This window comes from Heteronotia binoei, chromosome 3 (genome assembly GCF_032191835.1).
Source record: "Heteronotia binoei isolate CCM8104 ecotype False Entrance Well chromosome 3, APGP_CSIRO_Hbin_v1, whole genome shotgun sequence".
Lineage (NCBI taxonomy): Eukaryota > Metazoa > Chordata > Lepidosauria > Squamata > Gekkonidae > Heteronotia > Heteronotia binoei.
In genome coordinates this window covers 137,158,139-137,277,364 of record NC_083225.1, presented here as the reverse complement: position 1 = coordinate 137,277,364, position 119,226 = coordinate 137,158,139, and the positions used below count along the sequence as shown (strand labels likewise).

The following is a 119,226-nucleotide window of genomic DNA, read 5'->3' as shown; positions in this document are numbered from 1 at the left end:
CTCCATCCCATGCATAATCTTGTAAATATCATGTCACCCCGCAGTCGACGTTTCTCCAAGCTAAAAAGCCCCAAGCGTTTTAACCTTTCTTCATAGGGAAAGTGTTCCGACCCTTTAATCATTCTAGTTGCCCTTTTCTGGACTTTTTCCACTGCTATAATATCCTTTTTGAGGTGCGGTGACCAGAATTGTACACAGTATTCCAAATGAGACCGCACCATCGATTTATACAGGGGCAATTTCCCTCTACATTCGCCTCTGCCTCCTCTCAGTATTGCTTAGGTGAACATTCACACTTTGGACTGGAAGATAGAACACAAAATTACTGTTATTTATTAATAATACAGTAACTGAATTTAGGTACACTTATAAGGCATCATGTAGTGGCTTTGTAGAGAGGTGACAGAGGCAAGGAGAACCTCCAAAGATCCTCCCTGAGGATTCTCCACCTCTAAATCCTGGGCAGGAAGTTGGGGGGGGCACTCATGATTGCTGGACAACCCTGGACAGTATAAAAAAAAGAATTCAAGTTAAAACCAAAGTTGTGGAAGGTATTAGGAAGTACTTTTAATGGTGCTGTATATAGTTCTGATGTAATCCTTTAGATAATAAAAGCCCTACTGTGGTGGCAAATCGAAGGATTTTCATTGGTTGGATGTGGGCTACACAGAATTGGCTCTCACTCTGTCCCTGGTGTGCCATTGGCTGACTCTGCTCTCCTCGTCCACCACCAGCCCCGTCAAGCGAGAACCCCACCAGATGGCCACTAAGAACATAAGAAATAAGAGAAGCCATGTTGGATCAGGCCAATGGCCCATCCAGTCCAACACTCTGTGTCACACAGTGGCCAAAAAACCCAGGTCCCATCAAGAGGTCCATCAGTGGGGCAATTGACCTCTGAGGGAGACAGTTCTCTGCTGAAAGTTTCTTCTCAGGGCTTACTGATCACAACTGCATCTCCTCAGGGTCCGTTGTAGGAAGTCTGGGACTATCCGTCTCCCCACCCCCAACAATGCTGCCACAAAGCAATCAGTGAAGCAAACAAACTGTGAGAGACATGTTCATGTGACAAACAATAGCAGTTACTTCTTTTCATCTGACACAAAAGGTGTGTTCATTTACAGCAGTGAGGGGCCAGTTCAACAGCAGCAGATAAACAGACTGGCACTATACAATGTATTAAGCCTCCTTTCCACCTGCAAATACTCTTCACTCTTTCTATTCAAATTAGGCTACAGTGGGCTCATATGATAGAATGAGCTCTATTCTGCCCTATGGGTCCACAGGAGACAATGGACTCCATTCTATCCCATCAGGACAGAATGGACTCCATTCTGTTCTGTGGGCCCACTGGAGAGATTGGAATCCATTCTATACTATGAGCCCACTAGACAGAATGGACTCCATTGTATCCTATGGGCCCATAGGATGGAAAGGACTCCATTCTGTCCTATGAGCTCATAGGATACAATGCAGTCCATTCTGTCCTATGGGCTGATAGCACAGAATGGAGTTCATTATGTCTTATGGACCCATAAGATATAATGGAGTCTATTCCGTCCTAGGGCCCCATGTGATGGAATGCACTTCCTTTCACTTTCCCACCGCCTGCAAGTGGGAGGGAGCAAAAGGGAAGCTTGCAATGATTCCCTGCCTCTTACAACCACCAGCAGAGTGGGTCTGCCTATCAGCTGCTTGCTTTAAGAGGCAGGGAGCCATTGAAAGGCCCCCTTTTGCTCCCCCCCACCTACAAGTGGGAGGGGGTGAAAGGGAAGCTTCTAATGGCTACTTACCTTCCTACCTTTCTGTCTTCCTTCTTTCCTTTGATTTTCCTTTCTTTCACTCCTTTCTCCCCAACTTTTCCATAACTCCCTCTCTTCCTTCCTCTCATTCTGTCTCTCTTGTCTTTTCTTTCATTCTATCTTTCTTCTTCTCATTTTTTATCACTCTCCTCCTCTTTTTTCACCTCTCCCTTCTGTTCTTTCTCTCATTCTTTTCTCTGACTGTCTGTCTTCCTTTTTATTTAATTCTGTCTACCTTTCTTCATTTTTCTTTCTCTCACTCTTTTCTCCCCATCTTTTCCCTACCATTCTTTCTCATTATTTTTTTCTTTCTCTCTTTTTCTTTCATTCTGTTTGTCTATCTTCCTTCCTACCACCTACATATTCATCACCCCCCTCCCCATATTTTTCTAGGGCCCGTTGTAGTCCTTCCTATAATGGGCTTAACTGCTAGTACCTGTAATAAAACAGGTACTTTGAGATCACTTATTGAATGTTTTGGAAGACTGAAGTATTCTCTGACAAGTTTCTCAGTCTTGTGATTCCTGATGTCAGATTTGTGTTCATTATCCTTTGGTGTAGGGTTTGTCCTGTTTGCCATATGTAGAGAACCAAAGGGCATTGTTGGCATTTAATGGCATATACTATGTTAGAAGATGAGCAAGTAAATGAGCCTGATATGGTAGTTGATATTTGGTCCAGTGATTGTGTTGTCTGGTTGTATGTGGCAGCAAAGTTGGCATTTGGGTTTACTGCAAGCTTTGGTACCAGTGTTCATGTTCAAATTAGAAGTTGTATTACTGAGGGTGAGGAGTAGCTGTTTTATCACAAAAGAACTTCAGGAACAGACAAAAGGGAAACTGCTGGTCTACAAATTATTACAAAACTCAGAACAACCCCCCAGGACTTAACAGGAATATTGGTTTCTTGTTTCATATACTAAACTCATAGAGTCCTTGCATAAGTATACTTACCAAGAATGGCTAAACATCCTCTGCATTCTAGTGCATTTCTTTTTGGGAATAGTATATTGAAATAGTGAATGAAATGTAATGCAATGAATGTTGGAATATATTCTTCCATCATAACATAGCACCCTACCTTGAAGGAAAGGATGCTGTCAGCTAACTCCATGCACAAGAGGAGATGAATGGTGCATAACAGCAGAGTTTCAATTTATCTTAACAATTAAGAAAGATACTTTTACACATTAGTCTTTAACATATTTATTGCGTCTGTTTCCCCTGTAATTAAATCCAAACATATTGTGACCTGTAACCTTAGCTTGTTATTGCTATTTAATGTATGCTTATGTCAAAAACATCTTCATTAAGGTGTATGCTAATTTGCTGTTAACCTATGTAGAGGCATCTACCTATATACAGTATATGAAATGTTAGCTTCCATTTCTATGTATCTGAAGAAATGTGTGTGCACATGAAAGCTCATACCTTGAATAAATTTTGTTGGTCTTAGAGATGCCACTGGATCAAAATCTGTTGTACTGCTTCAGACCAACACGATTGCCCTCCTATATCTATTTCTGAGAGCAGTTCAAAATAGATGCTGAACTAAAAAAAACACATGGAGAAAGAGTAGAATCTGGTTACCTAGTTGTGGATGTAGTGCCACCTATTAGAATAGCAACACTGTGTGTGTATACATAAAGTATGTGTATATGTAAAGTGCTGATGTATGGTGACCTCACAGGGTTTCAAGGCAAGTGGTTAAGCAGAGGTGGTTTGCTATTGCCTTCTTCTGCAGAGTGTTCCTTGGATGTCTCCCTTCCAAGTACTGACCCTGTTTAAACTTCTGACATTGGGCTATACCATGCTGCCTTCCTTCCCCAAGAGCAACATTACCCTCTGTTAATCGGCTGCAGCCAGTTATAAATGTTGTGGCACAAAAGCTTATATCACAATAGATATGTTAACTCATACAACACAACAAAACTATTTGTTGTTTTGATTATGCTTTAAGCTGCATGTTGCCAAATCGCAACTTTTTCCCCCCTCCCCTAGGATTGAATAGGATTTTCCTTGGTGAGTCTTTCTTTACTGTTCCAATATTCCTGTTATGTAAATGATAGCCCCATGGTGAGGGGTCTGGAGACCAAGTCCTATGAAGAAAGATTGAAGGAGCTGGGCATGTTTAGCCTGGAGAGGAGGAGGCTGAGAGGTGATATCATCTTCAAGTACCTGAAGGGCTGTCATATAGAGCAGTGTTTCCCATTTGCAGGGTCATGACCCGGTACTGGGCCACAGAAGCCTCAATACCGGGTCATAAGGAAAGCCAAAGCTAGCCCCGCCCCCAGCAAAGCATGAGCTCTTCTCTGCTTCCTTCCTTTCCCATCTCTCTGTTGTGCAGAGAAAAGCTAGGCTTGAAGACTGACACAGACTGCAAAGCCTGAGCTCTGTTTTTCTTCCTTCCATTCCCCAGCGTCTCTGTATTGTGCAGAGAAAAGCTAAGCTTGAAGACTGATACAGGCTGCAAAGCCTGAGCTCTGTTTTCATTGGAGACCTCTACAGAAGAAAGAGACAGGCTTTCCTGTCTCCTGGCTCGAATTTTAGTGAGCCACTATGAAGAAGTGTAAAAATAACTGGGCCATGGCGGGGGGGGGGGAGTTTGGGAAACCCTGATATAGAGGATGATGTGGAATTGTTTTCTGTGGCCCCAGAAGAACAGAACTAATGGGATGAAATTAAATCAAAAGTTTCCGGCTCAACATTAGAAGATGAAGAAGATATTGGATTTATATCCCGCCCTCCACTCCAAAGAGTCTCAGAGCGACTCACAATCTTCTTTACCTTCCTCCCCCACAACAGACACCCTGTGAGGTGGGTGGGGCTGAGAGAGCTCTCCCAGAAGCTGCCCTTTCAAGGACAACCTCTGCCAGAGCTACAGCTGACCCAAGGCCATCCCAGCAGGTTCAAGTGGAGGAGTGGGGAATCAAACCCGGTTCTCCCAGATAAGAGTCCGAGCACTTAACCACTACACCAAACTGGCTCCCTTCCTGACCGTTAGGGCAGTTCCTCAGTGGAACAGGCTTCCTCAGGAGGTGGTGGGCTCTCCTTCCTTGGAAGTTTTTAAACAGAGGCTAGATGGCCATCTGACAGCAATGAAGATCCTGTGAATGTAGGGGGAGGTATTTGTGAGTTTCCTGCATTGTGCAGGGGGTTGGACTAGATGACCCTGGAGGTACCTTCCAACTTGATTCTATAGCCAACATGTCTCCTTCACAGTGCTCTTTCTGCTACAGATATAGCAGGGTTGGCTGTCACTAGATTTGCAGTGCAACCCTAAACTGACTTCAAAGTTTAGAAGGGCACTGAAAGCCATTTTTTTTTTTTTTGCTTTCAGATAAAGCTGTAAATACCCTTGTACAGTTTCTAAACACCAGAAGTGTGGGTTTTGAGATCATAAAGCAAAAAAGAATTCCTTTTTCACATAAAAAAGAAAGAGTAAATGAGAGTTACAAGAACAGGGCATTCTCCTTGTAATCCTCCCACCCCCTTTTTTTTTGGTTGCCTAAACACTTACATATAAACGTAGCTGCTTTGGATGGGCATGTAGCCAATGACTCAGACTCACAAAAATTCAACCTGGAGAATAATTTATTAGCCTTTAAAATACTACTGGACATCTCCTTAATTATGCTTCAACAGACAATATTAAACTTAAATAAGGCTTGGTATACCAAAGTACCATAATTCTGATAGTTTCTAGGTATACCACCAGCATTACTTACTATTACTTCTTGCTGCACACCCAATATTATTATCTAACTACTCTTATTTCTTGCTGCAGGTTGTTAATTTTATTGTTACCCCAAAATTAAATGTTCATCATTGGTATAAAAGTTGCTCAGGTTTATAGTCACTTCTTTCCCAAATATATTTATACACAGATAATTTATTTTGGTTAACATCACAAAGCAGACCTTCCCAAACCATTCTTGGACATTTGGTGGTAATTCAGTTGCCTTCTAAGATTGCTCAATCAAAAGCCTAGCCTTGGCGCTGAGCTATGGTTTTACAGGCAGAAGGTCCCACATTCAATTGGCAATTGAAAAGATGCTAAGGCAGTGATGTGAAAGAGGCTCACTCTGAGAACCTGGGAGTTGCTGCCAGTTAGAGTACACAAAGCTGGCCTTGATAAACGAAGGTAGCTAACTGCATGTGTTCAAGCAGCTTTACCCCACGTCCACTGCTTAGCACTCGCCGGAATTCTATCCTCGCTTTCGTAGGAACCAATCTTTGGCGGGTAGCCATCAATCCAAATCGTTCACTTTCCATTAGCGCTTTGCTTCTCCCACTACTCTTCTGGCCCACCCTCCATCACTCTTTTGTAACCATTGGCAACCAACCTGGTTACGCGTACCTTTGATGCTCCGTTGTTATTGGACTACTCTCTAGTCCGACCAATGGGAGGTCTTCACCAGAGTCACATGGGGGGAGGATTGGCATAGGGAATAGTGTCACGTGACCAATTGGAAGGTCCGGTGCTCACTCTGTCTGAGTCTGTGGCCGCTTTGAAGGTACTGAATGGGGGGTGGCGGGAGGCTGGAATAGAAGGGGGAAGGACTTCCTATTTTAGATATATTTAAATGGTTTAAATGGTTTTAATGGTTTTATGAAAGTTTATCTGTTTTAGATGTATTTAAATGGTTTAAATGGTTTTAGATGTATTTAAATGGTATGAATATGTGTGTTTGATGTGTAGGTATGTTTTGTGGAAGAGCACCTCATTTCGTTGCTCTCTTTTTGTTGAGAACAATGACAATAAATTTATCTATCTATCTATCTAAGGCCCTGCGTGGCAGCTTTGGGTCACTTTTGGCTGAAAGAGAGCAGGCCTTGCCGTGAGGCTGGCCGTGATGTGAGCCGTGATGTGAGCCGTGGACTGCTCTGTGCTGCTGAGAGTGGCCGAAATCTGTTGCTGGACATTGGCATTGCTTATTCTGCGCCAACTTTGGTGCTAAAAACTGGGTAAGGGGGTGGTTTGTTGCAGGTGAGGATACTGTTCCTCGCGCGCCTCAAAAGCTTGCTCATTGTTGGCTGACAGAGGTACGTTTGTATGTTGCAGAGCACTGATATCTCGGTGTAGGGATGCAAACAGCAAGTTCAGCCTAGAAACATAGCCCAAGCCTAGCCTCGGTTACTTTTAAGTAAGCCTCGTTGAGTTCAGTGAGATTTATACCATAGCGAGAGGGGATGGCCTGTAGGCTGTTGAAGGGAGCTTCAGCCAATCGCATTTCTGTGTTGAGAGCGCTTACAAAGGGATTTGTGTTTGCCGCGTTTATGGGGTTTTTTGTTTTACTTTTTGATGTATGTATAAAGCAGCTTTCAGAAGGCTAAAGTGACTATAATCCATGTGGCACAAGGAGCCATACAAGAAAACCAAGTAGTTGTTTGCAGAAGGATTTTGTGGCTGTGATTAAAAATTTCACAGGAATTATCTTAAAAGAATCTTGCACTTCTGATTTCTAACTGAATAGTAGTGTGTGTATAAGAGATCTTTCATGACTGTGCTTTTTAAGATAGTAGTTATGATTACTGGTCCTTGGAAATTTGGTCTCCAAACTTCCCAAAGTACATGCATCTTAGCTGTGTGCTGTAAAATGTTATGAAAATCATGGATTCCTGATGCAAAAGTTTTCCAGAGAAGGAATGCATGTTTGTAAATTTTAGACACACCCTTCCTCCTTCCAAGATTTCATCTGCTAATTCCACTGAGGATAGAGTGTTGCTTTACTTAAACACATCTATATCTGGCCAGATGCAAATTGTAGTGCTCCACTTGTGGTTTGCTATAATGTAAATGTTATTTCTCAATCCTCAACACTTTTCACTGGGGTAGCTGTGCATCTGTGTGAATGAAGCTCAGTGCAAGGCAGAGTTTGGCCAGGTTTATAGAAGGAACTCTTTCCTGTTGCTAAAGAAAAAGCTTGATCACGCATGGTTATTAACAGTAACTTTTCTCATTCTTACAGCCACAAGACAGCAACTGAGTTGCTTTGTTGTATGGTGTACATCTTTGACTGCATCTTCAGGACCTGTCGGCATACTGCATCTGTAAATCATTTGGTGCTTTGAATGGCTATTGCATAGGGTGTTTTCGCACTCACGTTTTACTGGTGCCACGACCCTCCTGACGCCGGCGAATCTGCATGGATTTCGCAACAGAAGCGCCGGCGCTCCCAGAAGCGCCGGCGCTTTCCGTCGCTAAGCCAGCGCAAACGTTTTCCTGCATCTTTGCGATTTCCGTTTGCGCTGGCTTAGCGACGGAAGTAGCCGGCGCTTCTGGGAGCGCCGGAGCTTCTGGTGCGAAAGCCATGCAGATTCGCCGGCGTCAGGATGGTCGTGGCGCCAGTAAAACGTGAGTGCGAAAACGGCCATAGTGATGTATAGTCTGATGGCCAATTGCTGCAACTGGCTAAAGAAGTGGAGGGAACCTGTTAGGTAAATTAAAAAAAGTTTAGAATGGTCTCATCCACAGTATCTTGGTGGTCTTCCAGAGAGATTCTGTTATATGTGAAGAATGTCCCCAGACTAAACCTATATTTTCTTGCAATTATTCCTGTGTAGAGGACAAGCAAAATATTTAGAATCTCTAACTCCTGATTTCAATGAAGACATATGCTTTGCTGTATAAGTGAAAAGACAAATGGATGGTAGCTGGTCCTTGTTTGAAATTCTGTTTGATCTTAGTCTATGTTGAAGTGGTAGTTTTGTTTCAAGAAGCTGTTTTTTAAAAAAGATTTGCTGAAAGATGCTTGTTAATTGTTAGTCATCTTAAGTGTTCAGAGTAACTTGCAACAAGCAGTTGTTTATTATAAGTCATTTTGACAGTCCAAATTAAATTTTAAAAAATCTACCTAATAATGACCCAAAACAGCAAAGCAGCAATAAAAATGTGGCAGAGGGGCAGAAGGTTCAAAACAGAAACTGTGATGCTTGTGTTAAAATCTGCATAGTTACAGTTTTTCAGACACATTCAGGTGAAGAGCTGTATGAAACATTGTGCTATCTCTGCTTGGGAGGAGAGGGATATAGTTAAGGCATATATTGGCAAGGGTACATTTCCCCCATTACTGTCTCTAAAATTTGTCAAAATCAGATTTAATGGCCAGATGCACAGCTCGGCAAAAAAGATTTCACAACAATTATTGATTCATTACAAATAACTGCTTCCCTGTATACAGATTTAAAACTATTTTTCAAAATTCTGAAACTTCATAACCCATTCAACTTCTGGAATTGTATTTAAATAAAACCAAATAAGGTGGAGAATGGATGACCTTAAGGGAGACGATTCCTTGCCTTCCAAAAAGGTGTGTGTATAGATTTATGTTGCTGCCACTGTTCTGGGTATTTTGATTAGCTGATTAAAATCTAATTAGATTTGCTAGTATCTAACTCCCTCCTTTCCCCCTCACCTAGCCAACACTTTAAATCTGAGCCAAGGCTCAGCTCCTGTACCAGTTTAACTGCCAAAACTCAGCCTAAGATTATGTTAAGTAACAAATGGCCTTGGAGAATGTAAGTGCAGAGTGACCTTTCTAATGACCGTAACTAGTAGTTAACATTAAAAATCATATTGAAACACTACTTTTAAGTTTTATGTTCTGAGATTTTTAAACATAGCTTATCTTATACCAGCTGGGGGATGTATGAAATGAGTGGAGGCAACTGATATTACCAACTGCAGAACTGGAGTTTGTTTTTAGATTGTTATATTGCTTTTAGATTGTATATTGTTTTATTATATGTATTTGATTTTGTTACCTGCCCAGAGCCCATTTGGGAAAGGGCAGGCTATACATTTAAAATAATAAATAAATAATAAATAAAAGCATTTAAAAAATTACCACATTTTAGTGCAGCTGTTCCTAGCACCTTGATACATGCTCCAAGTGGCAAAGCACAAAATGAAACTTTACAGGTTGCTTTTCTGCCATGCAAGCTCCAGAGCTTAAATTGGACCTAGTCTTCTGCCTTAGTATTTCCTTTCAGTGCAGCAACTTACCCAAAATTGGGCTAATTGTCTTTCATTGTGACCATAATCAGCCAGCACTTCCTAAGAGGCCAGAATGAAACATATTGTAAGGGTAGTTTATTGCAGCAGAAAAAGCTAGAATTTTGTGACGTCTTAATTTTTGATTTTAATTTAATTTTTATTCTAATATAAGCCTTTGGGAGCTAGAACTAGGGTTGCAAGTCCAAGTAAAGAAAAATCTGGGGACTTTGGGGGTGGAGCCAGGAACAAGGGTGTGACAAGCATAATTAAACTCCAAGGGAGTTCTGGCCATCACATATAAAAGGGACAGCACACCTTTTTAAATGCCTTTCTTCCATAGGAAATAATTAAGGATAGGGGCACCATCTTTTGGGGCTCATAGAATTGGACCCTCTGGTCCAATCGTTTTGAAACTTGGGGGGGTATTTTGGGGAGAGGCACAAGATGCTATACTAAAAATTTGGTGCCTCTACCTCAAAAAATAGCCCCCCAAGAGCCCCCAATACCCATGGATCAATTCCCTATTATTTCCTATGGGAATTGTTCTCCATAGGGAATAATAGAGTGCCCAGTAGACATTTCCCTCCCCCCCCATGCTTTCTAAAGGGGGGGAGGGCCTCCAAACCAGGGAATCGCCTGCCCCCTCCCTCTCTCTCTCACACACACACAAATACTTACTAGATCTTCTTCCTGCAGAACTCTACTTGCTGTGAAAACGAAAGCAAAAGAAAGGGAGGGGCCGTTCTCCATGGAAACTATTACTGACCCTTTCCAAAGAAGCCCTTCTTATTTCCTGCGCAGCCTTAAAGGCACACATTTTACAAATGGATCAGGAGCTCTACAACTACATGATGCCTACACGCATGTTCTTCCTACCCCCCCACCCCCGCTTCCGGATTTTTGGAGAGCGGGGGAGGAGGCTGCAAATTTGGGGGTCCCCCGCCAGGGTGGGGGGGTTGGAAGAACATGCGTTTCTAGAACCAGAAAACTGTGCTAGAATAAGAATTTCTTGGCCTTAAGTTGCCACAAGAGTCTTGTTTGTGAGGGAAGATAATTGCATTCAGGCAGATTGACTTGGTTTTGGAGTAAGTGGGAGACGATCCAAGACTATTTTCACTTTATCTAATGACTTACATAACATTAATGATAGAAGGCCTACAGAGATGTGGGACAGGGAAAGGATAACCAAGGATTGGAAAGAAACTGGTGGTAGAAAGTGTGTGAATGAACAAGAAGGGTACACGGATAGGGGGCCTATAAGAATGGGATAAAGTGAGAGAGAAAAACATTGGGTTGTTTGAAAATAGAACAGTTTGTAACATTCCCAGTTGTCTCCTAAACTCCTTGGACAATATGCCAAGCAGAAGGAATTTTAAAAACAGAAAATTGGAACATATCCAGTTAGGCTTTTGCAAGTGGGTGTGAAAGATACAAATAAAGAGTGCTGTTTGGAAATCAAAGCAGGGGCTTTTGGCAAAGGTTCTGTATAGTGAAAGTTTATTTGCCCTATACTGAGCTTCTGCAATGTACTTTGTTTGGGGATGATCTGCAAATCAGAGACAGTACTAGTTGTGCTTTGTTAGAGTAAAACTTTCCAATTTAGTTTACTGTTACATGGGGTGGGGGAAGTAAAGGAACATTTAATGTTACAAAATGTGCTAGTTCTATATATAAAGGGATGTGTATTCTAACAAATTCATTATGCATATAGTTACTTCTTGTATATTACAAGCTCAGATATTACCAGTTAAATATAGGATTTTTGGGGGTGATAGAATTTGATTGAACTTAACTCTGATTTTCTTAATATGTTCTCATCTGTAAGCATGGAGACATAAGTATTCAGAGGTGACAGTTCCCTACTGCTTTCTAAGTGTTTCTGAAATATAGTGTGACATTCATCTCAGGGAAGGTCTGAAAATAGTGCTTTTGTTTTTGTATAATTCAAGGAAGGTGACATTAATCATGGTGGGTCTTGATAATGCTGGAAAAACTGCAACAGTGAAAGGAATCCAAGGAGGTAAGCTGCATCTTTATTTTGGACTATCTCATCTGGTATTACAAAGGGCTTTTTAAAAAGTTCTTGAAAAGTATTACTTTTCCAGTGGAACTGCAGAGAACTGGTGTGATGAGGCTGGAACACTGGACTAGGGAGATGCAAGCACAGACCCATTTAATCATGAAGTTCCAGTGTAGCACCTCCAAAGGGCCATGTCAGGTTGGGGAAATGGCAAAGAGGAGGAGGCCCGCTTTCTCTGCATAACTAAGCCCACTTTCTGTGCATAACTTGCTCCCTTGCACCTGGAAAACTTAAGTCAGATCATTCCTGATAAAACTCTGTTGTGATGTTAGGCCTTTACTGCATGACCTTGTGCCCGTCACACAGTCTTTTTGTCCATATAGTCTCACATTGTTGTTCTGAGGAAAGAATAGAAAAGCGAATCCCCCCTGAACTCCAGTGAATAAGGATGAGACAATTATGTAATGGATGCAAGTAAAATCTTTTTCTACAAAGTTTTGTCTTTGACATGGCACAGAGTTTGGTGTAGTGGTTGTGTGAAGACTCTAATCTGAGAGAACTGGGTTTGATTCCCCACTCCTCCACATGCACCCGTACATATGGTCAGTCAATCACAAGTTCTCACAGAGCTGTTCTTCTCAAGAGCAGTTTCTGCCAGAGCTCTCTCAGCTCCACCTACCTCACTGGGTCTTTGTTGTGGGGAAAGGAAGGGAAAGGAGATTGTAAACTGCTCAGACTCCATTGGGTAGTGAAGGGCAGGGTATAAATCCAGTCTCCTCCTAGGTCCATTCATACAGGAGCCTCTGAATCAAGACTAGTGTGCATATCCTTATGGATGGAAAACAATTTGTTGGGAATTTAAAGTGTCATATTTATCCTGTGTGTTGTAAAATGGAGAACTTGTTAGTATTTGTGAGGTCAGAGCAATTGCAGATATAGAATTGTTTGAACTGTAGTCAAGAAAAATATAGTATTTTGGGTTAATGAGGTATTTCACTTTTTAACATTTGATAGAAAATCAATGGTTCTCCTTGCAGTCTGTGCTGAAACTATTTTCTGAAACCCCGTAATGAGTATATATCAGTAAATTTTAAATAAAAATTGATGTTGTAGATGCACCTTTTTTGATGACCTTGACCTAGGACATAATTAAGAAAATAATCCAAGATGGAAATTGTGTGTGTATAACAAAGTGTGATTCTATTGATCTATATCTTCTGTACAGATCGTCTGTATCTCTCTTTGTAGAAAAGGTAAAGGTAGTTCCTTGTGCAAGCACCGAGTCGTTACTGATCTATGGGGTGATGTCATATAACATTTTTTGGCAGACTTTTTGTTACAGGGTGTTTTGACATTGCCTTCCCCAGGCTGTGATCCAGATTGGAATACCATAAAGCAGTTTAGCGCTGATTTTGTGGTTAAAAACTCTAATGTATTGATTTCCCTTAGTATAATAGAAATGAGTGATTGCAAGTATGTTACAATTCACAGATTTCATCACTTCTTTTTTGTGGGTAACCCATTGAGCTCTATGGTGGAAATAGACTCCTAGGTATATAAAGCTTTTGACCTGTTCAATCCCGTTCCCTCTTATATTCCACTTGACAGGTTTCCAGGTTTCCCCAAAAGCCATGATTTTAGATTTATCAAAATTTAAGGTCAGTTTATTCAATTCACAAGTCTAAAAAGTGAGATAACATCCTTTTCATCCCTATTTCTGAAAGGGAAAATAACAAAGTATCATCTGCATACAAAAGCAGTGGTACATGCACTTTTCCTCACTATCTTTTTCATAACATTTATTCTAGTACTTTGCATATGATCTTCATATGGTTTATATACTTATTAAAATAATGCCTTGTTGTATGGCAAGATGACATCTTAAATTGTTTTAAATTTCTACTACTTTGTATTAAGGGTCATGGTTGGTTAGGTTGTAATTCATAAAAAGCCAGACCATTATATAGTTAATGTGTTCAGCACCTTCTATTTTATTTTTTTAAATCATGTAAAATACCACAACTAAATGTTCTTATACTCAACCCAAGTGCTTTCAGCCCATTCTGAACTATCATTTCAGAGCAGGGGTGTCAAACTAATTTGTTATGAGGGCCTGATCTGACATAAACGAGATCTTGTTGGGCTGGATCATGTCTGTTAGAAAATGTAATGCCAGGTAGCGGAGATATAAACTTTATAAAGGACATAGACAAACACAATTAATTTTTTTTTAAAAAAACCCTCTAAAATAAAACATGCTTAAAGTATTAGCACTCTTGGTCAGTATCAAAACAAATATCTCCCCCCCCCCTTCCTCCCCAACAGAGGAGCCTCAGCCAGTGGGGAAAATAGAGGCTTTGCTCTGTAGCTTCTGTGCAATTGAGAAATCCTGGCAAAGCAAGCTGTAACACAGAAAGAAGTAAAGGGGAGAAGGAAGCAGACTTGCTAGCGGGTTAGGGTTGACACCCTAACATTTGACACCCCTGATTTCAGAGAGTATTTGTGTAGGTCTGCAGTACAACAGCTAGATTTGAGTCCAGTACCACCTTAGACATTATGAGGATTTTGGGGGTATAAGCTTTTGATAGTCAAAGCTCCTTTTATTATATAATTAATTATGAGACCAATTCCATTACCATAAGCTGAGCTCTGTTAACTTTGCTGCTGCATCTTCCTGCACCCTTCATAAAGCTGATCCTAGTATTTGAGTTACTCTAATGGTGTAATGTCTGGCAAGAGGAGGAATGGGAGACTAAAAAATAGATTTGCTCTCCCGTCTGCGGTGTGAACAGAAGTGCCTTTAGTAGTCAATGGTATTAGTCAAAGGGAGCTTTGACTATTAGTGATGATGCATCATAGAAACAATGATTTTTAACTTTCTTTGGATATAAGGTTATAAATTGTGACTTCTCAGAATTTGTTTTGTTGGGGTTTTTCCCAGAATCTCCTGAGGATGTGGCTCCAACAGTCGGCTTTTCTAAAATTGACCTTAAACAAGGACATTTTGAAGTCACCTTATTTGACTTGGGAGGCAGAAAGCGAATCTGGGGTATTTGGAAGAATTAATATTCTGAATCCTATGGGGTGATATTTGTTGTGGATTCCTGTGATTTGGAGAGAATGGAAGAGACAAAAGAGACCATGTCAGAAGTTCTAAAGCATCCGAAGATATCAGGGAAACCTGTATTAGTGTAAGTAACATTTTTAATTAACTACTAATCTATACATTAATAAATATTTTTCTTAAACATTTAGATTTTGTGAAACATCTTTTTTTTAAGCTGTCTTAGAAGTTGAATATTTTTTCCTGAGAATCATATCAGAGAAATTAAAATATATTAATGAATTTAATTGGAAATTATAGGATCATTCTTGCAGAATGACTCGCTATGGAAACATCACTATAATGACTGTGACATTCACTTTTTGTTCTTATTTTCTAGTACTACTTTCAGTAGCATTGTTTTATCAAATGAAACATTAAACACTTCATAAGAACAGCATTAAACTTTGCTGATTTATAAGTATTAATGAGGTACACATTTTTGACACAAGAGGGTGCAAGCGATGCATTTTCAGAAGGATGAAGTTTCTCAGAAGTATAATAGTCCCAATGGATTTCACAACAGTCAAGTGTGTCTACAGATCTAATTGTATTACAAAAAAATGTGCGCACAATAGTAGGATAGCAGCAAACATAATGCACTTAAAAATCCCATTGATTTCAGTGTGATTTATATATTTCTGTATAGTAAATTTTTATCTTGCGCATTTTCCAAGGATCTTGGTGATATATATGGTTCTTCCTTCCCAGTTTTATCCTGTCATCTTTATACATATATTTTACTTTCCCATTAAAGCCAAAAGAGCAACTGTGGCAGAACTATGCCTAATGCCACCATGTACCTACTGGCAGTGGTGGATCCCCTGTTCCCCAGCTCCTGTTGCCTACAATGCTTGAGCAGCTGGCTGGAGAAAAGTAAAGAATACTTTCTGAAAGTGTGAGGTTTTCACTGACTGTAAATAGAATAATATTTGAATCTCTCTGAAGGTCATATATTTTTGTGTTTACTGATAGCAAACATGAATTAAAAATTTCCAAAGTGAGACTGTATGTGGTTTGTGATCCCTGTTTTTGGCTTTCTATCATTCTTCTATTTTCACAGGGAAATCCCTGCTCCCTGTGAAAAGTGGTTCAGTTCACAAACCAACCTCCCAGTCTGTATTGGTTTGTGGCTTGGCCATGAACTGAAATGAGCTGCAGAAATGTGGTTCATCCCTATTGCTGGGAGACACTACAGTAAAAATTACTGCTGAAAATAATAGGTGCCATAATAGGTGCCACAATGAAATTTCTGATTGCATCAGTATCATTTTAGACTGCTCCATTTTGTGTGCCATGAATTGCTGTCAATGGGTCTTTTAATGGACTTTTTTAAAACTTGGATTCTTTTATTGATATGGTTTGTTATATTTTTGTTTCATTATGCGCCACCTCAAGCATGAGGAGTGGTGGTGTAAAATTGCTGTAAATAAATAAAAGTATGTTCATATATACCATTCAGTACTGTTCATAAATACAATTCAATACTGTCTTTTCCTTTCCCAGTACAATGTATCTTGTGATAACAGCATATATATCTTTATATATGTAGTAGGGTTGCCAAGTCCAATTCAAGAAATATCTGGGGACTTTGGGGGTGGAGCCAGGAGACATGAGGGGTGGAGCCAAGATCAAGGCTGTGAAAAGAATAATTAAACTCCAAGGGGAGTGCTGGCCATCACTTTTAAAGGGACCGCACACCTTTTCAATGCATTCCTTCCATAGAAAATAATGAAGGATAGGGGCACCTTCTTTTGGGGCTCATAGAATTGGACCCTATTGTCCAATCGTTTTGAAATTTGGGGGGTATTTTGGGGAGAGGTACTAGATGCTATACTGAAAATTTGGTGCCTCTACCACCAAAAACAGCCCCCCCCCAGAGCCCCAGATACCCACGGATCAATTCTCTATTATTTTCTATGGGAATAAATCTCCATAGGGAATAATAGAGTTCCCAGCAGACATTTCCCTCCCCTCCCCCCGCTTTCTGATGACCCTGAAGCGGGGGGAGGGCCTCCAAACCGGGGGATCCCCTGCCCCCACATGGGGATTGGCAACCCTAATATGTAGTCATACTTTGATCCATTTTTGAGATGCAACAATGGTAGGGACTGGATTTGTCTTACAGCGTAGATGCTGTCTGTTGTTTGTTTATGCTTCTCTTCCAACATTTTTTTTAACTGACTTAAAACAATTAGAACACAGTGTTAACTGTGTAGTTAAGGGAAAGGATTCTGACATGTAAACAGTAGTCAGTCTTTTGTCAGGCTTATGATGCGTTCTTAGGTAATATGAACCACAGAAAGAAACCTTAATGGTTCACAGGCATCTATGCCACTTTGAAGACCTTAGAGTATTCTGAAACTGATGAATGCCATGTAAGGAGTCTGCCTATAATAGACCCTAAAGTTTAAGATCTTGACAGATAAATGGCATGATGATAAGGAATGTTTGCACTAAATACTGAGTTTCTGAAGGTCTAATGTTTACTGTATCTGCTGCATTCGGGACCAACCTTTAATCCAAAACAACAACAGGGGCCTCACATATGTGTCTGTCTGACTTGACTCTCTCCTTTCTAGCTTGATTAAATAGATGGGATAGAGCAAAGTTATAGTCCAGTGGCATCTTTAAGAACAACAACATTTTATTCAGGGTGTATGCTGCAAGCCTAGAGTCAGGAATAGCATACTGCCCACCTTGTAAGATTGTTATTTCTGTTTCTGTTTCATTCTGTCTGAGGAAGTGTGCTTGCACATGAAAGCTGACACCCCGAATAAAACTTTGTTGGTCTTAAAGGTGCCATTGAAGTCTGTGCTCTTGCTTCACACCAACGTGGCTACCCACCTGGATCTATAAATAGAAGGAAATGAGTTCAATTAAGTGCAAGTTTGTTCTGCAGAAATGATTAAATGTAAAGTTCTATGTTCTCCTTTGCATCTAATCATCTTCCTTGCTCTCTCCCTTTTTAAAATCTTCAGTTCTTTCTGGCTTCTTCTAAAGGGACGGGATAAAATGTGGTACTCTCACTAATGTGATAACCCCCCTTTAGGTTTACATGCAGCTACTTCTGCTTCCAGGGCCAGCTTGCCCACTAGGCAAAGTAGGCGGTTGCCTAGGGTGCCAGGAGGGTGGGGGCACTGAATTGGGCTCCCCTGCCCTCCCGGTGCCCCAGGCAAGCACCTAGTTTGCCTGCCTCCTCTGCCCGCCACCGCCTGCGAGGGGAAGGGAAGGAGGGGACAGGCGGGCACCGCGGCGCCCTGGGAGGGGTGCGAGTCATGTGGGAGAGAAGTGGGGAGGAAGCAGCGGCAGCTGCTTTTTCAGAGGCTTGCTGGTTTTTCCTGCTGCCCCCACCCCAGCGCTGAACGTCCGGAGAGCTATGGCCTCCCTGCAGCTTTTCCCGCCGATCAGCAGGGGAGGGGGGCACTTGTAAGAGTCCTGGGAGCCAGCGCTTTGCTGCCAGTTCCCTGGGCGGAAAAATTGGGAGGGTGGGTGGGAGGGGGAGGCACTATGGAGCGGGGTGCATGGCATGGGGGGGTGGGCATTGAGGCTGCCTGGGGCACCATGCGCCCTCAGGCCAGACCTGTCTGGTTCCAGCCCACCTGTTGAAGACCAATGATCTGTATATGCATTTTCTTTCTTTTTAAAAATTAATCTTGAATAAACATATTTTGGAAACTTATTACTTCCATGCTTTCTAGTGATAAATCAACATACAATGTGTTGGTTAATTATATTTTGATGAAGGGAATTCTAGGAATTGTTGTGATTTGAGCTACTGAAATTATTTTCAGCACCAATTGAAAGATTTGGGGTGGGCTGAGTTTTATGTTATTTTCTTCACATATGACTCACTTTTTCTCCCCAGGGGGACCAAAAGTGACAGTGAGGTGGGTTTTCCAGGAAAAACTGAATTGTAAATTTTCTTATTTAAATAATTTTAATATTTAAATTGTGTTAGCAAAACATCAGTGTTGACAAAAGGAGGCAAATACACCATGAACAAGCCTAGACCTTGAAAAAGCATGAGTTTGTCCATGTTTCATATCCCACATCTAGCTCATCTAACATGACTGATTTGCAGCACACCAGCCCTGACAAACATAGATGAACAACCTAATCTAAATATGTGGAGTGTAAAATTTTCCACTGAAAAATATAATATGGGAAAGCTGGTGATTCATAACTTTTCCGTAACCTATAGGTTAGGCTGAGAGTGTGTAACTGACTAAGGTTACTAATCAGGCTTCCATAACATACTGAGGATTCAAAACTGGATCTCCCAGATCCTAGTCTCACACTTTAGCTACCAAACCATGTTGGTTTTCAAGTTTTGAAATGAAGTTGTGACCTTCAGCTTGTTGTTACGTTGTTGTTACGTTATCAGCCTTATCTACCCTACAGAGCACATGTACCTAATCTGTCTGTATATTTATGTGTTGAATTTGATAGTATACAAATCAGTGTTTCTTTACAAATCACTAACAAGTATTCAAAGTAATGAAGATCCATTTTGTCTCTTTTCATCTTGTGTAGAAGAATTGGAGGAAACTAGATCTGATCAGTGAATGAAACAAATTATTGAGTATAAATACCTTTGATAGCTTTAGTTAATATGATCTGGGTGCAAACAGTTTTTAATTCAAGTCTTATTGACTTTGCCCCTCTAGTTTGTCCTGGCTTGGCAGTAACATCTTGCAATGTTAGTTTCACATATTAATACAGGATATATTATGATTTTGATCTAATTTACAAACGGTTACTTTGATCACTGGCACCCATGGAAATAGTTTCCAGTTTTAGAACTAAGAAGTGAGCAGTACAGCATGTTGGGCAGCCCTATCTTCATTCTTTCTTATTTATCATAAGCTCTCTTGAGCCTTAGATATGCTAATTACTTACATTGCTGTATTATTGACTGTGTACTTTAAACTAGTAATCTTTTTAAAGCCATCTTTTAAAAGCACATCTGTTATATTCATGCAGTGTATGAACAAGGTCCTCTTAATGAAGCTTGCTTTGAAGATCAGTGGTTGAATATGAGAACCATGTGCTGTACACAGCTTTAAATGTATCTTTAAAATACCAAACTTTATTTCTTCACACATTAAAAACACTACATGTGAAGAAGTCATATGTGAGATGTGGCTCCATAGCACAAAGTAATGTATTTGTAATTTCTCATTTTTTTATTGACACAAGTGTATGTTATTTTCTTGGCAAATGTTCTAATCTTGTGTATAACTGGATATTAGTGTTGACCTGCTTGGTTTGAGAGGTCTTGTAAATAAGGGCCATAACACTGTTATCAGCTAGCTGCAGGTGGGAAATATGATGCTATTCCAAGATCTATTTATGAATCTTCAAGTGCTGTACTACATATTTTTGCCAACGAAAATGTCCAGTGTTTACTTATGAATGGGAAATTCATTCCCTCCCTATTTGTTCAAATAAACTCAGCCTTAGCCTTTTCTGATTTCAGAAATGGCATTTTCTTCTGAAGTTTTGTTTTATTCTGCAATCGTGATGCAGTTGGGAACAACTGGGCTGGTAACACACCCCACCAGATGGAAACAAACTTGTTTAAAATTTTAGACTGTGAAACATGTCCTGATGTATCTTTGAGTCTTGTCAGTCTTAAACTGATTTTGCAGTTCTCTTATCTGACTTTTCTTTGGTCTACTTGTGCACCTTCAAATTTAACTTTAAAACCTATGAAGACTAGAAATTTTTTAAATTAATTTTTTTTAAAAAGCAAATTCTACACCCAGTGTCACACTCTGCAAAATCAGGAACACGCAGAGATATGTATATGACGATATTCTGGAATATCAAGTAGCTGCTTTGAGTGAAGAGGTTTAAACCTATTCCTAGTTGACACATGAACAATGAGCAGAGGGAGGGAAAAGATACTATGTATTTATGATAGACTAGGAAGCTTAATTAATACCTCGAGTACTGTTGCAGTGCTGCATTTGTTAGCTTAATGGTTCCCAGACATTTAATTATGAGAATTTACCTGAAAAGCTTAAATGGATCAGAATTTGCTGGTCATTCCCTCCACTTGTTCTTTATGTAGGTTTTTGAGAAAGTCATCTGTTGGCAATAGGGGTGCCAGGCGCCCTCTGGCCACCAATGGGAGATGGGGCGATATGGTGGCCAGATCCAGTTTGGGAGACTCCAGGAAATTTGGGGATGGAGGAGCTTAGAAAAGTCAGTGACCCTAGTGGGGTACAATGCTTAAAGTCCACCCTTCAAAACTGCTTTTATGTAGTTTCATCCAGTGGTAGTGTTACTAGAATATTTAAGGTCCTCCCACAACCTCGACAGAAATAATAGTACAAGAATGCTCCTTTTTCTTTTTTTACCCAATTGTAATTTTAGAGCTGTGAGAACTCACACAACTGATGACATCTTTATGGTGACAGCTCTTTAAATTTTACCGCACCATCTTTGGATTTATCCACAGAAAAGCTCTTCCCATGCCCGTGCTGTAATGTTTAAAAAATACCTTAGAGTTGGAAACAACTGGCGCTTGCACAGGGGGCTACCCTTTCCTTTCTTTTTATGTAGATGGTAATGAAGTGATTCCAAACCAAAGGGTTTTAAAAAAATGAAATAATTGAGATAATCAGTATTTTTATACTTTGAGTTGCGCTAAAGCTGAATTAAGCTGAAGCCAGTTGTAACCATAATAATATTTAAACTGCTTACAGAACCCATTTAGATTTCTGTCAGCTGCTAAGAATTTCTCTGAGTTGTTGGTGATTATAGCTTTCTTTATGCTACATGGTTTGTTTTCATTGTTCGGTATGAATCTGTGCTAGTGTTGTCAGCTCCAGGTTGGGAAATGCCTGGAGATTTTGGGGGTGGGAGGGGGTACAAGGCCATAGAATCCACCTTCCAAGTGGCCATTTTCTCTAGGTGAACTGATCTCTGTTGACTGGAGATCAGTTGTAATCCCAGAATTTTTCCAGCTACTACCTGGAGCTTGGAACACTAGTCTGTTCTGTCTGGTACAGTGAAACTGTGCTATCTTGTATAGTGAAACTTTTTTTTTTTAAACTTGCTAGCTCAGTAGCACCTCGCCTAGTTTGTGACACTACATGGAACAAATATACTAGCAGTTCTATGTAGTATTCCAGTGTTTTTCAATCTGGAGATTTTGTTCTAAAATAAAGCAAATTTTGAACTGAGTGGCACCTTTAAGACCAGCAGAGTTTTATAAAAGGTATAAGCTTTCATGTGCACACAAAAGCTTATACCCTGAATAAAATGTTGGTCTTAAAGGTGCCACTGAAATTCAAACTTTGTTCTACTGCTTCAGACCAACATGGCTACCCACTTGGATCTGTTATAAAATAAGTGGAACTGTTCTATATGAAAAGCAGGTATGGAGGCTAGAAAGCAGTCTTGTGGTTGCTTGGTGGACATATTTCTTTTGTAAAGCAGCAAATGGATTCCTGAAAACTCTGTGCCTTCCTTTCTTTTGTAATGATGGAGTAGTTCAGAATGTCATAACTGCTGATATGATTACATGCTTCCTGGGTTCAGCCTGTCCAGGAACAAAAATAATTGAGAGACATTCAGAACACAGTTTAAAACTTTTCAGTTTTAAAAAGCCACAGGTGGGAAAACTTTTGGAAAAGAAGCATTTGGGAAAGTAGTTCAGCTTTGAACGATGACCAGGGAACCCAGGCTTCAACTCAACTTCAACTATTAAGCTCACTAAATGACTTTGGCTAGTAACACATTTTCAGATCTCTCTAATGAACATATACATTGTGGTTGTGAGGTTAAAATTAGGAAGAAGGACTGTGTATGCCTCCTTAGATGAAAGTCAGGATTAAAATGTGTTAGGAAGGTAGATAGAATGTTGCTGCTTGTAATATAAATAAGGCTAGCAGCGATTCTGTGCCCCAGCCTCCCTATCCCTTTGTACAGGATCTGCTGATGCTTGGATGAAGGATTAGCCTTCAAGGCATCCAGATCAGAAACAAATAAAGAGACTGTATAGGTGGAATTTCACAAATACTAGACAGAGGAGCAGAGTCAGAATGATGTATCCTGGAAAGTTTGCTGAAACGGGACTGGGAAGCCCTGAGTTCAGCTCCCTCCTTATTGAATGTCCTTGAAGTAGTCACCATCCTTCAGCCTAAATTTACCTCACTGGGGTGCTGTGGTGACAAAAGTACTTTTGTCAGCTGCTTTTTAACAGCAATACTTCCTCTCAGTGCCGTGATCCAGTACATGCCTATGCTGTATGCTCAAAAATGGTTCAGTGCTCAGAATGGCCTTGTCTAGAGTCTTGCTTTTGTATATTCCCTGCAGGTTTGTTTTCTGACTCAGTGACTTTTTTGTTGTTGCATTGTGTGTGAGTTTGTGCCCATGCCTGAAGTCATGGTGACCTCTGGCAACTACTGGGGCATGGAGGACAGTCAGAGAAGTGGTTTGATAACCTGCCTCTGCCTCCCGACTCCTGGTATTCTCTGGAGGTCTTCCTTCCAAATACATACCAGGGTCACCCTGCTTAGCTTCTGAGATCTGACAAGATTGGACTTTCCTGGGCTTTCCAGGTTAGGGTTGTCTCAGTGACTTCTAATAAAAGTGTGTGGCTAAGAGGAATGAACACAAGTGAGACAATGAAGTACTTTAGGTGTTGAATGTTTCTTAGCTGAACAATGGTTTCATAATCTAAAACAGGGTTTCCCAAACTTTTCTTACCCATGGCCTGGTTATTTTTACACTTCTCCTTCATGACCCACTAAAATTTTGGAGTGGAGCCAGTAGACTTTGGGGGGTGGAGCCAGGAGACAGAAATTATGTCATTTCCTGTGGTGTCAAGGACCAAGTGATGTCACTTCCGGAGCACACTGAACCAAAACTCCACTTTTTTTTCTGTGATGTCACTTACAGGGCACTCCCCCAAACCTGCCTTTTCTTTGGAAGTAAATTCATTTTCAGAAAAATCTCTCTGAAACTCATGCTGAGCCAAAATGGGGGTGGAAAGTGTGCGGTCCTCTCTTTTCACCCCCACACCTGCTGTTTGTGTATTCTTCTCCAGCTTGCAAGCACTCCTAATGCCCATGTTGAATTGCCTGCACCACGTACACATCTCTTCCTCAACAGCACTGGCCAGTGTATGCAGTTGGGAGTGCTGTTGCCATTGCCATCAGGAATGCCAGCACTGTGTACCACCCACACTGGACCCTGACAGCTGCTCTACCTCAAAATATGTTGATGCATTTAGTAGGCCCTTCCTTCAGCTACTACTACTGGAACCCTGTCTCAAGCTACAAGCAATCTTGCTTGGTTTCAAGAAAATCTTTCGACAGCTATTTTCATACTTTTTTTGGCTGAAACATTGGGGAATTGCTGTGAAAGGTAGCAGAGAATCATACTGCAATTAATGAATTAATTTCAAGTTATATGAAATTTATACAAGCTTTTCTGCAGTTATCCCAAACAGGATATTTATGAGGGACTTGCAGCTTTTTACTGGCTGTGTTTCCCATGCCTTTAAAAGCAACCTGTTGTGCAGATACTTAGCCAGTGAACTACTTTCATCCTTTTTTAATATCTACAGGAGGAGTTTAATTTTGGTGTCAGACAGCTGTTAAAAGAAGGACCAGTAAAATGGTGCCAAGCTCATAGTACCATCTCTTCAAGTGCTGTTGAGATATACCGCAGTAATCTCCAATAATCTCTTTCTGCCACACTCTCACTCACTCACACAGAAATCTCATAGAAGGCCACCTGGCTACAAATGGGGGTGCCAACGTTTCATTGGCAGAGCTCCTATGTCTGCAACATAAATATGATGAATAGAAAAGTTTCATCCAGTAAAAATGGAAGGAAGGAAGGAAGGAAGGAAGGAAGGAAGGAAGGAAGGAAGGAAGGAAGGAAGGAAGGAAGGAAGGAAGGAAGGAAGGAAGGAAGGAAGGAAGGAAGGAAGGAAAGGGAAAGAATGAAATGGAAGGAAAGGAGAAGAAAAAAAATCATGGAAAGAAGGAACATAAACATAAGAGGAGCCATGTTGGATCAGTCCAAAATTCCCTCATACAATGCCCCAAAAGCACCAGAATGTCCACCAGTGGGGCCAGGGCACCAGAAGCCCTCCCACTGTTGCTTCCCCCCCCCCTCCCAGCACCAAGAATACAGACAGAGCATCACTTGCAGGGAAAGAAAGAAAGGCAAAGAAGAAAAAAACCTTCCTCACCATCAGATGACCCCAGCCAGCAAAAATTCTGCCCAGGGGTTGTTTGGTAAAAAAAAAATAGCTACTGGAATGCCCACTCCCCCCACACACACCGTCCCGGCTTAAAAAACACACACACACCCTTCTTTGCCACCCAGGCCTCCCAGGGAAAGCTCTCCAAAAGAACATACTGCAAGGCACATGAAAGCTCATCCCTTGAAGAACACTTCATGGGTCTAAAGTTCCAGTGGATGCTAGCTTTTCTCTCAAACACTGGAAGCGGGGGAGAAGGAAGGAGAGGCAGCCCAGCTCCTCTCTGCACAATACCGAGGCCGAGGTCAGACGCACATAAACTGATGAGATGGGCATGGATGAAAGCCAGATGCATGTCGGATTTTATGCGGTTGTCCAAACATCAGCATCTGGCTATGGTCGTTGGCTCGTTCGTGTCCTGAACTGCCACGACTAAGACACGGACTTTTTTGATAGTACATTAAATCTGGAATAAGAATGCTTCTGATGATTCCCGCACATACTTTCTATGTTTGAACGCTCCATTGTAGCCGACTCGTCGCAAGTGCACATCCACTTCCCTGCGAGAGCTCACTCCAAATGATATCATTGCGCCAGCAATTGTTGACTCAGCCTTCCAACCTTCCGAGGTCAGTAAAATATACACCCAGCTTGCTGGGGGTGGGGTGTTTAAATGGGGGGGGGAGGAAGATCACCCACTTTTGCTGTCTCCCCGCCAGGCAGAGAGACAGCAAAGAGAGTTGCCATGCTCCCCCCCCCATTTAAACACCACGGTGGGGTGTTTAAATGGGGGGGAGGAAGATCACCCACCTTTGCTGTCTCCCCGCCAGGTGGAGAGACAGCAGAGAGAGCTCCTGGGCTTCCCCTTCCTTTCTGGATGTTTAAATGGGGGGGGGGGCAGATCGCCCACCTTTTCTGGCACCTTTTTTTTTTTAAGCCAAGCGTAATATCCCACGTACTGCGCTTGCGCGAGTGTGGAATGCCATCTCAAAAAATGAGATCTGGTTGAGACCTTTGATCAACCAGCGACGGGATCAACGCTGCTGAGAACTGAAGGATGGAGGGATGTCTGATCAAGAAATTCGTTGTAAAAAAACTGTGGGGTAAATAGCTACGGGTTAGGGATGGATTTAATGGTGAAGTGTGACCATGGCCAGAGATGGGGCAAGTCTAGCTTTGCTGGGGGCAGGGCTAGCTTTGCCTTTTCTTGTGACCCGGTAGTGAGGCTTCCATGGCCTGGTACCGGGTCACTACCCTGCAAATGGGAAACACTGATCTAAAGCAATAAAGTGGGGTTTTGTATTATGTCTGAATTGTGACTAGCAACCTGAATGGTAGACAGAGGCCTCCTGCAGCCTGACTGAGAGTAAATGTGACTAGGCTAGGAGTGGTGTATGCCGGCAGGAGGGTGAGGGCAGGATGGCCCACTGAGGAGTTTAAAAACCAGCTGGGGGGCGGGGCTGGAAGGAAGAGGAGGAACTGAAGGAAGTGGTGGTGCAAGAGTGATGGCACAGGGAAAGGTGATTACAGGGAGATGGCTTGGCCAGGGGAAAGAAGGAGATGGGAATGCCTAAGAGGGAGATGATGCCACCCTGGAGGCATGGCATCCACCGCAGCTGTCAGGGAGACTGCAAGGAACATTTCTGCCATAGCTGCTGTTGCAGATACCTTTACATGTGATTCATGAAAGTTCATACCCTACCACAAATTTTGTTAGTTATTAAGGTGCTACTAGACTTTTACTCTTTTCGTTACCTTTACATGTTTATTTGATATTAAAGAAGCCATTTGGAGAAAAATAACTTAAGATTTTAACCATACATGCTTAGTTTGAAAAACCTGACTTACTTGGCAACCTACTAGTCAAATGCTACTGATTCTAATAATCACCTGGGTGAGAGGGAACAGGTGAGAACGGTCAATTCGTGCTTTGCCTTTTTAAAAAAAAAACTAAGCCACATTCTTACTACAGACAATTATGAATGTTTGTCGTTTTAAATGGCTTTTCCCCACAAACATTTTTCTCTACAGTTGCTGTTTCCCTTATTAGTTGTGGGGAGATTGCCATTTAAGTACATATGTGCTACTCTTAGGGATGCCAGCCTCCAGGTGGGACCTGGGGATCCCCTAAAATTAACAGTTCATCTCCAGACTACAAAGATCAGCTCCCCTTGGAAGAATGGATGCTCTGGTGGGGGGATTCTATGGCATTGTACCCCACTGAGGTCTCTGTCCTCCCCAAGCTCCAACTCCAGATTTCCAGAAGTTTCCCAGTCTCTGGCTGCCCTATCCCCCCCCCCATCCCCTTCCTTTGGTGAGGGGGAACTGGCAACTCTAGTTCAAAATGTTGTCTGAATGTAATCTTTATTCCTGATAAATCATAGTTGGTCTGTTTTTGAGTAAAATGTCTTAAGTGTTTTACACACAGTAAAGCTTCCATAAAATCAGCACATGCAAAACAAAGCAGTTCCACTCTTGTCCTTAAAATGCCCATGGTCACTCCATCTAGAGTTCAACTGAAACTTGAATCCCACTTTTAGGCCTGCTTCAGTTTAACATGTCTGCTGCACTTAAAAGTTTTCTTCCTTTGTTATTACAACACATTGTTTCTTCAAAGTTTTCTGATATGTAAATTGCCAGCATTGTTTAATTTAATCTTTCCCACGCATGCATTCACACTTGTCTCATGCTTGTAATAGATTTTCACTTTACATAACAAACAGTATGGAAATAGTTTCTTTAGTCTTGCATTCTTCTAAGGCCAAATAGATAGCTTTTAAAAGGAATTAAATTTGCATTTGTGAAATATGGTAATATGACAGCTATAGAGTGTTAAAGTTGCTGACAGCATACAAATTGTCTCATGGATGAAACAACAACTGTTTGCCTCCAAATAATTGTGGTTACTTTGACTTTTTTGGGTTGCAAGTTAAAGCCACCTTAGTGCAAAGCATCCTGTCACAGAGGGTAACAAAATAACAATGTGGGATCTTTGAATTTGCTGTTTGCTTTTAATGTCTAGCAAGAAGTCTGTGTTCTGCCTTATTTAGTGGCAAAATGTATTTACAAGCTGATAACAGTCTTGCAGTGACTTTTGTTTAAAGAGATCTTTTATGCTATTTCCTATTTTATATGCCCTGCTGTGGCAGGGATTGGGCAATCCACAAATTTAATCAATCAAACTTTCAAAAATGTACACACACAGAAATGTTGAGACTGGGATCCAGATAACCTTACACTTATTTCTATGCATCAAGGGAGCGTTTAGCCTGTGTCCCTTATACTGCAGCCCTCCTATTCTTACTCCATAAAACAGCATTCTTAAAGTTCAAGGCAGGGATCCCCAACATGGTGCCTGCTGACACCTTTCCTGACACCTACCAAGTGTGTTTAGAAAGTGGGTGGGACCCAGCGGGGTTTTTGCTCAGCAGGGCTTCTTATTAAGCCTCGGAGATCTGATTGGGAGTGCTGATTAAAACATATTAAAAGGAGTTGCTGTTAGAGTTATGCATAACATTACTCACTGCCATTTTGTAGTTAGTGTTGCTTCCTGCATCTGCAATTTAGCATTTGTGCCTACTACCCCATGAAAGAATTCCAAAGGTGTTCGCGGGCTCAAAAAAGTTGGGGACCCCTGGTTAGATACACTTGAAAGCATTTTTTTAAACGGCTTAGGGAGGAGTGTCAAAGTGGGAGACGTCAAACATTCCACTGAGTAGGCCAAAGTTTTGGGGGTATACCTAAAGTCTCCCAGTCTACGTACACTGTTTTGTTTTTATACTATATGATCCCTTGGCCGTAGAATTGGAATTGGTCTCAGCTGTCTCCATATATGCCATGGATAGTATGTTTGCAATTATTCAATATATGTAGCCTTAATTTATGTTTATTGTACCTTGCTTCTAAACTCTTACCTAAGAAAGACATTACTTCCTATGTTAACTCTTTTCGTTTGACAAAAACAGCGGTGCTTCTGGAGTTCTACCCTTTTGGACTAACACATGCAAATTAGGGGAAATGCATGATGCATTCACTCCAAGTTATTTCTGCAACAGCATCTACATTGGTGAGCAAACTACCAATGTGTTTTGTGTCTGAGTGTATCAGTGAGACCTGTGTTATAGCTAAGTAGCTTATGCATCAACTGAGATCTCTGATGTAGCTTATCTCCTTTAAAAGTGCATTTAAAAAAAAAACTTGTACAGATGGCATGGAGGAAAAGGTGCACTACAAAGAACAGCTCTGTTCCTTCACTGTGTGTTATGTTTGCAGCATAATATATTTCTGTGTGGCTTCTATTCTCAAACAGGTTGTTGTTTCTGAAATGGTCAGCCCAACACCATAGTAATAAATTGTTCCAAACACTGCCTTTCCAGGCAGTCTGTTCTCACAACTGGGAATATGCAGCACTTACTAGTGCAGCTAAACTCTTCAATATAGTGTATGGTAGTTCTGCAATTTTCCTGCCCCCTAAGTTGCTGACTAAAATTTCCCCCAAAGTGTCTCCATTCTAATGAGAAGTGCTGCACATAACATTATCATATGCACCTGTTAAGTAGTGCTGTAACATCATTAGTGACCTGTGACTTGCAACGTAACTCTTTTTTAATCCCTGCACTGTCTTGTTCATATTTTAAGAAATACTTTTTTCCAATAACTGTAGTTCCTTTACACTCAGTTTTAAGAAATACTTAAAATATAGGAGATTCCCCCTCTTCATTGCTGCCTAAAAGCAGTTCTTGGCTAGCTTTTTAAAATCGTTGCAGGTAGCAAATACTCTCTTCACAGAACCCATTTTCCCTCTTCCTTCCTTTTTTTTTTTTTTTTAAAAAAAATTGTGCTTTCTTACCTATCCTGCTTTACAATGCACACAGTTTGAGGAGAGGAGGGAAGAAGAACAACTGTGTATGCATGTGGAATAATGTTTCTGTACCTGATAAGGCAGCATAGCTACTCTCTCTCTTGCATTTTTAACATGCAGGTGGGAGCTGCTGATGCTGGAGTGAAATGAATAGCCTGGAAAGACCTTTATGTACAGCAGGGGAAGCACCAACAGCATATTGCTCTACAAGGATTTTTCTTTCGATACTTGGCAGCTAGTCTGAATTTCTCACTTGTTGTCTGAACATAGTCTTGAGTATTAACTACTTCCATTTCAATGCTGTTGATCATTTCTCCTTGTTCTTCTACCAACAGTGAGATTTGGATGAATAAGTCCTTTAAATCTTTCACCTGGTTCTCAAGATTGATCAGTTCTTTGTGTCTCTGTTCAATCTCAGATAACTGAGTTTTAGTGATCTTAACTTCGGTAAGCAAGTTTTCATTGAAAATTTCCCATTTTCCTTGCCAAACCATATCATTAGCTTCTTCCTCGGAGACCTCCTTTCCAGCCACCTCAAGCTGACGCACGATAAAGGTCTTGCATTTTTCTTGCTTGGCTGTTATAGCATCATTGTACAGAAACATGATATTTTGGAAACGACGGAATAGGACAGCTCGCTGAGAGCTTAGGACCCTCACAACAGCAGATAAAGAACCGTGTGCTTTTTCTACCTTTTTTACAGTTTTTGATAAGTCATCCAAGCACTTGCTAATGTGCTCTGCTTGAATTTTTATCTCTTTTGTAACACTACATTCCTTTTTAAGAATGCTGAATCTTCTCATGGAAGCTGTTAGGCTCTTTTGTTGCTGACTAAACTTTTGAACATCATCTGCCAAATTGTTGATATCATTATGAAGTCTTTGGATTTCATTTAGATACCTTTCTGTTACAGGCTCCCTTTCAAAAATAACAGCTGCTTGTTCAAACTCTGCTTGTTCCTCTGACACAACCCTAGGAACATTGCTGCTTTCTTCCAATAACTGTAGTTCCTTTGCTCTCAGTTTAAGCTCTTGAAGGCGGTCTTTCATCTTCTGCAGAATTCACTAGGGTACTTCTGTCATATATCCGTATAGCGATGTAACCCTAGGGATTAAAAACCACTTTAACTATCAATGTACTCATTGACATGTTACATGGATGATAGAAAACTTTGTAGGCATATAGAGAGGAAGTCAGGATAATACAACAGCCCTAAGCTAAGTAAATGCTCTTCACATGGCAGGAGGAACCTTTTCCTTAGCCTTGTAATCTAAAATCATTGGTCCCACAATAGTCTGGTTTTGCAGGCACAAGGTGAACAGAAATAGTGATCTCATAAGAAACATCTTAGTCTGATACATAGTGCAGTGAGCACTCTGCAGTCTTGTATGCTCTCCCTACCTCTTCTGTCTCTCTTTGAAATTCCTTCTTTTTTGAAACTAACAAAGCTCTCATATAGATATAACAGTGCTCTGCTACAAAATCAGTGGGTACCAAGATGTGTGTCAAATGCACAACTATGGCTAGAGATGGGTGTTCTAACTATGGAAGCTAAAATCTCCTTAGCCTTCCTTCAGTATTGGAAAAAAATAAATTTTCAACCACAGGGACTAACCCACCTGCTTCTGCTGGATGGGTGTCACTCTAAGTGGCTAAAATCAGTGCACCACAAAATACATACTTTAGGTTTTCACCCAAATGAACCTGAATATGCGAGGGAATGAAATCAAGGCAGCTCTCAAACAGAGAGTAATAGATATGGAGAGACAAACAGATCTTAACAGATGCCCTAATTTTAGAATGCCAGATCATCTCAAATACCATATGGCCTCCATGGCTTATTTAACACACTTAGACTCACACAAGTTTTGGAAAGCTTTGGATTTGGAATACTGTAATTGATTATTGGCTGATGCAAATCGGTATACTACGGAATCTGTGGCGAAATTTTGGGTAGCTTGTTACAGCATCAGGAAAAATAAGCTAATTCTGTAATAATTTTGAGTTATGGTTTTATCTTCTCTCTCCTATTTAATTGGATTTTAATATAGTTTTTATGTAATTGAGATCCTTACAAAAGACCCGTGTGTGTGTGTGTATGTAAACTTTATACTTCATATGCTCCCAGTATTTTATATTCCTGTAAATGGCTTGATGCTACAATAAATTTTGACTATAATTCTACATAGGCTTGCTCTACAAACCAGGTTTGAAACTGGTCAAACCTAACCATCTTTTAAAAGAAGGTGGGTACATATAAGAAGGACATGGCACCTTGTATACATGTTTGTGTACTTAGCTTTAATCACTTGAAAATTATACAGTTGTACTCAGAACCTGTATTTAAAATCCCTATATATTATGCAAGTTATGAAACTTTTGTAGAATTTACCTAAATTAATTTACAATCCTTTCTAGTTCTTCCTTGAAAGTGCCCTTGTGATGATTTTCCACAATTCTTCGTAATAAAACCATTAGCAATAGTAATGTAGAATAGATATATAATTCTAATGTACATAGCATTTCATAAGCAATACTGGACCATCATATTTCAATCCAATTGTTGGGAAATTGCATTTCACACACAAAACGTTCTATGTGAATCAGTGTTTATTCTGATAATTTTTTGGCACTGCAAAACTGTTGACTCCCGTAACAGAAAATGTAGTTAAAGTTGAGTCTTTAGTAATGTTATGAAATTGCTTGCCACCAGTGTAGAGAATTCAGAGGAAATTCAGGTTGGAGCACATGAAAATAATCTGTAGTAGTGATTCACGATGGCAGTGACTTGAACAATCTCTTGTGGCACCATCTAACACATTTATTGACATTGGGAATTCAGTATGTCTGACATCTGTAATTAAAGTACAGATCAGCAATGTTTTCAGCCAGTGTCAGAAGGATTATATTGGACTACAATAAATTCCACTATTGGGGAAATCAGCAATTTTTAGTTGAATCCTTTTAGTTACGATTTTTGCATATAATCTGAGAACCTGTGTAATGACTGGAAGAGCGATAGGGTCTTTGATTCTTTCTGTCTACCGCTGCAATAATGCCCATAATTTTATTAACCTTTCATGTTTTTCCCTAAATATTAAAGTTGTATTCCTAAGAGTTATGAATAATTCCAGATGCAACAAAAATACACAGGAGTCTTGTTTTTATTCTAGTAGAAATATTTTGAACAAGAAAGAGGGCCATGAACCCTTATGGTAAAGGGGGGAAATATGTTTAAGGTTGCATGACAAGACTACTGTTAATTAAAGTTTGAGGTGTCCCCCCCCCCCCCCGGAAATACCAATTTCCCCTTAAATTGCCCCTGCCACTTTACACTGGCAAACAAGTATAAGCTACCCCTTGTCAATCATGTTAAAGTCTACTTCTGGTAAAATATAATGTTGAAAGCTGAATTTGGGTACCACAAAAAATCACCTAGAAAAGCCCTTGTGTACAATTTTATTATTATTGATGTATGACCTAAATGATACTGGGTGGAGATCACTGAGGTAACACTCCCAGAGAAAGGCAATATGATTCACAAGTACAGAGGAGGAGTTCACAATGCAGCATTGCTCATAGTGAAGCAAGAACTGAACTTGTCAACTCACAGTGATGAACATTAATAAAAAGCATTATAAATGTATATGTTGTTTCGAAAGTAATATGATGGGCTGATGTTTTTTGTGAACAAATTTTTGAATAGTGTTTCTTTAATCTCATTCTAGGGGCTGATAAAATGTTTTTATGTGTACTAGATACTGGAGAGTTAGTGTCTTATTTGTAAGGATTGTTACTTCAGATTGGAACATTCACTGTGGTGCTATTGAGGTTCCACTATATTTATTGTCAGTTCTGTAATCAGAGAAATAGAAAGTTTATAAATTGCTTCAAGCCTACTGAATGGATGCAAGTTTGCTCTGCTATTGCAAAGTAGGTTTCATGTACATATTGCAGGCAACATCTTTAATAGTAAGCTGAAGGCCTTGAACTATTTCTGGGCTTAACATATTTCACCTTTCTTTCTGGAGCAGCCATTGTCAGTTTGACAAGATTTTGGATTTTTAAAAAAGTCTATTAAAGTTTATTAATTGTCACGTAGACAGTAAATATTTCTAACTAGAAGTAGATTCATTTAGTTATGAATCTGGTTTGACATGTGAGATTAAACATACTTACATTTCTAAACAGAAAGCTGTTACAGGCAATTTACTAACTTGCCCTGCGTCAGATGAGTGCAAGACAAACTTTCCCAGAGTAAAATAACATAGTGTACAGGGCACAGAGAAAAGCCTTCAGCAATAAGCACTAGAAGTCTTGTGGGGGCAGGGGTAAGGCAGGCAGTGTCAGTGTAAGAAACGAGGACAATACAAGCATATGAATGTGTTCCTATTTCTTCTAAGTTACTGAGCCCTGGTGTATTATTGGTTGGATTTTAGCAGTTTTTCCACTTGCTTGACCAGTTTTCCTCCTCAAGCCATCCTGTGTTCTAGTAACTTCTGCCGATGTGGATCCCATGATCTCTAACATATATCTTTCCAGTGGTCAAAAGCTGTGCTCCCTCTAAACTGTGTGGCATGAGCAGTCGCTAGGGTTGCCAGGGCCAGTTTAGAAAATATCTGAGGACTTTGGGGGATGGAGCAAAGGGAAAGGTTGTGACAAGCATGACTGAACTCTGAAGAGAATTCTGGCCATGACATGTAAAGGGACTGCACTCTTTTTAAATGCCTTCTCTTCATTGGAAATAATGGAGGATGGGGAATCTTCTTTTGGGGCTCATAGAATTTGACCCCCTAGTCCAATCTTTTTGAAACTTGGGGGGGGGGGGGGAGTTGAGAAGAGGCATCAGATACTATGCTGAAAATTTGATGCTCTGCCTAAAAAAAACAGCCCCCCCAGCCCCAGATACTCACGGATCAATTCTCCGTTATACCCTATGGGGACCAGACTCCATAGGGTATAATAGACTGCCCAGCAGATGTTCATTCCCCCCCCCCAACTTTCTGATAACCCTGAAGCAGGTGGAGAGCCTCCAAATCAGGGGATCTCCTGCCCCCAACTGGGGATTGGGGGTGGGGGACAAAATCACGGGGGAAATTGATATACAGTACATCACAGAAGTGAGTACACCCTTCACATTTTGTAAATATTTAAGTATATCTTTTCATGTGACAACACTGAAGAAATGACACTTGGCTACAATGTAAAGTAGTGAGTCTACAGCTTGTATAAGTGTAAATGTGCTGTCCCCTTAAAATTACGCAACACACAGTCATTAATGTCTAAACTGCTGGCAACACAAGTGAGTACACCCCTAAGTGATAATGTCCAAATGGGGCCTAAAGTGTCAATATTTTGTGTGGCCACCATTATTTTCCAGCACTGCCTTAACCCTCTTGGGCATAGAGTTCACCAGAGCTTCACAGGTTGCCACTGGATTCGTCTTCCACTCCTCCATGACGACGTCACGTAGCTGGTGGATGTTAGAGTCCTTGCGCACCTCCACCTTTAGTTTCAGGATGCCCCACAGATGCTCAATCGGATTTAGGTTTGGAGACACGCTTGGCCAGTCCATCGCCTTTACCCTCAGCTTCTTTAGCAAGGCAGTGGTCATTTTGGAGGTGTGTTTGGGGTCATTATCATGTTGGAATACAGCCCTGCGGCCCAGTCTCCGAAGGGAGGGAATCATGCTCTGCTTCAGTATGTCACAGTACATGTTGGCATTCATGGTTCCCTCAATGAACTGTAGCTCCCCAGTGCCAGCAGCACTCATGCAACCCCAGACTATGACATTCCCACCACCGTGCTTGACTGTAGGCAAGACACACTTGTCTTTGTACTCCTCACTTGGTTGCCGCCACATATGCTTGACACCATCTGAACCAAATAAGTTTTTTTTGGTCTCATCGGACCACAGGACATGGTTCCAGAAATCCATGTCCTTAGTCTGCTTGTCTGCAGTAAACTGCTTGTGGGCTTTCTTGTGCATCATCTTTAGAAGAGGCTTCCTTCTGGGATGACAGCCCTGCAGACCAATTTGATGCAGTGTGCAGCGTATGGTCTGAGCACTGGCAGGCTGACCCCCCACCCCTTCAACCTCTGTAGCAATGTCATGGTCTAGGGCTGCATGAGTGCTGCCGGTACTGGGGAGCTACAGTTCACTGAGGGAACCATGAATGCCAACATGTACTGTGACATACTGAAGCAGAGCATGATCCCCTCTCTTTGGAGACTGAGCTACAGGGCAGTATTCCGACATGATAATGTAATGTACTGAGAACCGAGACGGTTTGAAGGCAACATAGTTTATTCAGTAGCACATTACAAGAGAGGGAACACGCGGGCCGGGCCCCGCTTATATACAGTACCCGGAACAACCCCCCTCCTCTGACCAGGCCAATCCTGGTCGGTCAAACTTTCCACCACAGATCTTGATGGGCGAGGCGAATGGCGAGCTCCATCTGGGGACCCAGGGGGTCGCCTTTAGTAGCTATCACCATGCGGCCAGGTAACTTATGTTCAATACATAACAGATAATGACCCCAAACACACCTCCAAAACAACTACTGCCTTGCTAAAGAAGCTGAGGGTAAAGGTGATGGACTGGCCAAGTGTGTCTCCAGACCTAAACCCCATTGAGCATCTGTGGGGCATCCTGAAATGGAAGGTGGAGGTGCGCAAGGTCTCTAACATCCACCAGCTACGTGACGTCGTCATGGACTCCAGTGGCAACCTGTGAAGTTCTGGTGAATCTATGCCCAAGAGGGTTAACGCAGTGCTGGAAAATAATGATGGCCATACAAAATATTGACACTTTGAGCCCCATTTGGACATTATCACTTAGGGGTGTACTCACTTGTGTTGCCAGCAGTTTAGACATTAATGGCTGTGTGTTGCGTAATTTTGAGGGGACAGCACATTTACACTGTTATACAAGCTGTAACTCACTACTTTATATTGTAGCCAAGTGTCATTTCTTCAGTGTAGTCACATGAAAAGAGAAATATTTACAAAATGTGAGGGGGTGTACTCACTTCTGTGACATACTGTGTGCTTTGAATGATCATATTATTATTAATGTTAGCAATATGTAGAACTACACAAAATATGGCAAAACCACAAATGCATAGCACAATTGCAAAAGGTTGTGTATGTGGATATGCCCTTCAGGCCTGCGCAGAGGAATTTTTTAGGTGAAGCCCAGTGTGCCCGGTACTGGCTCCACCCTTTCACCTGGGGGTCATCTGCCATGGCCCAGTAAGCCGGGACGCCGGCAGCGAGTCCTCCAGGTGGTAGGTGTTACATTAACGAGCTCTATCTGCCCGGGTTTGATGTTAGAGTTTTCCTTCTCTTAGGCTGGCAAGGTTGGTGGGCCCAGCCTGCCCATCCGGTTATACCGCCGGACAATTTGGTCGCACCATGACGTAGCAAACTCTGTGAAAAAACGGGGGGGGGGACCAGCGAGAAGGTGTTGCTACGGATGCAGTAATGCAGGAGAGGCCATTGCAGTGACCATCTGCCAGGCATAGCCAGACAGTAACCACGCGGCATTCACTACACCGGGAGAGGAGACGCTATGTATTGCGCATACACTTTCCCTGGGGGGGGTAGGATACCCAGAGGGAGCCCACCCCCCCACCACCCCCATTGCATGCAAAAGGACACAATCAATAAATTCTGTGCTACTCAGGTGCAAGTATCATTCAGAGACAACAAAGTCTTTCGAACAGAGTCCCAGAAAAACCAAACAGATAAGGGAGAAAAGACTTTTTCTGAAGCTTTCTTCAAGATGATGGGCTCTGGAAGAGCAAAGTAAACTTCCAAATAACGAGGTCTCTTGCCCAATGATCATTTAGACACAAAATAGGTGCCTTTTTCAAAGACATGACTGCTTCCTCAATAACAATTTACATGGAATGGATCAGCCTTCAGAAGTATAATATATGATCACAGCAGGACCTACAAATTTTAACACCACAGTGGGTTCTAATTTGCATAGATTTAAAATCATATCCTATGGAACCTTGGGTTCCTCAGAAGTCTGTCTTGTCAGAGATTCTTCAGTGAGATCTGTATTGGCAGACAAATCTGCTAACTGCTACCATTTTTCCATGCTATGCATAGCCACAGAGGAGGGCTATGTGTTCTAGAGTGTGCACTGAGTTCAAAAGTCCATTATTGATATTTGTGAACTCAATATCAGTATCATGAACATATGCCAGACTCTTTGATGAACAGACAGTCCATGGGAGGCATGGACATTCTTTGATATATTGATGTGGAAAGGGTTTGGAAAAATTATAAAGTTTAAAAACTTTATAGCATGAGAATTGATCACAGTGGGAGGCCCACTGATTAGTTTTTTTATTGTCTTGGATGAACCAGATACTAAACTACTATTCTTTGTTATTCTTCATGTGGTCTGCTGGTGGTGTCCAGTCCACAGGTAGCTCAACTGTCCTGAATGAGGGCAGGAGCTTTTGCTTGAGTGGCCCCTGTCTGGTGGAACTCTCTGCCAGATGACATCCAGTCCCTGCTGGATCTTTCTAAATTCCACAGGGCCTGTAAGATGGAGTAGTTCTATAAGGCTTTCCATTGAGGACAGCAGTTGAGGCCACCTGTTTTTTGACAGTAGTCTGGGGTGTTGGTTGTTGAGAGCCAAATGTTCATGTTTTATTCTGATGCCTGAGCTAGGGTCCTGCTTCATGGATTGTAAGTATGTTTTTGTAAGTCTGTTTTATCTTTGTTTATAGATTATTTTATTGAATGTTGTGCTGTCTTGAGCCCTGTGACCCAGGGGAGGGAGGAGTAGAAGTCTAAAAAAAAAATCAAAATATATATTTAAATCTTTTATTTCTAAGTCCAGGTGAAAATCAGGTAAATACTGAGTTTTTATTATTATTACGCTCAGCGACCAGGTCCAACAGACAATAAACATTATCAGGAAATACTGAATTAATTTTGCCATCCATAGCTACTTGTTACTTAATTCCCCCCCCCCCCCCAAAAAAAAGCTGTATTGTTGCAGGGCTCAACCAGTGCTAAGCAATAAGTGGCCTTGAACAGCATCCAGCAATTTCATTGTGGCAACTAGTATTTTCAGCAGTGGTACAGCTGTAGTGTATCTCCACATTTCTCAGTATTCAAGTCAATGCAACTTTTAAAAGAAATAATGAAATTAGAAGGCATTAATTGAGAGAAGTTAAGTTAAGGTTAGTTTTTTAATTATTATGTCCATCAGGATTATTCCCATTTTGTTTATATACTACAACACTTGTCATAGTATAAATAAGATTATGGGAAACTGTGAAGAGTTTAGGAATTTGTGATAGCAGTAATAGTTCAGATTTGAAAAGAGCAGGCATGTCCTAGTTTAGCCTTCTATTTAAAACTAATTTGGATTTTTTTGTATTTAAGTAGGCATGACCTTTAAGTAGGCAAGCCTTGAGCCTGCTTGTTGGGGAGGGCGGGATATAAATCAAAGAAACTAAACTGAACAAGTTTCCATATACTGCAATAATAGTTTTGGTAAATGTGAGATTGTGATGTCATTTAACTGTACACAGTTCACAGTACACAGACACTCCCTGTCTCATGATGTCTGCAATAAAGTTCTAAAGCTCTTTAACTATAATAAAATTCCCTGATGCACTGTATACTCTACTTCTGTTTTCAGTTTTTTTTCTATTTCAACATTACTTTAAACTGTCTAATGAACATACAGGATTTAAAAGCAAATTAAAGAAATACAAGAACAAAAATAAAATAAGAATCCCTTGCTCATACAGTGCTTAACTTGGCACTCTTAACTTTGCAAGCTACGTAAATTGCTCTCCCGAAATATCACTTCAAGTATTTTTTTTTTAATTTAAGACTGCCTCAGTTGGTATTTAGATGAGAATTTTGTGCAAAGAAAGGTTCCTATTGACTTGGAAAATTAAAAGTGAGCTCTTGTCTTTAAGCTACTCCTGGCAGACTTCCAAAAGAAACAACTTTGGTGCATGAAACGTGTTTAGCACATTAGTATTCCTGATCCCAGACAGTAAACCTCTGAAAATATATCTTTCGGAAACACTTTCACATTTTATATAGGACAAACACCCACTGTTTCAAAGATACTTTGACACTTGAGGCTTTTAAATTATACAGTGTACTGTTTTGTATTCTTTGAGGAGCAATAAAAGTAAACTACTTACCTTTAAAATCTTAGTTGATGGAAGCCTCTTGTACTTCTGTCTCAGGATCTTGTGCTTAAAAGTCATTTGCCGTATCCTTGAGAGCGCAAATAATAGGGCAGGAGTATGATTTCCATTAAAGAGTTTCTGCTTGCTTAATCCTCATAGACCTCAATCACCTGGAAAGTGCATCTTGGAAGGCTGTACTGTGTGAGAGTAAGACTGGTTGCAACTTAAAGTAAATTGGTTACTTTATGCTTAGGGAATCTAGTTCTGCCTGTTGGAGACCCAGCCTTGATTTGAGGCGGGCCATTCTATTCTAATTAGCCAACACCAGGAAGTATTTCTGCCTGGTTCGCTGGTTGACTTGAAATGCAAATACATGTTGTTGTTGTACTGGACTCTTTAAAAAGAAAAAGAAAAAGAAAAAATATTCTCTGAGCATTAGATTTTTGAAACACAAAGATATGATGTAAAATTACAGGAAGAAAAGAGATGCTTACAAATGATTGCACAAGTAAAGGGCTTCTCTGCATACACAGGGAAGTAGCTAACAACTTTCAACTTCTAATAGCAGTCCCTTGTGCCTGCCCTCTTCTTCAAGACTGATTTGGTGGAAAGGAAAATGACTGAGTGTGAAAGATAATTTAGATTATGTTGTACTCCAAATCATCCAGTTTACAATACAATAAAATAAAAATAAACTATGGCATGTAGCACCTTTGTGGAGTTCAGGATCCCTAGCTCTCTTTGCCTGCTGCTTGTACTTTTTTCTTGCAGAATTTTTTTGATGTTTCACCTGTGCAAGAACCTCCAAATTTGTATCTAAATGTGGTCCAACACAGTGTTTAGAAATGTAGTATTTAAAATGTTGTCTTTTTCATAATAATTTCATTCCATTTTAAGAGGTTCTATTACATTTACAAGGCAAAATGAATTTAAAGAAAATCACACACACACACTACTAAAAATGTTGTCTCCCCTCCAGACTATTATTCTGGCTTTGGCTTGGCTGCTACTTAAGGGAACTGGAACTCTTGCAAATAAGGACTAATATTTCCTCTGCATAAATATGAATGTGGATTTTGTTACATTATCTGTAGGCTCTTCAATCTAATTTGCGCAATGTGTATCAAAAAGTGTGATGTTATTTATCTGACACTGAGTTGTCAGTTTGTCTTATTTTATTTACTGCATTTTGTCCCACTCTTCCTCTCAGGGACTCAGGCTGCCATACATGGTTCTCCCTTCTTCCATTTTATTTCACAACAGCCCCATGAGGTATGTTGTGGAGAGCCAGTTCGGTGTAGTGGTTAAGTGTGCAGACTCTTATCTGTGAGAACCAGGTTTGATTCCCCACTCCTCCACTCCACCTGCTAGAATGGTCTTGGGTCAGCCATAGCTCTGGCAGAGGTTGTCCTTGAAAGGGCAGCTGCTCTGAGAGCCCTCTCCAGCCCCACCCACCTCACAGGGTGTCTGTTGTGGGGGAGGAAGGTAAAGGAGATTGTGAGCCGCTCTGAGACTCTTCGGAGTGGAGGGCGGGATATAAATCCAATATCTTCTTCTTCTATGCTGAGAGAGAATAAGTAGCTCAAAGTTCCCCAGTAAATTTCATGCCATGTAGTGATTTGAACCAGAGTCTACTTCTCCACTTCTAGTCCACCACTCAAACCATTACCACCACATTGGCTGCCAAATAGTGCCTTTATGAGACACTACCATAATCCTGTTAGCATGAGATGATCTTGCAGTATAGACTGTACTGTGAGGGGAAACTTACTTGTCCTTCTGACATGGTAATGAACATTGTCAGACTTGGACCCCTTGACTGTTTGTTTTTCATGGGTAATCAGTCACTCTGCACATGGGGTTCTCTGGATCAGAACAAGGCAATTTGAGTGTTGATGATTACATAGCTAACACTTCTATCTGATTTCCTTTCAGGGAAGGTCAATCCTAATTAGCAGCTACTCTTTAAATGTGATATTTATAATGCTGATAAATCACCTTTGAACAGTTTTGATCAAGAAGTAAGCACAGCATGCCTTAACAATAATTAATGTGAGATTGTCAATTTCATATGCCAAGATCTAGCCAACCTAGGTGACATAATCCACTGAGAAGTAATTATTAATAAGTATCAGAGACTATGTGGGAATTTAGTAACAATATATCTTTATCTCTCTCTTTCACTGCCCCAAAGAATTGAGAGGTTCTATTTTCTATTTTGCTTTTTTAGTCTGAGCTAGGCTTGGAATGTTTATACTTATATCAACAGTTCTATTTTATCTTCTCACTGGGCGGTGTTCTTTTTCTTTAGGTTAGCAAATAAGCAGGACAAAGAAGGTGCATTGGCAGAAGCCGATGTAATTGAGTGTTTGTCTCTTGAAAAGCTTGTCAACGAGCACAAATGCCTGTGTCAGATTGTAAATTCATTTTAATAAGATCTTGTTTGATGACTTCCTTAAATTTGATGCAAGGATTAGGCTGGAATTATATAATCCTCTCATGCCATTCAGCCCTACAGAACAGCTCTTGCCTTTGTACTTCTGAGCTCTGGTTGCAGTTGTTGTGCTGAATCCAAGATTTAAAGATGTTCTAGCTGCTTAAGACTGAAACAGTTAAAGCCTGTATAAACTCTTCACAGCATCTATTTTTATGGTTAGCCTGGTTGGACGGTTGTCAAACAATATACTTTTAAATATGAATGTTATCCTTAAAAAGGGGGGTGGGGAGAGAGCAACATTATAATTAAATGAAGTAATCCAAGCAGTATTTTGAGACTGGAGTAAAGACATAAAGGGAAGGCTTACACTAGCTGTCTTGAATGGTGTACTCTCTAAAGTTATCAAAAATTGATATTTGTTGGCATTTTAACTGAAACAGTCCCACCTGCTGACCCATCATCCTTACTCTAGCTCCTTAAAATTGTTTTATCTCTGTGTCTGAAGAATTTAGTTCTTGTCTTTTCGGGAAGAGCTTCTTTCCCCCCATTATATTCCCAAAATTTTACAAGCTTCTGTGAAGAACCTGATTTCTCAATACACAATAATGTGCAAGTAATACCACATAATTGGTTTCTCAACTGAGGTGATATTTCTTCTAATGCTGCTTTACTTAGTGACACTCAGAAACTGAAAACATCTTTGCTTGCTTTTTATAAATAAAACATGTGTAATATAGAGCTGGTGTTCTATTTAAAATTGTTATCAGTTATACCCTTTTATTATCTTTGTATTGTGTTAGTATTGGTACACAGTGGTTTTTAAGTTTGTGGTGTAGTATGATACAAACTGGATTCTTGTGTGTCAGTTACCTCCAGAGAGTTGCAATCTGTGCTATAGAATAGTTGAAATTTTCCAATATGAAAGTGTCCTTGCTTCCGGAGTAAGTTTTTTTGGAATATGTAGGTTGCAGCTTTGGAGGATAGCAGATATTTTCACATAAGAAATTTTTAATGCCCAGATCCCCCAAACTGTTCTCTAAACTCAGTAGATGAAAGTATCTTTTGGGGTTTTGTGAAGATAGCTTCTAAAAAGGTTGGGTTTGTCAGTATTGAATCTATCTCTACACAGTCTGACAGCTCTATTGTGACAGCAGATGATCTAGCTGGCTAGCTAGGTCACAGTGACCTTATCTACAAGCCGGTTCCAGCCGGCAGAGGACAGGTGGAAAGGACCTGCTGAGTCAGCATGACTGTGGACTGCTAGGATTGGCTGAAGGAACTATATATGGACTGTGCTAGCAATGCACAGGCCTCTCTTCGAGTAGACACATGCTGGCGGAGCAATTTGGTCCTGTATTTGGTATATTTCTGCACTAGTGAGCACGTTGTATATATACTGTAAATACACTATTTTAGCACTAGCTGCAGGTGTCCGGCTCACTTCTGTACTGGGGCTCATCGTTGCACACATCACACCGCTCACTCTGCAAACACCCGCACCGACAGGGTTATGGGCCCAGTGCGGTTCCGCTGCTCGGAGGAGCAACGTGAGTGTTGAGCTGACCAAGAGTTGTGAAGGAGTCGGAGGCGAGGAACGCCGTTGAAGGACAAAGCGTACCAGCTATCTCAATCCGAGAGCCAGAGGGAGGACGGCAGCCAGCTGTGTGGAGGAGTCGGCGTCATGGCTCAGCAGCAGCTTGCAGTGGCCGTTGAGAAGCTTAACTCAGCCAACTACGCGGTGTGGAGCCTACGAATGGAACACTATCTCAAGCGTGAGGGGCAATGGCTGTTTGTAAGTAATCCCCCTGCCGTGTTATCTCCTGACAAGACTGTGTTGGCCAAGAAGGCGCTGGCAAACATTGTGCTAGCAGTGGGAGATGACCAGTCGATATATGTGCGTGAGAAGGACACTGCCAAGGCTGCCTGGGACGCGCTCAGTGGGGTATACGTTAGTACCACTGCAGGCTCCCTCATGGCCTTAACCAGGAAGATGTTTCGCACTTTAATGCCGGCTGGAGGGTGTGTGAGGCAGCACATCAAGAAGCTGACAGACTGCTTCGTGGAGCTTGAAGCCCGGGGCAAAACTGTCGCTCCTGATGACAGGGTGTATATCTTGTTGTCTTCATTGCCGCCGGAGTTTACACCTCTGATAACCTCCCTGGAGACGGTTGATGTTGCTACTCTGGCCATGGAGTATGTGTGTGCCCACCTGCATGATTTCCAGGAGAGGATTGCAGCTGTGAGCCATCCGGGAGTGTTGGCTGGAGAGCGTGTGGCTATCGGCTCGTCTGGGAAGGCGTCCAAGCAGGAGCCGGCTTGTGCTGCTGGCAGACAACCAAAGGCTGAAGAGGAGCCGACTGCACTGTCGGTCAGGCGTTGCTTTGGTTGTGGCTCATCCTTGCACCTTTTGCGCGTTTGCCCAGAGAAAGGGAAGCGGCGTGGACGGAGACAGCGAAGGCAGAGGACCACCAGCAGATGTGAGGAAGAAGCCCGGCTGGTTACTTCTTCAGGAGAGAGTACCGGGTCTGTGTGGATATTAGACTCTGGTGCAACAAGCCATCTCTGCTGCGACAAGGAGCTGCTGAGTGATGTTGACATTCCTGAACTCACTCATGTGAGATTAGCCGACGGTGCTACTGCGGCTATTACATGTACTGGAAGTGTAAACTTTCCTGTTTTGAATTGTACATTCCAGCATGTATTGTGTGTCCCCTCATTAAGGTCTAATTTGCTAAGTGTCAGCATGCTAATTGACGATGGCTATCAGGTAATATTTGAGAAAACCTGTTGTAAGATCTTAGGAGGTGGGGGGAAGCTGCTTGCTACTGGTAAGAGAGATGGGAACGTGTATGTGGTCCAGAGTAATTGTGCTCAGGCTGCACAAGTGTCTAATGTGCCAGTGCACGACCAATGCATCCATCTGTTCCATAGAAGACTTGGGCACTGTGGGTTTCACGCATTGAAAAAGACCCTACAGATGGTGCCAGGTCTGAAGGTGAAGCCCTGCAGGTGTTACTTAGACTGCCAGGTCTGTAAAAAGACCAAGAGCAGGGCTTGTGCAGTAGCTAGACAAAGCAACAGAGAAAGCAAGCGTGCTTTGGAGTTAATTCACCTCGATGTGATTGGCCCATTTCCAAAGAGTCTGTCGGGAGGCAGTATTGCCTAGTGGCTACCGACGACTATACAAGGTATTCCTGGGTGTCTGCCATGAAGCACAAGTCCGAGGTATACAAATTGTTTGTTAGATGGGCCACAGCGGTTGAAAGGGAGTTGGACTTGCGTGTCAAAGCAGTTCAGAGAGACCGCGGGGGTGAGTTTCTTTCAAATGAGTTCAAACATTGGCTAGAAAGCCAGGGCATTGCTCACAGATTAGCTAACCCGGCCACGCCCCAGGAGAATGGGCTGGCCGAGCGGCATGGAGCTGTATTGCAGAACTTGATGTATAGCATGTTGGAGGATGCCAGATTGCCAATTGCTTATTGGGCCGAGGCCATGTACTCCACAGTATATCTGTACAATAGAATTTGGACCAAGGCTGTGCATGACATGCCTTACAGAAGGCTATATGGTAAAGTCCCTGACATGAAATTTTTAAAGGTCTTTGGGACGAAGGCATGGGTTAGCATTCCCTCGGAGAATAAAAGGGAGGGAGCTGGCCGGGCAGTACGCCTAACTTTTCTGGGCTACAAGCCAGAAGCTAGGTGTTATCGCTTTTGTGATAAGAGGGCCAAGCTGACTTTCAGTAAAACAGCTAGGTTTAACGAGCACACCAGCTGGCCTGAGTTACATAGTACTGAAAAAGAAATTGTATTGCTGCCGAGTACTGATAACAGTGCTGGAGTCCTGCCAAGGGTGATTCAGCAGGAACAATAATCTCCCGGCCGACAGCTAGCACCAAAGCAGCCAGAAGAAGGTGAGCCCAATGCTGGCACAGAGCCTCAGGTGCCAAGTCAGGAAGTGGAACTTCCAAGTCAGGAGGAGGAACCTCTGAGCCAGGAGGTGGAGCCAACCCAGGAGGTGGCAAGCAGACAGTCTGGAGAAGACGAGCCCAGTGCTAGTGCAGGGCCTCGAGTATCTGCCAGAGCCAAAAAGGGTATCCCTCCTGTTAGGTATAAAGTGCCATATGTAACCCTAATAACTAAACCAGATCCACCAGGGTTTCAGGAAACGCTCAGGAAAAAAGCTGAAGCGTGGAAGGTCTGGGTTGCAGAGTGTGAGGCACGTAACAAGGAGGCTGAAGCCAAACGCCAGAGGGAACTGGCTGACCAGGACAGTGGTGATGGGATCCTGGATTGGAAAGTGTAAATCTGTAAATGTCAAAGTGTAGATGTATAAGTGTATGACACTGCTGTCCAGGAAACAATGTGTAAGCATGTGTGTGTAACATTGCATAACATTATGTATAATGTAAAGTTGTCAAGTATGTATGGAACCTGTGTACAATATTTAGGTTTACTGTGTACGATAGATTAGGAGGTGTGTCAGTCTTGAATCTATCTCTACACAGTCTGACAGCTCTATTGTGACAGCAGATGATCTAGCTGGCTAGCTAGGTCACAGTGACCTTATCTACAAGCCGGTTCCAGCCGGCAGAGGACAGGTGGAAAGGACCTGCTGAGTCAGCATGACTGTGGACTGCCAGGATTGGCTGAAGGAACTATATATGGACTGTGCTAGCAATGCACAGGCCTCTCTTCGAGTAGATACATGCTGGCGGAGCACTTTGGTCCTGTATTTGGTATATTTCTGCACTAGTGAGCACGTTGTATATATATTGTAAATACACTGTTTTAGCACTAGCTGCAGGTGTCCGGCTCACTTCTGTACTGGGGCTCATCGTTGCACACATCACACCGCTCACTCTGCAAACACCCACACCGACAGGGTTTTTTGGGGGGTGGAAATCAGGTACATAAACCTGTGCTTGTATTTCAGTGGATTTCAGCCCTTCTTGTTCCATGATGTATTAAAAGCTGAGGCAGACTGGATCAAAATGTATACCTGTTCTTACTGACAAATTAAGAGCTCACCAACTATAGACAAAATCGTTTGAAAAATTACATGTCAGTGAAGTGAAGATTTCATTGTTCACATTCACTGTAGCTGAGTGTCATGTCTGTTCTTCTCTTCCTTACAGGAGCCTTGTTCGGCTATTATGGGCAGTGGTAAAAAAATTGACAAATCCATAAAGAAAGGTTTACTTTGGCTGTTACATGTTATAGCAAAAGATTTTGATGCCTTAAATGAACGAATCCAGAAAGATACTATAGAGCAAAAAGCAGCTGAAGAACAAGAGAAACAAGAACGAGCTGAACAAGTGAGGAAGATAAGAGAAGAAAGGTATCCCCCTCCCTTTTATAAGAAGGGTTTGTGTGGCTCAATGTTATCAAGTTAATACTTTTTTGAAAATAGGATAGATCCAAGCAGCTTTCTCCACTGGAGGAGACCACCCAGAAAATTATGCTGACAATAATGCCTGTTGGATAAAAGCTATGTGAGATAGGGGCTGTAATAAGGATGGTAATAGGGTGAGACTGAACAAAACAAAAAACTGGACCCAACCCTGTTGTATAAATTAGCAACTTCTAGCAATATTAATGTGAGCTAAAAGACAAATATATCTTAATACTTTTATAGAAGCCACTGCTCAAGAAACATAAATTCAAACCTCCACTGGGGCTACGTAATTGGTCATACAGTTTTCTAAGTTGTGGCCTAAGTAGGTGGTAATTAGGCTGTTTCCAGTACTCCCTTTAAGCTGTGGAGTCGTGTGAGCAAAAATCCTACTTTATGAGCTACTGGCATTAAAGTTGTTGCTGTTGTTAATTTAATTTCTATCCCGTCCTCCCCGCTGAAGGCAGGCTCAGGACAGCTCACAGATAGGGTTGCCAAGTCCAATTCAAGAAATATCTGGAGACTTTGGGGGTGGAGCCAGGAGACATTGGGGGCGGGGCCAGGAACAAGGGTGTGACAAGCATAACTGAACTCCAAGGGAGTTCTGGCCATCACATTTAAAGGGACAGCACACTTTTTAAAATGTCTTCCTTCCATAGGAAATAATGAAGGATAGGGGCACCTTCTTTTGGGGCTCATAGAATTGGACCCCCTGGTCCAATCATTTTGAAACTTGGGGGTTACTTTGGGGAGAGGCACTAGATACTATACTGAGAATTTGGTGCCTCTACCTAAAAAAATAGCTCCCCCAGAGCCCCCGAAACCTCCAGATCAATTCCCCATTATACCCTATGAGAAACAATTCACAAATAGGGAATAATGAAGATGTTTCCCTCTCCTCCACACACACACACAAACACACCCCTTCTCGCAAATGTAGGGGATTGGCCTCTCTACTCACCAGCCAGCTTCTTCACAGACACAGGAAGTTGAAACCTTTCACCACCTCCGGAGGTGCAAAGGCACATGGTCCTTTGGGGTGGGGCAGGAAGCAGCCTGGGAAAGCTCCAGCTGCTGCGATGGAGCTGGGTGGGAAGGGGAGGGGCAAGGAGAAGCTGCTGCAATCCGAGGTAAGAAGGGAAGGAAGGGAAGGGAAGGGAGGAGTAGAAGCATCGGGATCGGTGGTAAGGGGAGAGGAGAAGCTGCTGGGATCGGGGCTGGGTGGGAAGGGCTGCCATTCCCCCCCCCCCTGCTTTCTGAATTTTTGGCCAGCGGGGGGAGGAGGCTCCAAAACTGGGGTCCCCCGCCTGGGCCTACTCACAGACCAAGGGTCGACACAAGCACATTAGTGTAACCGATTAAAATAAACAGCAATAAAAACAATTTTAAAACATTTGCATGTGCTACTATCATGATTTCAGTGATTAAATTCTGGAGGTTAGCTGTACTCAGAGGTCTCAGGATCGCCACAGTGTGGTGAGGTAGGGCATTGTTGGTGTTCTTATGGGCCAATTGTGAGCGACTGCATAAATTAGTTTGCTCTGGAGCCATTTTTCCTGAGCTAAGATAAAAATGTGTGAGTTGAAGGCTAAAAAACTCAGCTTAGAGGGAACTCTGGCTGTCTCCCATCTGCATCAAGGTAATTTCTGCTGCCTGAAATTATGCAAAATTATTTTTTTTAAAACCAATGTGCATGCCTATGCTCATTTTGCCTAACTGGAGAGCCAGTTTGGTGTAATGGTTAAGTGTGCGGACTCTTATCTGGGAGAACCGGGTTTGATTCTCCACTCCTCCACTTGCACCTGCTAGCATGGCCTTGGGTCCGCCATAGCTCTGGCAGAGGTTGTCCTTGAAAGAGCAGCTGCTGTGAGAGCCCTCTCCAGCCCCACCCACCTCACAGGGTGTCTGTTGTGGGGGAGGAAGGTAAAGGAGATTGTGAGCCGCTCTGAGACTCTTCGGAGTGGAGGGCAGGATATAAATCCAATATCATCTTCTTCTTCTTCTTCTTCTTCTTCTTCTTCTTCTTCTTCTTCTTCTTCTTCTTCTTCTTCTTCTTCAGTTTTGTTTTCAAGATCCAGATTGTCAAAGATTTTTGAACAACTGTGGAATTGAAATATGCTGTTGTGTGAGCACCACTTTCCCAAGCAGCAGGAAGTTGCAGTTGAGAGGAGGGATTGTTGTAGATTTCTGGTGCTTTTTATGTTAGGTTGGGGGGGGGGGGTTTCTCCTCACAAATGTGAAGGTTTAGTGAATGGAATAAGTCTGGCGTCCATGGTTAGATTCTGGTAAGGCATTTGTGCCAGCCATTCTGATGCTATTCTCTTTTCTGTCCACGTGCAGCTTGCAAAAATTTCCTTCAGCCCCCATCTAGGCAGGCAGGATGTGGCACAAATCCCAGTAACTTGAGTAATAGCTGTCAGAGGTCAGTAATCAGGACTCTATTGTCCAACATTCAACATACAAAACCTAGACTGAGAGCGCCATTTTACATTAACTGAACAGCATGCTTGCAACATTATGGAAATCAGGATAAATAGGTATTGCAAGGGCACAGACCAGGGAATAGTAGTGCTGTGGGATAATAAAGAACTGTATTATACCCACATTCCCTTTCTCAAGTCATGCACAGCTGTCTCTGGCTTTTGAGATTGCACTAAAAAATCTTGTGTTAAAATCTGTGCGACAAACTTACATCAACTTGGAATTGAGAATGCTCATAACTCAAGTCTATTGCATATTTATGATCTTATAGGAAGGAATGTCTATTATTGATGGACCTTGCACAATCGAATTAATGTTATTGCTTAACTAAACTTGGAAAATAAGCATGCTTCAGACAGTTTAGTCTATATCTGCTAATAAAATCTGAGTTCAGTGGCACCTGAACTCAAACTTTGTCCTACTGCTTCAGACCAACATGGCTGTCCACGTGGATATATCTGCCAATGGTTACTGTTTATTTGCCAGTAGGCTTGAGCTGGCTAAACTGTAGTAGAAGTAATAAAAATAAAATCTGGCTTTTTCAAAAATCATAGTACCAGTGGGATGATGTTGGTTGAACCAGCTATTGGTGGTAAAATCCAGGAGCTGGGTTCAGATTAATGTGCAGGTTAAAACTCATTATTATTGTGAGATATGTATACCTCATTCTGTTCTTGAATAAATCTTGCATACAGGCAAGTTCACTCATAGATCACCTGAAATTTTTAAAAAAAGTAAATTTAAAATATCTCTGAATCAGAATTACCTGGCATATCTACGTTTTCAGGTGACTAGAATAGCATCACTAGCAAGAATGCAAAGTTCCCACATAAAGATTACCACACATTTAACAGATTCTGAATAATAAAATTCTTTTAATGAAGTGATCTGCAGTACAATTTTAAAAGGTACTTTTGAAAAGTAGCACCATAAATGTTACAGGTACAGAGCTCAGCACAGAGAGCCTCTATCTGCCATCTGTCTCAGTGTCTTTCTTTGGACAGATGTGGCATTTAACTATGCTAGTATTAACCTTATAGGCTATTAAGATATTTGGCAAAGAGTCATCCAGTAGATTATTGTGCAACAACCAGTTGTTTCCTGTTTGTTTTGGACCACACTGCTTTCTTACAGTAGTGTGTGTAAATTCAGCATCACCCCTGACTGTTGATGTTCATTAAGAAATCAGGCGACATATGAAGATACTTCAATGGCTCCTTTCTCAAACCTTTCAAGATCCCACTTTCTCCCTCCCACTCCACTGTTTCTATAGTTTCTATAGTTATTCTCTCTGTGACAGGAGTGGATTTTTTAAAGTGTGTGCATGGCACATAAATGGTTTTTTGTGTGTGTGCACTTCAGCATACAGTGATTATGAGCTTCCCATGTCCTTTTATCTTACCTCCAAAATATGCTTAAGAATTTTGGGGATTATATAAAAGGACATATAAAACTCATAATCTCAGTGACCAGCTGATACTTTATTCATAACTTTTGAAAAAAATAGTTTCTGTACCATCATTATAGCTAAAACACTAAACTGTCTTGTTGCTTGTGTCCCTCAGAGCAATGTCTGGAAAACATGAATAAATACAGCTTGGAAGGCACACTAGTTTCTTGTGTAGTGCATGTTTGGCTGTAAACAAGACAGAGACCTCTCTGTTTTTCAGCCACATCCAGGGATTGAAGGGAGAAGGCTGATGCATCATGACAGACAGAAAAATGGCAAGAGGGCAGGGGAGGTGATGAGGACTGAGACAGAGGGTTCTTGGGGCATGGAAGTATCAGCAACGCCACTGTATCTTTTGGCAGTATGAAACACTGCTATTGGACATTCCTAGAGCATGTTATTGAGCAGTCTGTGGGTGTGGCCTTGTCCACATAACACTGGCCATTTAACTTAAAGCCCAGAGTAGACAGGTAGCAGCTGCAAGGCCATGGTGTTGGCCATGAGGGCACAGGGAACACAATCCAAACTAGGCAGACAGAAGGCATGGTTGAGAGAGACATGCCATGCACAGCAGTATTGTTGGGGATGGCCTCATTAACAAATAATTCTTTGAGGTAGGAGAGGTGGTGGATTAGTCTGAATTTACTCGGGGTCATTTTAGGCACCACTCCTGGCAAAGAAGCTGTAAGGTTTAGAATGGGAAGGGAGCTAATGGGACCAGTCATTCTCCTGGTAGCACATTCCCTGGTGGCTGCTATATCCAATCTGTTGCGGACAGAGTTTAAGTTGCTGGAATCTTTTGGAATGCAGGGCTTAGTAAATGGGGTACAAACACCTTGGATGAAGCCCTCATAGAGGTAACAGGATGTTGTTCAGTTGCAGCAGTGTCAAATAGTGGCAGAGGGCATCGTTGTGGATGAGAGTATGTGCCAGTCCCAGCATGGCCTGCCAGGACCTAGGGAACTTTTTTGCGCAAATAACAGTGGTGGGGAAATGCTAAACCTTCTTGCCATCAGTATTGGAGGAGTATTGACTGTCCCAAAAGGGCTGAGGTTTGCCATGGGTCCCATGCTCTTTAACTTGTTCGTAAATGATTTGGAGTTGGGAGTGAGCAGTGAAGTGGCCAAGTTTGCAGATGACACTAAACTGTTCAGAGTGGTGAGAACCAGAGAGGATCGTGAGGCACTCCAAAGGGATCTGTTGAGGCTGTGTGAGTGGGTGTCAACGTGGCAGATGAGGTTCAATGTGGCCAAGTGCAAAGTAATGCACATTGGGGCCAAGAATCCCAGCTACAAATACAAGTGGATGGGGTGTGAACTGGCAGAGACTGACCAAGAGAGAGATCTTGGGGTCGTGGTAGATAACTCACTGAAAATGTCAAGACAGTGTGCAATTGCAATAAAAAAGGCCAACGCCATGCTGGGAATTATTAGGAAGGGAATTGAAAACAAATCAGCCAGTATCATAATGCCTCTGTATAAATCGATGGTGGTCTCATTTGGAATACTGTGTGCAATTCTGGTCACCGCACCTCAAAAAGGATATTATAGCATTGGACAAAGTCCAGAAAAGGGCAACTAGAATGATTAAAGGGTTGAAACACTTTCCCTGTGAAGAAAGGTTAAAATGCTTGGGGCTCTTTAGCTTGGAGAAATATTGACTGTGGGGTGACATGATAGAGGTTTACAAGATAATGCATGGGATGGAGAAAGTAAAGAAAGAAGTACTTTTCTCCCTTTCTCACAATACAAGAACTCATGGGCATTCGATGAAATTGCTGAGCAGTCAGGTTAAAATGGATAAAAGGAAGTACTTCACCCAAAGGGTGATTAACATGTGGAATTCACTACCACAGGAGGTGGTGGCGGCTACAAGCATAGCCAGCTTCAAGGGGGGTTATTAAAAATATGAAGCAGAGGTCCATCAGTGGCTATTAGCCACAATGTGTATATATGTGTGTGTGTGTGTATAAAAAAAAATGGGGGGGGGGCACTGCATGACACAGAGTGTTGGACTGGATGGGCCATTGGCCTGATCCAACATGGCTTCTCTTATGTTCTTATGAGGGCCTTGGTGAGGGCCCAGACAACTTTCAAAGTTGTGCTTGAACTTACATCAGACCCTCAGACATTCCCTCTGATTGTATTCCCAGCATACCTGCTGGATAAGTTCCCACCTGAGAGTCCCCTTTTCTGCTCTGGCTGGGTTTGGTCTGGTTTGATGTAGGACTCCATGACTAACAGCTGCAGTTTGTCATTAATTAGCTCCCACCAGGCCATGGCATTATTCAAGGCCTGTTTGCAGAATGCCTCAATGGCCACAGAGTCACCCACCAGCGCCCAGGCCCTCAAAATGTTCTTGAGAAGGATGAAGGCATGCCAGCTGCAGTTGGGATAAGCAAATTGGACAATGTAAAAGATGTACCCCACCATCTAGTTATGAGATTTGCAATCTGCCTCCACTTTTTTGTCTTTTTTTTTTAATGGTCTAGGCTCATGCCTGCTGTCTTTGGCTTCTAGATTCAGACAGGAAAAATATCTACAAGTATCCTTTCTCAAGGATACTTTCCCTAATCTTATGGTTGAGGTAGATGTCAGAGAGAGGGGGGTGGGCTCGTGATCATTATGAGTGGCTAAAGTTGGTGAGAGTCATGAAGACTGTTCAGTGCTCCACACAGCCACAAGGCCATTGCTACCCTTATCCCTTCTCCAGATGTCCTTGGATGGTAAAAATGGTATGTGGGTGGTCGTAACCCTGTATTCTCCTGAGGTATGAGCACATTTCTTATCTGAGGAGAGTTCATTCAAAGTCTGATAGCTTATTCATGTCTCCCAGTCCTGTGCTGTTTTCCATGGCTTGCAGCACTGGCAGTGCTTCTTGGACAGAGTGTACCTCTGAGGGAATGGTATCCTCAGAGATGCTGAGTTTGCCGGGAGACCAAGCTCTCCTGCTTTCCTGATGGCTTGTGCCCCAGAATGTACCTATTTGGGAGGTGCCTCTGGGTAAACCTGGGACTCAGGTTTACTGGCTTATGAGAACCCAGATGCTCTATGTGCTTAATGAGGCACACCAGAGCCTGCAAGATGTCTTGTACGACAGCTGTGCTGCTTGAGGGTGGATGCCCAACTGGAGACTCCCCCCTTGCCCAGGATTAGGCCAATGCCTGATGGTTACTGGATGGTAGTGCCACCCAGGTTGGCTACTTGGCAACCATGGGCAAGCAGCTTGGCCAGAGCGGTGTTCCTTTTGAGTGGCACGATGAGAAGCAGAGCAACTGTCAACGTGAGAGTGCTAACCAGGAGGAGCCATTTTGCTTACCCTTATCGTAAGGCCTCTGGACAGCTCTTGATGCTCTGGGGTTCCACCACTGTAGCTCCTCCCCTTGAGGATATGTGTGTACCTGGGCCAGTTCAGAGAACTCAAGTCAGTTCAGAGAACTCAAAGGTCTGTGCCTGGCTCTCCTGACCACTGTCCAATAGCTGCCCTTATGGGGCCATGTAAGTGTCTTTCCTTTGGAATTGCATTGATTCAATTTCTTTTCTTTTTTAAAAAAGAGAACAGAAAGAGAGGGAAGAAGCTGAACATGAAGGTAGGAGCATTTTGGATGAAACTGACTCTGAGATAGTAACTGGCAACCCATTCCAGCCTATATCAGCTGTAATCACTGAGGTATCAATACGTTTGTTTTATTTTATTAACCATGGATTTCAAACTGATACTTCCCTATTTCTGGAGTCTGAGGCAGGGTGTTTATGAAAATTGTTCTTCATCCCCATTCTCCTATAATAAGTCTGTGAGTCTGTGAGGTAATGCTGATCAACCACTGTCCCTGTGTTCAGGGCTAGCTCTCATCCCCATCCTTCCCACCAAGGAAGCCATGCACAACTCAGTGCCCTAAGAGCCCTTAGCCAGAGAGGAAGGCAGCAAGGAACCCAGAAGCAGTGGCCAGCTCAACAGGGCAGGCAGTGAGTGAAAGGGCGAACTAGGTAATGGTCCCCTCCACTGCTAGAGATGATGCTATGGTGACCTCGGCAGTTCAGTGGCAGGCTGAAATGGTGACGGCCAACTGCCAGGAAGGGCCAGGGCAAGGAGCAGAGGGAGGAAAAAAGCTAGGCTGATACCCTTAAAGCCCAGGAGGGGAAAGCAAAGGACAAACAGACATGAAAGTGGGTATCTACCCTCCTTTTATCACTTCCAGGAAGAGTCAGGGCTGAATCCAGGTTAATTGAAAAGAAATCAGGTAGAGCACACAGGTCCAGAGAGTGAGAGTGAGCAAGAGGGGAGGGGAGGAAGAGGACCAGAGTGCCTGAACCCCATCTTTTTCCCATTTTGAGGCTGATAGGTAGGCTGGCCTGCACCCATCCAGGATGGCAGAAGAAGTGTAAGCCAGTAGTTTCACATTCTCTAGCCTGGGCAATAGTGTTCTTGGAAGGCATAGGATAGTGTCATTTGATACTTTCTATTTCCATTTAAAGCATACTTTTATAACAGACAATAGGCCATGGTACTTATAGCTAGCAAAGTTTCTGTTGAACAAGCAAGACTAGAAACATCTGGCTCTAGTTCAGATTCAGAACAGCAAAGTCATGAGGTCATAGGTCTTCACAATTAAATATGAATATATGCAGAATGGATGTAAAATAATTCATGTCCATACCCCTGTGATGGAGTCTGCTTTTAGTGCCCCTGGGAGTCAAAAATATCCTAAATGCTGCTTGCATTCAGTTTTCCTGTTCCTTCTGAGTAAACAAGCCAACTGTTTGTTCCTTCTTTTCTAATTTTGCATGTATTGAACCTGCATGTATTATGCTGCTATAATTGTTTGTGTAAAAGATGTTTCCATTCTCTCCTGGGCATGTTCAGAAACTTGGCATTGGAGGACTTATTTTTTTCTCAAATCCTGTTTATCACAGGAAACACACAACATTGTCTAAAATGTTGTCCAAATGTCTGATTTAGAGGAGAACAAACAGATCTGGTGCCAGCACCATGGAGCTCCACAAGTATTGAGTGTATTCATATTACAGTACAATCCTTAAGCAATCAGTGGATTCAGAGGGGTGTATCTCTGCTTAGGATAGCACTGTAAGACACCCAATAGAGTTCATTGCTGCTTTGCCTTTTGTGCTTCATTGCTGGCTAGCAGTAGTGTAAAAAAATGTTGTTGCTATGCAATGATCCTCTGAGATTCTCCCTTTCTAGGATTACTTCTTGTAGACTTTGGCTTATCACTGCTGTTTGTGAAGCAGAAGATCGCAATGGTAGCAGCACTGTGATTTGTGTGTATATAGAATAACATGGACACAGTCTCTCTCTCTCTCTCTCTCTCTCGGCTTGGCTTCGCGAACGAAGATTTAAGAAGGGTGCAATAGTCCACGTTTGCTGCAGGCTCGCTGGTGGCTGACAAGACCAATGTGGGACAGGCAGGTCCGGCCACAGCGGCTGCAGGGAAAAGTCTGATTTAGGGTTGGTCCTGTAGCAGTGCGATTCTTCCTCAATCTCCTATGGACACAGTAATCAATTTGTATTTAGATTTTTTTCTGTATCCATATTACTTTTGACTACACATACTCTCTTACATCTGACTTTCTTATGATTATAATTTTAATAATTCTAGATAGTGTTATTTATAATTTTCTGAGTCTGCACTGTGTAATGTAATGTGCCTTTGTACCTGTAATCACATATCTGTAGGCTGACCTTTTGCTAATCTGAAGTCTTAGAAGATGTTGCCATTTACTTTCTGCACATCAGAAAAAACATTCTGATGACCATCAGAAAAAACAACAAATATAAAATATTAATAAAAACAATATTTTTATTGTTAGAATCTCTGTGTTGTAAGCCACCCTGAGCCCGCTTTGGTGGGGTAGGGCGGGATATAAATCAAATAAAATAGAAAATGAAGAAATTATTGCAAGTCACAGCTGACATGGTGACTTCAGGGTTTTTCAAGGAAAGAGACATTCAGAGGTGGTTTGCCATTGCTTGGCTCTTCATCACAGCCTTGGTATTCCTTGGTGGTCTCTCATCTAAATACTTGCCAGCAGCCAAGAAAATGACTTGGTTCGTGAATTCATGCCATTTAAGGAGAATTATAATATCAGATGGAACCCAAAGTTTCCTCACATCTTGCTAAATTAGCAGATAATTATATGCAGTAGATTAGTCTAATCTTAAAGTTGGGAATCAAAGGTGAAAAATGTATGAACATTTTTTTCCCATGTGTGTATGTTAGATTTCTATGGGAAGCCCCTGCCTCCGCTGACAATACGGCAAAGACCTAACAGTGATTCCCACGATGTGATTTCTTAACTAGGAGTCATGCAGCAGTTTTTTAAAAAAACATGCAGTGTGGAAAAGGAGCACCAGCATTCAATGTTGTTTTCTTACATGATGAGAAGCTTGCTATTCTTAAAAGTTGCTGGGAAAGACACTAAGAGTGCCTTGGAGTTGCAGCAGAAAGAATAGCAGTGATGAATTCAGCTGTCATATTTTGTTCTTGACTCACCAGCTCAAGAGTATTATGTGGACTGAGAAAGTTTGTATTAGGTAGAACTCTTGGAGGTTCCTTGCTTTTCTTCTTTGTTGGAACAGAAAAATGTGACTATGAAGAAAAACTGCTTTCCAAGATCAAAATACAACTTTACTTTGCACATACAATGACTGTTTCTGGTTAAGCATAGCAACCAGTATTTCTACATTTAATATTTCAGAGATCTGAGGGGTTGGGGGTTTTTTAAGACATGTGCATGTGCAAATCAAAAGGTATGAACTATACATAGGCTTCCCAACCCCCCCCCCCCCGCCCTGGCGGGGGACTCCAGAATTTATAGCCTCCTCCCCCGCTCTTCAAAAGTCCAGAAGCGGGGGGGGGGGGGGAGGGAGGGGAACGGAGCCAATTTCATGCCACTCTCCTGGAAAGAGCCTGCCTGATTCCCTGCACCCACTGAAGGCTCGGCACTGGAGTCCAGTCATCACCCAGGCATGTTAAGAAAGAGCCTAAAAAGAAGGGAAGGGAGGGGGGGTGTCTGTCCTGTCCTGTTAGTAAGGAAGATTTGTAGAGCCTGCGCGATTTGTAGATCTCATTGCTCAAACGGTGGTTGGTGTGTAAATAAACATTCCTTCCAGGAACCGAGAGAGGGGAGATCTAGCAAACATTTTCTCCTCACACAAACCTGCCCTGTGCCTTCACTACAGAACAGAAAAGCATGAGGTGTTCTTGATGAGATTTTGAATGATGCATGAACTGATAAACTGCCTTGCCCTCAACCTGTCAGCAGCAACTTCTGCAGAACTTTGCAGTAGAATACTTATTGAGAACTTTTGGGGTTGCTTTGCTTTTAAGAAGAAAAGCCTCTCTTCCAGAACAGGAATTGCAGTGGGTGGGTGTGCAGGCAAGGAGTAGTCTTCTGACGCTGTTTTGCTCTGTGACTAAGGTGCTTTCTACAATGATTTAAGGTATTGGTTTAGAGTGCTTAAGTTTTCGTTTTATGTGCTTTTCAGCCGGGCTGGGCTAAGGGCAGTCCCAGCCTTGTGTTCTTGTGGAGACTGTTTATTTTTTCATTGTCTTATCTGATTTATTGCCTCCTCTGCTTTTATTGCCTTTGGCTACCCCATGTTCAGCTTAACTTTAGTATATGCTGGCCCGGGTGTCTGGAACATTCTGAAGAAATTTGTCTTAATTTTTAAAACCTTGCTAAAACTTTGAACCCAGTGGCATCTTTAAGACCAACAAAGTTTAATTCAAGGTATATTTTTTCATGTGCAAGCATACTTATTCAACTCATTTCCAGATTACAGAAGTCATTTTCACTTGAGAAAATGGGTGTTAAAACTAACCTATTTTTATTTGCTAGCATTGTTTAGCTAAGTTAATTATCTTGCTCTCCTTCCCCCCCCCCTTAAGATATAGCAGGGTTTTTTTATCACAACAAACACACCAAACAAACCAATCCTATAACAACTGGGGGGAGGGATTTTCCAGGTAAAGATCAGATAGTTTGACAGGAATTGTATTTTTTGTGAAAAAGAAGCAATATAGTTTATTGCATTATGAATATGTTGGTTCTAGATGACATTTAAACATATTTTTGAGCAATGTTTCCTCTAAGCTGAGTTAGGTGAGCTAGTTCAGTTTTTAGTCTCCAGCTCACACATTTTTGTCTTAGCTCAGGAAAAATGGCCCCACATGAAACTAATTTATGCAGGAGCTCATGACTTCAATGCCAGTAGCTCACAAAGTAGATTTTTTGCTCACATGACCCCACAGCTTAGAGGGAACATTGCTTCTGAGTCTCAGGTGTTCTAAATGCAGTACTGCAGATATTGTTTTGATATTGTGTTCTTTTCTAATCCCACTAAATGGAAAGACGAATAACTGATACTTGAAAGTATTTCCTGGAATTATGGCATATCTCCAGATTACAAAGTCAATTTCTACTGGAGAAAATGGATGCTTTGGATGGTGGCCTTTGGGAGCATTGTAACCCCCTGAGTTCTGTGTCCTCCCCAGGCTCCACCTCCAAGTTTCCAGGAATACCCCAACCTGGAGCTGGCAACCCTACTCCTGCCTCTGGTCAGTGACAGGTCCTGGCAACCCTAGAGCTATTCTATTACATGATGGTAACCAGAGCTGCTTATTAGGATTTTTGGTAGGGGTGATATATGCAAACCTCCACTCCCAATTGCTAGACATAGAGGAGGACATAATATGCTCTAGTGTGCATATAAGAATTTTCTCTGGTGTGAATTATCTTAAGCTTCCAAATTGCCAAGTTCCTGAAGCATAAAGAGCTACAAATTCTTTTTTGTGGCAAAGGGAATGCAACTGAGAAATACCTGACCACAGAATTACCATAGGTATGATAGAGCTACTTAGCCTTGTAATTGTGTTTGACCTGAGAAGATAGCAGTAACTAAGTCTTACTAGGTTGGGAATGGCTTCCACTGTTTAAGGGGGAAGCCCATATCTGTTTTGAATTAAGTGACATTATTTAGCAAGCTTTCATCCAAATTTGTCAATTAGAATCTTATCATTTGAACTGAGTCTAGCACTAAAGTCTCTCCCCCCCCTTTAGAATCAGGTGTGCTGGAGTATCTAATAAAAGTTCTTCAATAAAAAATTCAGATTAATTACAGCACCTTGCTATATCTGATCATTTTTGCTGGGGAGGGATATATACATTTAGTATTAGAAGAGACCCCATTTTGAAGTGTAGGAGGATAGCCATTGCCCATGGGTTTGAATTTTTTAGATGGACACATTCAATTTAAGTGATGTAGAAATTAGGATTCCTAAACCCCCGTGAAGGGTTTTAGAGGTGGGGTTTGATGCAGTGTGCTGGAAGTGATATAGAGGAGTGAAGCTCAGGAAGTGACATCACTTGACCTTTGACTTGGAAGTGATGTCACTTCCTTGCTCCTGGCTCCACCCCCAAAGTCTCCTGGCTCCACCCCCAAAGTCTCCAGATATTTCTTAAATTGGACTTGGCAACCCTAACTATACATTTTAACTATTTTTGTATTTTTTCTAGTATGTTTGGGTTAACAAAGCTATTTTGAAATATTGAAGTTCATAATTATATTCACAAGCAGAACATACTTCTGATTGTCATTTTGTTTTTTGCAATAGCAATACAGTTTGCCTATGACTTGCTTCACAAGTTGCCCTTGCTGTTGTTCTGTTCAACCAGGAGGAACTGAATGCTCACATGAGTGCCGCAGTTGTTTTTCCCCAGCTGAAAAACCTATTCCAGGAGCTGGTGGTACATACAATGAACCCATGCCAGTCCACTGGGGTCACATCAGTCATGTTCTGGAGGTGAGTGGGAGGACTGAATCCCTGCTGTAGAGTATCGGACTCTACACACGCGCCGCGCGTCCTCGGGCGACCAGGCACAGCGCGGGGAAAGTCACGGCCAATCAATGTCAAGCGCGGGAAGTTTAACTGGCCAGGATTGGGCTGGCCAGCGGGGGGGTTGTTCCGGGGTGTTTGTATATATTGGCGGACCCGGCCGCGTGTTCCCCAGTTCCGTAATGTACTAGCGAATAAAGCCTGAAGTCTTCACCACGTCTCGTCTCCCAGTACATTACACTGGCGACGAAGGTGGGATTGAGCTAGGTCCGGCCGCCCGAGGGGAACCAGACCTGGCCGGAGACGAGGAAGGCGGAGACCGCAGGATCGCACAGCCCGCCGCCGCCATGGCGAACCCAAGTGTAACGACGGGCCATCTCGGAGCACCCCGAGAGATGGGAGACCTACACAGAAAGGGTCGAATGCTACCTGCGTGCGAACCTGATCGAAGATGACGACAGGAAGAGAGACGTCCTGCTGAGCGTCTGTGGAGAAGAAACCTTCGAGATCGCACGGGGTCTCTCCGCTCCGGCGAAGCTGACTGAGAGGACCTACGGGGAGGTCGTGAGACTCCTCACGGGCCACTTTTCGCCCCAACCGTCCATCGTCGCCCGCCGATTCCTCTTCCACAAGAGGGACCAGAAGTCGGGGGAGACAGCAGCGGTCTACCTGGCGGCCCTTCGGCAGATCGCCGGGAACTGCAGTTTCGACAAGAGGGACGAAGCCCTGAGGGACCGTTTCGTCTGGGGCCTCCGAGACGAGCGACTGCAGCAGAAGCTCTTCGCAAAGGAGGAGCTCACCCTACAACAAGCCTTCAACGAGGCGACGGCGTTCGAGAGGGCCACCAAGGAGTATGGCCAGCCGCGGGGAGAGGCAGTACACCAAGAAGAAATGGGACCAGAGGACCGAGCAGAGGAAGAAGCGTTCCAGCTCCGACGGCCACAGAGGACAGAAACTCGGGTCCCCGCGAGACAACGAGCGACGGAGAGGGCCCCCACCAACCCCAGCTCCAAGTGCGCCAGCTGCGGCGACCCCCACGAAAGGAGGGACTGCCCGTACCGAAACCTGGACTGCAGAAGCTGTGGGAAGATGGGCCACATCGCCCGGGCTTGCCGGGCCAAGAGCAGCCGTCGACCACCGTCAGCGCATCACGATTCCATGGACACCCACACGACGGCATCCACCAGCTTGCAGGTACTGAACTTGCCCCTCGCAGCCCCGGACAAGGTCAAAATGTCTGTCCGGATCGAGGGCGCCCCCTGCGTCATGGAAGTAGACTCGGGTTCCTCGATCTCCATAATTTCAGAGGAGACCCTTACGAGACTATGCCCCCGCCGCCGCCTCCAAACGAGGCCAGCGGATTTCGTACTGAGGGACTTCCAGAAAAACCCGGTTCACGTCGTGGGGTGGGCCCAGGTGCATGTGGAGAGGGGAAGCTTTAAGGGGCCCCTAGACATACTGGTGGTCAAGCGCCAACTGACCACCCTTCTGGGGTTAGCTTGGTTCCAACCACTGGGGATCAAGCTGGTAGGGGTGGAGCACGTGCAGGCCAGCAACTTCGAAGGGGTCTGCCAGGAGTTCCCCGAGGTTTTCGATGGGTCCCTGGGGAGCTACAAGGGGCCGCCCATCACCCTACCGATTGACCCCATGGTCCGGCCCATACGGCTCAAAGCGAGGCGCGTCCCGTTTGCCCTAAAGCCGAAAATTGAGGCAGAACTGGATCGCCTCACGGCCCAGGGCGTCTTGGAGCCTGTAACTTATGCGGCTTGGGAGACCCCCATTGTAACGCCAGTGAAACCGAACGGGGACGTAAGGATCTGCGCTGACTACAAGTGCACGATCAACAAAGCGCTCCAGGATAACCCGTATCCAGTCCCCGTAGTCAGCCATGTACTATCGACACTCGCAGGGGCACGGGTTTTTGGCAAGCTGGACTTAGCACAGGCATACCAGCAACTGCCAGTCGACGCTAAGACAGCAGAGGCGCAGACGATCGTGACCCACAGGGGGGCGTTTAGAGTTAAACGATTGCAGTTCGGGGTGAGCGTGGCTCCGGGAATTTTCCAAAGCATAATGGACTCTCTCCTTAAAGGAATTCCCGGAGTGCAACCCTTCTTCGATGATGTTTTAATCGCCGCCCCGAACGAAGAAGAGTTCAAAGGCCGCCTGCGAGAGGTCCTCCGGAGGTTCCAAGCGGCGGGGTTGAAAGTGAAGAAGGAAAAATGTCTGTTGGGGGTTCCGCGGGTGGAGTTCCTGGGATTCGCCGTGGACGCGGCTGGAATTCACCCGACTAAGGACAAGACTAGGACCTTTGTGCAGGCCCCCGCTCCCAAAAGCAAAGCGGAGCTACAAAGTTTTTTGGGTTTGCTGAATTTTTATCACTCGTTCCTGCCCCACAAGGCCGCCGTGGCGGAACCGTTACACCGTTTGCTTGATAAACAAGCCCCGTGGGTCTGGGGGAAGCGCCAAGCCGCGGCGTTCCAGGCAGTCAAGGACCTATTGGTCTCGAACGCGGTTTTGCACCACTATGATGAAACCCTGCCACTGATCTTGGCTTGCGACGCCTCCCCCTACGGGGTGGGAGCGGTCTTGGGGCACCAACTCCCGGACGGGAGGGAAGTGCCAGTAGCATACTATTCACGGACCCTATCCCCAGCGGAGCGGAACTACGCTCAAATCGATAAGGAGGCCCTGGCGATCGTGGCGGGGGTGCACAAGTTCAACGACTACCTCTACGGTAGGCGTTTCACCATCGCCACTGACCACAAGCCGCTCCTGGGCCTCCTAGCTTCAGACCGTCAGACCCCCCAAATCCTATCCCAGAGGGTCCTGAGGTGGAACCAGTTCCTGAACTCCTACACGTATGAACTGGTACACCGCCCGGGCAAAGCCATGGGACACGCCGATGCCCTCAGCCGCCTGCCGCTCCCCATAACAGAACCCGATCCCGCCCCCGCACACGGGGTAATGCTCATTGAATCTCTCCCTGAGCGCCCACTGCACGCGGCAGAGGTGGCCCGGGCGACAGGGAGGGACCGCATCCTGGCACGGGTCAGGGACTGGGTGGGGAGGGGGTGGCCGGCAGGCAAAGTGGAAGAAGTGTTCAGACCGTTCGCGTCCAGGAAGGACGAGCTTTCGACACACAAGGGGTGCGTGCTTTGGGGCAGCCGGGTGGTGGTTCCCCCCCCCTTGCGCAAACAGGTACTGGAAGACCTCCACGAGACCCACCCGGGCATCATGAGGATGAAAGCCCTGGCCCGTAGTTATGTGTGGTGGCCAGGCATGGATGAGGAAATTGAGGGGTGGGTGAGGAGGTGCCAACCCTGCCAAGAATCCCGGCCCGATCCCCCGTCAGCCCCGGTCCACAGATGGGAGTCTAACAGGCGGCCATGGTCCCGCCTCCACTTAGATTTTGCCGGCCCGTATCAGGGCCAGATCTTTTTTATACTTGTGGATGCCTACACAAAATGGTTAGAGGTGATTCCGGTAGCCTCAACCTCCACGGCGGCAGCCGTCCGAGCACTCAGGAAGGTCCTATGCACGCATGGGATCCCAGACACCCTGGTGACGGATAACGGAACGGCCTTCACCTCCCGGGAATTCCGGGAGTTCACGGAGAGGTACCTCATACGACACATAAGGTCCGCACCATTCCATCCGGCAACCAACGGCCAGGCGGAGCGGATGGTGCGGACCACCAAGGAAGCACTGGGGAGAATAGTACAGGGGGATTGGGACCACCGCCTCTCAGCCTTCCTGTTCCACAACAGGATCACCCCAAACCCTATAACGGGATCCAGCCCCGCGGAACTGCTCATGGGGAGGAAACTGACAACCCGTCTAGACAGGCTGCACCCAGACCGGGCCCCCGAGGTCCGCGGGTCCCCAGAGGTCCGGGAGGCAGTGCGGGGGTTCTTTCCGGGTGACCCTGTATACGCGAAGAACTTCGCAAGCGGCCCCGATTGGGTCGCGGGGAGAGTCCTCAGGGTGACAGGTTCCAGGTCATACGAGGTGACCACCGAGGGGGGCCAGGTACTAAGACGGCACATAGATCAGCTGCGCCGCCGCACCCTACCCGAAGAAATGGAGGAGGCAGGGAATAGGGAACAGCTAGCAACAGAAGCGCCGGGGGGGGCCCTGCCAATACAGGAACTACCTACTTATGATGCCCCCAGAGACACCGAATCAGAGCCGGAGCCAGAAGCAGACCCCAGCGTCCCACAACCAAGAGCGGCATCGCCCACACCAGAACCAGACCCAGCTCCACGAGCGACCCCGAGGAGATCGACACGGGAACGGAGAGCACCAGCATACCTCCGGGACTATGTGGTCTGAACTAGGGGGGGAGGAGTGTAGAGTATCGGACTCTACACACGCGCCGCGCGTCCTCGGGCGACCAGGCACAGCGCGGGGAAAGTCACGGCCAATCAATGTCAAGCGCGGGAAGTTTAACTGGCCAGGATTGGGCTGGCCAGCGGGGGGGTTGTTCCGGGGTGTTTATATATATTGGCGGACCCGGCCGCGTGTTCCCCAGTTCCGTAATGTACTAGCGAATAAAGCCTGAAGTCTTCACCACGTCTCGTCTCCCAGTACATTACACCTGCCATTCCCTTGCATTCTCTGGCTGATTATTAAGAATCATTCCAAAGATCCTGGGATATTATGCACACAGTCCAGTTCTCGAAGTGGGCTTTTTCATGGCAGTGGGTGTGGGGGGAGATAAACATTATACCCATCAGTAGCAGTGCATTTCCTCTTGTAAAATTGTGGTGATTTGTGTCTTTATCTCATGTGAGACTATATGTAAAATTATGATGGTTTTGTTTGTGGAAAATGTTGTAATCTCAAGAATTTTCTGTCCAAAGGCCTAAAATGGCAAACAACAAAAAATTGGAAGCAATATATACTTCATTATTTAGGTTATGTGTGTTTCCCATAATGCTGAACTGATTTTCTTGCAGTTCCACTGTTATATTTCCTTGCCCAGATTCAGAGGCTCTAGCATATGTGTGTGTATTAAAGTCACTTTTGTATAAACTTCCGGGCAGAAATGTGGCCTTGGCATCAAAGCGAATGAAAATGCTTCTGCTCATGCTGGGGCTGAAACATGTACATCAGAAAAATTGTTCTTTGTTCTGTATGCATGGGTCTCATTGAAGAAATTAACTTCTGTATCATAAATAAAAAGGCACAATTGTAATACTAAGTTATGTTATTAACTTCTTTGACTTCAGTATCCAAAATATATTTAAGATAAAACTGACCAAATAATTTTTGAATTCAATGCTGGTTACTTCTCCCATGTTTAAAAGTGATGTAAACATTCATCAGTACCATAACCAATTTAAAAGTTGCATGGATTTTAGTGTAAGGAGAATACTTCCTTTGTAAGCCAAATTGTTCCAGAGCATTGTTTAAATACCAAAGCATGGCTTTCTGTTTTGAGACACCATCTTATAACAGAGCTTCACAGTTCAGCCTATTTCACTGAACAAGTGATTTTTCTCTAGGGTTGCCAAGTCCAATTTAAGAAATATCTGGGGGCTTTGGGGGTGGAGCCAGGAGTCTTTGGGGGTGGAGCCAGGAGACATTGGGGGCGGAGCCGAGAGCAAGGGTGTGACAAGCATCATTGACCTCCAAAGGGAGTTCTGGCCATCACATTTAAAGGGACTGCACAAATTTTTAAATGCCTTCCTTCCATAGGAAATAATGAAGGATAGGGGCACCTTCTTTTGGGGCTCATAGAATTGGACCCCCTGGTCCAATCTTTTTGAAACTTGGGAGGTATTTTGGGGAGGGGCACTAGATGCTATACTGAAAATTTGGTGCCTCTGTCTCAAAAAACAGCCCCCCCGGGCTCCAGATACCCGCGGATCAATTTCCCATAATTCCCTATGGGAATCGTTCATGGAGGTGCATGATGGCTTTGGGGGCGGGGCTTCCCCCACCGGCCAGCTGGCTGGGGGAGGGGGGAAGCCTGTAAAACCGGGGGATCCCCCTCTGGGACCTGGATATTGGGAAGCCTATTTTTCTCTCAACTGTGTGAGCCTTCCTTCCCCCTCATTTTCAAGCATCAAAATTCAAAGGGCTATCAAAATATTTCTGGGGACTCAAAAGAAAAATAACCTAGCTGGCATTTTTGATACGTATATTCCACACAATTGTTGATGGTTGTTATGGGACCAAACTAAAATGTATCATAATTTTTATGTGTTAATGTAACAAAGTTTTAATGTTTTTCCTCATTAGTGTATTATTTGCTGAATGTCAAATATAGAGGGGGTTTTTATGTCTGGAGTAAAAGTAAATATGAAATAAAATCTTAATGCAATATTTATGGGCTAACAGTACCTCACCTAGATGGATAAAATACATGGCTTGGCTATGGCAGTAGTTAGAAAATCCCATTCTACCATGTGCAGTCATCTCCCATGAAGGATTTGCTTCAATCTTCTGTCTAGCCCAGTTCTCAATATCCATTTATGTACTATTCTGAAGCAAATGCCTTATCTTCACCATAAACTAAGTCTGGCACTTTCTGCTTAGAACACACAAACATGCCTGTGTAAATTACATTGGGTATTTTCTGACTATTGTCAGTGTTGTGGAGTATTAATTGATTATTGTAATTTCCTTGAACTAGGTGTAGTTCCACTAACAAACAAGGTACAAGCATAAATAGAAGCCCACTCAGAAGAAGCCTCATATTTTAAATTCATTTTTGTATATATAAGCAAGAACCTCAGTATTTTCTTCAAAGTGCAATATTCTACACTATAACCAGTGTTTCTAAAATGATTTCCTGGCTCTTAATGATTGCCAGCAGTCCAGTTCCAGACACCATGTTTTAAATTTGTTTGTAACTTGTGACACTGAAAAACAGTGGGACATATTTAGCCATTTAAGAGGAGTTGGTGAGCACCACCATTTGGTACAGCCAAATTAAATACCTCCTCTTCACACCACCTGGGAAGAAGCAAAGCTTAGATGAGTGGAATCACGCACTGAGTGAGGAAAACGTTGGCACTTACCAGTCCTCCTGATGCTCCAGTAGCAAACCCTTTTATTTGAATAAGGGCAGACCAGTTACAAGCCCTGCCTTTCATTGACTCTACACACTTTCTGAAAGAACCATGGCACCCATGGACACCATGTTTGTGAACCCTGCTCCCAAGTGAACATCCGTAGTCTTATGTGATAAAATAGTTGTGAAACCAAGTCCCAAACCTGCAGATGGTATACCAAATGATCTCATTGGATTCACCCTGAAGCTTAAGCTTTGTTTCCAAGTGTAATCCTCGTCTATTGCAGAGGTACTCCCTGGTAGTACATATGCCTCTTGCACTAGATATTTGTTAGTTCCTTTAAAAGTCCTGGTCTTGTAAAGTGCCTAGCAGCCATAGGGGAGGACTGCCTCTGCAATGGACAAAGCACAAGCAGAAACGAGTTATATGATCTAGCTCAAGGGTGGCCAAACTTGCTTAATATAAGAGCCACAAAGAATAAATCTCAGATGTTTGAGAGCCGCAAGACAGAAGGGAGGGAGGGAGGGAAGGGAATCAAATAGAGGAGGGAGAGGTGGAAAGAAAGCATTTTAACTACATGCAATTCTCCAAGTGATTTAAAGAGAAAGAGGCCTTCTCCAAGTCAGCCTAGGGAGTGGGGGGGGGGGGCTTTAGGAGCCACACAATATGTATGAAAGCTACATGTGGCTCCGGAGCTGCCGTCTGGCCACCCCTGATTTAGCCTCTATGCTAGACAAAGGAACATATGTATAATCTTTAAAACATAGGTACTGGTGTTCCATTTGTTTCTTCAAAGCCTGAATTCTTAATGTCTGCATATTTTTTCTTCCTACAGTTCAACTAGTTATTTGGTTACACAGCTGTTTCTTGGCAAATGCTTGCTCATTTCCTCAGCATATTGTTAGTTCAAGCACTAATGCTATTTGCATAGCATATCTTAGAGATGTGCTGTCTTCAAAGACTACAAAAATGTACTGAACATGTTAGAATGAAGTCTTTTGCTAAAACATGATGAAATAACGAGGAAGTGTTTAATTTTTCTCAAACACAGGGTAGGTTAGCTCAAATACTTTGGCCATCAATGGGAAGAGAGCACTCACTGGAGAAGATCCTGATACTGGGAAAAACAGAAGGCAAAAGAAGACAGGGAGGGCAAAAAATGAGACGGTTGGACAGAGTTATTGATGTAACTAACATGAATTTGAGCAGACTTTGGAGGATGGTGGAAGACAAAAAGGGCATGACTTGCTCCATGGGATCGCAGAGTCGGAATCGACTGCGTCTGAACAACAACAAAAGGTTAGGCCACTGAAGTATGTTCCTTTCTTAACTAGAATAGACGGGAATTACTATCAAACTCACAATAAGGCAATCGCCCCTGTGCCCAACCTGCTTGTGAGCATAAATGGCGAACTATATAAACAGCACACTAGGCTTGCCGACTGAACAAGATACAGGTCGCTAGCGGAGGATATCGTCTTCAAATGCTCCCCTAAACAAAACCAGCTAAAAATGTGTGCATCAAAGGAAGTCGCTTAACCTCTGCTGCTTCTCTGGTGAGCTGCTCTGCCACTGCCTTGGAGACTTGACTTCATTCGTTTACGTTTACATTCAAAAAGAGCTATTCCCCCCCCCCCGCGCTGTCTGCAGTGGTACAGTCCATTTGTAGCCGGCTTGCTCCCCACGGAGAGAGGGAGGCCGGAGTTCCCCGCGATCTCCGCAGGAGGGCGGTCGCTTGTGCTGTTCGCAGTCAGAAGGCTTGCGAGACGCCATGTGGCTGTTCCGGCGCCCGGGCCCTTTCCCTGGGATAAACCATCGTTCCGCTGCTCGCCAATTAAGGAAAACACACTCGGGGTCTGCCCTGCAGGAGGTGAGCACGAACTGGGTTTTGCCAGCAGCAGCAAGAAGAGGAAAGCGACGCGCGTCACTCCAGCTTTTTTAGGTCTTGTGTTGCAGCGACGACAGAAACACAGAGCCGGCTGCGCTTGAGAGGGATCGGCTGCTTACGTTGCTCTCCAGTAAAAACAAACGCTCTCCTCCTTTCCTTCGAGGCCCCGAAAGGCCTGAGTAGATGGGGGTGGAGGGTCTTGACAGGCTTCAGATTGGATTGCCCCCCCCCCCCTGTCTTAAACAGGCTTTAAGTCCGCAGTCTTCAATGCCTTGTTGAGTGAGAGCAAACGGGATTGTCTGAGTCACCCATGGCCAGGGTCGGGCTGTGAAATGCTGTTAGCTGTTCAGCTAAGCCAAGAAGGCAGGGGGAGCGCTAGAACTGGAAGAGCGTGGCGGAGCCTAGAGCCCAGAAGGCAGCCCTCGCCTCAGGGGCCAACAGAAATTGACTTTGTAGCCTTTCAGTGCCGCGCCTCGCCCTTTTGAGGCGACGTAGACGACGCCTTTTCCCCGAGCGTTTGTTTAGTTACTGCTGTAGTGCGAAGTGAGTGCTAGTTGTGCAAAATGGGGAGGGGGGAGGAAATGAGCGAGAACAAATTTGGAAAGCTGGTTCTCTCATTCCCGCCATTCCTCTAAAAAGCCTTAAATCAGTTTCATTGAGCATGTTCAATATTAGAGTTTTTTTTCCTACAGCAGTATGACGTCACTCCTCAGCACTCATGACTTTATGTATTGAATTTGTATCCCGCTATTCCCCAACGTTCTGCTTTCCTTCATGCTCTCTGAGGTAGGTTAGGCTGAGAGAAGGTGCCTGGCCTGCTGCATGAATGGATGGAACCCTGTATCTTCTCAGCCCTAGGTGATTGGCAAGCATTCTGATTTGTAAACATCAGACTGTGAGGCTGTGGGATGGCTTCCTTCCCATTCTTTTTTCTCCCCTTAGGTTTTACTGTATCAATTTCAAGCTCTGTGCAAAGGCAGCATTCCTGGAGTCATAGTTGAGGTCTTGCAGAAGATGCAGTAGCCTAGAGGCTTTAATTAAGTGTTCATGCACAAGTTCATGTGTATACACATACATTTCCTTTAACTGAGTTGAGATAAAGATGATAAGGTTCTCTGGAAAGAGGGAATGGTGCAATTAACACCAAGCACTACATGGTCATGTGCATCTTAATAAATAACATAATGTTACTGGTAGATCTGGGATTATTACTTCTGCAACTTCCATAATATTGCTGGTTCTAGATACCAGTACCATATTTAAAAGTTTATAATATGGTATGATGTTTAGAGTGTTGTGCTAGACTACAAAGATCGTTAAGGCCCCATCCTGCCATGAATTCACTGGGTAATGTTGGGCCAGTAACTGGCTCTCATGCTTTCCTGCTTCACAAAAAGGACGAAAGGGTGAGAGGAAATAAACCAGTGTATAGTGCCTTGAATTCCTTGGATGGAATGTGGCACAAAAATAAAATAATCAGAAGCAGGTCTCCGGAGAGGTTTCTGAATTGTCTAAATAAATAAACAAGATCAGCATCAATAACCCTTAATTAATCCACAGCACCTGAGAGATCTTTTGCATCTGTGGAGCATCAATGATGGTGGACCATTAGCAGTGATAAGACCCAGTGTGGTTATAGTAGTATCAGTCTAGTGTTGAAATCCCAAACACACTAGTAAGCCGATGTCATTGAACTCGGTGGGTATTTATGCATGTTTAGGATTGCATTATGGATTAGGACTGCATAATGGGACTGGGTTCAAATTTTCATGCTCCCATCAAAACTCACTGGATGGATTTGAGCCAGTTGTACATGTTAATCTACCTCACAGAGTTGTTGTGAAGAGGAAGGAGAATTACCTGTTTTGCCTTGATGTCCATCTCTGTGGAAGAAGATAGAATAAAAATGTACTTGATAAGTAGATCACTGTGACTAATGCAATGTGAACACTGGTCAATTTATAAGAATTATTTTAAACAAATACCTTCATGCACCTTTTTATCACCCTCTTAAGAAATTGTATAGTCATCAAAATATATTTTCTTTCCTGTTACTCTTAGATATGAACATATGTGAGCTGCATTGTGTTTGTTTAAAGTATAACAGAGTATAGGCTTTGCCTGACTGGTATTAACGTATGCCCTTTTTTGTCTTTTTCTGTCCAAGTTGAAAACAAAATCTGGAGGAAAGCTTCAAAAGCAAATATGCCAGGTTGTTCTCAGTCATTTTGAGAAACAATACTCCAAGGAGTTGGGAGAAGCATGGAATTCAGTCAGGTCAATTTCTGCTTCTTTTTTTCCAATCCTCCTTACTCCCCCAATGCCTCATAAAACAATTACCTTAGAAACAGTTCCACAGAATTCAAACTGATGTGAAACTCTCAGATCCCACCCCTGCTATGAAAAAGGAGTCTAAGATGTAAAGAAGGATGTCTAACATCTGTATCTTGGTTGGTGGGAGTGCGTGTTTTTCTGTGGTCCAGGTGCTAAAATAATATTTTGTTGCACTCTCCAATGAGTGGTAATATGAAGCTTCTGATACCTTAACAGACCATTAGTCTTGTTCTACAGTTCTATCAACAGTGACTTGCTTGAACACTGGACCATCATTATGTGATGCATGTACTCTAACAATGAGTCACAGCCTTTCCTCAGATTTCATAACAAATGGTAGAATATCTCTAGTTGTTACAATTTGAAAGTAACATTATTTTCCTTTTGAATAGAATTGTGGACAAACACTTTAAAACAGGATTTTTTAGAGCCAGAAAGGTTATTCCAGGGTTGATTATTACCTACTGCCTGGACATTATTTGGCCACTCCTGAGGTAAACAAAGAGGCTGGTTAAACACAGAAAGCCCTTAAATTTGAAAATTTAAGCAGGAACATTTGTTTTTTTATTATTATTATTAGGACTCAGAGCAGTTTACAACATTAAGTAAATATACAAAAGTTAAAATACATAAGTAACAGTTAATTACAATAAAATCAATTAGATAAAGTGTACCAGATAATTGATAATGTACTGTTCTTTCCTCTCCCCCCCTCCCCCGTAGGGTGAGCTGCAGGCCAGATATGGCAAAAGGCCATCATTATCCTCAACATCTGTCTTACATGCCCTGCAGAACTGGGTTAGGTCCTGCAGGATGTGGATGTCATTCAGTAGAAAGTTCCACCAGGCAGCCAGGGCCAAAAAAACCCCCTGGCTCTGATTGAGGATGGCTGGATATCTTTTGACCCAGGGATCACTAGTAGGTTTTGATCTCCTGAGCATAATGCTCTTCAGGGAAGGCAGTCCCATAGGTACAATGGAGATAGACAGACATACACACTGAATTTTATATATACCAGTAGAGTAACTTGAGTTTATTTTACAGATTTACGGACAGCATTCTTAAATGAGTTGGTTATGTATAAATTGTGCAGAGAAAAGTGCATAGACAACTTTTATATATCAAAAGTCTTTATCTTAGACTCACTTAATGAAATAGGATTGATAGCAGTGTCAAGACAGAGAAATTGCTCAATGTATAGTTTTATGGAATTATCAGAGGGTGTGGCAATGACTACTGTCCTAGATGTCTTGAAAAGGGATTTAGATAGATTCATAGTAGATAATGGACTGTGTATTTCTGAATACCAGTTGGTAGGCAGACAGCAGCAGAGATAGGCTATTTCTTTTGTGCCCTCTTGGTGGTCTTCATGGAGGCATCTAGTTTGTTACTGTAGGAAATATATCAAATCAACATTTGGTTTGATCAAACAGCACTGTTCTTGGACCTAAAGCTTGTTATCAAGATTACTTTGAGAATGTGCAAATATCTTTCCTTTGCTTCTTGATTATCCAGTAACCTTGTAAATCTAGTCTAAGGCAGAAGGCTAACTTCCAGGCACAGTTTAGCCTTGGCACTTCTTATTTCAGATTACGTTCTGGGAAAATCTATTAATTTACATAGAACTGTTGCTTAAGTTGAAACTACCCCCATATACATAAGAGATTATTGTGTACAGTTCACTGCCTTATAAAGAAGCAAGATAGGGAAGGAAAGTGATATAGTCAAACCAGTTGTCTGTAGACAGACACTTATTGAACAGTGTTGACAATGCTTTTTGTTTTCCTCTGTGCAAATATATATACAAGTGTAGTAATGTGTATTGTTCTACTTTAAATCTTCAGGAGAGTGATCACAGAGCCCCAGTGTTGGCAATATGCTGTCCTCCTTAATCCGTTCAGTTTTTCCTCTGAAGTGGAGAATGACTTGCTTTCAAAGGGTTATCGTCTCCTTTTCCCAGAATCCTCATCCTGTTTTCGGCCATCATTCAAGTGTTACATCACTAGTGCTCCTGGTAGATTCCCTGCTCAGAAACACAGAGCTGGTAGACTGAAGGAATATTATCTACTGAATGCAGCTTCTATTCTGGCAGTGCTGGCCCTGGGTATTGCAAGCGGGGAGAAGGTTTTGGACATGTGTGCTGCTCCAGGGGGTAAATCGATAGCAACACTTCAGTATGCTTGCCCAGGTAATGCACTGTGTTCCTAAACCAATTAGCACGCACAAATTGGCTGCTAGCTTAGTTAAATAACTTATTAAACAGGTTATTTGGAGGCAAGTATTTTGCATTCATTAAGAAAACGCTGGCGGAATTCCTTTCCCCCCTATTGCAGTCAAAAGCTTGGAAGTATTAAAATCTGACTCAGCACATCAGGAAGCTGTGTAATTTCTGTCTCAAATGCGCTGGGTATTATACCCTTGCTGCCCAGCACATTGTTTACTGTTTATCAGTTGCAGGTACAAAAACAGGTGTTGTGCAGTCCTTGGGTATTTTCACATATTCTGTTACGCTAATTTTACAGGAGCAGCTTGAAAGGGAAACAAAATCTCACAGTGCTAGTGAGATGATGATCCCTAAAAAGAGCACTTCTCTATGTGTTGCACAGAGGATGCCTGCAAAGGAAAGGCATGTATCGTAAGGAGATTTAGAGTACAGACGATGGGTCTAACCATCTTTTTGCAGCTGGATGGTTTCAGTTAATAGTGGAGGACACTAGAGGAATATTGCATAATGCGGTTATTATAGAGCTCATGGGAATGAAAAAAAGGTGATATAGCAACTGTTGGATTTAGACATGATCTGAAAGACAAATATACAGCAATGAAACCACCTGTAATGATGCATCAACAGGCCCTTCTCAAGAGGTGGTCTTTTGATTCAGGAATGTGACGATTAACCCTTGACCTGCCAGCAGTGTGTCCCCTGAAAATCCTATCTCAATTATGCTTTATCTCTGACAGTGTTCCAGACATGTCTTGTCTGGAGTTGAATCCAGAGCAGCATTTTTGTAGGTGCAAAGACTTCAACCCATAGAACCCATAGAACATGACTTTCTCGCTTCACCACTTCCACTGCAATCCCAAATCGCATGCACACCCTGCCTCACAAATGCTACTTGGCATGGAAAGTTATCATCTGCAGAGGAAGCCCTTACAGCCATAGAAATGCTGTCCTGGGATGCCCTGCCTTACTGTTAAATCCATGGGGTAAAAGTAGTGTTTAGGGGAATGACATTACAGGCGCAAGTAATTAGTATTGGCAAATTAAACATTCTCTTTCATCACAGCCACTGAATACGTTGCTTGTCCTAAGGTCAATTCTCATATATTTTTTCTACTTGTGTTTGGAAAAGGTTTGACTCATCATCTGATTAGATAATTGGTCATGATGAGTTTTATGAGTTATTTTTGCTCAGGTTTTTCCTGAGTTGATTAACCATCTGTCTCTGTGACAAACCAGCCAGATAATAATTTGATATCAAGGTATGTGTTATATTTGGCCATGGAAGGGAGTATATGAATTGATCATAATAATTGTGATAATAACTGAAGTAGTAGTTGTTAGATTCTGACTGTATTTAAGGTTTGGTTTAAACATTGTCTTCACAAATTGTTGAAAAGTGACAAATAATTTTTATGTATCTAAGGTCTTTCTTGTTTAAGGTCTTCTGCAATCCAATGAATATGATAATTTGAGGTCAAATTGGCTGAGAAATACGCTAGAATCTTTCATCCCAGAATCTTTGATGAATCTAGTTATCATTTCTCAGTTGGATGGAAGACAAATTGGAAATCTCCAACCTGAAAGATTTGATAAGGTATCTCTCTGATGTGGTGACAACTTCATAGAACTCTGACTTACTCATTTCTTTTCTCCTGTACTTTTTATCTCATTCTCATCACAACTTGCAGTGGCTATTCTTATTTTTTCCTATATCAGTGAATAAGTAAGAATGGAAGATATTTGCAGAAGCAGATTTTCCCTGAAGATCCCTTCTGTCAGCAGCACCCTGAACAATAAGAAGCTGCAGGAAGGAAGAGAAATAACATGAAGTTGTCCCATCTGCTCCCCCTTGCCCAAGTCACAAGAAGAACAGTTCTACTTCCCTTCCCAATATATTGTGTGCCACATCATTCAGGGTGTGTGTGTGTTCTTAGCAGTTCTTTGAAAAAGAGTAAAGTGGGGAAAATCCACATCTGCAAACTCCTGTTTGCAGGACTCAAGCTCCAGCTTTTTATTTTCAAATTGTGCTTTACCCTGTTGTTTACATAGAACCAAACTACAAATTAGTTTAACGCGTGGTCCCAACAAGGACTTGCAGCAGAATGCCAGCTGTGAATTCTCTATGGCAATTCAATCTAGAAGTGCTGCAGAGGCCCAGTTCTGTTCAGGACCATGGATTTTGGGGGAAGTGGCTCCTGGCTCTCCCTCCCACATGCCATTTTCTCAATGTTGAATGGCTCAGGGGGCATTATTTGTCCTGCTGAGGGGCTGCACATTCAGTGCACACGCAGCCCTCCCCACTGGGGCAAATAACTCCCCCAGAGCCATCTTGGGAAAACAGCGGGGGGGGGGGGGTGGCAGAAACCCCTCTTCGCTCCTTGCTATGGTTCCATTCTGAATTTCTAAACTGAGTCGCCATGTAGAATTTGCAGCTGCCTTATTAGATGTAAGTCCCTGTGGCAATCATATATAAAATAGAATGTGGTCGTTAGAGTCCCATTCTCAACAACTTATGCTGTAAACCCATCTAGTAAGCTCCCAGTGACTTTGTGCTTTCTTCCAAAGCTGATTGTATCAGTTCCCTGTTAGTTACAGCTTGCAATGTCCCCAGCCCAGTCTCTCAACTCACAAAATAGTTTTAACTGCATCAATAGACTGTTCGGTTTTAATTTCCTGGACCATTTTTGTTGAGAGAGGTAGGATGCTACTTTCTGTATTTTCAAACAAATAAGCATCCACAAAATCTGTTTTGGGAAGAGTTTTTTTTAAATCTATCAAACTTTTCAGTTTTTTGTGTTTTGCTAAGCGCTGGGTAACTGTGGGGCCTTCTTCTAGCTTAGAGAAAAAGCTTCTTCCAGTGGAGAAAGACCTCTTGGGAAGAAAAGTCCCACACTTATTTAAGTAGAATGATAGAATAAAAGCCACTGTCTTAACAATTTTGTTGAAACTGAGATGTAGAGCCTGAAATTCAAGTTATTAGGCAAATATTCGATATTTTTAATGAATGTATTTTCATAAATATTTTTATGTACATAGATTTCTGTCAATATGTTATCTCTTTATCTTTTCTTATAATTGGTCATTCAGGTACTAGTGGATGCCCCATGCTCAAATGACAGAAGCTGGTTATTCTCTACTGATATCCAGCAGGCTACCCTAAGGTTAGCACAGAGGAAAGAATTATCTGCTGTACAGATACAGCTGCTAAGGTAAGACATGTGAAGGAAAACTGCCTGAAATTCAATTATTATCTGCCCTGAATTGAAGGTCATGTCAAAATGTTGTAATTGGTTTTATTATGATTTTATTGTGATTTTATTTCTATTTGCTGTATTCCGCTCTGAGCCCCCAATGGGGGAATGGGCGGAATATAAATAAATAAAAATTGTATTCTGAGGCTCTTCATCTGCCTGATGTGTACATAGCCACATGGAGCCAGCCACTGTTTAAAATGGCATAGAGCTAGACTGTCTTTTTATGACAACTGCCCTAATTGTTAAACAGTAGACTTGTATTTAGTACTTCACTAGGTGAAAGAATGGAAAAGAGGGGCAGAGCTGTGGGAGTTTGCATTTGACCTTTCATATGTTTTGCTAAAAACACAGTTCCTGAATAAAATATGTCTCTAATTATTTAAATTGTTATAGCAAATAATTAGTTGTTTGGCCAGGGAAACATCAAATATCTAATGAGCTAAGGAAAAAGCCACACCAATAAAACAATCTGAAAGTAGTAGTAGTAGGCAGAAACGGGGGTTCTGTCTAAAGGCTAGATTATAGATTTACAGTAATGATCCTTGTCATGTTATAGCCAATTTAATGTAATCAGTGCAGTGTCATACTTGAATCAGGAGACCCAAGATCAAAACCCCTTTAGCCATAGATTTCATTGGATGATATTAGGGTAGAGGTAATCATGCACAAAAATCTTCACTGATGGAATGGATTTCTGTCAGCAGAGTGAATCTTCTCCATCCCCTCCTTCTGTTACAGCCTCAAATATCTTTCCCAGACTCTGGGGACAGGGCCCCCAGGAATACAATGTGGGATGAGTTGGACAGCTGCCATTGGTGGAGGAACCCAGAAAAATTCCTCCCTTTTCTATCTATGGCTGGCCTATTTCTCACTGGATTATTAAAATAAATTAGAGGAGGCACCATGAGCTCCTTCAAGGAAGTTTGTAACATCAGTGTAATATATAAATATTTGTATTTACCTGGCAGAAAGAGAGCCCAGAATATAAGACGTCTCCTACTCATAGAAAATAATCTCAGTGTATGACATCTTGTATTTGTAGCATGGGTATATTTGGTATAGGTATATTCTTCATATGTAGTGGAAGCTTTGCTATGTAGTTGGTCACTGCTAGCAAAATGTTCACAATTAAAATGCTTTGCCCATCTTGCTATCTAGGTTTTATGTCTATCCTGGAAAAAAAAAACCCTTGTAGCTTGGAATGCATTTGGTTTACTGATACTTAAATTACAGCCTTTGAGTTTTGTTTTACAGAGATAAGTAGAAATGATTAGGAATTTTAAATGTAGAGCCATATAATATTATAAAGATATTTGGAGAGGGGGGCTGATGGCTTAGTTTAAAAAGGATTTTTTTCTCCTCAGTCATTTTCTGCTGCTCTATATTATTTTATGGCTATTGATCAATACTAAAGCTTTTTTTATATAGTGCTGTGTTTCACTTCAAAAGTATCCCAGCTGTCAGGATGAATTGAGAGAGAAATAAAACAGTTTGTTTCCGTAAAAGTAGGGTTCTTTATGGAAAGCTCTGTAATGGCAGTCCTTTTTGTCTTGTTTTGTTTTTCATGATTTCCTGAGGAAAAGGTCTAAAGGAAGCTCATGATTTATAACCAAAATATGAGTGTCTTATTGCAGTAATGCATCATGTCAGCCATTTCCTTTGAAGAAATCAATCACATTTTAAACACTGACCTCCTTCAGTTTTCTCTTTCCAATATTTGACAAGTAAAATCCAATTTGTGAACCCCCTGGCTCAAGAAAGGATACATCATTCAGTGAAAGTTTTGCAAATTTGAATAAATCATTCTAGATTATAATCCTGAAGTGGAACATTCTTGACAGCAAGAGCCTTATTGGGAGAGAGAATTCTAAACAAACCAAAATAGCCTGTCTCCCAAAAGCACGTTTTAATCTAATTGGGCCTGTTATCTAGACGAGAGAAATAGAATATCTGACATAAGCACCCCAAGTTTAGGTGAGCTATACAACAGCAACAGAGACTTCAAATAAGTAATTTTTCAGCTGTAATTTTGAATGTTAATTCAGCTGTCCATTTTTTGCTTTTCACAAATGGAAAATTAGCATGGCTGAAAAGTTGCTTTTCCTAGTTGCTAACCACTTTATCTCCAGAAGAGTGAAGGAACAGAGAAGAGTATCTATGACAATATCAAAGAGCAGGCAGAAAGCAAACAGTCCTGCAGACAGTCTAGCCATTTAGAATATTAGGGTATTGTTGGAATTATTAATAAAAATAATTTTTATATTGGTTTTGAATTTTTAAAAAGAAAGTCATGCCAAAATATGGGTAGTGCTGAATCTCAGGGTGACAGAAGGAGAAGAGGTGGGGCTACAGGAACGGCAATAATTGCAAGACAATTGTAATGTGTGCTTATTGGACACTGTGATAGGAAATCTGTGAGTGAATTTCCCAGGGACTATTCCCAGGGGGGGTTGGCCTTTAAAGAGCCGGGGAGGTGCTTCAGCGCTCCTTCCCTGGCCTTGTGAAAATGGAGGAGGCGCAGTGGGGGAGAGGCTGAATTTGGTGCCCCCACCCTGCTGGCCCTGGGGCCACAGTGGACCAGTTGGCCCTGGGGCCAAAAAAGCTGGGGACCACTAGAGCTTTAGTCTTTATCCAGATTGAATCTAGCTGCATTTTAATTATTGCAGTCCTAATACATTGCAGAATTTGTAAATTATTTCTATCTGTGGGTCTGTGTGCATTTGAATGCTTGTGAATCTTTGTATATCTCATGCTCCCATCACTGTTGTTATGGAAGTTTGCTAAGTAGTCCGCTCTCCATAAACCCATTTTTTAGCAAAATCATTTCTTTATTAAACTACTTATGAGACACTTTAGTTTTAAAAACTCAAGGTTTATTTATTTATGGGGACCCAACATTTTCTTGTCCTTTATTTTATCCTCACAACAACCCTGTGAGCTAGGTTAGAGTGGGAGAGAGTGACTGGCTCAAGATCACCCAGCATACTTCTGTGGCAGAGTAAGGATCTGAGCAAAAATCCAACAAAAAACTGTGTGGCACAATATAATATATTCAAATAACATAAATAACCAATAATTTCCAGAATTTCTTGAGTTTATCCAACTGGCGCTAGTCTTCAACTTCTCAATAAAGAAAACAGTCAAACGGCAAGCCCAAAGTCCAAAGGGGGACCAATTTTGATGTAAGTTGGATATACTCAAGAAATTCTGGACAATTGTTATTTATATTATTTGAATATATTATATTGTGCCACACCGTTTTTTGTTGGATTTTTGCTTAACTTCTTACTGTGTTTCTTCTATAGTTCTGAAAGAGTAAGGATTTGAGCATGAGTCTCCCAGATCCTAGTCCAGGACTCTAACTGGTACACCACAAAAAGTGAAACATAGAGCAAAAAACCCACATTTTTGTCTATGTTTATTTGATTTGTGTGAGACCTCTACCCTGAGCTCAGAATTAGAGTCTTGTTTTGGTATTTTAATAACAATTATGTTGATGGTAGCAGTTTTTACTGTCCTGTAGTTAGAAGGAAACCAGATGAAGAGCTAGAATGTAAAATTAATTGATCAGTTTAGTATTAAATTAATTAGATGTCCCAAATTGATGAGAAATTGGATAGATTGTTGCACTGGGAGAAATGGTTTGGGCAATAAAGGTAAAGGTAGTCCCCTGTGCAAGCACCAGCCATTTTCAACTCTGGGGTGACATTGCTTTCACGACGTTTTTATGGCAGACTTTTTACAGGGTGGCTGCCATTGCCTTCCCCAGTCATCTACACTTTCCCCCCAGCAAGCTAGGTACTCATTTTACCGACCTTGGAAGGATGGAAGGCTGAGTCGACCTGGAGCTGGCTAGCTGAATCCAGCTTCCGCCAGGATCGAACTCAGGTCATGAGCAGGGAGCTCAGACTGCAGTACTGCAGCTTTACCACTGCACCATGGGGCTCTTGGTATTGGGCAACACTTTCATATTTTATTTATTTATTCGATTTATATCCCGCCCTCCCCACCGAGGTGGGCTCAGGGCAGCTCACGACATAAAATTCAACAATTGGCTTAATAAATAGTAAAATACATTAAATAATTTACAAAAATTAAAACAGAGAAACAGTCAATCAGTTTGGCGCTATTCCTACAACCTTCCTTCACAGTTTTTAAATCCCAATCAGTTAAATGCCAGCCGGAAGAGGACCGTCTTACAAGCCTTGCGGAACTGCCCTAGGTTCCACAAGGCCCTCACCTCTTCCGGTAGCTGGTTCCACCATCCAGGGGCTGTAATTGAAAAGGCCCTATCCCTGGTTGACTTCAGGCGGGCCTCCTTCAGCCCAGGGATTGTTAGCAGATTTTGAGAACCAGATCTAAGCACTCTCTGGGGAACATATGGGGAGAGATGGTCCCTAAGGTAGGTAGGTCCTAGGCCATATAGGGCTTTAAAGGTAAGAACTAGCACCTTGTACCAAACTCGGTATATTATTGGCAGCCAGTGTAGTCCCTGGAGCCCCGGCTGAATATGCTCCCACCTAGGGAGCCCTAAGAATAGCCGGGCAGCAGCATTCTGCACTAGCTGCAACTTCCGGGTTCGGCACAGCGGCAGCCCCATGTAGAGGGCATTACAGTAGTCCAGCCTCGAGGTGACCGTTGCATGGATCACTGTTGCCAGGTCGCCGTGCTCCAGGAAAGGAGCCAACTGCCTCGCCTGCCTCAGATGAAAGAATGCAGACTTAGCCGTGGCTGCTGTCTGGGCCTCCATTGTCAGGGCAGGCTCCAGTAGTACCCCCAGGTGTCATGGGTGCTGGGGACCCTGCAGAGGAAGTTGAGCCTGCAGAAGAAACTGTGCCCCTGCCACCTGCACCAGTGCCCCTGCCTCCTGCTGGAGAAGATCCCAGCCCCCCTGCCTCGCCCTCTTGGGTGGCGCGTGTGCATGACCGCCTCCGTCAGGACCTCAGGGATCGGAGGAGGGCGGCACGCTCACAAGCAAGACGCTCCCTGAGCCCTGAGTTTTGAGAGGATTCTGGCCCTTCTAAGAGCAAGGATGCTTGAGTTGCAACAGGATCCTGGCTGCCTCTCTGAGCCAGCAATTAGCCCAAATGGGCAACAGCCAGCAGAGGGCTATATAGCTGTAGGCTTTGGGAGGAGGCTTTATGGAAGCAACTAGTCATCTCCCTGACGTTCTAGCATCCACTCCGGCTTGACTTTGGTTTCTGGACTCCCTGACTTTGGCTTGTGACTTCTGGACTCCCTGACCTCGGCTTCTGGACCTCAGACCTGCGATACTTGTACAGTGATTCGGATTTGGCGCCTCGGACCCTCCTGCTTACTGGCTACAGGCCTCGGACTGCCCCTGGACTTTGCCTGACCGGGCCCCAGCCGTGACAGATTGCTTCCACCCGACAAACACCCACTCCACAGGATGGATGCTGAAGCAAGTGAAACCACAGGACTACTGGCTGCGCTCCAAGCCCAGGTACAGCAGCTAACACAGGCAGTAGTGCACTTGCAGCAACAACCTGCGGCCAGTGCTCCAGCCAAGTGCCCAGTTCCCCCACCTGACAGATTTGGGGATGCCGTGGAAGAATTTCCTGCTTTCCTAGCACAGTGTCGGCTGTACTTCGAACTGAGAGCACGGGACTTCCTCAACGACAAAACGAAGGTGTGTTTCATCATCAGTCTGTTAAAGGGGCAGGCGGCCAAGTGGGCCACACCCTTGCTGGTTGCGTCCTCTCCCCTACTGACTGATTACCAGGGATTTGAGGCACACCTGTCTGCTGCCTTCTCAAACCCAGTCCAAGCAGCCACAGCCAACCGGAAGATCAGGGCGCTGAAACAAGGCAACTCCTCGGTGGCTCAATATGCCACCGAATTCAAGCTCCTGGCCCAAGACTTGGCGTGGAATGAGGCTGCCCAGATGGACCAGTTTACCGAGGGGTTGGCAGAGGAAGTCCTGGATGAACTGGCCAGGGTAGAGCAACCACTCACGCTCCAACAACTTATCACCCTCTGCCTCCGCATCGATGGCCGCCTGGAAAGTTGCCGCCAAGCCAAGACCAGAGGGCGCCAGCTCCCTGCGCCGTGCCACTTGGCTCCTCGCCCATCCCCAGCTGGTACCAGCACCGAGGATGAGCCTATGTGGCTTGGAGCTGCTCGACCCCGCCTGACCCCAGAGGAAAAGACCAGACGCTGCACGCAGAATCTGTGCCTCTACTGCGGCACGGCAGGCCACTATGCCTCTGGCTGCCCCGCTAAGCATTGGATACCCGGACCTTCGCTGCCACCGCCGCCAAAAGGGCAGCCCCAGGCGTAAGTGGACCCCCCAGCCTGGGGCGACTAGCTGGGTCCTCCGAACAGCGGGCTGATACCCTGGGGCCGTTCCTGCTACCAGTCAAACTTCGTCTGCCAGACGAACGCTGGCTGTTCGTGTATGCCATGCTGGACTCGGGAGTGGCCCACTGTTTCATAGATGCCGCCTTCGTAAAGCAGCACCAGATCCCGGTGCAGACAAAAAAGATTCCGACGCTGGTGGAGGCTATTGACGGGCGCCTCCTCCGTTCTGGGCCCGTCACCCAGGAAACCTGTCCCCTCACCTTCCACGTCCAGCAGCACCAAGAACAACTGCAGTTTAATGTCGCCCGCATGCCTCGCTTCCCACTGATTCTGGGCCTTTCCTGGCTGCAGCTGCATAACCCCATCATGGACTGCGCCCAGCAGGAACTATGTTTCCGAGACCCATGTCCTCATCTGACCCCTCCCACCACTCTAGCAGCCGGCATCCCGAGTGGTGGTCCTCAGCTCCCTCAGAAGTATGCGGATTTCGCCGATGTCTTCGAAGAGACAGGAGCGGATCAGCTTCCCCCTCACCGGCCTTATGACTGTGCCATTGACTTGGTACCTGGGGCACCACTCCCGGTGGGGCGTCTGTACCCTATGTCAGAGCCTGAGTTGGCAGCTCTGCGAGACTTCCTGGACAAGAACCTGAAACGCGGATTCATCCGACCCTCGACGTCTCCCCTGTCTGCTCCAGTCCTCTTAGTGAAGAAGAAAAGTGGGGAGCTCCGGCTGTGCAATGATTAACGAGCCCTGAACAAGATCACCATCTGCGACCGGTACCCTCTACCACTGATCCCTGAACTCTTGGATCGCTTAAAGGGGGCCCAAATCTACACCAAGCTGGACCTCCGTGGAGCGTACAATTTGGTGCGTATACGGCCCGGAGATGAGTGGAAGACCGCGTTAGGGACCCTATACGGGCAGTACGAGCACCTGGTGATGCCCTTCGGATTGACCAACACCCCCGCTGTCTTCCAGAGGTTCATGAATGACATCTTCCGGGACCTGCTTGACCGCTTCGCGATCATATACCTAGATGACATCTTAATTTACTCCAGCGATCCTGCCCAGCACGTCCGCCAGGTCCTGCAGCACCTACGAACCCATGGCCTCTACGCCAAGCTGGAGAAGTGCGACTTCGACCTGCACTCTGTCGAGTTCCTCGGTCACATTGTGTCACCACAGGGGATCCTCATGGACCCGAAAAAGTGGAAGCAGTCCTGACCTGGCAGGCTCCTCAGAATCGCAAAGACCTGCAGCGATTCCTGGGTTTTGCCAACTACTATTGGCAATTCATCCCGGCCTATGCATCCCTGACAACACCCCTGACTCAACTACTCCGCCCCAAAGAACCCTTCCGCTGGTCCCCAGAGGCCGATAACGCCTTCTCCACCCTGAAGACCTGCTTTGCTACCGGGCCACTCCTGAGATACCCTGACCCCCAGCTTCCCTTTACGGTGGAAGCTGATGCCTCCAACGTGGCCCTGGGAGCAGTGCTGTCCTAGTGCGAGGAACCGTCTCAGCCACTCCAGCCCTGCGCCTATTACTCACGCCAGCTTACTGCTGCGGAGAGGAACTATACCATCTGGGAGAGGGAGTTGCTCGCGATCAAGGCAGCTTTTGAGGTTTGGAGGCATTACCTCGAAGGGGCTCGCCACCCTGTTCAAGTGCTCACTGACCACCGGAACTTAGCGCACCTCCAGACCACCCGCCGTCTCAACCAGCGCCAGATCCGGTGGTCCCTCTTCTTCTCCCGCTTTGACTTCCGGATCTCCTACATCCCCCATACCCAGAACCGGAAAGCAGACGCGCTCTCCTGGAAACCGGAATATGCCCCTGCTTCAACTGAGACCGCGCCCGCTGCTCCCATCCTGCCGCCCTCAGTGTTTGCAGCCACCTCCACTTCCCCCACACTCGTGGAGGACATTCGTGCTAGCCAGGCCAGCGATCCCTGGGTCCAGCAACACCTCCAGGCACTCCAAGATGACTCGGCAGGCGAGTTCACGACTCGAGGCGGCCTCTTGCTACACTGCGAACGCCTCTATGTGCCGCCCAGGCCCTTGCGGGCAGAAGTGCTACGCCTGACCCACAACTCGTTACCCGCTGGGCACTTTGGACAGCATAAGACCACCCACTTGTTGACGCGAGAATTCTGGTGGCCACGAGTTCGCTCTGATGTTGCCCGTTATGTCAGCTCCTGTGACGTCTGCCGACGGGCCAAAGACGTCCCGGCCAAACCCTCGGGGTTGTTACAGACCTTGCCCACACCCTCAGGACCCTGGGATACGATCTCGATGGACTTCATCACGGAACTTCCACGATCCAAGGGTCAGACTTGCATCTTGGTGGTCGTCGACCTATTTACCAAGATGGCCCACTTCATTCCGTGCCCGAAACTTCCCACAGCTCAGGAGACAGCCCAGCTCTACCTGCAACACATCTTTCGTCTGCACAGACTCCCAGCCCACCTGATCTCAGACCCGGGCCCCCAGTTCTCCTCTCGGTTCTGGCAAGCCCTCCATTCCAGCCTGGGGACTCGAGTGCACCTGTCCTCAGCCTACCACCCACAGACAGATGGTCAGACAGAGCACACCAATGCCACGCTAGAGCAATATCTTCCCTGTTACACCTGCTACTAGCAGGACGACTGGACCACTCTGTTGCCTCTAGCGGAATTTGCATACAACAATACGGTCCATTTCTCCACCCAGATGACCCCGTTTGCTGCAACCTACGGGTACCACCCTCGGTTCTTCCCGGCGATCCTGCCACCCACGAATGTCCCCGCCATCGAGGCCTACCTGCAAGAACTCCGCGCCAGCCAAGACTTGCTCCGAGAGCAGCCACAGCGGGCCAAGGAAGCCTATAAACTGGCTGCGGACCGGAAGAGGCAGGAAGGCCCCCCAATCCAGTCGGGGGATCAGGTGTGGCTCTCAACTCGCTACCTGCGCTGGCCTGGTCGGTCCCACAAGCTGGATGTGCGGTTCATTGGACCCTACCCCGTCATAGAACAAATAAAACCCATCGCCTTCAGGCTTCAGTTGCCACCCCACCTCCGCATTCACCCCGTGTTCCATCGCTCCCTCCTTGTTCCAGCTGCACCCCCTGACCCAGCTCGGCCTCCTTGCCCACCGCCGCCACCACCGGTGTTGGTGGATGATGAAGAAGAATACGAGGTGCGCCAGATCCTGGACTCCCGGTACCATCGTGGAGGCCTCCAGTACCTTGTGGACTGGGAGGGATACGGCCCAGAAGACCGGTCTTGGGAGCCCGTGGACAATCTTCATGCCCCGGACTTGGTGCAACGGTTCCACAACGACCACCCTGACCTCCCAGGCCCCTCGACGGAGGGGGGCCCTGGGGGGGGGGTAGTGTCATGGGTGCTGGGGGCCCTGCAGAGGAAGTTGAGCCTGCAGAAGAAACTGTGCCCCTGCCACCTGCACCAGTGCCCCTGCCTCCTGCTGGAGAAGATCCCAGCCCCCCTGCCTCGCCCTCTCGGGTGGCACGTGTGCATGACCGCCTCCGTCAGGACCTCAGGGATCGGAGGAGGGCGGCTCACAAGCAAGACGCTCACAAGCAAGACGCTCCCTGAGCCCTGAGTTTTGAGAGGATTCTGGCCCTTCTAAGAGCAAGGATGCTTGAGTTGCAACAGGATCCTGGCTACCTCTCTGAGCCAGCAATTAGCCCAAATGGGCAACAGCCAGCAGAGGGCTATATAGCTGTAGGCTTTGGGAGGAGGCTTTGTGGAAGCAACTAGTCATCTCCCTGACATTCTAGCATCCACTCCGGCTTGACTTTGGTTTCTGGACTCCCTGACTTTGGCTTGTGACTTCTGGACCTCGGACCTGCGATACTTGTACGGTGATTCGGATTTGGCGCCTCGGACCCTCCTGTTTACTGGCTACAGACCTCGGACTGCCCCTGGACTTTGCCTGACCCGGCCCCAGCCATGACACCAGGCTCCTGACCCTGCGCGCCATTGTCAGTGGTGCATTGTCAAAGGCCAGTAGGGGAATTTCCCTTCCTGGACCCCGTTGACCCAAGCAAAGGACCTCTGTCTTCGCTGGATTTAGTTTCAGTCTACTCAGCCTAAGCCATCCAGCCACAGCCAGCTTGCAACGCCAGGTCCAGATTTTCTGGAACTGTCAGGCCAGCTGTCCATAAGTAGATAGAGCTGGGTATCATCAGCATATTGATGACAACCCAACCCATACCTCCGGACAATCTGGACAAGGGGATGCATGTAGATGTTGAACAACATCGGGGAGAGCACTGCACCCTGAGGCACCCCACAATCAAGCGTGTATCTCCGGGACAGTTCACCCCCAGTCGCCACCCTTTGTCCCCAACCATCAAGGAAAAAGAAAAGCCATTGTAAGGCCAATCCCTGAATCCCTGTGTCGGCAAGATGGCAAGTCAGCAACTGATGGTTGACCGTATCAAACACTGCCGATAGCATCAGTACCACCGAGCTGCCTCGATCCAGGTGCCACTGAAGGTCATCCAACAGGGCGATCAGCACTGTCTCTGTCCCATGGCCCAGGCAGAAGCCAGACTGGTGGGGATCGAGAACGGAAGCATCCTCCAGGAAGCTCTGTAACTGCAACGCCACTGCCTTCTCAGTAATTTTACCCAAAAAGGGTAAATTCGAGACCGGCCGATAATGTGCCAATTTGGCCGGATCTAGCGTCGATTTTTTCAGGAGAGGGCGGACCATCGCCTCTTTAAGACAACTTAAATATTAAAACAACTTGATGCATTTCACATATTCTGAAATATTGTCCTTTGCTGCTTGATTTTCCTACAACAGGAAGGTTCAGCCATAATGAGAAGGGAACATGTATTAAGCTTTGTGGTGCTGCTGTTTGACTATCCCTGACTTCACAGGCATATTGGAAATTGCATTTTGTGGATACTGGAGGTGCCCCTACCCCTGCCTTTTCAGATTGATTTTTACACTCCTTGCCCCTGAAAGTTACAATTGAGGGATGTAAGTGGAGTGACAGTGATGTGGCTTGACCATGTTGATCTTTAAAAGGAAAACAAAATCTACAATCACTTTTATTTGAAGGAATGAAGGGATGAAAGTTAATGTGATTTCAGCTGCTTGAATGGCTAAGAGAGGATTGCTTTCCTTCTCATGAGAATTAGCTCTTTGCTTTCTATGAAAATACTTTTAACGTTAACCACAAGATGGCAGCATTGAAGTGCAATACAGTCTCCTGTTTTGCTCCTTTTATAAAAAATGTGAAGAATGGTTGAATTAGTGGCATAATTAATGCCGGCCCTTCTAATGGGATGAAGAACATGTAATTAGCCTCTGAAGAAATGAGGAAGTAGAACTTGTAACATGAATTACTGTACCAGTCACTGGTATATCTCTGGATGTATGCATCTCTGCCAATAGAAAGTGTTGCATTTGTGTGAAACATGGCTTGAAACTCACAGATCTTAAAACAAAAATGGCAGCTTATCCTAGTGTTTAATTTATCTCAATGTGACATCTTTGCTTTTGGCATTTTGTGGGTTTGGTTATTTTGTTGCTGACATTTAAGAAGTGTTCCTCAAAATTGCTGAGAACTTGAAGAGTTACTTATTGCTTCCATTTTCTGGTTGCTTTCCTATTTTTTCTTTGCATTTCTATCAGTATTCATTTCTTCTTTAGTTTCTTCAAATTTATATATATATATATATTTCCTCTTTTAAAAAAATCACAGAAAATCAGTATATATTAGAAGCAGTTTACTGGATTTTATGTAATGCCTCATATGACAATTACAATGTTAACTTCTTTTCCTTTATAGCAGTGAAATTTGGGCATTTGGCTTCCATCCTCTACTATATGTTTAATTTTTTTAGAAAAATAGTCACTGAGATTGTCAAGCCAGTAGCTGACCTGAAATGTAGGAAATCCTAATGAATAATCCCACAGTTGACATGTGGGTAGAGATTAGATTCCACACTTTTCTTTAAATAGCAAACCAGAAATTAATGAATTATTCATTGCTTGCAAAACTTTTTTAAAAACACCCAAAACATTGTCACCATTCCAGTGATATCAGTGGACTGAAGTGTGATTAAGTTCCACAGGGTTGGGATACCAATTTATCCTTCTCCCTCATTCTCTTCAGCCCTCTCTTCTAGATCCCTATTCTACTTTCTTCTCTCTCCAAAAGGCAGATATGACCCCACTGGCACAATCCATTTTGGGTAAAGTCATAGCATAATCCACGTGACTTTTCATTACTATTTGTAGTAGACTACTTCTATGAAATTTTGGTCCTGTGAAGCTCTTGAGTTGAATGGAATTGCCCTCAAATGCATTACTACAGCTTTTGTGGGTTGTTTAACCTTTTGGCTGAGTCAATAAACAGCAGGCAGTTTCACTTTCCCAGCTTATTCTAAAGTAATTGCTTATCTCAGTTTAAGACCTTTTTCCTATCCCAGCTCTTTGTGCAAAGTCTGTACAGTTGAGCCCCCAAATATTATATTTCCAGTCATCATATTCATGATCTCATGCTTAAATCACAGAAAGGACTGGCAGCTTTCGAATCAGTGTTAATGGAAGAAAAATTTGTAATGAAAATGTATGATTATTGCTTTATAATCATTGCATATAGAAATTGTCCATTCTTTCTGTGAAAATAGTATTGTTTATTGTGTACTTAACAGGTACATACATAAATTCAGAGACATAAAATGCACAAATACAAATCTAAGCACACTACTGTAAGTATCTGTACTGTACTGTATAGTATCTAAGCAGACTGTAGTGCTAATACAGGAAATTAATAATACTTGTAAAAATTAAGGATTAATTTTCAGTAGTTTTTTCCAACTAGACGAGTAGATTCATTTGCTGTGTGTTAATAAGCATGTGGTGTGTTGCCAGAATGCCTAAAGATGCTGAATATTTAAAAGTTTATACATTTCTGATTCAAGACTTTCTAGTGCAATGTAATTAAATGTTTATGCTGAGTAAATTCAGCTGAGTTACTTGTGATTCCTTATAGGTCTGCAATCAAGGCCTTGCATCCAGGAGGATCTCTCGTTTATTCCACATGCACTCTTTCTAAGGCAGAGAACAGCGATGTCATAACTCACATCCTTAACACCTGCAGCAATGTTCTACCTATGGATATAAGCACCATAGCCAGATCTGCATCCAAAGAATTCACTCTTGCTTCAGATGTCCAGCAACATGAACTTCTAATACTTCCAGAAATGGGAAGAGCATGGGGCCCAATGTACATAGCTAAACTAATGAAAGTTTGATTCACACAGTTTCTTGTATGGTTTTTGTAAGTCATATTGACTTTATAGGAAATAAAACCATTAATGCCAAAAAATAAGGTTCGGGAGGCCAGTTCTCTATTTATTTAGCGATTAACATTTCACCTCATACTGTTCACAGCATAATTTGTAAAAACAAGAAATTTGTTTCTTTTGAAGGTTTTTTTTATAAAAAAAACTATTTTAAAAAATCAAAATTAATTGAACACTCGTTTAGGTGTCAGCGTGGTTGAAGCTGATTGGTAAAGAAAAAGTTCTGCTACTGTGGTTAGAATCATTACGAGAGCTGTGATATATGTAAGTAGCTGTAAATTCACTGTATCAGTTATATAGCCATAAAGGTACTGTAGGTATTTGAGTTTATTTATTTATTTATTTATCTGGGATTTATATCCCGCCCTTCCCATCGAGTGGCTCAGGGCGGCTTACAACATACACCACTCAGTTGTTATTAATTACTGTTTCTTTAGGAAAACTGCATTCATTTTCAAGAAGTATTGTCTGTGTCCTGTCACAGACTATTCTGTCTTTTGGGAGCATTCATTGAATTATGCTGTTTGAGTATCAAACCTGAGTACTAGGTGAGGGGGATGATGGATGATGTGTTCTCAGTAGCTGCTGAAAAACTATAGGAACTGTCTTTCACCTAAGAGAAAATTGAAATTGGGTCTCGGTGTTACTCCAGAAGTGCTTTTAACACTGTCCAGGCTAGCTTTGAAATGGGTTTCCTTGTTTAGAAATTATCTGTATGCATCGTATCCTGAATGCAGCATTGTCTCTTTGTTGGCTATCTAAATTATTTAGCACAAGAACTGCAATAGATGTGGGATTCCTCACTTTTCGCGTTCCAGAGGTAGCTGTTATTACCTTTGGAGAACAACTTTTGAAGGACTGGTGTTTTTCTGATATCTGTTTGTAAGCATGAGAAGGCACAGAAAATGTCACAACAAGCCATTATAGCCTCCCCAACAAAATAGCATCATCTGAACCCTCTCATCCCCCCTTCACTCTTGGATGTTTCTAGCAAGCTGCAAAACTCTAACCTCTTTTTCTTTCACTGGCAACATTCTTTCGTTATAAACAATTTTATTAGTAACATATGGTAGCAGAACTTACAACTTATAAAAGCTTAAAGTAAAAGAAAGATCTTTCTACCCCATATCTTACTTTCCCCCCACCCCTCCCTCCGTTACTTGACCCCCGCCAGTGTTATTTTCTTTAAAAAAAAGCAAATATTAAAGGTACCCTTAACTATTAAGAAAAAAAAGAAAAAACAAAAAAAACCCCAAAAGTTATATTCTTATTTTAAAAATCTTAATCATCATCAAAGATTGTCTAATGTCCTTTTATTTTCCACTCTTTTTCTACATATCTTCTGAATTTCTTCCACTCCAACTTAAAAAGTTCCAAATCATAGTCTCTTAGTTTTCTTGTTAATTTGTCCATTTCACTCCATGTCATAACTTTTGTAATCCAATCCCATTTCTCTGGTATTTTTTCTTGCTTCCACAGCTGCACATACAATGTGCTAGCAGCTGAGAGCAAGTACCATATTAAAGTTCTATCTTCTTTTGGAAATTTTTCCATTTGTAATCCCAGCAGAAAAGTCTCTGCCACTTTGTTGAATTCATATCCCAAAATCTTAGAAATCTCTTGCTGAATCATCTGCCAAAACATTTTAGCCCTTTCACAAGTCCACCACATATGGTAGAAAGAGCCTTCATGCTTTTTACATTTCCAACACCTATCTGGCATCTTGTTGTTCATCTTTGCTAATTTTTTTGGAGTCATATACCATCTATACATCATCTTAAAACAGTTTTCTTTAATACTATGACATGTTGCGAGTTTCATAGAATTCTTCCACAGATATTCCCAAGATTCTATCTTTATTTCTTTGTTTACATTAATTGCCCATTTTATCATTTGAGATTTCACTACTTCATCTTCTGTAGACCATTGTAAAAGTAATTTATATACTTTTGAAATTAATTTCTCATTATCTCCAAGCAGAACTCTTTCCATTTCTGTTTGCTCTTTCCTTATTCCTTCAGTTTTAATATCATTCTCCACCAAACTTTTTATTTGTTGCATTTGAAACCAATCATATTTGTAACTCAGTTCTTCTGCAGTTTTCAGTTCTATTTTCCCACTTTGTATTTTTAGTAACTGGTTGTATGATAGCCGTTTTTCTTTGGCTGTTTTAGCCGTTATCTTTATCACTTCAGCTGGCACTATCCACAAAGGTCTCCTCTCATCACTATATTTCTTATACTTTATCCATACATTTAGTAGATTACTTCTTATATAATGGTGAGAGAAAAGGCCATCCATCTTCTTTTTTCCGTAATACAAGTATGCATGCCAGCCGAATTTTTTTCCATGGCCTTCCAGCACTAAAAGTTTTTTATTTAACAACGTTATCCATTCTTTCATCCATACTAAACAAACTGCTTCATGATACAATTTCAAATCTGGTAATTGGACTCCACCTCTCTCTTTTGCATCTGTCAAAATTTTCATTTTAATTCTTGGTTTCTTCCCGGCCCACACAAATTCTGAAATTTTCCTTCGCCATTTATCACACTGTTTAGCATCTTTCACAATAGGAATAGTTTGAAACAGATACATAATCCTTGGTAGAATATTCATTTTTATTGCAGCTATTCTGCCCAACAATGACAAATTGAGCTTGTTCCACTTTAGCATATCTTCCTCTATTCTACGCCATAGCTTCTCATAATTATTCTTGAACAAATCAATATTTTTCATTGTTATCTCTACCCCTAGGTATTTTACCTTAGAGGTAACTTCACACCCCGTTAGTCTTTGTAATTCTTGTTGTCTATTTACCTGCATATTCTTGCACAAAATTTTTGATTTTTCTTTATTTATATAAAGTCCCGCCAACTCCCCAAACTCTTGTATTCTCATTAATAACAAAGGTGTAACTTGTATGGGATTTTCATTTATAAACATTATATCATCAGCAAATGCTCTGTACTTATAGGTGTATCCTTTTATTTGTAACCCCTCTAAATCTTTTTCTTCTTGGATCTGCATCAATAAAATTTCAAGAGTCATTATGAACAACAATGGTGAAAGCGGGCAACCTTGTCTAGTACCTTTGCTGATTTTCATTTCATCTGTAAGATCTGCATTAACACACAACCTTGCCCTTTGTTCAGAATATATTGCCTTTATCATTCTTATAAAACTTTCTCCAAGCTCCATTTTTTCCATCACTGCAAACATAAAGTCCCAGTTTAAATTATCAAATGCTTTCTCTGCATCCGCAAAGAATAATGCTACTTCTTTTTCTGGATGTCTTTCATAATATTCTACAATATTTACAACAGTTCTAATATTGTCTCTTATTTGTCTTTTGGGAAGAAAACCAGCTTGATCTTCCTTTATAAAATTTATCAAATGTTGCTTAAGTCGTTCTGCCAGAATTCTTGTAAATATTTTATAATCATTATTCAAAAGCGAAATTGGTCTGTAATTTTTCACATTTGTGACATCTCTATCTTCTTTAGGTATCAAAGAAATAACGGCTTCTTTCCATGTATTTGGTACATTCCCTTTGGTTCTTATTACATTCATCAGCTTCTGCAATTTTGGTATTAATTCATCCTTAAAAGTTTTAAAGTATTTAGCTGTATATCCATCTGACCCGGGAGCCTTGTCATTTTTCATCGCGTTGATTGCTGCTTCAATTTCTATTTTTTCAATTGGATCATTCAAAACTTTTCTCATATTTTCAGTTAGGGGCTCAATTTTTATTTTTTGTAGATATTCATCTATCTTTTCTCTCTTTACTTCAGCACCTTTAAACAGCTTGGCATAGTACTTGAAAAATTCTCTTTTTATTCCCTCTTGAGTAACTACTTCTCTTCCATCTATCACAATTCTACTAATTATTTTGTTTTCTCTCTCTTTCTTCAATTGCCATGCCAAATACTTCCCCGTCTTATTTGCCCCTTCAAACGATTTCTGCTGAAGCCTTTTCAGGTTCCATTCCACTTCTTTGTTTAACAAATGTCTTAACTGAGTTTGTAATATTGAAATTTCCCTTAGAATTTTCTTTTTCCCTGGTCTTTTCCTCAGCTCCCCTTCTTTTTTCTTTATTTCATTTTGAATGTCCAATAATTGTTTTTCTTTTTTCCTTTTGTCTTTATTGTTCAGAGTAATCAACAACCCTCTCATTACTGCTTTATAAGCATCCCAGACCATCTGAAAGTCAATATCTTCTTTGTCATTCACTTGGAAAAATTCCTTAGTTTCTTTTCCTAGAAATGTCACTGTTTCTTTGCTCTGTAGCAAATTTTCATTCAGTCTCCATCTTCTCAATCTTTTGGACAATTTTGTAATCCACATTATTGGGTTATGATCAGCCCCAATTTTAGGTAGAATCTCTATCTTCCTTGTTATGAGGCCTAAGTCTCTAGTTCCCCACAGCATGTCAATTCTGGAAAAAGTCTTATGTCTTGCAGAAAAAAAAGTATAGTCCCGCACATCAGGATTGAACTACCTCCATATATCTTCTAAATTTTCTTGTTTAACTAATTCAAAGAAAGACTTTGGCAGTTTCCCTTCTTTCCCATCATTTTTTTCCCCTCCAGATCTATCCAATGAGTTCTCGACTGTTCCATTAAAATCTCCCATTAAGAGTATTTGATCGTAAGTCAACTCATCTAACTGTTGTATAATGTCTTTTAAAAAAGCATCCTTTGCACCGTTAGGTGCATATAGTCCCAATAACAACTTTTTTTCCCCACTTAATATTATCTCAACTGCTACAAATCTTCCATCTTTATCTTTAAATACTAACTTTGGCTCCAATTCTTGTTTAATATAGAAAATTACTCCCCTTTTCTTCTGTTCAGCTAATGAAAAAAATTCCATTCCCAATTGTTTGTTCCATAGAAATTTATAATCCTTTTGTTTAATGTGTACTTCTTGCAAACAAATTATGTTACAATTTTGCTTCTTGATCCAATGAAATGTTGCCCTTCTTTTTTGTGGTGAATTTAGACCATTAACGTTCCAAGACAGTAATTTGTAATCCATCATGGTGCAAATTCTTTATTTTCTTCAAAAAATCTACTCAACTCCCGAGCATTTGTAATTGTAACTCTCTTCCCCTGAAGTTCAAAGCTCAAACCTTCGGGTATTATCCATCTGAACCTTGCACCATTGTCTTTCAGTTTTTCTGTCAACTTTTTGTAAGTTCTCCTGTTGTTTATCACTTGTCTTGGCAGCTCCTTCATGATTCTCACTTTACTGCCTCCTACTATCAGTGACTTTTCAAAATTTTTGTTCATGATCCTTTCTACCAGTTCCTTTGTCATATATCTTATAACAACATCTCTTGGTAAATTGTTTTTCTTGGCATAGAGTGAATTAATCCTATACATGTAATCATACATGTTTTTGGTCTCATCAGGGTCTTCATCTAAAAATTCTGCGATTATTTTTATTATATATCCTTTCAAATCTCCCTTCTCTGCTTCAGGTACTCCTCTCAGACATATCTGAGTTTCCATTAATTTGCAGTCGTGGATTGTCACTTTTTCTTGAATTTTCAACAAGGTGGTATCATGTACTTTAACTTTCTCTTCCATCCCCTGCACTTTCTTATCTGTTTCCTCAGTTTTTATTTGAGATCATCCACTTCTTTTTTAATCTCTGTAATAATTTCTTCCTTTAAATCATCTATCATTCTCTTAACTCCTTTTATTATTCTAACTTCCATGGCATCCATTTGATCCTGCATTTTCTCTAATGAAAGAGCCCTTTGTCGGGTCTGCTTGGGTTCAGACATTTAGGCAAAAAACAAAGGAATAGAAGGAATAAAAAAAAAATACCAAAATTTTCGGTCTCACAAATTACAAGTTTAACTACCAAATTCAAAAGATCTAAATTTCCTCTTTTAGTTAAACTTTATTCTGTCTTCTTCTGAGCTTCCCAGGCCCAGATATAAATTTTTAAGATTTTTTCCCCTTTAAAAAAATGACGAAATTTTTGACCTCACCAATTTGGAATCTGACAGTCAGGTTCAATAGAGTAGGACTTGCCCTTTCCAGCAAGCCCAATTTCGCTGGTTTCTGATCCCCCAAAGTCAAGATATTTAACAAAGAAGTCTTTAAAATTTCCAAAATGGCGGCCGCGATTTTTTACTCCTTCAAAAAAAAATTCCTTTTAAAATCACCCTAGGAGCCCACAAATAATGTAGCCAATAGTTCCTGTCTTCTTACCCTTTTTCCAGTTGGTTCTGTCAATTTTTAAAGTCCCAAATTCTTTTAAAAACAATGTTTTAAATTTGACCTCCCAACAATGGCTGCCGATGTTTCTCTATGGTATAGAGTAGGCTTTTTTCTTTACTGCTTCCTGTCTCTGTCACCATCAACTCTCATGGAGATCTCACGATACTTGATGTACTTCCTGTCTTGCTCAGTAGTGCTGCAGATCTGTTCCAATGTATTCCAGTGCGACGTGGCTGCTTTTTTTTAAAACCGCAAGTAGACTAAACATTGATTCCTTTTCACTTTTTTTTTAGCAGTTTTTAGCACTGTCCTTATATTTAAACAGTCCAAACTTCACCCCTTCCTTCTTCTTGCAGGCTTTCTATTTTCCCTTTCCCCCACCTTTAAGTTTGTCCCTTTAAGCTATAAATAGCTCCGGAATGAAAAGAAAACTTCTGTACCTTTTTCTCCACTTATCCAAGTTTCCACTGGTCTTTCAAAGCTTTAGTTGTTTAGAAATGTCCAAGAAGGTTAGGATCCTCGCGAGCTTATGTCAAATCAATGACTCTGAGAACTCTTGCAGACGTTGGCTATGCAAACTCCAAGAGACCCTCAAAGCCTCAAAGAAGTCCCCCTCCAGGGCTTCTTTTCAGCCAAGGTAAATCTCTTTTCAAAGTTTCTGTGCAAGTCTTGGACCTTTCTCTCACTGAGAAAAATAGGCAGTAGGCATTAATTTGCCTTCTACTACCCCGAACAAGAGTTTCAGCCTGCTCCCGTTATGAGAGACAGCTCAGCTCGGCATTTTCCTTCCCCAGAAGTCACTGGCAACATTCTTTCAACTCCATACTTCTCGTCCATTCACTAGAGGGACGTGTGTCTTTGAGGGCACCCATCTTCCATATATGCTCATTGAAGAAACTTTTAAACCACAAACATGAATGAGTAGTACTTTCAGCTAGTTTACCATCATTTCTTATTAGCAAGCAATCAAATTTCACAATCTTCAGTTTATCTCTTTATTAGACAAATCATGGCCTGCTTTGAAACCTTTTGTTATGAACTGGGATAGAAATGGGGTTTTTTTAAGGTTATCACCCATAATATAGTCCCCTAGTTTCACAAGTTGCTGTTAGCCCAGGTTTACCTCTATAAAGACAATCACTATTTTAAACCATTTGAGTGGCTGGCTTTTAAGGTTATTAATAATTTGTGCTTGTATCTCTTGGTTGTGTCCAGGAGCAGATTTTGTAGAACTTGCTTTTCTATGTGGAAGTTAGCCTGGGCTCCAATGAAACAGTTTTCCTATGTTGCACATAGTTCACACGCAGGATTAGCTTCCACTCTTTCAGAAGTGACATATTATAGTGAGATCAGTTTTTAGCTACTCCTTTTACCTTTATCAGACTATGCAGTGGGGTAATACTGTGCTGCCAATAGCAGACTTCCAAACAGAAGTGGCACTTGGGCATATGCAATTTGGAGACATAATGCTTTTTATCGGGCAGCTATAAAACATATATTTAAACTGAAGTGACAATGAAGCATAGCTATAGTCACCACAGACAGTGTTACAAGAGCATTTCTACATAACTGCAGCTGTAATTATGAGCATAAACAATCTGAACAAATGGTTTGTCCAAAATAATGTCAGTTCTCTGCCATATATGAGAGAAGACTGAAGAAATGCCTTATAGAAAACTTAGTTCACTTTGTTCATTTTTTGTAAGTTGCAATTTCAAAGTGATAACAAAAATGCTAAAAATTAACAAATACAAATGACATCCTTATATAAAAGACTTTCCATAATGTTGTGCTGTGCAGCTTCTGAAATACTGCCAATATTTGAGAACATACTTTCTCTGCAGAATTGTTTTAGTTTCAGTAATAAATTAGCTATCATTTTTTAAGATATAAATAGATTTATCTTTCATAACCATATATACTTTAAAAGTTTGTTCATTAACATAAGAAATGGAATTTATTTGTGTCTTTGTTATATATTGTAAGTTATTAATGCAGAATCAGACTTAATTGCACAAACTATGGAAAACTCCCAACTGATAAGCATGAGGGAAGGCATGGGCTTTGAAGCCTAATAGTGCTAGACCAGGGTATTAAACATGCGACCTGTGGGCCAAACGGCCCGCCCAGGACTTCAGTCAGGTTCATGGGGCTCTCTTCTCCCCCTCCCCCCTCCGGTCCTCATCCTGTGAAGCTCCAATGGCTGCAACGACGTACCCAGCTACTTCTGCTTTCTCTTTGCAGAGGTTAAAACTGGTGTAGTGGTTAAGTGCGTGGACTCTTATCTGGGAGAACCGGGTTTGATTCCCCACTTGCAGGAATGGCTGCTGGAATGGTCTTGGGTCAGCCATAGCTCTTGCAGAGGTGGTCCTTGAAAGGGCAACTGCTGTGAGAGTCCTCTCAGCCCCACCCACCTTACAGGGTGTATGTTGTTGGGGGGGGGGGAGATATAGGAGACTGTAAGCTGCTCTGAGACTGATTCAGAGAGAAGGGCAGGGTATAAATCCAATATCATCATCAAAGCAAAGCTGCAAAGAAAATACGGAATGGATTTCCCACTCTGGCTTCTGGGCAGAGCAGAGATGAACAGAAAATCCACTCCGTGTTTTCTTTGCAACTTTGTCTATGTGTTTCAATGGAGAGAAACTTTGCAGCATTCCTATGGCCAGCTGAAGCTTCTTGGAGTTATGTTGTTGCAAACCATGTGTTGATGCCTTGAGCCAACTTTGTCTCTTCTCAGTGGAGTGAGAACTAGTGCTTAGTGAGTAGTCTAACTTGGGAACCCACAGCCAAAGGGGGAATATGACACTGGAGAACCATTGCTAACCTGAGTAGACCTGGGGGGTGGGGGGAGAGAAGCTTGCAATGCCTTACCACTTCATGTTCTCCCAGACTGAGAGCATTTTATTTTTTAAAGTTTTTTGCTGTGATCTTTGTTCTTTTTCTTGATGTTTTATTTTTAAAATTGCATTGCAAAATCCCACTATTCCCATTTTAAAATATTGCAACAGTTTTAAACATGTTTATATTTTAAGTTAAAAATTGATATATTTAATTGTGTTGGCCTGTGTCCTCTATATAGTCTATATCTCTGCTTTCTGGCATTACATTTTAGGACATGCATGGCTCGGCCCCACAAAGTCCCATTTATGTCAGATCCATCCCTCCTAACAAATGAGTCTGACACTCCTGTGCTAGACTGTCTTCCATTTAGTTATTATCCTTTTAATAGTAGCTGGGTGGTGAATATACACACACACACACTCTCTCTGTATATACACTTACATTCCCCTGTTTTGCCCTTTACATGTGAAAATCATATATTAAGGCATGGCCTCTCTTATCTCTTCCGCTGGCCCCTGTATTATACAAGGTAACAACTATTGCATATTGATCACCTGTCTTGCCACAGCAAGCATGGTTCTCTTCCCACTACCTGTCATATTAGACTATTTAATCACCCTATGTAGGTCAGGTTTAGCCCCAACTTCAGTAAAAGTGCTACTATCTTAGCCTTTCATGAGTTTATAGATGATTGCTCCATTTTCTCACACCACATTTCATCTCCGTTCCTCAAAGGTCTTACTAACATATTCTCTACCAGGCCAACCATAATGCCCTATGGGAGTCTATCCTTGGTGCTAGCCCAACCTACACTTCTACCTTTTAAACCACTTCCCTCATGTTTTCACTGTCTTATTGTTAGTGAAGATTGCCGCCTTAGTGGCTGTGACCTCTGCTAGGGGAGTTAGTGAATTAGCTGTCCTCAGGGCAGTCCCATCTATGATGACCTAGCCCATTTCCCTCCCTCTGAGGCAAGATTTTCCTTCTGTTTTTCTTTTCCTTTCTGACTGAGAAGCCCTATTTATTGATTTTCTTCTTTTTAAAGAGCCATAGGGCTGTCCCACCCTGTCTCAGTATGAAATTTTGCTGCTGGCTCAGCCCAGGAGCCTGAGGGAAGGGTCGGGATCCTCTTTTAAGTTAATCCATTGAAATAGCACTATAGGCGTTTTAAAAATAAAAAAATTAACGAAGTATTTTATTCAACCCAGAGGAGAAGGCCAAGTGAAATCAAGTAACATTTCTGAGGAATATCATTATAGGCACATACTACAGTTCATATGCTTCAAGCAATTGAGAGTTTCTTAAGCTTTTCACAGTGATTTAGAATCTTGAAGATGAGTGGCTTTTGTTTCAGTGTTTTCTAAATGCTTTCTTGAGTGCATTTGACTCTTGGTTTCCAGAAGGCAGGAATACACTACTCTTCTGACTATCCACTTGCCTTGCCAACTTCCCCAGTTCCCCTGTCTATGTTAAACTGCTCTCAGTCAGGGTTGAATTCTGAATGAATTATATTCAGCATTCAGGTCTAAAGTCTTTCTCTGCTCAGCTGATGTTAACGAATCAGATTGCTTGGAGCAACCTATCACTCAAAGCTCTCTGTTTCTGTGAAGAATTAATCCTTCACAGTCTTCCAGCTGTTCATACAGCACTTCTAAGCTTTTAAAAAGTGCACACAGAAATACATCCCTTTCCTCCTGCCTCACTGTGAGTCTCTTTATCTCAGTTTATTTGTACTCTGGTGGCTCAGGAGAGCTGAGGGGAAATGTTGCCCCTCCCTATCAGTACACAACGCTTTAAACATCGCCATGCACACCAAGATGGGAGGGGGTACCCTTTGGGTCATAAAAGCTAGAAAGTTCTCCATGACCAGCCTGCACCTGTGTAGTCCTCATGTGCGCCTGTACAGAAGACCCATGTAAGTGCAACCCTGTTTTAAGAATGTATCCAACTGAATTTGTGCTCTGATTACAAATTCGGATACTGTATATATTTTGGGGTCACCAGTGTTACGTGTTTACAAATGAAGAATGTCATCTTAGTGTTTTAAAATGGTGAGTTATTTCATGTGATTATACTTCAGGCTTCAAGGGATCCCAAGCCCTATTCTGAAGCCCAGTTAGGTAAGGTAGAACAGAATAATAAATTGGCATACTAGCAACACATAGAGTTTAGGCCACAGTGAAAAGAAAAAATGTTTCTGCTGTGGGAATGTACAGAACATAGAAGTGGAATGGTAATATGGAAGAGACTACAGAAGAAAGTAATATACAGTTTTGTATTTGTTACAAAGAGGAAAGTTTTATGAGACAGAAATAGAAGATTAAGAAACCTGATACCATACTGTAATTCAGAATGGTTGGACACTTATGTGGCTTAAAGCAAGTCGCTATTAGCCAAAGTTTACCTCTGTACATAGATAAGCAGTCTACCTCACAGAAATAATGTGAGAGCAGCATAATAATTACTGGAAAATGCACCGGAAACTGATAATTACAGTAACAGGAAATGCAGAGAGGAGATGCATTGAAACAGACCTAGGGAAGCAACTTGATGGCCTATACCTAATTAGTCTGGAACTATGCATTTTTATTTGTGTATAAGCTATGGCATATTATTCATAGGCCTTCATCCAGGACATCATTTATTTCTCAGAATTCAGAGGACAGTAGAGAGAAGCAATTATATAGAACAATTTAATGGAACAAGAGTTTGGAGCTGTGGTAGGCTAGATTACATATGACAGATTAGTTCACCTAGGGATAAATAAGGGTGCCCAAAACATGAAACCATGTGTCCAGAAAGGAAACAAATGAAGCTGTGACAGGCAGCTATAGGTACCAGCTTTTGATTTTAAAAACTGGGGAATTCTTGTCTGGAATTGGGCAGTTTATCACAGATTGACAAATAACATCTAGTTACAGAGGCCTTCAAGTTCCAATCTCTGACTGACAGCTGACAATATCAGGCCTTGGTTGACTTGCTTTAGTGTTAATCAAAGATAGAATTGTTAGACATAGGAGTGGAATTCTAGCAGGAGCTCCTTTGCATATTAGGCCACACATCCCTGATGTAGCCAGTCCTCCAAGAGCTTACAAAAAAGAGCCTTGTAAGCTCTTGGAGGATTGGCTATATCAGGGAGTGTGGCCTAATATGCAAAGGAGCTCCTGCTAGAATTCTACCTCTGGTTAGGCACATAGAGGAAAAAGCCTGCTGAGGAAAAATCAGCATGGCTTCTGCAAGGGAAAGTCCTGTCTCACCAACCCTTTGGAGTTCTTTGAAAAAGTGAGCAAGCATACAGACAGTGGTAACATTATGTACTTGGACTTGACAAAGGTACCTTACCAAAGACTCCTGAGTAAACATGGCAGTCATGGATAAGAGGCTAGGTTCTCTTAAGGATTAAAAACTGGTTAAATGACAGGAAGCAAAGAGTATGACTCAATGGACAATTCTCACAGTGGAGGGAAGTAAGCAGTGGGTTCCCACAAGAAAAGGTATTGGAGGCAGTACTATTTATTCATAAATGATCTAGAACTAGAGGTGAGTACTGTAGTGGCCAGGTCTGCAGATGGCACAAAATTATTCAGGATGCTGAAAACCAAGGCTGACTGAAGAACTCCAAAAGGACCTCCATAAGCAGGGTGAGTGGGTAACAATGTGGCAAATGCAGTTCAAAGTTGATAAGTGTAAGGGTGACAATGTGACAAATGAACTTTGTTGTTGAGAGTGTAATGTGCATAGGAACAAAAAGAGTCCCAACTTCAAGAACAGGTGAATGGGGTTTGAACTTGTTGAGGCTGAGAGGGAATCAGATCTTGGGGTCGTAGTGGATAGCTCAATGAAAGTGTCAACCCAGTGTGCTTCAGCAGTGAAAAAGGCGAACTCTATGTTAGAGATTATTAGGAAAGGGACTGAGAATAAAACAGCTGATATTGTAATGTTCCTGTATAGATCTATGGTATGGTCTCATTTAGAATACTAGTTCTGGTCACTGTATCGCCAAAAGAATGTTGCAGAACTGGAAAAAAGAGAGGAAGGCAACCGAGATGATCAGGGGGTTGGAGTACCTTCCCTATGAGAAAATGCAGAAGAATCTGGGACATTTCAGTTTAGAAAAGAGATGACTAAGGGGGAACATGATAGAATTTTATAGAATGATGCATGTGGTGGAGAGAGTTGACAAAACGAATTTTTTCTCCCTCCCAAAATATTAGAACTCAAGGGCATCCAATGGAGCTGGTGGGCAGTAAGTGAAAGATGGACAAAAGGAAATACTACGTAATGCAGAGGGTGATTAAAACATGGAATTCACTGCCTGAGGATGTAGTGATGGCCACAGGAATAAACAGCTTTAAAAAGGGATTGGATAGATTCATGGAGGACAAGTCTATCAATGGCTACTAGCCATGAAGGGAACCTCCCCAGTCAGAGTCCCTAATCCACTGAATCCTAGAGCCAGGAAGCAATATCAGGGGAAGGTCTCGGCCTCTATGCCCTGTTGTTGGCTATCCAAAGGAACTGATTGGGCACTGTGTGAGACATGATGCTGAACCTCTGGTCTGATCCAGCAGGGCTCTTATTTTCTTAATATGCCATTTAGCCTTATGGAACTGGTATTTGACAATGAGCCATACAATGTACCCTAAACTGTGCTTATTTGCTAATTTGCATTATGTTTCCCTGCACACCCAACCAGGCAGTCTTGAGGCAGCTTATGTAGAAAGAATAACAGGATAATATAAAGTGATCATAATTAAATAACTGATCATAATAGTAGCAATATGAATAGAATCCAAGGAGAAAAATCAACAGCAAATCATCAGTTTAAAAGAACAACCACCTATCCAAAGAAATCCCTTTAGCATTCCTTCATCACTATTCTCACTGACTGCCCTCCTTTCTCCATCCTCACCACTCTGTTCACCTTCCCATCTTCCCACTCACTTGGTGGGCCAGCTGCTCACCGGCCAGCCCACCCAGTGGCTGCCTGCATCCCACAGCTGCGCTCTCCTCTGCTACCTTGAGTGCTGATGGGGCAGTGGCACCTTCTTCTGGCTTCCTCCCCACCATTCTGCCTTCCTAGCTATCTGCTCCTATCAATGTGCACCCCGTCCCCCTCCTCTACTCACCTGTAGCACTCATAGCATATACAGACAAACACTCCTCTGTTGCAGAATGGATTTAAACCCCTTTCTCTTTTTCCATGGTGTAAGGAATCGGTCAGGGTCAGCTTGGAGGGTGACCACTATAAATTTTTCCCCAGTCACCTTCCCTCAGTCCCTCAAGTACACATACAGAAATCCAGTCAGAACTAAAGTAAACTCGGCACCAGACAGTTTTTGAATTTCAAAAACCACAAAGAATATTTACTGGTTCACAAAAGGTAAGAAAGAGGGGTAAAATAATATTAATTAGATGATCAATAACAAATCAGTTGGCAGCAGAGAATTATTAAAATAATCTCTAAACAACCAATTTATCAGGCTGGGATGATATCAAAACTATAAACAGGCAAGCTTTTGAATATATAAGAAAACTTTGGACAGTCAGGCAGTGCCTACTTAGCACTAGGAACACTAGCAGAGATAGAATAGTCCCAAGCTTGGACTTCATATCATAAAACTAATAAAGATCCACACACACTAAGGACTTCTGACTTGTGCCAGATCAATATTCCCTCAGACTCACACACCAGAATTCAGGATTCATACCTTCTGAGTTTTATTTCCAGCCCTTCACTCCTGTGTGACCCACCCAGCTAGATTCCTAGTCTGAATCTTGGGATTCCCTTCCAGCCACTAAAATCCAATCCTTCTTTCTGAGTGTTTGAGTGTTTTCAGTTTACTAGAAGTCTGCCCTGTTGTGCTGATAGATCCTCTGAGAGAGTTCCTCTTCACAGAAGGTGCCTGGTTTTGACCCCCTTCTGACTACAAAGTCTCTCAGACAGAAGCTTATTTCAGTTCTGTCTCCTCAAGGAACTCAGCCCCACTGGCTGTTCTCAGCTCCTTCCATTTGCTTCACAACTCAATCAGTGCTTCTCAACTCAATCTAAAACCCTGACGTGTTTTACTTCCCTCCAAGTGTCTCTCAGTTCACTACATTCTGTTTCCATAGCTGCGGCCTAGCCAATCATTGCAAGGTTGTTCCCAGATTCCAGACTAACTTGCCTGAGTCCGTCACACATGGCTTCAAATTTTTTTTTGTAAATCTGGTGTCTCTTCCAAGTTTGCTGAAAAAGCTCCCTCCTATGACTTGATCAATGGATGTACGTATCCTCTTATTCACAGGGCCATGTTGACTATATTGATGGGGATCTGTTATATTTTATGGAATCCTATAAATTATGGCAACTCTCCCCCCTCCTACCCCCCATTAATGATATACTAAATGCTCAACTGGACAAATGTGAGAGAGGAGAGGAGCCCCTTTCCCACATAGGCAATGTACAATTATACATTCTCCAGGAAAAAATTCTGAAGAACAATTGTTTTATTCTTAAATAAATTAGCATTAACCAGAAGTATACGGACAAATGATAGATAGCTAGGGTCAACTTTCTGTTCTTGGTTTCCAGTTGGAAAATGCCCAGAATGAGGAATGAGAAACTAATAGTCTGGACTCCCTGTTCCTATTCTCCCTGCTCCCTATTCTTAATAGGATCATCCAATCACCATCTCCTTTTGCACATATAGCAGTTGGTCCTCATGCCCAGTTATGGCTTTCCTTAGCTGCTGCATAAGCAACTGTTTACTAATCCACCCCTGGACAAAATCTGAACTCTATCTTGGGACTTTAGCTTTCAGCACTCCTCACAATCCTGGTACCGATTTGAACAGCTGCTGCATAGAAATGAACAATGCCTTTAAGTATTACTTTCATAAATGTGTCACTTGAAGGTTCACCATGTTGGGTTTTTTTTCCTGTTGTGTATTTCTATTTAAATGGGAAAACTGGTCAAGAGGCAAATCAACTTGACTCCTCAAAATATTACTGACCACAGATCGGTCCACCCAGCCTTTTGGTTAAATATCCCACATCTGCCTTCCAGCAGGGATCCCTGAGTTTCTGACAGCTTCCTACTGTTAGGTACAAATGAAGGTAAATGTGAATTTTATTTACCTATTCAGTAATCAGGCTGTCAAACTGAAATGGCATGCATAGGGAGTAGATGCACACTCTTCTCATCTTTGAAGTAGCGTTATGCCTCACATAAATAATTTTGACTGGAGATCATTTTGTATAAACTGTTTCTTACCAGTGAAGAGATATCTGTCAAAAAGAGCTTTCATCGGCTACTCTTCCAGCCTTTCCAGCTTGCCTGTTCAGACCTCGGGGGGTATAGTGGGCTTTGCAATGGTTTTTCCCTGATTTTTTTTTTTTTTACCAAGCAGTTTACAGAACTGTATGCAGCATGTGGCAGGCATCCCACAGCTCAAAGGGCTCTATTTAAAATGCATTGGAGGTAGTAACTAAAGTAAAATGACTTCCTTCTTCAGCAAAAATGTCATAACTCTCTTTCATGGATGAGTAGCTGTGAGACTGTTCTCAAGGGGAGGGGCTGGTTTCAGATTATAAAACTGAGCTCAGTATAGCTTTCATTATTTATATGGATGTGAAATGATTTTTTGTAGACATTTTGGCTCTGTCTTACAGTTTTCCCATTTACACACAACAAAGGGAAATATTTAAATATACACTTTCTTCATTAGGAGTTTTAACATTAAATCTGAATATCTGTTATTAATATTCTCTATGTATTTGAAATTACAGTTTGAAATTTGTGTTATTCTTGGCCAGCAATGAAATATTCCACCAAGACACATGGGATGAAACTCAAAACTAAACGTATTTAAAACCTGAGAGAGAGTCAGTGTGGTGTAATAATCACTTTATTTCATCCTATCTGAAGAAGCGAGCTGTGACTCACAAACGCTCATACCCTACCACAAATTTTTAGTCTTTAAGGTGCTACTGGACTCTTACTCTTTTCTATACCAACCTTTTACCTCATAGAGTTGTTGTTTAAATTAAATTAAATTTAAAAATTGGAGTAATAATAATAATAATAAGTTTTTATTTATACCCTGCCCTCCCCGCCAAGGCAGGCTCAGGCCATCCACCCTGAGCTTCTTGATGGAAGGATGAGAATAAAGGTAGTTAGGCTGAGAGGATGGAAAGCTGCCTTAAGACTATGTTTGGTTCACCATAGTTCTGCAAAATTCTCCATACTACCTCAACCCATGGTAACTGCTTATCCACAGCAGCTCTCCACATATGTGCCATCTGTCCCAAGGACCATATGGATCCTCCTGATCACATGAAGAGTTACAGATATTAAGTGGTGAACATCAAGCTTGGGAATGCAGGGAATCAAGCATGGAAAATCACAACTGGGGAAGGATCTTCATGGTGGAATAAATGTGGCAGCCAGGGAGAACTGCCACAGAGCAGACTCCAACAGAGATAATATGACTGGCTCTTAGTAGGACTGACAGCATAATCCTGTAAATTTAAGCCCTTAAAGTAGGTGCACTCATTGAAATGAGTACAACTGCTATTATTATGTGGTAACATGCCTTTCATCACCTCCCAGGTTAGCTTCCATTGAGAAGAATATGCCTTACCCAGTAAGCAGAAATCAGGTATTGTAACCAGTGGTAGCAGTCTCATAGATTCATTAATATGAATTAATAACATTCAAATATGAGCTCAACATGATTTCCTTCTATAATTTACTTTTCTTATAAACAGTAATGCTCAAAAAAACAAATTCATTATATTCAAAACTTTTTTATATAATTTAGAGACATGCAACATAAGAACTACAATGAGGATCATATAATTAGTATATTTATTAAAGCCATTAAATGACTTAGTGATGGGTCTTCACATGCTATTTTACATTATTTTCTATGTTTAGATATTCTTTTTCTAAGTGCCTTAGAAGTTGTTGTCCAGTACGGTTGCCAATCTCCAGGTGGGGGCAGAGGATCCCCTGGAGGCCGCCCCCCACTTCAGGGTCATCAGAAGATGGGGGGGGGATGTCTGCTGGGCACTCCTTTATTCCCTATGGAGACCAATTCCCATAGGGTATAATGGAAAATTGATCAGCAGGTATCTGAGGCTCTGGGGGGGAGGGCTGTTTTTTGAGGTAAAGGCATCAAATTTTCAGCATAGCATCCAGTGCCTCTCCCTAAAATACCCTCTGACTTTCAAAAGGATTGGACTAGGGGTCCAGTTCTGTGAGCCCCATAAGAAGGTGCCCTTATCCTTCATTATTTCCAATGTAGGAAAAACATTTAAAAGGTTTGCGGTCCCTTTAAATGTGATGGCCAGAACTCCCTTTGGAATTCAATTATGCTTGTCACAACCTCGCTCCACCCGCAATGTCTCCTGGCTCCACCTCCAAAATTTCCAGGCTCCACACCCAAAGTCCCCAGATATTTCTTGAATTAGACTTGGCAACCCTATTGTCCAGGAGCTGATGTGAATTTCTTGAGAGTCCTAAAAATTTGACTACAAATAAATATGTTATAAGAAATTTGTTTTCGGTTGCAATGTATATATTTTGCAATATTGCTTAGGAAAATACATTTATTTATTTATTTAGTAAATTTGTATGTCTTCATAGCCCTGCTCAACATAGCAATGAAAATTATAAAACAATAAAACTAACAGTTACATGCTCCTCTGCCTTCAGTAGTACTTGTGCTGTAAATGTGAATTATATATTGCCTGCCAGGTCAAGAGCTGCCTATTGGTTAGCACTTGTGATATCACCAGGTTTTTTCCCCTCCTGGACCAAGTTTTGTGGGTTCAAACTGTATCAGGTGTGTGAAAGACACAGTAGTATTTTTTTCCAAATGTCACTATGATTGCATGTTTGCCAGTTAAAATAAAAGAGCTGTAACAATGTATTTTATTAAAACATAGTTTTTGCTTTTAATCAAGAAATTTTTTTTTTTCATAAGGTACTTCAGATCTATTATCTCGGGAATGGTCATGGCATTTCATCTTGTACTCTGTTTGGCAATGCAGAACAGCTGCTGGAAGTCTCCAAATTAATTTTTTCACCTCCAGCAGCAGATGCCACAGCGGTGGCTGTAAAATACTGCAAACTCTAGAGGCTTCAAAGATTAGAACTAGTGAGAGCCAAAGCTGTAACTAAATCAAGGAAATGAAAAAGAGTGCTATTTTTTATATTAAGAGAATAGCTGGACCTGTGGCAAAGATCCTTTGTGTTCTTTCTTCTGCTTACAGCTAAGTCATGTCATCTTCTGGCATGAGCCTATTCACTTCTTTGATACACTTGCCTAAATGGTTTCTCACAGCTCAACAAGCACAGTACAGCTGGCCTGAAAACAAGTATCCTTACAAATAATGGGAAGAGTTAAACTGAAAAAGGATGCGTATAACTTGACTTCTGGAAAACAAGATGCCAAATGTATTCAAAGAGCACCCACACCACATCAGTTGCCTTTTCTTACAAGATTATTGTTATACTGTTCCAACAAAGAAGCACTTTGCAGAGATAAGACCTTGTTAGAAAACTGGCAGTCCAAATATCAAGAAGACACAAGGTAGAATGAAAACAAAAAGGGAGATTTGGTACAGCTATATCTCCAGACAAGTCTGGCTTCCTGCTGACTGAAGAACACCAGTAATCAATGTCTGCAGTTCTGCCACTCAATTTCAATAGCAGAAAGAAGCCAAGGTCTGGACTAGGTTGTGGTTTGAACAAAAAGTATTTTTTTTTCCAGAAAAAGTTCATTTTTCTCTGCAAGGATAATAATAAATAATGCCTGTAGAATGCTCCAACCTAAGACCCCTATGTATGCAGGAATCCTTCCATCCATCCCATAATTACAGACTACCATTTGTGCATGGCCATGGACCTTTCCTCAGCCTTGCTGCCATGTTCATCACAAAATTTTGATGGCCTAGAAAGTCTGGGGAAGAGTTCTCCCCCATGTTCTGTTCTTTTCTCCCCTTCCCCCATTAATATTGAAGTTATATCTTAACCAGCCCCTTCTATTCATGCTGCAAAACATTTATTCTTGTGTTTATTTTACTCCATATAAAAGTAATCTGCTGTATCAACTGGTGCCAAAAATTGGCTCTCCCATTAGACCCTGGAGAAGTACAGACTGTAAAAGTTCCTCACAAGCCATTCTCAGAGGAAAGGGCAATGAAATATACATACCTGCTGAATTATGAGATCCATTCCAATAGTGGAGGCACTTTTCTCTGGAAGGAGCCTTCAATTGTACAAAGATAGTCTTCGGGGGAGGGGGGGCATGGCTCAGAGGAAGACCCTCAGCTTTGAATGCAGAAGGTCCTAGGTTCTATCCCTGGAATTGCCAGTTGAAAGAACTGAGCAAGCAGTAGTTGATGTGAAAGACCTCAGCCTGAGACCTCAGAGAACTACTGCCAGTCTGAGTACACAATACTGACCTTGATGGTCTGATTCAGTATAAGGCAGCTTCATGTGTGTGTCATCAAGGGAAAGCCCCCCCCCCCACTAAAACAAAGCACTTCCACTAGTAGAGATCACTGGCACTGCCCTCCCTCACAAGGCCTACAGCTGAAGGCTGCTGAAGGAGTCTTCACAGACTCCTTGCATGTATTTTCTAGCATATGTAAATTTATGCAAATAGAATTAAGCATAGTTTATTTTTAAAGGGTGAAAATACCATGGCCCAGATTGCAGTGGTTTTCTTACAGCTACTTCTTCCACCTTGCCACCCAAGACCAAATAAAAATATAGTTAAACTTTTTTGCTTTGTAAACGTTTTTCTTTCTGAATTTTTGACTTGTATAATGTGTTTTTATGGCAAAGAGAATGTAGGAGATTACAATGCAAACATAACAGTGTACCACTCCCATGTTTTATTAAATATACCAAACAAGTATTTATTTATTATTTTAGGCTTATAGCCTGCCTTTCCCTGGGCCCAGGGTGGGTAACATCAGGTACCAACAACAATATTAAAACAATAATTAAACATTAAAACCAGTTTAAAACAATAAATAGCTACAATATATATCTAATTAATCAGATAGTAGGACACAGTCAGTTGATTTCCCAGACTGTTCCCTGGAAGGTCAGATGCTGAAGCTCAAATACTTTGGCCACAAAATGAGAAGGGAGCACTCAGTGTCAAGCAAGTGGATCTCAAAGTAACTAGTCCTTGATTTGAAACAAAGTATAGATTTATTGATAATCCATGTGCTTCTATTGAGCCAAGAATTGGAACTGATACAGAGTAACAGCAGAATGCATATTTTAAAGATAGCACATCAAAGGTTCTATAAACAAAGCTACAATTGCTAAACAGTCTTGTATTCACGTGTGAAAAGTCACACAGTACTTTTTCTTATCTCCCTGCAGTTATTCTTCCTGGGTCCAGGCTAAGCCTGGGAAAATGTCCCTGGAGGCTTTATATTCAAAGAGTGAATTACTGCATTTGTTAGTAAAAGCGAGAGAGGCGCAGGGAGGGGGCACCAGCTAACTCTTCTACTTTGATGTGCCTCAGCTTGATTTTATGGTTAGTAACAGGTACAGTATAGCAGTTATATTCTGATAAACATACATTACCACTCAGATGTATCACCATAACATGTGGTGGCAACACGTGCACATCTTCAAACAAGAGGGGCAACAGGCCCGACCAATGGAGACTCCGCCGTCCACGCCCTTCAGTGGTGGCCCACTTGCTGAGCCCCAGCTGTGACCCGGTCGAAGTCCTCCTGGCCCAATGGGCAGCCCAAAACACAAAGCTGTGTCCACATATGAGGACACGCTCTCCACAGACCACATTACCTGAGAAAAGAAGAAACAATGAATAACATGGCCTCTTAATAACATGGTGCCAATTACTGCAGTGCAAGAGGGCAAACATATTCCTTATAGGCCGAGGAACGCCACCTACCCAGCTTCTGAATGGAAGGCAGGTAATACCCTGGGGCAGCCGCAGTAGATGCTGCTCCTATACGGAAGGAATGGGTGCCAAACTTAACCCCCGACAGGCCCAGCATAGCAAGGGCCTTGCACGTCACAGTCCAAAACTGATGTTTCATCAAGGAACTGTAGCGCGTTAAAGCCGCTACAGGACAGATCTCCACATCAGAACAGGAACCCATACTAATAGTATCCCCCTGTTGCAGCTGATCGGTCTTGGAACAATGAACTGTAACATATACAGATCCGCCAGCCAGATGAATGTCATGGGCCATCAAGGCCCTCCCCGACATGTCCCTTTTGGACTGAGCCACCCAGTCACTCACCCATAGAGCCCCGAAAAATGCCATGAGAGAAGCAGCATGAAAGAGCAGTGTTTCATACTCCGACACACACACCTGGCCCCAGACCAATCGTAAACCTTTAAAAACTGCAGGAGAAAAAATGGTTGCTGAGAATCCCGGCAGGGCCCAACTTCTCTAGACCAACCTTCCAACCTTTTCTTAATGTGGAAGTCACCAGTATTCTCCTGGAAACCCAAAGCCGCACTAGCAAAGGCCAATGCAGACAGCCGGCCCCGAATAGATCGTACTGCTAACCCCCTGCACCTTAAAAATACATTATAGTGGAGTAATTGCTCCGCCGGAAGGGGCCACCCCTTTTGTAACCAACTTTGCTCCCAAAACTTTGTTGTACGATTCTCTGGTACTAGGAGCAATGGCGAGACTTGCCAATCATCCATATCCCGGGGAGGATCATTGTCAGAAGATCTGCATCTAGGGCCAGCTGGCGAAACCTCTGCATCTGTTTGCGAAAAAGAACGTCAGCCTCCCCATTAGCCACCCCAGGCACATTCCTGGCAAAAAATAAAATATTAAGCCTCAGGCAATGGAAAGTGAAGGCCGGCACCAGCCTCATCACCCTGTGGGATTTGGAAGTGAGGAAATTGATAACATGCACCACGGCTAAGTTGTCACACCAAAAGTAGACTGTGTGGTTTGCCAACTCATTCCCCCACAACCAAACAGCTACCAAGATCAGGAAGAACTCCAAGAAAGTCAAATCTCTGTTCCACCCCGCATCTACCCATTCCTGGGGCCATACCTCTGCGCACCAGTGTCCGCTAAAGAAAACACCAAACCCAAGGGACCCAGCTACGTCTGATGCTATTTGCGGCTCAGCCTCCGGCTGTAACTCAGCCCTCCAAAAGGAGACACCATTAAAGGTGGTTAAAAAAAACCCTCCCTCCATAGTACAAGATCCTCTCACATGCTACGTCAAAAGATGTGTACCGCACAGTACACAAATTCTCTGGTATGGCGTCATTCACCTATTCTTCATGGGGATAAGATAAATGGTGAATCAATCTGAACTCTCCTGGGGCTTTCTTAGGCACAATGCCCAATGTAGAAAGCCTCAAGGTACTCCCAGGGGGTGTGGAAAATGGGCCAATCACCCTACCCTCGGCTAATTCCTTCCCAATCTTCTGATGAACTATGTGCTTCATCCCTATAACTGACTTCAAGTTATTGTCCATAAACGGCTTTCTGGGGCCCTGAAAAGGAATTCCAAATCCGAACCTAAAACCATTTAACAAATAAAGCCCATCTTCATCCTTTGGATAATCACGGAGCCCTGCATCAAGCACTGTCGCCCTTATTGGGCTGGGACCCTTTACCAAATGGCTTATCTGCGCTGCCCGGGCCCTGCTTGTGCTGTCCCTGCCTGAAACTACCCCTGAAACAATTTGGGAAGGAATGAGACCCCCTGCAAAGAAGGCATTCATGTTTGTATGGGCAGTTCTTTTTACCACATACCCCCTGGGACCCAAACTCCCAACAAAGCAGGCGGGGTTGAACCACCTGCCCTGCACTGCTGCAGTCGCCAGAAGCAGTGGCTGTGCAGTACACAACATGCCCACTGTCTGACCTATCACCCAGGTTAGGTCGTGCTGGAGACTTAACCTGCAGCCACAGCTGCAGCTGAATCTGATCCCACTGAAGAGCTGGATTCAAAGCCGGCCTTATTCTGAACACCTTGTCATATTGAAGCCAGGCCGGGCTGGTAAAGCTGGTGTAGCTTTTGTAAATGATGTCGAAATAGGGAAATGGCCTTCCATGGCTGTGACCAGACAATAATTCCAGCGTAAATAATGAACCTGGGCACCCAGTTCGCCCATGTCCTATTCACTTTATGCCTCTTGATTTTCTCCTTTTCCCAGTCATCCAAATCCTCTTTGTCCTTTTTCTCCAGCCCCCTATAGAGCAGAGAAAATAGGTCCATTAATTCCTCTTTCAATATCTTATCCTTGGTAGCCGGCAACAAGTGATCACCAAGAGGTAAGGCCAGATCACCAAAAGGTAAAGCCTTAGCAGGCACAGCAGAATATGGACAGGCCTCCCCAAGGACCCCAAGGGTTAGTCAGGTTAAGACCCCAAGCCCAAGGCTGGAGATTATTAAAAGCTGCAGGCTGACTATTAACAACAGGCCCGAAGGTGGCAGACTGCCCCCAGGACCAAGCTGTGGTAGTGTGTTGTGCAAACTCACCCCTACCCAACTGCCAATTCTGCACGGCATTGTCAATTGTATGCACATGTAAACAGTTTATAGCACATGCTGGGAAAGAGAAAGTAACTGCCAGGTAGATCATCTAAGTGACAGGAGGTGGCTGGTTGCCAGATTGCATCAGCCTGAGCAAAGTCAGCATGACTCAGCAGGAAGCTGATTGGTTACCTGGCTGGACTTTATGTATAAATGTACAAAGACACTTTACTGTGTGTGGGATATGTATGGTGGAGAGCAGCGGAGCACTTTGTCGGATTGGACAGTGAAAGGTGTAAATTGTATATAGTGGTTTTAACAACTACTGTGTGCAAGCCTTCATTCTTTGCATCACTAAAGACCACCCTCCTAAGCACGGGCGCATCAACAGGCATCCACAGCGGGCACCTCTGCTGGAAGAGGCGACACCTCCTCCGTTTTGTCCACTGCAGAGGCTGGCTGCAAACCACTGCGTCTCAGTGATGCTCTGCCACCCACACCAAGGTCCCTCGATGCTCCACATGCCACTACACATCCACGGCTCCCACGCCACTATGACTGCAAGCGAGGAACAAGGGCAGGTGATCCACAGCCTCTAGCTGGGGAGAAGCTGCAATGAGCTCCTTCCAACCCGAGCATGAGGCGAAGCCTGAGAGGAGGGAGCGGAGCCTGCCTCTAGGAGTGCTTGCTCCGCCCCCACCTCTGATGCTACCCTGTTCACTCCTCCTCCTTGTGAGGAGGCAAAATGGCCCCCAGAAGCAAGGCTGTGCAGCCTGCTTCTGGATGGGAGCTGCATTCTAAACTAAAGGATAGGACCAAAAATCATTAACATCAGAAAATTAGTTAAAATGATAGAGAAAGATAGTTTGTAAAAGCAGAATGGATGTAAACAGTTTCAGCTTTGGCGTATGTTCTTTTTTTAAAAAAAATCAGATGCTCTTGACATTCCATCCATTCTGGAGCATTCTTAGGACTGGCAATCTGCAGATGGGAGCCGGTTATCTCTTAGAATTACAGAGATCAGTTCCCCTGGAGAAAATGGCTGCTTTGGAGGATGGACTCCTTGGCATTACACCCCATTGAGGTCCCTCTCCAAACTTTGCCATACCCAGCTCCACCCCCAAATCTCTAAGGATTTCCCAACTTGGAGCTGGCAACTCTAATGCATTAATTAGTTATATTTTTCCCCTTTGGATTGATTTGCAAAGACATATTTTTCTGCACACTTGTAGACTCCCCTTTCTTGTCTATGGATGTTCCCTTTTGTGTGGCTTTTGGAATCCCTCCATAAGCCAGCCAGTTTACTATTACATAGTGATAGCACCACAATATGTTTAACAAAATAAAATAAGTTTTAAGGGAAAAATAGCTTATAAATGGCAGAAGGGATGCCTTGTTGCTACAAACTATAATGTTGTAGTTCTATTGCTTAACGTGATAAGCAGTGTATCAAGGCAGCTTCAGTCCTTGCTGTCATTTTCTGTTCCCATTTCCTCAAAAGACAAAAGAAACAGCAATGCTTTGAATGCACCCTTGTCATCTTTCTCATTTCAGCTCATGTAACTGTGCCCTCGAATCCATATTATAATATACCGTATTTTTCGCTCCATAAGACGCACCTGAACATAAGACGCACCTAGTTTTTAGAGCCGTTTGTGTGAATTTAGAGGCATTTGTGTGAATATTTTGCAGTATTCGCTCCTTAAGACGCACACACTTTTCCCTCCACTTTTTTGGGGGGGAAAAGTGAGTCTTATGGTGCAAAAAATACTGTATTTCATCTTGCTACAAAACTCTATTAAGGAAAGTCAATACAAATGACAGAGTTAAAGACTACCTAACAGCTCCTCTCTATGCTCTGACCCCCATTGCTCCGAAGTCATATCCTGAAAACATTATCACCTTTCTATGCCAGGAGGTCTTTCCTACTCTCTGTTGCTGTCTCTTAAAATGTATTGTACTGTACATTCCATGTTTCCATTATCAAGGTTGGCAGGTATGATACAATGCTTATAAAGGATTTGTTGAGAAATTACCCAGAGACTGTTGTGACTGACAAAAATAAACCAAACAAGCTGGGAGTTCTGGCATAAAAAGTCAGTTCCAGAAAGTAAAAACAGAATTGAACAACATGAAACACATGAACAGGGGGAGGGATGGTGGCTCAGTGGTAGAGCATCTGCTTGGGAAGCAGAAGGTCCCAGGTTCAATCCCCGGCATCTCCAAAAAAGGGTCCAGGCAAATAGGTGTGGAAAACCTCAGCTTGAGACCCTGGAGAGCCGCTGCCAGTCTGAGAAGACAATACTGACTTTGATGGACCAAGGGTCTGATTCAGTATAAGGCAGCTTCATATGTTCATATGTTCACAATATTTTGATAGTTGGAGTAACCGTTTTTGAACAGTTTACCCAAAGTCCCAAGATCACAATCCAAATAAACTCACCAACATACA

General features: G+C 42.8%; 3 protein-coding genes across 4 annotated transcripts; 2 read left to right on the top strand and 1 right to left on the bottom strand.

The window, feature by feature from the left end:
* The first annotated feature begins 8,182 nt into the window (after window positions 1–8,182).
* ARL13B (ADP ribosylation factor like GTPase 13B) lies at window positions 8,183–58,734 on the top strand. The gene is given in 7 exon segments (XM_060235288.1): window positions 8,183–8,242; window positions 11,750–11,820; window positions 14,762–15,011; window positions 42,511–42,616; window positions 47,774–47,976; window positions 55,516–55,702; window positions 58,175–58,734. Coding segments are annotated over 7 exon segments (978 nt in total). The 5' UTR covers window position 8,183; the 3' UTR covers window positions 58,277–58,734.
* On the bottom strand, window positions 30,167–40,478 carry STX19 (syntaxin 19). Its single transcript, XM_060234511.1, has 2 exons — window positions 40,212–40,478; window positions 30,167–31,119 (listed from the first exon to the last, which is right to left on the bottom strand). The coding sequence occupies exon 2, from the start codon at window positions 31,062–31,064 to the stop codon at window positions 30,183–30,185; it is 882 nt and encodes a 293-aa protein (XP_060090494.1). The 5' UTR covers window positions 31,065–31,119; window positions 40,212–40,478; the 3' UTR covers window positions 30,167–30,182.
* Window positions 58,735–70,540: 11,806 nt separating the features above from the next.
* On the top strand, window positions 70,541–92,370 carry NSUN3 (NOP2/Sun RNA methyltransferase 3). Of its 2 annotated transcripts, XM_060234510.1 has the most exons (7): window positions 70,690–70,860; window positions 71,423–71,516; window positions 72,898–73,007; window positions 74,909–75,252; window positions 76,728–76,882; window positions 78,376–78,497; window positions 91,880–92,370. In XM_060234510.1, exons 2-7 carry the CDS (start codon window positions 71,505–71,507, stop codon window positions 92,139–92,141), a joined length of 1,005 nt encoding a protein of 334 aa, XP_060090493.1. In that variant the 5' UTR covers window positions 70,690–70,860; window positions 71,423–71,504; the 3' UTR covers window positions 92,142–92,370. The 2 variants fall into 2 exon arrangements, with proteins under 2 accessions (XP_060090492.1, XP_060090493.1); XM_060234509.1 differs by lacking the exon at window positions 71,423–71,516 and having other exon boundaries at window positions 70,541–70,712.
* Window positions 92,371–119,226: the final 26,856 nt, after the last annotated feature.

Bases quoted from the DNA above. Each gene is read 5' to 3' on its own strand.
- STX19 (XM_060234511.1), bottom strand. From the start codon at position 31,064: ATGAAAGACCGCCTTCAAGAGCTTAAACTGAGAGCAAAGGAACTACAG.
- NSUN3 (XM_060234509.1), top strand. From the start codon at position 70,614: ATGTGGCTGTTCCGGCGCCCGGGCCCTTTCCCTGGGATAAACCATCGT. The intron at 70,713-72,897 runs GTGAGCACGAAC...TTTCTGTCCAAG, and splicing joins CGGGGTCTGCCCTGCAGGAG to TTGAAAACAAAATCTGGAGG. The intron at 75,253-76,727 runs GTAATGCACTGT...TTCTTGTTTAAG, and splicing joins ACTTCAGTATGCTTGCCCAG to GTCTTCTGCAATCCAATGAA.